This window comes from Vitis vinifera, chromosome 15, assembly GCF_030704535.1.
Source record: "Vitis vinifera cultivar Pinot Noir 40024 chromosome 15, ASM3070453v1".
NCBI classification, from domain to species: Eukaryota; Viridiplantae; Streptophyta; class Magnoliopsida; order Vitales; family Vitaceae; genus Vitis; species Vitis vinifera.
In genome coordinates this window covers 22,142,054-22,283,514 of record NC_081819.1, presented here as the reverse complement: position 1 = coordinate 22,283,514, position 141,461 = coordinate 22,142,054, and the positions used below count along the sequence as shown (strand labels likewise).

Sequence of the window (141,461 nt, the reverse complement as noted above, 5' to 3'; positions counted from 1 at the left end):
AAAACAGAATTTTTATCCTCAAACACACCAATTGACATTGTTGAAAAACTTGCAGCTTTGAACACTGGCCTCAACGATGAAAGATCAATGGCAGGAGGTTCAGAGGGTCCACCTTTTATTCATGCTCCTTATGAGGTTATGGACCATCAAAATCTTCATGCCCAACCATCTTCTCCACAGCTTCATCACCCTCAGATGAATCATGGGAGGCCATTATTTCATCCATTAGATTCTCATACTGCTCAAATTAATTCTCAAATGAAGTTCATGGCTCCCGAGAACATCATCCATCATGACCCTCCACCAAATCATCAATTTCCTGCAAATATGTTTCGCCCTCCTTTCCATCATCCCAGTACTGGGCTGACAGGGTTTGATCATCCTGCTCATCATCCTATGTTACAGCAGATGCACATGCCTGGCAATTTCCCTCCGCCTCACCCACTACGGGGATTTCCAAGGGGGGCACCACTGCCCCTTCGTCCCAACAATCAGGCGACTAATTTCGTGCAGGAAGTGAACCCTCTGCAAGGGTTTCCTTTTGGTCATCGACAACCTAACTTTGGTGGTCTTGGAATGCCAGTGCCAGGTAAAGCATTCGCTTTTTTCTTGCTGTCTGCCCTGCACTTTTCATTACATTAGGCAAGTTATAAACGCAAGCTCCTTCTGTCTTTTCTTTTTGGAATAGTTAGGGATCTAGCTTCATCCCCAAAATGCAAATGTATATTTTGTGCAGCTTAGGGAAGTCAATTTGTGGTCTTGAACCGTTCTAAGGTTTCATCAATGCCCTGGATAGAGGCCCAAAAGCTTTTATAGCCCTAATTGGTGCTGTGGATTGAACTTATCTGACATTTTCAAAAACATCCACAAATTCTCTCCTCATTTTTGAGTGGCTGAAAGCTAGATCCAGCTTCTGAATATGAAACCTTACTTCACAATATCATTATACAATCATAAGCATGGAATTACTGAATTCCATCCAGTTACATACTATTTTAATTTTAGTGGTCGTGCACAAGTATACAGTTAGATATTCACAGCTTAGAGCTCTTACCTGAACGATTTCTTATGATATTGCTTTCCATGTTGTGGCATTGTCAAAATAACACGTCAAAAAATGTGGGCTTATGTTTTACTTTTGCTAGTTCCCACTCAGGTTCATTTACATTGTACTGGGGATAGCCCATTTTAGGTAAACTATCAATGCAGGGTTCTCTTTAGTGGGGCCTAATCTAATCCCTGCCTAGTATATGATGGAGGCTTTCCAATTTTTATTTAGGGTAAAAAACAGCCCTGTGGCTGAACTCTTGTTATCAATGTCATCTGTCATCACCACCATTGCAAGGTTGTTGTCATCTCTCTTATTGTTTTCAGAATTTTTAGATGCTGATAAACTTATTTGTTGATGGTATCACTGTTGAAAAAAAAGAAAAGGGAAAAATTCTTATTCGTTGCTATTTTCAGGTCCTGATGTAAGTGATGGAAGCAATCATCCTGATGCAATACAGAGGCTGATAGAAATGGAGCTGAGGGCAAATTCAAAGCAGATCCATCCATTAGCTGCTGGTGGGGGGCATGGTGGTCAAGGGCATGGGCATGGGCATGGGCTAGAGTCGGGTGGTTTTAGGTACAGATAGTGGGATGATGGATTGTGGTTGTGTATATTGAACTCTATGCATCATCTTTCACTTAGTCCACAAACTCCTCCAATTGGAGAATTGAGTTTGACAAATGCTTTATTTCAGAATTCAAGAGGCGAATCGGACAGCGGAGAGTGTATTTTATGCATTTTATATGGTTGGGATTTTGGGTCTGCTCTTTTTTTTTTGTTGACCAAAAAAAAAAAAAAGTTTCACAAGCCCTTTTTGCACCTTTCATTCTGGGTTAAGTTCACATTCCCCTTTATTCTAACCATATTTGCTGGGAACTTAAAAATAATTTTGTAATTGTCTTGAAAGAATAGTTGGATTTTGCAACAAGTGCGCACGACTGAATTTTGAAATTCTTTCTTCACTTCAATTTCATTCTCTTATTTATCTCTCTTAGTTTTTGTTAAATGGACCTACTTCCTGTAACTTCAAAATTTCCTTACATAAACCCATGTTTTGAGAGGGTTGAAAGGTCTGTGAAAAATAAATAAAAAATATCAAGGAGTTTGTAATAGATAATGAATTAACCCACTTTCTTTGCCTGAACACATGAAAATGTTTTCCTAAACTTCGAGGCGGCAGTGAAATTCCTCAAAACTGCTCAAGACGCTGAGGTCTACCAGAGTCCGTAATTTTGTTCAGTTTAACAGTTTTCTTTCACTTTTGATTGAAACACAGTTCGTCCATAACATTATTTATATAACCAAAGCCTCTCAAAAACACATCTCACACAAGTGTGCCAGTCAAAACTCAGCAGATATGTACACCAAAAACACACTATACAATGGGTGCTGGCCTACAGGATACAATAGGCCTTCAAGATAACATATATACTGCAACGCCTGACATAAACAAGCACGAAACGGAAAACCCAAAAAAGGCAAAGGCAATGGCATCAAACAAACCATGCTGGTGGCACATATACACCCCATCACACCTACGTATATACATAAACTAGTGGAGAGAATCTGGACACTTCTCATTATTACTATTAGAAACAGCAAGAGAGATCACTCATAGACAGTTTCCCCCTTTGCACCCTGGCATTTCTCTGCTTAAAAGTCAGCAACATGTTTGGATGAAATAAAAAAAGGAAGCAATCATGTTGCCAAAAAACACAGATGAAAGTCGGGTTTTTTTTCTTTCTACCTTCTTACTTCTTATGCTGATAGAATAGCACTCTCTGATTTACCAACATGGAGAATACTGCGAGTGCTGCTGGATTTAGCCTTCTCAAAGTCAGCATCATAAGATGAGAGCAACTTCCTCTGCATTGATTAAAATTTAAAACATTTCACCCCAGTGAAATTCAGAATAGCATTCAGAAGAATCAGATGTAAGTGGAAAAAATTACTTACATGATCTGCAAATTCAGGGCTTGTTAAATTGATTGTAAGGTTTCTCATCAATAGCAATACCTGGACAGCCACATAAAATCCCCAAGTAAAACATCAGTTTTTTAAGCAATCTGAGCAAAAAAGGTAAATCTAAAGCACTAGTGTAAAATGTGAATAAGCTCATGTACACACAATACACACAGATCACACAAGAAGCTTAGTGAATCATTTCCAAAAACTGATAAAGGTATAAAAATAACCAACATTCTTATATTGCTTCTACATCTATTTTTATTTTTACTAGTTCAAGCATTGATATTTTTATAAAATCTTATTATCTGCCTATAAAAAAAATAATAATTCTTAAGGGATTCTTCAAAAGATGAGATGAACCAGGAAACTTGAGCTGATGTTCTTCATATGGTAAGTGAAAATTTATCTTATACTGTCTCTAGTACTTTTCCCCTCAAATTGACCAAGTATCAGCCATGTGTTGCCATGTAAACAACTAATCTACTTCCCAAACACAGAAAAAGCAAAATACTAAAAAATGACGTACCGTTTCCATATTTATTGGGTCCATGTTCTTTAATTTCTGCAAGTGACCACTTCCATTGGGGTCAAAAACACTACCGATGAAGCTGTACACTTGAGCAAAATCTGGCATAACTGCAGCAAATGAAAACTTATACTCAATAAAAAAATATGAAAGAATAATTACCAAATGATATAGAGCAGTGCCAAGCATTAAAGGAGAGATTGCTAGCCTACTTGAGTATCTTATGTAAACACAAGATATGACCCTAATTAAGTACAACATATCAGCTGTTAAATTGATGGTTAAGGGTTACACTGAGTGATGGCAAGCACAAAAATGATAGTGAAGACTTCTCATATTTACTATCTTCTTTACTGTGCCTAAGTAAACCAGAATCATATAAAACAAAATCATATATGCATATAGATAGGGGGAGGATCCATATCATTAATACTCCTTTTGTTTACGACATATATGTCATACTAGAACTTAGATGCATTTTAAGAATTAGACAATTCAAATTTTACCATCAGTTTCCATCTATATGCATTTCTAATAATTCAATTCTTATAAAAAAAGTGCTAACCTCGTATTGGCAAGCTTTGATTTCCCTGATCATGTGTTTTACAAATTGGCCAAGACCTTGGAGTGCTTTCATTGCTACTACTGCAGCAATTATTATGTTGCATAGCTGGCCCAGCCAATCCTACCTCATCTGAAAACAAAGTCGTAATAAAATAAACTATTTTAGCATACTGAAGGTAATGGCCTTTGACAAAAATTAAGGTTAAAGCTTGTTAAAAACAGAGCAGGAATGTATAAAACCTTTTGTCACATGTGATACACTGACTGGAGGTTGAGAGTTGTAAGTCCAGGAAGACAAAGCTGCATTGTTCATTGGATTTCTAAGCACTGATGATGAATCTGGCCTCAGAACAAATCCAGGTTCAAGCAAAGTAGCTGAAGTTTGAAATGCCATGGTATCTTGGGGAAACACTGGAGCTGTCAGACATACAAACATGGGCATTAGGATATAATTTCCCCCCCTCCCTAAATAAAAATATAAAAGTAACAGTTTAAAAAGAAGAACAAACATGACAGACACAAACCATTTTTAGAGGCTTTTTGTGGGTATGGATGGGCTGCTTTCCTCTTTGGCCGAGGAGGAGGCACATGTTCACTTGTACCATTTTTCTGAACCTTCAAAAAGTACTTTTGCGCATGGCTACGTATCTGCAAAAATCTCGTATGTGAAAAGATATGAAAGGGAATCATACAAGCATAGTGGGGACCATGCATAACCACGTGCTGCAGAATGGTTGCCTAGAAATTAAGAGCTGGATGCAAGAAATATCTATGGAGCTACTGTTTCCCAGGTAACCCACTTATAACAAGTTAATTTACGTAATCAAACACTAAGTGCAAAAATCTCACAGAAATCAACATTCATGGGTAACTCCCTAATGAAGTGGATAAGATAAATTGTTTTGTAGAAAATTAAGATTATAAAACATAATTTACCACATGAAAAAAATATATTCACAACAGTTATTTCATAATATGGGAAGATTTTATAACTTCATTAATAGTATGACATCAGGAGGCATTCTTTAGGAGGAACTGTTGGAATCAGTTTCAAGAAAATTATAGTCTCAAGCATTGACCTAAATCAACTATAATAACTGTGATGCGTTTGACCAAACAGAACACAACTCAAGTCATAGTGATTAAACCATATTAATTTTGATATAGAGTTATTAAAGTCAGTTCCTTCAGTGATTAACGCATATTAATTTCAATATAGAATTTTTGAATAACATTAATGAAAAACTAAGTATTTGTCAGTTTGTTCATTTTTGGATTGTTTTTATTTGTGCTTGCCCAAAAAAAAAATCATCTATATTTAACACTCTTAAATGACCATTTTCAGGAATTGGTTAAAAAAAAGAAAAAGAATTACAGATATTTTGGAACTAAAATTTTTGTATACTCCAAATCCAAAAAATGATTGCATAACATTGCAAGACTTTTGCATTTCACATAAATGTAATTCCAAATCAAATCCAGTTCAACCTTACTTTGGCAACGATTTGGATCTGGAAAGAAGAGGGAAATGATGAATAGCTTGGAAAAGGAATGCCTTGTAACTAATTATCAGCATTTCTCTTTCTTTTCACTCCTTTCCAAATTTAGCTTTAAAAAGTCCAAATGTAGCTCTTTTAGCAAGTTAAACAAATTTACAATATCTCAAGAAGATACCAAATTTATCCTGCAACAAGCCAATCTTTACATAAAATTACCTGGATAACTGTTTTGGACCCAACAAATGCTTCGATCTTCTTCCAATCTCGATCAAAACTATGGATAAAAAAAACATATATATATCAGAATGCATGATTTTCCTACCGTATGAAAGCCATTTCATAACAGAGCTCTAAAGAACCTCAAATTTTAGTTCAGTCTCACCCGAAATCCCCCAACAACCAGTTATTTCTTGAGGAATTATGATTGGACTTGGGATCCATGGAAATTACTAAATTCAGAATCTCAGATGTTAAATTAAATTAATCTACAATCTAATGCAACTGAGAATCGTAATTTATCATACAAGAGACTAAAATCATCTCTTAAAAAAAGAAAGAAAAAGAAAAACAGCCAAGAAAGGGAGGCTCCTTTCAAAAACCCACTTCTAGAAACCAAAATGAAATGACAAAAACAAAAACCTCATTAAAAAAAGGGAAATAAAAAGATTAACCAATTAAGAAAATGTTCAATTCGATGATATCTAACGGAATCACCAACGTCAATTCCTCATTTGGCTGCGGAGAAAGTGCGAGAAAATAAAAAGAAAGGTAAGAAAAAAGAGAAACAAGCCCTAATAAGCAATAAACCCACCCCACTCAACGGACCAATTGACTTGACCCTACTGAACATTTTTCCCAGCCTTTCCCCGAAATCAAGAAACAAAACATACACACAATTCTCCAATTTCCCCCCCCCCCCCCCCTGAATCTTCTCACCGACTAAACAGAACCCCAAAATCAAGTAATCGAGAGCGACGTACAGTTGTAAAGCTTCGAGAAACTTATCGTGCTCTTGCTCGGTCCAGCTCTCCCTGGACTTGGTGATGGTGTAGGGCTTCCGGATCTTCTTATTCGGATCCTCCGACGAAGACGACGCAGCAACAGAAGCAGTAGTAGGCTGCAGAGACCCAAGAGCAGGAAGTCCCATTTGCATCGGATCCAAGTAGAAGCCTTGTGGTGGGTTAGGGTTTACAGAAACCATAGAATAGAGCACAAAACGAAGCAGGGTTTTTAAATTCGTGTTTTTTTCAAATTAAAATTTTTTTTGTGGTGTGTTTGGATGGTTAGAATCGTAGGTGGAAAGCAGAGAAAATGTGAGGTTTGAATTGGTGACTCGAGTTTATGTATAGTGATGGGGGATGTGGCGGTGGTGCTGGTGGTGCTGGTGGGGTGGCGCTGCTACGATGCCGACACATGTATCTTTAATGACCTTACACGTTGCGCAATTCTGAAACAGATCGAGTCTACGATTTTACTCTACTTGCGCGTGTTTGACTTTACCTTCCCTAGTAAATTGCTGTATACTTTTAGCGTGGGAAAAGTATTATTCCGTACAAGCAAATAATATATTTTTAAAAAAAATTATATTCATAATTTTCAACAACTAACTATATTTTAGATACTAAAACCCGTTAATATAAGAATTTTTAATGTTTATTGTTAAAATAGAAAAAGTCAAAATATTTAATTTTTTTATTTAAATAAAAATAATTTATTAATATCAATTAATATTAACTAAAATAAATTTATTATTAATAATTTTTAGGTTTATTTTAATTATATTAGTTGATATTAGTAAGTTATTTTTATTTTAATAAAAAATATCAAATATTTTGATTTTTTTTATTCAATATGAACACCAATTTAGTATACTCTAGTATTTGATTTTCATCCATTTTTTCGGTTTATTTATATGAGTTGGTTTATAAATTATTTAAAATTAGTTATTAAGGGGCAAACAAACAATAGTTTATCATGTGTTAAGTGCTTTTGAATTTGATTTATGTTTCACAGTAGTTTTATGAAATGTTTTTAATGTTTCTAGTACTTGAAAGATAAAAATTTAGGTATTAGAAAGTTTAGAAACACTTTTTAAAATCATTGTTAGTCATACAAAAATTCATTTGACAGTATAAAAACTAATTTGTGAGTGATTTTATAAAACGTTTTTAGCATTTTTAATACTTAAATTATAAAAATTTTCAAGTATTAGAAATATTAAAAAAGTTTACTAAAATCATTGTCAAATGATCTCTAAATTATTTTTCACATAAAAAATGTTTTTGAAAAAAAAAATGAGATATTTGATAAAATTTAAGATATATTTTAAAAAATATAAAAATCATTTTTAGTGTTTGAAAAATCACTTAGAATTTATTTGATAGTGGTTTTAAGAAATGCTTCTTGTGTTCCTAACACTTGAAAATTTATATTTTTTTAAGGATTAAAATGATTAAAAACGCTTATTAGAATCACTACCAAATTTATAATATTTTTTTTAAAAAACATTTATGGAGTAACTTATTATCGATAATAAAAAGGTAATGAAAAAATTAAATTATTAAAATTACATTTTTTATGTGTGGCAAAAAGAAGGATTTGTTCAACTCTACAACTCCTGGGAAATAGGTTTTTAAAAACAGTTAAGTTAAAAAACCCAACTTCAAAATTCGAATATAAAAAAGAATAATTTTTGTGATTTTTTTTTCAATAAAGATATTATGCACTTAGTTGTAATAAAAATAATTTGTTATATAAAAATTAAAATAAGTGAAGCGGTTATTTCTTTTAATTAATTTTAATTTTTATATAAAAGTGTGGTTTATTTTCTTTTCTCAAAATTTTGAAAAATCAAATTTGCCATCAAGATTTTGTGGGAAAAGGGATGTACAATATTTTGTATACAGGAAAGATAAGGGTAAGAAAATAAAAATAAAAAATATTAAAGAAAATGATTTTCTTATACTTGATTCTATTATAGAAAATCAAATATAATTAAAATTAGTTTAAAATTTATATATATTTAAATTATTTAATAAAAAAATATATAAAAATTATTTATTAAATTTAAACCCATTTTTTATTTTTCTTTTTTTTCCTTCGCATTTTCCCTCAAATTTTATAGGAAACCAAAATAACTTAACGAAAATGATTTTCTCATATTTGGTTATCCTATTAAAAAATATCAAGTTAATTAAAAATTTATATGTTTTCAAGTTATTTAATTTAAATGAGTTTGAAGTATTATATAAAAATAATTTATTAACTTTAAACTTATTTTTTATTTATTTTTAATTTTTCTCTCCATTTCCTTTCTATTGTATTTTCCCTCGAATTTGTCGACAACCAAACATAGCAAGAAATATCCCCTTTGGAAGTATCCATAGGAATATAGGAAAAGGAAGGTTCAAATATAGGGAAAGGAGGGAGGGAGGGAGGGCCCCATAATATCATATGGATTGGATTGAGGGATTCCTCAGACAAAAAAAAGGAAAGAATTAGCTAAGCCTAGCTGCAAACTGCAAATGAAGGGAAGTGTGGGTGGAGGAAGAGAAAGTTGTGTTAGAAAAGGAAAGATGTGGTAGAGGGAATAATTCTATTTTGGTTGATAGCATAATACACTTAGAATTATGAAATATATTATTTATTATTATTTTTATATGTCTTATTCATAGAATATATTAATTATAAATTAAGATATCCCACATATATATATATATATCAAATTTTATTTTATATATTACTTATTTTACAAAATAAAATATTTTGATTAAAAATTAAATTCGTGAGTTAAAAAAACTGAAAAAAAATACATAAAATATATTATAAAATAATAATAATAATATATGTATTATTTAATATATAAATTTTAAATATTTTAATCATAATTGTGATTAAACATAAGAGAAATTTCATATTTTTTTAATAGTAAATATTGGAATGTAATATTATTTTCATTTTAAACAAATATATATATATATATATATATATATATATATATATTATATTCCTATCATATTCCATCAATTAAACCTAACTTAGTAATGCTTGTAAAATGTAAGGTAAATCAAATTTAATGCAAAATTTAAAATATTAAGATTATCCTTTATGCATGGAAATAGAAGTTAAAAGGATTTGTTAAACAATTGAAAAATAGTTAAGAAACAAAACTTTGTTTCAAAAATCAAATAGAAAAACTAATTTTTTTTCATCTATTCTTTTTTAAAGATATTATGCACTTGTAATGGAAAAGTTTATATAATATTTTTCAAAATTTTAGACATTTATCATACTACTCCTCCATAAAAGACATGTCTAATTAAATAACCCATTTTCAAAACATATTCTTAAAAACTACACAAAACATGTTTTCTAAATTAAAAAAAACTGTTAAAATTGCTTTAAAAACCTGTAAGGTAATGTTTGATCTTCAAAGAATTCATGAAAAAAAAAAAAGTAAAAAAGAATGATAAAAAATAGATTTTAAAGTACATAAATTATTTTTATATTTTGAAAAACTAATTTTTTTCATCTATTCTTTTTTAAACATATTCTGCACTTGTAATGGAAAAGTTTACATAATATTTTTCAAAATTTTAGACATTTATCATACTACTCCTCCATAAAAGACATGTCTAATTAAATAACCCATTTTCAAAACATATTCTTAAAAACTACATAAAACATGTTTTCTAAATTAAAAAAAACTGTTAAAATTGCTTTAAAAACCTGTAAGGTAATGTTTGATCTTCAAAGAATTCATGAAAAAAAAAGTAAAAGAGAATGATAAAAAATAGATTTTAAAGTACATAAATTATTTTTATATTTTTTTTATAAACAAAGTGTTTTCAAATAACATCTATTAATTATTTTTAATTTTTTTTTATCTATGTTTTTAAAAAATAATTATATAAATTTAAAAAATAAAACCCTACATATAAAATTTATTTTTAAAATATATTTAAAAACATAAAAAATATATTAAAAATATTTGAAATTCCTAAGTAGACATTTATTTTACAAAAATTATTTTCACAACTATTTTTAAAAATAGTTACCAAACATAGCCTTTAATTTCTCATTTTCTTTTATTTTAGCTCACTTCTTTGTGTTGCATTTTCTCTCTACAATAAACACACTTATACTGCGACATCCCACATCGAATAGGGAGGAAAGTTCCTGACGTTATGTAAATATGGACTCCTCGTAATCCTATAAACGTGTTTTAAAGTTATGATGACCCCTTTGGGTTAAAAGCGGACAATATTTACACCCCTCATAACCCTATAGACGACTTTTAAAACTGTGAGGGACCCCTTTGGGTCTAAAACGGACAATATTTACACGATTGCGAGCAAATCGTTACATATACTATATTTCTTTCTTTTTTACTCTAGGGCCAAGCAAAACATAAAACCTACCAAAAAAGGGATAATACGAATTCAAAGAATGCGAAAGAGGGTGGGAAGGGGGATGTACAACTTTTGGTGCGGAGGAAAGACATGAAAGATCCCTTTTGGAAATATCCATTGGAATAAAAGGAGGGAGGGAGGGACCCCATAGGGAATGGGAGGGAGGGAGGGAGGGAGGGAGGGACCCCATAGGGCATAGGAGGGGGAGGGAGGGTTCCTCAGACCAAAGCAGGAGAAAGAAGAAGAAAAGGAAAGAGTTAGAAAGAAAGGGACTAAGCTTGATTGTAAATGGAGTGAAAGTTGGGTTAAAAGGAAGATGCCAGGCGTGTAGTTCTAAATTCCCTCCGCCTCTCCTTGGATTCACCGAATGAATCAACTTGTGTTTGGCTTTCTTCTGTTGGGGGGTGTGTGGTGGTCCCGACTCCAGAGCACACACTAGGAGATTTTTTATATTTTTTTATTCTTTTATTTCATGAGGGCTGGGGCTAGGCTACCAGATCAGATAAGTAGAACACTGATCCTGGAGATAATCCTAAGAATAAGATTTTAAATTAGAGTTGAACTAGGGCGGAAGAGTGCGCCTCAAGCAAAGTTTACATGCCACGCAACCATCATTACCTTTATCCTAAGGTTGCGTGGTGCCGTTCGCTTCTAAAAGATATGACATGTCCAACTTTAAATTTATATATACTTTAAATTTATATATATATAATGGACAAAAATGAATATATATATATTGAAGAAGAAGCTCAGTGCATAATGAAACCATGAGAAATGTCTCGTAGAATTATAAAAACACATTTCACAACAACTAGGGAAGCAAATGAAGCAAAATCAAGAAACACAATACAAAATCAGAGATAAAACAGGATTAAAAATTGAATGCTTTACAACCACAAAGCTGTTTTAAAGTGTTGCAAACCTCATAGGTTGGGCGTGTGACCGCAAAACTAATCAAGCCAGCGAGTCACTCCATCTTCTTCTCCAACGGCTGCAAGAATCTCGACTCGCACATCCAAAACAGCCTGCAGATTGATCAAACAATGGTGTGATGTATCATAATTTTATGGGAGCCTTTAGTTGATGCATTCAATCTATTCATTGTGAAGAGTAAGTGGTCATAATGTCCGTAAATTTCGAAATCTATCAGCTCCTTGCCAATTGAACGATGTCGGGGTTCTTGAAGCCACCACTCACCAGTTACAGTGAGCCAAGTCCCAACATGGAGGAGCAGAAAAACGTGGTACTTCAGTACCTTGGTTGTTAAATCCCACTGTAAAGTGATGAAGGTGATGAATCATCCCCCACATTGTAATGAGGGGAGCTGTGATATCCGACAATAAATATCTATTATCTTGCTAATGTTTGACTAAGGGGGGAATAGGGCCTATTACAGGCTTGAAAAAGACTTGGGTTTTCCAAGTGAAAGGGTCAAGGTTTCCTGTTGATCGTACACATCCAGCAGGGCCTCATTGGGATTTAAACCTGTAGTTCTAGAAAGGTTTCATACATTAAAAAGGAAAAAGGGATCTACACGTTACTAGGGCACAGTTGCATACATATATATTGGGCAAGGTAACTGAAGCTTTGCCCTCTTGGCTCCTAGTCCCACTATCATGTACTCAAATGGACATTGTGGTTCCCAGTCCACTACCCGTGTCCTCCAATGGACCTTGTGGGGACCGACCTTCATTCCTTACTTCCATGAAAAAGGTGTAAAAAAAAAAAAATGGCCTTTCAATTTTGGGAGTTGAACTTGGAGTACAAGACAAATTTTGATCATCAGGATTGGGACATGAGCATTCATCTTATGATTTATGAACTTCCCTTTCGAGGGAAGCACTATCACAACAGCTGTTTGGGTGGTTCAAGATATTTTGTGTGTGTCCAATCAACTATCTTAAAAGGCAATAGAAGTAATCAAAACAGCTATTTGGGTGGCTTGTGATATTTTGAGAATCCATATGCATACAGTTGAAACATTATATTATACATGAATAAGTGCATATATGCATATAGGTGCTATGGACCAATAGAGTATTTCAGGGAGTTGGTCATCTATGTTCAAAATGATAAAAAGTTTATTGTTAGGAGGATTTATAACTGAACCCAATTAGGCAATATTGAATCTTTAAGTCAAGCAAGGAGCTTACCAATGGATTTCTACAGTTGACCAACCTACATTCCTCCAAAGAACCTTCCAACATCCAACTCTCCCAAACATCAAAGCTGTGACTGGCAAATACAAATTCCATTCTTCTATTTATCTGCATCATCAAAATATAATTATACTATATTCCCTAAAGAATATAAACATCAGTATGACTACATATAATTTACATGCAGCATCTTATGAAAATTATTGTTCAAATATTAAAACCCATCATATGCATTAGATCACTTTTGTTGTGGTAATAACCAAGTACATAATGGCAAAATAGAAGTATAAACTTTGAGAGTGAAAATATAAAACACTTTCAAACTCAAAAGGATCCAAATGTATTTTGCTTTCATTTTTCTTTGACCTCTTTTACCAAATAGAGAATTGGCAAAAGCAAACTGTTAATTTGTTACCAGAAATACTGCCCAGAACTCATTGTCAAACAACTGCCATCATGTGGACCAAGAACTGGTTGTCAAACAACTGTTATTGCATGGATCATGAGTTAGAATCCACATTTTGTGCATAAACTCCCAGATTTCAACCAGAAGTGCTAATGCTAAAATGTCAATGGTCCCCTCCACTTACTGACCCCAGAGGGGGGAGGGGGGGGAAGAGAGAGAGAGGGTAAATAAGCAAAATAAAAAATTTATAATTCACATCCTCCAGGAGGAAACAAACATCAATGACCTATTATAAATATATTTTTTAGCTCCAAATTAGACTTCTTGGAATGAACCTAGATAATGCATGTAAAGTCTAAATCTTCGTGTACTCAATCCAGAAAAATGATTGCATTTCACATAAATGTAATTCCAAATCATATCCAATCCCACAGCCAATCAACCTTGTTTAGGCAAATGTTTGAATCTTGGAAAGGAGAGGAGAATGACAAATAGTTTGAAAGAAGAATGCATTGTAAGTAATTTTCAGCATTTCTCTTTCCTTTACTTTTCCTTTCCTAGATCCAAATGGAGCTCACAAAGTTTTTTTAGCAAGTTAAAGAACTTGACAAATGATTTATAAGAACTTGTAAGGAGTATAAATTACCTGCAACAACTTTCCTCCAGCAGCAAAAGATCGCAAACCAATTGTGTCCTGAAGCAGGCACACCCATACAATTTTATCAGTTAACCATCATAACAATGAATGCACCAGTTTCCACTTGCCACCTTAAATTTGAATAGAGTAACATAGGCTGAACAGAAAAGAAATATACTCCTGTTAACTAACCTTGCTTCTGAAAGCAATGAGGAACTGTGCTGCAGGATCCCTTTTTGTTACATTTGACATGGTATCTAGGAACCAACCACCACCTTGAACTCTTTGCCTGGAGACATGGAGGGCAGCACGATCTCTTGCATGTAATGCTATAACATACCCATCTTTCAGCAGCACTTCACCAGGCTTGCTTAGCCTCATGCTAGACTTTAGAAGCTGCTCTGAAGTTGATTCTTGTACTGATTCTATAGGTGTTTTCCTACTCCTTGAGTCTTCAGGGGAAGCAAAACGAGAGCTAGAACTTAACACCTGATCAGTACCACTCATAGCAGTGTCATCTTCTCGATGTGAGGTGCTTTCTTTTTCTAAAGCAGAGGGATCATCTGATTTTTGTAGAGATCTCTGGCGGGCATGCCTTTTTTTGGCCTTCTTCCCTGATCTGCTGCGCTTTCCTTCAGATCGATTGGTTGTATTTTGAGATAAACCTGAACCCTGATGCTGGCTAGGAGACTCATTTGATTGATTAGTACCCTTTTTCTGAGAGCTTTCTGGGCTTACAAGAACATCATCTGTCAACTGCTCACCAACAGAACCTTGCAAAGCAATTTCCTTGTATTGTTTATCAAACTGTTCGTTTTCATAGACTATTTCACTTTCCTCATCCTCCTCATCAGATACAGTATTCTTTGGAATGACACCATCAAAGAAATATGTCTGTAATATACAAATAGTTTTCTCCCTTATCTCCATCCAAACTTCTTCACTATAATCTGCACTGCGTGGAAGAATCAATACATTGGGCATTTCTTTTACCTGAAGCAAAGTCATGATGGGGCTAATTAACATCGCCTTGATATACAATGCAGAATTGTTAACTCATAAAAAATATTGTGTATGGCTATTTTATTTTTCCGCATCATATATTGCATAGTATCATGTATCTTAAGTTATTTTATATAGTGAAAAATGAATAGAAAAATATATACGCATATAGATACATATTAGAAGCATGAAATATAGAGTAATATAGAATTCAGTTCATGAAAGATAGTAGGAATAAAAGAGGTTAACCGATATCATATCATATGAAAACATTGAATACTAAAGTTTTAAAAAGATTGAATAGTAGAGTTTTAAAAGGTTCAATGTAACAAAATGAGTTTAATTTACAGGTTCATCTCAAAATCCACAATAACAAACTTTTTGAATATGTAGTTATGATTTTCTATGGAAGCTTAAATGTCACTCTCTGATTTTGATTCCAAAGAAAGACGGAGCAGAGGACCTGAAAGACTTTACATCCCATCAGCTTAGTTGGGGGATTATATAAAGCTCCTAGAAAAAGTCTTGGCTAATAGGCTCAAAAAAGGGGTGGAAAAAGTTATTTCAGTTTATCAGCACACGTTTGTGGAAGGCAGACCTATTGGATGTTGGTCTTATTGCAAATGAGGTTATAGATCCAAGGTTAAAGAAAAAAGAGTGCCAATAGTGGGCTTATTTTTAAGATATCAGCACACGCTTTTTTACACTTTTCCAAGAGTCTTGAACCTCAGGCATAGGCATGAATTTTAGTTCAGGAGAGGATAAGAAAAGCTGGATCTTACGATCCTTAACATGAAGCTTCATAGCAGAAAGTTGCCTTTTTGGCACTTTTCCAAGAGTCTTGAACCTCAGGCATAGGCATAAATTTTAGTTCAGGAGAGGATAAGGAAAGCAGAATCTTATGATCCTTAACATGAAGCTTCATAGCAGAAAGTTCAAAGATACAGGTCACAGGTGCAACTAATTGCATTGCCATGCCACATCAGGAATACTTGGTAGATAAGATAACTTGTCAGGAGAGAATTAGACCATCAAATTTCACACCAAATTTGAAGCAGATATTTCTACCAGCATTCCTAATTCTAGGCTATCACTTCTAAGTAAGTCAGGGCTTGTCCAGATGATGACAAATTTAAAGCTCAGGATTAATTCTACAGTAATAAAACCTTGATATTTTGTTTCTAATCCTTAAAGAACGAAAAAGAAGCAGCCTAATCAGCAAAGAGCCACAAAGTACAGATTAGTCAACCCAACTGCTATGTACTGTAAGAAGGATGGTTTATGGTTGGCCTATAATCAAGTAAAACTCTGGGCAGAAGTGAAACATAAACTATAAAAGGCACATGAATATATTCTGATAGTCTTAGCCAAGTTCTGATATTAGGAGAAATACATACCCGCAGATATATGCACACACACACAAACAATATATGCATATACATACACATGCATGTAAAACAAAAATACAAAGAACTGTGTAGGTGCCCCAAATGATCACCCTTCTATGATAAAGGAAGTCAAATGAGCAAGCCTCTCCACTGAACAGAACTTTAGTTCTGCTGTATACTAAATTTTTTTTATCTGGAAAAACAATGATTTATTGAATAAATCAGAAGTACGATAAGGATGAGTTGTCCTTAAAAGGAGAAATACTAAAGAATAAGGCAAAAAACCAAAATGCACGCATAGAGAAATAGAAAACAAAAGCACAAAACTCAAAGAGGCATGCACTCCCCCACAAAGAACTGTAAGAGTAAGGATTTTTAGACATCATTCATGCATACACAGACACCGAGGAATCTGCTTCATAAGCGTGGCATGGGTAGTCTATGATCAGACAGTGGGAGTCTTACTTCCAAGTGAGAGGTCATACCAATCACAGGTAACCGTAAGGAGTGGCAGCAAAACTTTTGATTGATCAATGCAAGTAAACTGTGCTTAGACACTTTGGAGGCCCAACAAGAAAGGTGTTAGTGCATCATTGGGTTGATAATGCTAATTCCTCTTTCTGTGCTACTCTACTCCTAGGGCAGGAAAAAGAACAAACTGTATGTGAGAGTTTCCCTTCATATGGCTCGAATTTCCATTCATAATTTTCTGTATTGCTTTACTTACCCTTAATGAACCTTAAATCTGTGTTCATCTGTTTTCATGTCCCAAACAATCATAAGCAATCACATAAAACTTTAGATAGATACCTTTACAGATAACAATATATACCTGATCAAGAGCGTAAATCCCTTTTTATGGGTAATTTTTTGGAGTGGGTCAAAGCGGGTTTAAAGGATGTGCACATGTCTTCGATAAATTTTGTAAATTGGTTAGGTTGTAAGTAAGGGGAGGGATCGTTTTTTGTTTCCCTCATCTCGTGTTTGCCCTATGGCACTCTTGCATATATCTTGTGTGCTTTGAGTGCCCTTCTTTTGGCACTTTTTAATACCTTGTTCTCCATGCTTATCCAAATAATAATAATAATGATACCTATTATTAAATATTCATACCCTAAAACTAGTCATCATACCCATGCTTCCATCCATTGCGGCCCTTCAGCACCATCCAGAGCACAGCCAGCAATGGTGCCGTCAATCAACAGCTGCTTCAGAGCACAATCATCCAGCAGCTGACTGCTCCCCGTATTCACAAGAAATGCCCCTGCACAGAAGAAACTGATTAACTGTTAAAGCAAATAGGGGGGAGGGGGACTTGTAAAAAGTTTATAGAAAGTATATGTCAAAATAAAAATACCAGGCTTTATGTGCTGTAAACATTCTGCATTGATGATTTGAACCGTTTCATTTGTTAGAGTACAATGAAGGGAAACAAGGTCACTTGCAGCGAGTAAATCATTGAGAGTATCCATTCTTCGGGCAGCTGGAGGAAATGTAATAGATCTGCTTAATTTTCCCTTTCCCTGTTAAATGGTTGGTTTAGACAAAATTCAATCCAAATTCTGCATGATTTTCAAGAACAAATACTTAATATATGCTGGTCAAAACACATTTAGATGCAAAAAAGTACACAAGTTTATTTTTCAATATATACATAGAGGCAAACAAAAATATATCAACACCACCTAACGAAAAGCAAACCAAAGCATGAATGACATATATGAAGGATGGCAAGCATGATATTTTTCAATTAACATTTAAACACTTCAATTTAGTGTTACAAGTCATTTCCAATTTAAGTACAGGTTACACAGATATATCTCATACTTCATTGCTGTTTTCCTCTTTTTTTGTTGGAAGAAGAAACCCACACACACACACACACATATATAAATTTATATAATAAAATAAGTCCCTTCAAATCTTAAAATGCATTTTTCATACTTTGAAATAAGAACTTCATTAATTCGATGATGTATTAAATGGTCCTATCAAGAGACATGTATTTTATGGGCAGCAGTTCCACAGAAGGTAATCAATGTGGAAAAAGCAATATATTCACAAAGGGGGAAGACTCACGTTGATCAGGAGCACCTTATCGAGTCTCCCCTTATATTTTGTGTCTTTGTTCAGTATCCTGAGAAAGGTTAGGCTGAGGCTTGAGAAGATTCAAAATGATTTCCTTTGGGGTAGTGAGGCTTTGGAGAATAAGTTTGCATTTAGTGAAGTGGTCAGTTGTGGGCACAGAGAATATCAAAAGGGGGATTAGGCATCACATGCCTGTCTTCATTTAATATGGCTCCATTGCACAAGTGGAGTTGGCGACAAGCAAATGAGAGTGGAGATTTATGAAAATAGGTTATAGAAAGAAAATATAGGGAAGGAGGATGACAGTCTTGTGAAGTGAGAGATAGGAATAGGGTTGGGTTATGGGAAGCTATTAGAAAGAATAGGGACACTTTTTAAAGTAGAGCATCCTTCTCCTTAGGCAATGGAAGGAGGATGAAGTTTTGGAAAGATGGGTGGTGTGGGGACAAGCCTCTATGTGTATCCTCCCATCTTTGTGTGCCTTGATCATTTCAAAGGATTCTTGGGTGACAAACGTTTGGGACCAAGCAGGGGAGGGAACACTGGAACCTTTGGTTTTTCAAATCCTTGAATCATTGAGAAGTGGACATTGTAGAAGATTTCTTTGCTAGGTTGCAAGGAATGTCTATGAAAAAGTACAAGGTGGTGTGATTAGACCCAAGAAAGACTAAGTTTTCTTACTCTTATGCATCTTTTAGACTATGTGGAGAGCACGAAACTAAAGGTCTTTTCATAATGTGGAGCAATCAGATCATACTCTGAAAAAATCTTTTCTTTGTAATCTTTTCTCAGTGAAGTTGTTTGTAAAGGGAAGTTCTATGTTTTTAATCGACTTTGTAGGTTGGTTAGGGTTTGGCTAAGGGAGGGGAGTTGTTCTTTTGTGTCTTCTCCTTTCCTAGTTGTGCCTTTTGGAGCTTGTTGAATACAACTTGTATACTTTGGTGCTCTTTTATTTATTTATTTATTTTTAATTTATTTTCCTTTGCTTATTAAACACACACACACACACACACATATAGATAGATAGATAGATAAACAACTGTGGGCAATTTAACTCCTAAATGCAGTCCTTATGAGAAGTAAATTGTATTACTTCAATCCAAGGAAAATTATTTGAATGAATGTATGAAGTCAAAACTACATTAGGTGTTGCTCAGCTAGATATTCATATGACATAAACTTGAAAGGTGAAATTAAAAACCATCATACCACTAAAAATTCATTCTTTGATGTTTCATCGTCTAGGACCCAACAACATGAAAACTTACACACGCTTGAGCACAATGCAACTATTTTGCTTCAATTTAGGTCTATGTTATATGGACATTCCAAGACACCTATGTCAAATATGACATGCCAAGAATTTGGGTGTGGAATACATGTACGAAGCACCTATTGCTATAATTTGTATCCACCATATATGTCCAATAAAGGAAAAAAAAAAACAATTTACGATTTATTGTAAGCAGCCTTGGACTCATGTTGGAGATTCTTAGTCATACACTTCCATTTGCTCCAAGAATTTTTTTTTTTTTTTTTTTTTAATAAGTGATTTAGTCCAAGAGATAAAACAAGAACAAAAAAGGTATTTTTAGCCTTGTCCCGTGTCTTGTCATTTAGGAATTAGAATTAAGTGATTTTTATTTTTTTTGATAAGTAAACAATGCATATAAATTAAAATGCTCCAAAAGGAGACACCAAAGCACACAGGTATACAAATAACTCCTAAAAACAAAAAGAATAAGAGAGAACACAAAATAAAACACCCTCTCTTAACCAATACCTAACCACTCTACAAAAGCGAATAAAGACAGAATCTATCTCTATCCACACCATCTTGTCTTCCCTCATACTATCAACCATCTCACCTTGCAACCTTGAAAATAAATCCTTTACATCGTTCACTTTCCAATCATTTAAACGTCTAGAGAAACAAGAGTTCCAATAACTTCTCTCCCCTATCTGAACCCATAAATTTGCAAGCCATGCCTATTTTGTAACGGCTAAAGCATATAAATAAGGGAAGGAAACACACAACGGTTCATCCTTGCACCACTTATTCTTCCAAAATTTCACCTTCCTCCCATCACTCACCACAAAAGAACTACATACAAAGTTATTCCACTCCTTCCTGATAAATTTCCAAAGCCTAATGCCATTTTTCTTTCTTCAAAGGACCACCATCCTCCCTCTTCCATATTTTCCACTATTGACTTGATTCAAAAAGGCTCCTCTTTCAATTGCATACCATCAATTCCATTTGCATAAAAGAGCCTTATTCGACAAAGAAAGGAGCCTAATCCCTAAACACCCCCCTCCCTTTTTTGCTCTTTTCCAAACACACTATTAACCATTTCACAAGATGCAACGTTTTCCAACCCGCCACCTCCCCATAGAAAACTTCTTTGAATTTCCTCTAACCATAATTTGACTTTCCTTGGAATATTGAATAAAGACAAAAAAAATAACTAGGAAGGCTAGATAAAGTACTCCTGATCAAAGTAAGTCTTCCCCACTTTAGAGATGTATTACCTTTTCCACAATGAGAGTCTTTCGCGAAACCTCTCTTCCACCCCATCCTAAATTGCCACTAATCTAAAGGTAGCACCTAGAGGCAATCCTAGGTAGATAGATGGAAGTTTGCCTTCTTTACAACCCAACTCTGAAATCAACTCCTGCACAAAATCTACTCCACCAATAGGAATCAACTCACTCTTACCCAAGTTAATTTTCAGCCCCCCTAAAGCTTCAAATCACTTGAGCAACCAACTTAAATGAACCATTTGAGCTTAGAAAGCCTCACAAAAAGCAAGAGTGTCACCTGCAAACAACAAATGAGACACCTCCTCCCCTTCACCACCTCTTCCCTCACCTTTATTCCTGTAAGATAAGTACCCCCCCTAACCCTTTTAAGAAGACAACTAAGGGCTTCCATTGCCGCAACAAATAAATAAGAAGACAAATGGTACCCTTGCTTCAAACCTCTAAAGCTTTGGAAGAAACCTATAAGAGAGTCATTAATGATCACTAAAACCCTTGTAGAGGATATGCACCATTTAATATATCCTACCGATTTTCGACCAAAATTCATATTTTCAAGAATTGATAACAAAAAATTCCAATTAACATGGTCGTATGCTTTTTCAATGTCTAACTTACACACATGGTTCAAAGTCGCAATATCGATCATTAACTCAAAGGATCATAAGGCATATCGGTTTCAGCATCTCAAATCAATATCAAATGATATGCAAAATATGTTAATTTAAGAACTCTAAAATTTTTAAGATAATTGTTAAAATTATCACAAAATAAATACAATAAGATAGACTAAAAAAAATTAATAAATGTATAGAGAGAACATTCCAGAATAGATCTAAAACTTCTTTATTTATCACCTCATATTAAATTTTAGATAAAACTAGTAAAAAAATATTTTTATAATAAATTTGTTTAAATTAAATATATTCAACCATTAAAAAATAACCATAAATCACTTTTAAAAATATAAATATCATTTTTCCTATCAAATATATTCTAAATAAAACCATTCTAAAAAAACAAGATTTTTTATTTTCATTTGAATAAATAAACTTTTATCTTAACATTTATATTCAATTTAAGTATTTATAAAATCATTATCATAAATATAATCCCAAATACCCGATCAAAAGCCTTTCTCTCCCTTTTTGAATCTTCTCTCCCACCTCCTTGCAACGCACCCATTTTTGGTCAAAAACCCCTCTCCCATATCTCAGCAACACATCCATTTCTCTACAAAATACTCTCTCACATCTCCCTCTACTACACACCCATTTTTGCAACATACCCCTTTCATCTTCTTTGCTTCTCACATCTCTCCACAATGCCTATTTCTCTGCAACATAGCCATTTCTATGTAAAATATTCATTTCACCTCTCAACAACAACTTCTCACATCATCTAGGAGGTTTATCCTTCCTAATTTCTTCATTTTTGTGGTTTTTAATTTTCTCCACCGATTTTAACTCGGTTATCAATCTAGTACTGAGCATGGCTCTTCAACACAGAGTCTATAGTCTCATTTGCTATAAGTACCCCATCAAGAATCTGTCTACCCTGTACAAAAACATTTTGTGACTTGGAAATCACCTTGCCCACCACTTTCTTGAGTCTCTTAGTTAAGACTTTTGTTAGGACTTTATACATATTGCCTACCAAGCTAATAGGATTAAAGTCTTTTAAATCCTCTGTACCCCCTTTCTCTGCAATTAACACTAGGAATGTAGCATTAAGACTTTTCTCAAACCTCCCATGGTCATAAAATTCTTTGAAAAACCCCATCACCTCATCCTTCACAAAATTCCAATTGAATTGCTAAAAAGGCAAGGAAAACCCATCCGGTCCTAAAGCCTTGTCCCCATTGAACTCTAACAAAGCATTGAAAACCTCCTTCTTTGAAAATGCTTCCTTCAACCTTTCAACCTCTAGCACTTCTAAAACTTTAAAATCCAGAGTGTTGATGCTAGGTCTCTACTCTTTTGGCTCAGATAATAGAGTGTAATAAGCCCCTACCACTCCTTCCTTCATCCCATTCTCCTTAGAGAAACACTCCTTATTAATTTTAATCCTAGTCAAGCAATTCTACCTCCTATAAGCATTAGCCATTTTATGGAAGCACTTAGTACTCATGTCACCCTCTTTAAGCTAAATCTCCCTAGATTTCTATCTCCACATGGTTTCTTCAAAAAGAGCCCACTCACTATAATCCTCCCTAGCTCTCCTTTTTGCATCAACCTCCTCAAGGGATAAGACCCCTTCCCTCTCCTTTGAATCCCAGAAACCTATTTCATTGAAGGTCCATCTCCTTCCTAATGGAAACACGATCGTTTCACATCTTTATTCCAACTTCTCAAATCAGATTTCAGTGCCTTAAGTTTTGAAGTCAGAATGAAGCTGAAGGATCCTCTAAAATTGTACCCCATCCACCACCCTTTCAGAAGGTCTTTGAAACCCCCCTTCTTTAACCACATATTTTTTAATCTAAATGGAGAACATATGTACCCCAGCACCTAAAACATGTACCTAAGTCCATGTAACATATATGTAGGGCTAATGTTAAATTTTTCAAAGATCCAAAAAACCTAAAACATGATATTTTCATCTCTTTTCCTAACCTTCTTTGTCTCAGGAAGCAAATGGCAAATGAAAGATATCTACAATTAATTGATAACATACTTCAGTTACAATTGTTGGAACCAAGCTTATGGTGAGTTTAAACCTTGACTAAAATGAAAGCAATTCAATAATTTAAGTAGCATCAACCTCACACCATCCAACACAACCTTAACATTCAAATAAACAATGATTCCAATATTTCCATTTTGATTCACTATGAGTTAATTTTAAATCAGCTTATAAACCCTAGCCACTTCAAACAGATAAAGGGAAACAATCAATCAAGTCTGACCACATTAATGTAATACTTCATAATCAAATCCAACAAAACCTCAAGATGAATGAATGATCTTTTCAATTCACCCAAAAAATAAAATATCACATTTTGGACAAATATGTTATAATTTGATTGGTCATGACATTAAAACACCCAATCCCATTCAATTCATACTCCAGCCAACATATAATTATTATCAAAAAATAATAACAATGATCATAACAGAGCTCTGTTCATCAAAACAAGAAAAAGCCCAATGAGAACTAAATCACTTAAATCTGATCAAAATAACGACTTCCAGATATGGAAACATAACACCTTTTCAGCTACCACATCAAATGGAATCAGAACTAACACGATGTGCTAAGAATCCAATGGTAATAAAAACTAAATCCTGGTCTTAATCGAATTCACAGGCTTCTGCCGCTCCTAAAACATCGATTGAAACACAAAGCACAAATTTTCCATAATTTGAGCTGTTATAAAACGTAAATCAACGAATCTTATGAAAAATTTACCTCTTGAACATCAAAATAAAGCACATTCATCTTAAACGCCAAGCTCCGAGTAGCCAAAGACCGCGCAGAGGCAGATCTACCCACAATGCCCAAAACAAGACCACGACACCTGCGCATCCCACGGCACAGCGGCTGAACAGAGCCGAGCCAGCCGGAAGCAGAGAGTGTGTGACGAGAGAGGAGGTGAGTGCGGCGGAGCAAACCGAGGAAGAGAGCCATGACCGTATCGGCAACCTCCTCGGCACGCGACGTATCGACATGGACGAGGCGGAGGCCTAGGTCAGCGGCGAGGGCGGAGTCGACGGAGCGGTCGGAGGAGCCGAGGCAGAGGAGGAGCTGCCAGGGGCGGAGGCGGCGCTGGGCGGCGCGGGGGAGGTATGCGAGGGAGTGGATGAGGACTGCGGCGGCGGACTCGATCTTTCCATCGGAGAGGCGGGCGAGGGAAACGTGCTCGACGGAGGCTATGCCAGAGAGGGACTCCTGCTCGAGGGAAGGGTCGTCGATGCAGTTAAGAGAGACCACAAGGGGGAGGGGCGCAGACCTATGATGGTGGGCCGCAGAAGCAGAGGATCTCCCTGAGTCTCTCACTATAGTCGTCATCACCTTCTTCTTCTTGAATTCTCAGAGCTTCTGGTTGAGTAGTAAGTGGCGAGGGTTTGTGGCAGTTGTCGTAATTTTGTGGAGTTCTTAGGGGTAAAGTTGGAATGGCGGATGCCCACCCTGCTTCTTCTGCTGCTGATGCGTCTTTTTTCGAGTTCTTCTCCCATGCTCGAGGCTCGAGGAAAGGGTGGAGCGTCCCCTCAATCTTTTCTTTTCCCCAAAATGCCCCTACGATTTTCTTCGATTTCAGTTATGTCCCCCTCCTTTTGTCAACAACAAATTCAAAGCCTCGATTCGTCCCTTGCTTTTTGGTCGTCTTTATTTGAATTCTTTCTTAACAACGTTGTTCTTAATATTTTCTTTCATCCCACATTTGTCCAAAAAAGTATAAAATAAAAAAAAAAAATATTGCCTTTTACATTCCAAAATACTTCCCAAGTTCTTTATCACTTATATTTAAAGCCCACTTTTTTTTTTTTAAGTATAGAAGCAATGATAATGAATACAAAAGTGTCTTAAATTATGATTTTTTTTTTCAAGTTCCAGAAAGACTAAGAAAAATAAATGCTAAGAAAAATCATTTTTTTATTGTTCGTTTAAAAAAATAAAATATAATTTAAATTAATTAAAATTTTAATTTATTTTGTTTTTATAACAAAAAGTTCAAATAAATAATTGAAAATAACATATAATAATAATTTATTAATTTTAAATATATTTTTTATTTTTCAAAAATCAAACAAAGCTTTCAAGATATAAATATGGAAAAAAAATGGATTACACAAGAGGGTGTTTAAATGACTGTCTTCTTTTTAGATGTATTCATGCTTGATCGAATCATTTAAATAAAGATATTAATAAAAATGAAATACAACTCCAAAACTTTAAATTTAAAGTGATAGAAATATAATCATGGTAATTTTTTTTATAATTAAAGAGTATTTAAGTAATAAAGGGTCCAAGATACAAGAAAGAAAGAAACAGTGAGAGTCAAAATCAACCCAAGTATGTACAGAAAAACCATTTATAATTATTCCATAGATTGACTGAGCACTGTTTACAACTATGGAAATGAATTCAAAAATGAGAACAATGTAAAATAAATAAATAAAAAGAAATCCAAAATCATGTGTTTGTATCTCCTACAATAATAACCAGAGCACAGCCTTCCCATAAAACATAGAAAAACCTCTACACAAGATAATAGAAAACATATCTATGTACTTTTTTTGGAAGCTCACAGAAACCCCATACTAACAAGCCGAGCCCACACCAAAAAGCCTATATCAAAGCTCCTGAACAAGTCACTCTGCATCTCCTGCAGCCTCATCCATCAAAACTTAAGGCTCTGCTTGTCCATGGTTTCAACCAACCTTGCATAAAATATACCCACATATTTATGATCGAGTACTCAGTTATCAGCTGAGATGGAAGAGTACGGAAGCTTGATGCGAATCTTTGTGTTAGAGAAATGTGTCGTCCTAGTAAACGAAAACTCTATGATTTCCACCCCCAAGTAACTAACCTCGTGCCTAAAGGACTGGAGCCATTGATTTACAAGTTTCTTACTCAGCCACAACCTTGGTATCTTTCAGACTTACAGGATGAGATCAGGTAGTTTTTTCGTTTCTTTTCTGTTCCTTTTCTATTGAGCAAGAACCACTTGAGTTTTCAAGTTAGACAATTAGGTTCAGAAAAACCTCCTCCTGAAGTTCCTGGTAGTTGCTTGATATGAACGCATGAGCAGTCCAACACCAATACCAATCCCAAGGCACATCCCAAGGCCAATGCCAACACCCACTCTTACACCAGCGTTAAACCATGTGAGTTGGCCATCCTCACCAGAGTACATGTCTTCTGAATGGAAACCATGTCCAATTTTCCCATCTGACTCATAATCATCATCTGCCTCTGTGATCTACATAAGCGCAAATGGGATCATAAATTGGTTAGCAGTAGAGAAACTAAATGAAACACAAATTCAGGCAGATTTTGTTTACCAGAGCAAGCTTTAGAAACCAAATGAATCAAAGCACACCTTAGACCACATTGAAATTGTGCTTCTCTATCATTCAGTCGCCAAAAAGGTTATTTGATACAGTGGGAAATTCAAAGTTACAAAACTGCACTGTAAGAATCATGTTTGCAACATATATACAAATTAAAAGTATTAATTCATTCTAGGATGTATCCACTTAATGTGGGTGCATCCATTTCATTCGGGTGCATCTGTAGGTAAAGGAGGTAAAATCACCCCACTTAAAAGATCTTCAGAATGAACTCTATCATGTTGTCACATCATTCTTATTTAATCAATATATAAATACAGGTAGATTTTTTTTTTTTTCATTTTAACTTATTCAAATTGTGCCAAATTCATCCATCAAATTTGCAGTAAACCATCTAGATAAATTAAAAAAATAAATAAATAACATAAGGTAAAGAGCATGAGTATGTCACATACCACCATCTAGAATTAAAGAATGCCCTAATCACTATTTTCTTCAACCAGTAGAGCACGAAAAAATATTGAAGCCATAAACATTTGCTTTCTAAAGAGCTCAGACACCATATGGAAACCAAAAATCAACCAGGTATAAAATTGATTTTTTTTTAATTGAGTGCCAAAAATAGGATCAATAACCTCCTCTTTCATTTTTATTTTTATTATTATTTTTCCTGATGAAATGAACCTTCTAGTTCACAATGACAATGAGGAACTTACTACAAAGAAACACAATGCAACAAGAACAAAAAATCAAAGTTATATGAATGCACGCATGTGTGTTTACCAATGAATTATCGCACTACAAATGAATTATGTATTTATCCAAGTGAAATTTTTCAATGATATAAGGGAAAATAACAACCGAATATGGTTATTGAAACAACTGCTATTGAGTATGGTGACTGTAGCAATGGTTCAACCATATCAGGAACAAGCAAATACAATCGGATATGCTCACTGAAGCAATTTCTCAAACACATCAGCAACCAGTTAATACCGCTGTTATGGCCAGTGAAACACTGGCTCAATGATATTAGCAGCTAGCTAATAACATTGGATATGATCAATGAAGCAATGGCTCAAACTAATCAGCAACAAGCACGTAGAACATTCAAGAGTAACAACAAGAAAATAGAACATTCAATAGTAGCTTATCACAAGACCCATCTTGGCAAGAGGATTAACTCTAATTTCATGACAAGCAACTGAGATATTTAGTAATATCACCAAACTTGAAACACATAATAGGATTACAAGATAAGGGAACCTTCTCATAGAAGGTCAAAAAAATTGCAATTTCATCATTAATTCACTGCAATGTAGACAATCTTTTGACTCAGTTTGTAAGCATAAATTTCAAATGGCCCTGATGAGATGTTTCTTTGATCCCATTCAAACCATTTAGATTTGCACACACAAGTTAACAATCTAAAACCCTACTTACATGGAAAAAGTTACAATAACTCAGGAAACAAGGCTTTAGAAATTAAAAACTATGAATTAAATTTTCACTGACGTGTAATCTAAAGCTCTGCTTATAAACCTTTTTTTTCTTTTTTGATAGGCAATCCAAATAAAAACACTACACCAAAGTATACAGGACAAAATCATGCATATAACCTTAAACATAACAAAATAACAATGAATCTTCAATATATATAAAGGCGGTATTGTGGACTCACTACTTTTTCTATGTTCAACTTTGGGTGGGATTATTAGTCAAACCTTAAGGATTTTTATTCTTCTGATTCTTTTAGGTTTATCTTGACCCAATCTTCGTAATTAGCTGGATAATTTCTAACTTTCCTAAAAGGCTCGGAACATTGTACTTTAACTACAACCCCGATCATTCATCTTCCAAGTCAGCAACTTAATATAAATCAATAAATCTTGTTGAAAAATTAGGGAGTTGATCACACTAATCATCTGTCTCCATTCTATTCTATCTAGGGTCATATTATATTAGGCCATCACATCTTTTCTTGCACAACATTAGTGACTGTTCCCATAAATACATACATATGAGCATTACTCAGAAACTCAACTTTTGAATGATAATATGGATCATCTCCTCTCTACGCATTCTTGGAAATAAAACAAAATAATACTGAGCTCAAACTAACGGCAAAATTCCATTACCATATCTTTCCGCTGACGAACCGTTCCATTACTGTTCTCCTGCGCCTTCCCAATCTCCTCACCCTCCGGAATTGCATCCAGCATACCATGCCTAGACGCTTTTTGCCGTGGACTTATCTGAATTGTCTTGGTGAGAATCACAGGCATGCTGGACGAACATCCCGCGATATAAACCTCAATGGAAGGCGAAGAGACCCCGAGCTTTGGCTGAAAAAAGGCTGATGACCCAGCCACAACCGAGGCGGCCGTGTAGCAATCCATGTCCCACCCGGTTCTCGAACCATTCTCCAACCCACCACTCCCATTCCCCCACGAAGATTCCATCCTCTCCAAAGACCCACATAGGATCATCTCCTCCTTCTCATACACCTCAAATTCAACACCCCCCGCAACCCTAACACTGTCTGTGCTCACGTAGATCACCTCTGACGACTCCTTGTCGAGTCTATCACGGCGAAGGGTCAACGACGCCGTTTCGGATGCAGGGATGCGTGCGCCATTGATTTCGAGAGAAACCCCAATTCCGCGGCGAATGTGGCACAAAGTGAGGTGGTCAGGGACGCTATCGATAACGCAAGGAGCGATTCGGACGTAGAAAAGCCGAATCTCAAGGGATACAGAGGGAGGCGATGAGTGCCCATCAATGATTCGATACAAATTCGACCTCGAATTCGGGCTTTTGGCGCTCGCTATTGATGAATTACCCTCTTCGTAATCCATGAAAACTGAACTAAATTCGACAATCGAAAATTATCTTCAAATTCAAGTCAGGGTTAAATCCATTAAAAACACCCACAACGTACAAAGAACAAAAATCAAGGGTATTCGATAGCAACCAGAATCGAGGGCTCTGGGCTCACGAGACTCTGAAATTGGCAGACAGATATGATCCACAATGGAGGGTTAGGGTTTAAGAACAGAGGCGGGGTCAGAGAATTATGTATGATTGGTTAGGGTTTTGAATTGGAAAAAATGGAAAAGAAAATTTAGGGTTTGGTTAGTTCAGATTTGGGAAGTGGGACTCAATTTGAGAAGAGAGAAGGAGTCAAAGAGCGAAGAGTGGCGAAACGAGAGGGATACGCAAAGGACAGAACTACCATTCTTAGCCACGTGTCTTTCTCCCATTGGCGTATTCAGTTAATCGCCATGCACCTCATGCACATATTCACAATAGCATACTTCGAATACTCTCGATAAATATAATTTTACTCGAAAATTCTTGATCTTTTCTTAATTTAAATATATTTTCTATTTCTATTTTAAAAAATAAAAATAATAGTAATTCTTAGATGAAATTCATCGACTTTCTAATTGTTAGAGAAGAAAAAATATTTCTTAAATTTCACTAATATTATAAAAAGAAAGAAAACATTCTAGGAAAACATTCTAAATATATGAATAGTTTCCAAAATATTCTCAACTTTTTTAATTGTTTGTTGACGTACTATTAAAAAAAATTGAAAAAAACCTTAAATTTATTTGAATTTTAAAAATAAATTCTAAAAAATATTATTGATAAATTAAAAATCTTATTATCATTATTTTTGTTTAAAAAAAAACTACTTTTAAGAAAATACAATGCATATTATTTTCGTATTTCGTTTGAAGAAAATAAGATTATATACTTATAATAAATTTCACAAATGAATTTTTATTTTTTTTCTATCTCAAACATTCTTCTCATTTTTTTTACATATATCATAGTATTGTGCTAATAATGTGTTGTAAAATAAAAACATGTGGAAAAAAATAAAAGAGAATAAATAGAAATATTCAAATAAAGGTATAATATTATTTTATTAGCATGTCTCCCTTTTTTAGATATTCGGGAAAATTTTACATCAATATAAATACATCCATAAGTTCCAAAAAAAAAAACAACTTTCATATAATAGTTTTCAAAATTTAATTTTCAATTATTTTCTAAAATAAAGTTCTACTTAAAGAATTTAAATATAAAATTTTACATGTAATGAAAAGTTTTCAGGGTATTCTTAATATTTTTAATTATTTATCAAAATATTATACAAGCAACACATAAAAATGCTTCAAAATTGTGTGTAAAAAATAACTTATTTTTAGAATAAATTGTTCAAAATTATTTTTAATGAAATATTTATCAAACATGTTAAAACATGTTTATGTATCAAATTTATGAATGATATGTTAAATTTTTTTAAGGATTGAAAATCTCTGGAGTACACAATTTTCAAAATGATTAAATTATTTGAAATAAATATTAAAAATCACATATCACATTTTAGATCAAGTCATAGTAATAATGTAATTGATTGAAAATATGTCACAAGGGGTTACAATTGTTGCACTGGAATTCCCGAATAGTTCATAAAAATGGCTAATAATATAAAGAAATAAATTGAAATAAAAGATTTGAGAATATTTTTTTTTTTTCTTATGCAAATAGTTCATGTCAATCTTTGCATTTTTTATTTATTTATTTTTTAATATAAACCAAATCCCAACTCATTAAAATCCTACTTTAGTTATTTATTTCTACTTCATTTATTATCAAATCAACACATTTTAATCCGTCAACCTTTGCATGTTTTACATTTTGCACCTTCATATTTAAAACTTAATATTTTGACTCTTCAAAATTGTTAAAATGCAACATTTTATCCCTTAAATTTTAAAAAAATTATAAATAATTTAATAAGCAAAGAAACAATGCTAAAATGTAAAGAAAAAATATCCAAAATTCCAAAAAATAAGTTTCATGACCAGTCGCAGTCATACAAATACCCATTTAAAATAAAAAATTAAAACTAATAATTACTATATTTTGAAAATATTTTAAAATTTTCTCATAAAGATTGTCAATTTAAAGTTGATTTTACCTTGGATTTTATAATTTGAGGTAAAATGTTGGTATTTAATAAGTTTTGGGGATAAAATGTTTTGCACGTGATCAAAGTATAAAATATATTAAATGTTTAAAAAATAAAGTGTGTATAACCCAATTTTTTTATGATGGGAATATAATGATGGGACGTATTTTAATTTAATTAAAATTTTAGAATATTAAATTATATTTATTTTAAATAAAAATATTTTATGAAAAAACATCAGATTAATCCAATCTTGAAGTCAAAAAAAGTTATTTTAAACAAATCTTGTGAAGGGAACTTAAAGAAGTTGATACTCAATTATTATTATATATCCACATGTAAAATTGTAATTTAATCTGTAATTTTGTGAGTAGTGCCAAAAGAATATTTCGTACAAAGGTGGGAAAGAATTATACCACGTGATGTGGGCTCATGCCGTGTCATCTACAAATAGGCCGGCTAAGCGAAGACCTACACCTGGCCCCCGGGCCCCCCACCAAATCACTATAAAAGCTGCTGAGTATCACTGACGTGTCATAAAATAATTGAATTACCAACTGTAGCCAATCAGATCTCTCCACGCTTCAATTCAAGTTCTTCTCAACTATATCCACTCGTACCAAAAATTTACTACTTGCACTGATACTTCCAACGACATAAAGCCACGTCATACCATCTTATGATGTGGCATGATGTAATTGGGTTGATGAATCGGGTGCAGGAATCGAAAGTGGTAGTGACTGCATAGAATGTAAATCACTATAAAAGCTACTGAGTATCGCTGACGCGTCATAAAATAATGCAATTACCAACTGTAGCCAATCAGATCTCTCCACGTTTCAATTCGAGTTCTTCTCAACTATATCCCCTCGTACCAAAATTCACTGCTTGCACTGATACTTCCAACGATAGAAAGCCACGTCATACTACTTTATGATGTGGCATGATATAATTGGGTTGATGAATCGGGTGCAAGGATCGAAAGTGGTAGTGACTGCAGAGAATGTAAAGGAGGACAATGATTTGGTAAACCGCCCATTGCGTACATCCTATCCAAAGTGCGTGCCACGTGTACAGGTAGGACTTGTCTCTTTCAACTTTTTTATTTTTTATTTTTTATTTTTCAGGTGTTTAATGAAAGCTGAAGCCTTTTTCACTTCTACTACTTTCCTTGGGTACTTTCACCTGATTTCTTTTCAACGTGACGTGTCAAACATTACTTTTTGATTTTTCTTTTTCTCTTTTTCATATTCATATTTTTAAATTTTTTTAATAAAATTTTTATTTTTAAAGATAACCCACTAAATAAAAAATAAATATTCATATTAATTGAAATTATGATTATTTTTTATCTCCTATTATAGATTGGGATTGTACTTAATTCTATTGATAACATCTAACTATTTAATTTTTATTATTAAATTCACATGATTGAAAATATTTTAAATATTAGTTTATTAATATTTTAAAAGCATTTAATTCATACTTTTAGACTTTATAACTCAATTGTCACACAATTGGTTATACATTTTAGACTTTATAATTCAATTTCACACCTTCACGCAAAGTGATATTTTCATAAATACATGAGTAAAAAATATTATATTGTTCAATATGTCAACAAGTTATATTTTGAAACCCTTTAAGTAATAATAATAAATATTATATTTTTAAAAAATTTAAATTCTATGTATTTTATATAAAAGGAGAAAATAAATAAATTTTTTCCATGTAAAATTTTCAAGATTCAAATGGAGAATTATGGCCCTTAATATTTAAATAGCAAGTCAACAAATTCAAAGAAAAAAAAAAGACGAAAAAAAAAGAAAGTTTTTTATTTATTTATTTTCAATAATATAATAATACAATAATATTTACGAACTTATTGTGATATTAAATTAAAAATATGTTTGACAGTGATTTTACGAAGTGTTTTTAACATCTTTAATATATAAAATATAAAAAATTTCAAAATAATAAAAATACTAAAAACACTTCCTAAAATCACGACATTCTAATACTATCGATTTTGAGCCCAAAACTTTCATAATTTTAGTACACGTCTAATCTCACCGACAATAAATAACATCTCTAAATTAATTAAATGTATTTTAAAATTACGAGTGTGATCATAAAGGTTGTAGGTGCAAAAACAAATAATATTTAGATTAAATTAACAAGTTAACATCGGTGGACATTGGACACGTTGTAAAGTTAATTGCACATTGTATACCATGGGCCTACAAAGGCATTGAACACGTTGTTATGGACTTACAAGGACATCGAACTTATCTAAAAGGGTGAGTTGTGAAATTCCTACTAAAATCAATCTTATTTATATATGATATAAAAGTTTTCAAAACATTTTTCATATTTCCAATTATTTCCTGTGATGCTTTAAAATAAAAAATAAAAAAAGGCTAAAAAATTATTATAAAAAAATGATTTTTTGGTTATGTTTGGTTTTGATAAATACTAAGAAAAAAAATATATAAAAAAATGATTTTTTTATATTTGGTTGTCATATAAAAAGTATAAAAAAAAATAAAATGTAATTAAAATTAATTAAAAACTTATATATTTTTAAATTATTTAATCTTTATATTGATGAGTTAAAATAAATAAAATGAATTTTTTTTCAAATTTTTTGGGAATCAAACATAGCATTAGACAAAAAAAAACCTATTTCAAGGAAAAATTTGTCAATTGTGTGTTTTGGAGTCCAAAAATTATTTTTTGGAGTAATTTCCAAATAAGTTTTAATATTTTTACAATAACTATTAATTATATCGACAATGCCCTAATTAGTATATTTTTGAAAAACATCTAAGCTCTGTTTGGCCTTGTTTTTTAAAACAATTATCAATAATTTTTAAGGATTTTTAGGAATAAAATTCAATTTAAAAAACTTAAATGTGAAAAACAATTTTATTAGCTTATTTTTCGTGAAGATACTATATATTTACATCACAAAAAGTAATTCAAAACATATTAACTATATTTTAAAAAATAATTTTTTTTGGGATAAAAATTTAAAAAGTTTGTCAAACGTATTTTTTTGACTTAGAAAACTATTTTTTTCTTATGATCCAAACATGGCCCAAAATTTTCTGCATCCACCTTGAAAAAACCCAGAAAAAATATTATAAAATATGGTCCAAAAAGTTTGTTGCTGGGAGGAGGAGTGGCTGGATGAATTAAGCCAAATTCAGCTAACTCATTACATTACCTTTGACATTCTAGATTTTACTCGTAGAATAATCTCAATAGCATGCATATCTAACTTTTGACTGATCGTACAGTCATTGAATCTTATTTTACACTTCCGGCGGCGAAGTGTAGCGGCCGGGATTATAAAAACGGCGAAGATTGCATGCCGACGCTGAGTGGTGGGGCCCGCTGCTTGTCCAGTATGCCCGATATGACGACTCACACCGACGGCCAAGAAGATTACGCAAATTCATTTTCACGCGCCTGTAAGCGTGTGGAAAAATCGATACACGGCTGAGGGAAAAAATTTCAAAAAACAACAGAATGTGGGGCCCACAACCGTACCTGAATCATGGGTTTATTTTATTTTATTTTTTATGTTATCGGAGTTTTTAAATAATGTAAAATTAATATTGAGATTTTAAAAACAGTTTTTTCGAAATAATTTTTAAATAACTTTTTTTAAGAAATAAAATTTTATCTGAGTTTTCTTAATTTTTTCTTCCTAAAAGCATAAAATATTTATGGAAAAATATCAAAAATTTTATTTAATTTTTATATTTTTAATTATTAGTCAAAATATTATAAAATAATTAAAAACACTTCAAATTTATTTTCACAAAAATTTGCTTTGAGGATAAATGTTAAAATACCCATTTTTATTAAATATTTAAAAATATAAAATTTTAAGAATGGTTTAAAAAAAAAAGGTATTAAATTTTTTTACTTGCTTAATTATTGAAATAATTTTGAAATATTCTTTCTATAAAAATTACTATATTTTATATGAAAGTCTTTATAAAACTCCATAAAATAATATTTTTGGAATGAAGAGAGATTATTATTTTAATGGGTTATTGATTTATTACTAAATAAATAATTATTAATTATTAATAAATAAATATTTATGATAATTATTAAAATAATATAATTAGAAGTATAAAAACCTTTAAAAAAGAAGAGATGATTATTAATTATAAAAGATAGAAAAACATATCAAAGAAATAAATGTGATTTCAAACTTTATACCATAAAAGATCAAAAAGTTAAATAAAAATATATAAATTATAAAAAGTTATTCAATTATTTTTTCTAAAAAAGTTACTAATTTAATAAAATTATTAATTTAATACATTCATGGGAGTTGACATTAAAAGATTTTATTATTTAAGTAAAATTATTAATTTATAAAATGTTTATTTATCTAGATTTTATTTTCTAATTTTAAAATGGAAAACAAAAAATATCCAGACAATCACTAAATTTTTGTATCTTTATATTGTTGGAATTTGATGATTTTTCTCATATATATATATATATATATATATATATATATATATATATATTTTACCCTTGTTATGATCCATGCTCTAGATCCTTCCACAATGATTTGGAAGAATGTAATGAAACCCACTAATCATTTTCTTGATTGTTGAAGAATTTTTTTTTTTGAAATTTTTAGTCATGATGGGAAACTTGAATATGATCGTGAAAATAGGAGTTTTTGGTTGGTTTTGGTTGAAAACTGGAAGATTAATAAAAAAAAAAAACCATAAACAAATAAAATAATAGAAGTGGGAATACAAATATTTTGAAAATTTAGTGATGATGGAAACTTGGATGTGATTCTAAAAAATACGAGTCCTTTGAGTGGTTGAGATTGAGGAATGCAAGTTAATCTAAAAAGAAAAAAATAAAATAAAATAATGCAAGTGGGATAGCGTGGTTATCACGCCCACACACATCCATTGCTTGGATTTTCGAAAAATATTATATCACTATTCTCAAATCTCCGCCACCTCCACCTCCTCCTCCACCACCTCCTCTAGAAAGGGATGTTTCTTTCACTGCTTCACCATGGCATGATACCTTTAATTCTCTCTTCTATTTATCTCTCCCCACTTGTAGTTCACGTACTACATTTTCGTATATTGCCCTTTCTTTCTCAACGTGATTTGATTCTCTTTCTCTTCCCAACTTTCTCTTTCCTATTCTGCATTTGTTGTTTTCTTCTTCATTTTTCTGATTCCGTGCAACGCTTCTCCATCTTTTCAACAAACCCATTATTCCATTTCCCTTTCTCCTCTTCCTCTACTTTTTTCCTGAGACACCACCCTCTATTCATCTCATTTTTCTTAGTACTGTCTCTCTCTACCCAGTATTCTCCTTTCCTCCACCTCTGCTTTGTTTCCTAAAGATATGAAGGTTGGTTGGTTGGTGGGCTGTTGTTGATTCGCTCCGTGTATCATTTTCTGGATTCTGATTCGATTTTCTTGACTGGGTCTTGGTGGGTGTTTGGTTTCTAGGAATCTGAAGGGGGAGAATTCTTTTTGGGTCCTTGGATTTACCATCCTCTCCCTTTTGTTGATTCCTAGGAGTGTCAATTTACATGGGCCCTTTTCTTTTCTCTCAACTTTTTGGCCTTTTTTTTATGTTCTTTGATTCATGAGACTGAATTCTGAATTGGATCTTTTGGTTTTCCTTGATTTGTTTATCTGTTAATTGGTTCTAAATTGAAGTGTTTGTTGTTGCAGAAGCTTGTGCTGAAACTGGATTTACATGATGACAAAGCCAAACAGAAGGCTTTGAAGACAGTTTCTACTCTTCCAGGTACTCCAAAATTCCATTCCAACTTTTCCAAATCTGTTTGTCTCCATGGGAACTAGTTTCTTCTGAGATTTTTTTTTCTTGAATCATCCAACAAAATTCTTGAAGCCATAGATTTAATCAGTTTTGTTTTTCTTGGTGGTCCAAAATGAATGACTGATGCAGGGATTGATTCCATTTCCATGGACATGAAAGAGAAGAAATTAACAATAATAGGAACAGTTGATCCAGTGAATGTAGTGAGCAAACTGAGGAAATATTGGCCAACAGCAGACTTAGTGGCAGTAGGGCCAGCAAAGGAGCCAGAGAAGAAAGAAGAACCAAAGAAGGAAGAACCCAAAAAGGAGGAGGCCAAAAAGGAGGAACCCAAGAAGGAGGAGGAGCCAAAGAAAGAGGAAGCACCACCAGCCAAGAAGGAGGAAGAGCCCAAGAAGGAAGAACCCAAGAAGGAAGAAGAGAAGAAAATAGACCCAGTGATGGAGCTTGTCAAGGCATACAGGGCATATAATCCACACATGACCACACACTACTATGTTCACAGCATGGAAGAGAATCCAAATGCTTGTGTCATCTGCTGAAACTAATGTTAGAAGAAATCGGCAAAGGAGTCCAAAGGCTATGGAGGATCATCATCATCATCATCAGCTCTTGTGTATACCCGCCCATGTTTCATTCATCTCTTGAAGAGTAAGTGTTATATGTAGAGATACATAACAAATAAGTTTTGGAACTTGTTTCTAATGCTTCCTTATAAATCATATTTTGGGTGATTCTAAATTTTCATAGTTCCATAGATTTTATATATTGCTGTCTGTAAAAAAGCAGCTTGAGGTGTGGGGGAATGGCAGCTGGAAAGAAAGGAATAAGTCATGTGATGAAGGGGTTTTGGTGGGTCTCTGAAATTTTGCTTTTTGGATCTCTCACTCTTTTTCTTTTTTTGGTTCTATTTTGTGGGTTTGTGTTGAACGGTAGGGAGGAGTCACTGTTTGGTGGGTCTGGTAAAAGCTTTATGTTTTTGGGCCATTCCTGCAGGGCTGCAGAAAGGTTTTGTGGTTGGAAAATATTGGTAAAGTTGTCAAAAATAAAATTTTACTTGAAAACTATTTATTTATTTATTCATTCTATTGTCTAATTATTTACTGCAAAATGTCAAAACCTCCTAAAGAAGTTTTCAATTATTTTAATATTTTTTAAAATATTATTTTCAAATAAAGTGGGTGAGTGGATGGTCTGAATCAATCCAGTGATGGGACAAGAGTGTACCAAACTTTTGGTTCAGGATTCACATGAGACCCCTACTTCTCAATTAGTTTGTACACTCCATACAGAGCATGTGGCTATCATTAACTTGCTGCATAAATAAAAAGTTTTCTACCCTTTTAACCAGAGATTCCATGTGAAAAGTCCTGACAATTCCCCTCCATTCTCCTCCTCCCTCTCTTTTCTATTTCTGGCCTTTTGAGTGACTTTTGTATGCCTCTTCAATATTTGAGTGTTATTGAGGTGAATAATGAAATGTTCTTTTATTTATAAAATAAAAAATCATGATTATATTAGGAAGAATGTGATGACAATGGAAATTTTGAAAAACAAACATTTTTTAAATACCATTTGGATTATTATAATGATTTTATTTTAAAAGTTTTTTTCTTTCTAATTTCTTATATTGTCTTATCAAGACATCTTCAAAAAGAAGTGATTTAGATGAAGGGAATTAGAAATGGACAGAAAGGTTAATCTCTACCATAATCCATATGCATCATGGATAGTGAAACTGCACTACCAAGATGTCATTTTTGTGAGAGCAAATGCTTATCTCCAACGATGGATGTATATCCAACCCACCAGTTAATTCCTTGCAAACAAAGATTGGATGAGGAAAAAGGATAAAAAAATTTAAAATCCAAATCTGGGTTTCACTTTTTTTCATGACCACTAATGTGATTTTTTTTCAATAAAATCAAGAACAAGTTGCAATTAATAAGAAAAAGCTTAATCACTTAAGCCACTTATTAAAAAAAGTTGGATGTATAAGCCAAATATGACCACTTAATTTTTTTTGTAATTTAGAAAACACATCACACAAACTTTTGATGTGATCTCTGCTTTAAGTAAAAATCCCCTGTTTCGGTCACACTTTCCACACACTACAATGCTCTGATTCGCCTCCTCGATTAGGATAAACTACCTATGGAGTCTGATGCTTTCCTGCCGAGGGAATGAATAAGCTTTGGCCTACTCTCCCCTGCACGCTAATAATAATACTGGATATGTCTAAAGCATAGATGGTCGGTTAGTTTGGTTGCTGAGAAAGACAGAGGAAAAGGAAAGAAAATTCTGCTAAGCAACAAAACCAAGCATATAAGAAAAATGTATGATCACATCGTCATCTGCATGGCCCAAATTGACAATAAAAACAGCATGCAGTGCTGTACTAGTCATATACCATATTCAACAAAATGGCAGCAAGCTTCCACACCAACCCTTGCAGATTATTCTGATTAATAATTTCAAATCAAGATCGGTTTTTCGGATGAGTCGATTCAACGTCATAGAATTTTTGGCCTATTGATGACATTATGCATGGAATGTTATCGGCTTCAGTTGTCGTGAGGTGCGAACCACGCCTGCCCATCAACTCTAATACCAATATTCTATGTGCCCATGTCCATCGTTGGAATGTTAATTTTTGAAAATACCATTAAAAAAGGACTTGTATCATATCCACATCAAAGTAATTTGCAAGCTGCCAATGGTTTATTCTCAGTTGATACGTCATTTTCAACTCATTTCTCGGTTCGGCCCATAGCTTGGCTTTGGGGTCCAGAAATGATCCAACAAGAACTCTAAGATGGTATTTGTTTTTTTTGGTTTTTTGCTAAAATCAATTTGTTTTCAGAATTTAGGTTGTTTGTTTTTTTACTTTTTCATGAATTATTATAAACTTTTTACTAAATAGAAAAAACTAAAATATGTAGCTTTTTCTAAATAGAAAAAATAAGATATTGGTTTTACTTTACTTTTTAATACTTAATAGAAATAAAATACTATAAAAACAAACAACTAAATATTTAACACTATTAAGCAGCAATCTATTTAGAATTAAGTAAAAAAACAAACACCACCTAGAACGGGATTTTAATGATACATAAAGGAGAGAAACATACAAGGTGTTTGGTGATGCAAAAAAAAACATGGTTGGCCCTTATTCTAAGACGGTTCTGGTTCTAATGTAGCAGATCTAGCATATAGATTACATGGAAAAGAATTATCAGATTGTAGATACAAAGGGTTATAGAATGCAGACTATACAAAGGGTTATAGAATGCAGACTATATTTAACTGCCTACCACTGAGTTTTGGCATGACAGATTATGAGTTCATTTTGACAGTGATTTTGAGAAGCGTTTTTAATTTTTTTAATATTTAAAAATTTTTATTTTTTATTTTTTAAGTATTAAAAATTCTAGAAAAACTTCTCAAAATCACTACCAACGCATCTAACTGCCAACCAATCAAGTCCTGGCGCGGACGAGTGGGGAATGAGGCATAGGGGAATGAGGGGACATCACAGCTTCATCGTATATCCGAGATGAGAAGCTCAGGCGAAGAGTGCTGTTTTTCCAGCGCTTGGCTTTGGTTGGTGCCTCTGCCTCCTCCTGGCCTTTGCCAACAAATGTTCTGATCCTTTTGAGTGCGACTTCAACAGTATCCTCATCCATATTAGCGAAGCAGACCCGAAACCATCCAGGCTCAGAGCACTGGAAGGAAGAGCCAGGCGAGACATTGAGCTTAACATCCTTGATTATGACGCGCCACAGCGCGATTTCCCCCTCTAGTGTTGGCTCTTTCAGGAGGTGGCGCAGGTCCATCCAGACAAATAGACCTGCATTGCTTTTCAAGCAGTTGATGTTGACGTTAACAAGCCCTTCTGTGAAGGTCTTATGCCTCTTGGCCAGCCTCCTTGAGCTCTCCATGAGGAAGTTGTCCACAAACTCATCATCAGACAGCATTGAAGCAAGCAAATGCTGAGTTTGAGACGAAACAAGGCCGAAACTAGACATCTTTCGCCCACAGCTCACGACAGCGTCATTGTATGAGTAAACTATGCCAACCCTGAAGCCTGGAAGCCCCAAGTCCTTTGACAGACTGTAAACAATGTGAATGAGGTTGGGGTTACATTCCACTTCATCCATAATTTCTGATACACTTACAAACCGAGGGGAGCTGAAGACAGTGGCTGCATATATCTCATCTGCCACCAAGTGTATGTTCTTCTCATTGATGAAGCTCACCAAGCTTGTTAAAGTCTCTCTACTCAGGGTGGTGCCAAGAGGGTTTGAAGGGTTGGTTATAATCAACCCTTTTACCTTGATGTTTTCTTCTTGGGCCTTTTGGTATGCTGCCTCCAAGGCCTCTCTAGTAATCTGGAAATTGTTCGCGCTCGTGCACTCAACTGGGCGAATCTTCACCTGTGTTCTCCATCTCAAGTCCCGGTCGAATCTGCGGCCAGAATGACAAAACCCAGTTAGCAAAACCGCAAAAACAGGGGAGATTTTTGGTCTAATCTTTACCTAATTGCGAAAATTTTCCAGTCCTAATGTGTATCTTACTAAGAAGCTAGAGGGGCTGATGCACTAATCAAACTATTGAGTAATGAGACTTTTCTTAAGCTTCTAAGTTAGGATAAAATTTTTGACAAATTGGAATAAAAAGAAAAACAAAACTGGGAAAGACCAGAAGTAGAAGAAAAAGTGGATGGTCCAAGCATATACAGCTGTTCAGTGTAGAAGATTAGAAACTTGGAATTTTCTCCCAAGCAAGAGGTCTACATTTTTGAATGGTCTAGTGTTTATATTCAATTGTCAAGTCCACCCAAAATTTGGACTCTCTCCCTAATAAGATTGCCAGCAATTACACCTCCATTTTTTGACCCTTAAGTATAAATGTTATTGACCTAACCCCATTTGAATTCCAAGCCGTAGATCCCACCCCACCCCTCCCTCTCAAGGTTGGTAAAGAAAAAGTTCATATTCAAATCCACGTGCTCATGGTAGCCCCCCACAATCATCCCCATCCTTTGCACCCATTTCCCCAACTAACAGCATATGGATTTGAATATGTGGTAGCAAACCCCAACAAAATAAATAAAGACTGCGATGTAAAAAGACTTTTTGAGAGTAGACTCACGCTGGATAATAGGGAGAAGGGACGAGGAAGGCCTCCCCCGGATCAGCCAAACAGAACATGATCATCTCATCAGCTCCGGTCGCTCCTCCGCTCATGACTATCCGGTCTGGATCGAACTTCACCCGCCCGCCTCTCGCCTTCGCCATGAACTTCGCCACAGCCTGCAGAAGAAAGTAATGTAGTTTATGTTACACCTACAGCTCAACCCATCACCATTACAACCACAATAACTACCAAGTGTATGTCGGTTTTCATACATTTCTGAACTGGGTCAAGCCATGGTAGTCTTGAAATATGGCGACATCTTTGAACTGGCTAATCCCTTCAGGCGTGCATATAGACGCTTTCGGGTTCTTGAGGATCCATTCCTCCATCAAATTAAATGAAAGCTGCCCAAAAAAATTTAGTTAGCTACAATGAATTTTGCTTATAAGCAATATGCTGAGTAACTGAAAGGAACATGTATAATATGAAGATGGAAACCTGATTTTCTGCCAATCCCATCTGGATTACTCCGTTGGGATTCTTCGTAGGGTGGAATGGATTTTCGTCGTAGGCTTTCCATCCATCAAAGTATAGCGAGTTCTCACCATGCATATCATTGGTGGCAATCTTAGACAAGCTCATGGTTTCTAAGTGTATCTCTGGATATGTAGCTAGCAAAGCAATGAGAGTGGGAAATGCCGATAGCTGTGGGGGAATATGTGAGAATGCAAGAGAATTTTATAGACCTCTGTACAGTTGAACACGGACCAAAAATGGGGAAATGGAAAATTTTCAAAGTAAGAAGGTAAGCCAAATCCCCCAGAAAATGAGAAAAATGGGAAGTGACCATATGACGTGGGGATACAAATCGTAATGCCTTACGTTAGGTTCACAGGGACATGAGAGGGTAAGAACCAAAAGACTACTGAATTCTATTTTTTTTTCCCAGGTTGAATCTAATTTGTTAGGCTCTTGCAGAGGGAAAATTTTTTAGTGGGAAAATACGAGGAAGAAGTTCCCACGAAGAATCAGGAGATTCACAAGGTTTGAAATTGGGCGGCTCTTTTGACTTTTTTGCCTTTGTCTTTTGGTCCGGGTAAGAGTCACACAAAACACTAGACACAAATTTAATCGGAGACAACAATATAAACTCGTATCCATCAAAGTTCAAATATCAGACCAAAATACGAAGAAATAAGATAAAGTATAACAAAATGTTCACGGCAAATATTCATTGTCGGGAGGACCCCCGTCGGAGGACGGTTAGCCAAGGCCAGCACACGGAGATCGGCCGACAGGTTATGGAAAATGTTAGGGTTGTGGTGGGGCAAAAGCAAATGGGGTAGTGTCATCAAAAAAATAAGTGTACATGGTACCGACTTCACTTTTAGTTGGCGGATGTGAGATGTCGCAACCTACATTTGATTTTCAATATATAATGATGGCCATCTTTAAGCCAATAAGTTCTCAATGGTTTCCTTTTGTACCAAAAAGCGAGCAGGCAAGTAGACTACGCAGTGGGTATTAGAGGTTTCCATCTGTTAAATCTAAAATTAATATGGACCCAATTCTCATTTTTTTGGGAATTATTGTAGTGTAAATTGGAAAAAATGTTAGTAGAGGATTGAGACAATTCTAGGTCGTAGACTTGTAGCAGGATTGACTTATTTTGGTGGACTGATTATCACGATCATTATTCCACCAAATAATTTTAAAGAATGTGAAATAAATGAAGACAATTTCAAATTGGTATAAAAGTTATGTTTATGAGTCAAATTATCCAACAATGTGATTATAGGGGTGATCGATCTTCGTGTATAGAATGAATTATTCAATTCTTGAATATATATTAAACCAACACTTCAATGTTAATAAAAGATTTGATAACAAGACTATATGGAGGGTACAATTCCAAGGGTGTAAACTTGTAAAAGGATTGACTTGATTTAAAGAACTGATTATCGCAATTGTTATTCCATCAAATGATTTTAAAGAATATGAAAGGAATGAAAATAATTACAAATTAGTATCACAGTCATGCTTATGGGTCAAATGTCCAACCACGGGACTATGAGGGTGATCGATTTATAAGTATAGAACCAATCATTCAATTTGATTCTTGAATATAAAACCAACACTTCAATGTTAATAAAAGATTCAATAACAAAACCATATGAAGATGTGAGAGATTTCTATACATGGAAAGAAAAATTAGTCCAGACCGTTCTTTCACCTTTTTTTTTTTCTCTCTTTTGTGCAATTATTTTTGCATATAAAATTGCAAATATTGTTGATAAGGGATTATGACAACTCTACGACCGTATACTTGTAGAAGGATTGACTTATTTGATGGACTGATTATCATAGTCGTTGTTTTATTAAATAATTTTTAAGAATGTGAAAGAAATAAAGACTTACAAATTGATATCAAAGTTAAGAGTCAAAACACTCGACAACATGTTTATCAATGTCGTTAATTCTTGATACAAAAACCATGTCGTATCAACCTCGACAAAAATATTCAATAAACATCAACGATATCTACATCAATAACACCTTTGTTTTGTTTTTCTTTTAGCAAGTGGGACTACATGTACGTATTTTAAATGGAAACTTAGTATGCACCATTTTTGTTGGTTTTTTTTTTTTGGTAATTATTTTGTATATAAAATAGGAAATAATTCAATAAATGATTAAGACACTTCTAGGATTTTAAACTTTTCAAAGGATTGACTTATTTGATGAACCAATCGTCACGATAGCTATTTCATTATATTCTTTTCAAAAGAGTACCAAAGAAATAAAGACTCACAAATTGATATCAAAGTTTACAATCATAGTCAAATTATCGAACAACGTAACAATTAAGACAATCGATTACTAAATATAAAATCAATCGATGACGTAAAATCAAGAGTTTAGCCTTAACTAAAACAACTCAACTTGGGTAAAAAATTCCATCAAAATTAATTAAAATAACTACACGTGTTTGGTAAAAAGGAGTCAACCAAAATCTCCATCCAACAACATCAAATCCAAATATTCCATCTCAAATTCAACAAATTCCAAAAGACAAATGCAAAATGGATGAAAAATAGCTTTACTTTTAAGTTACTTGCGATCCAAGGTATTGTAGGTGGTGGTTGGTGAAAAAGTCTTTCTTTTTTTAAAAAAAAAAATTAATATAAGATGTTGATACTACACTGTTTTGGGTCTAGTCAATCACACGTGATATGCTCTTCTCAATCTAATTAAGTTCCAAAAAGTCAATGGCCTTTGATCGATATGGTCTCCAGTCTCCACCACAAAATATATTATTTATTTATTTATTTTAATGAAAATAATCTTAAAAAAATCCAGACCATCCAGAATGGTCTGCTTCAGCATTCATTCCGCGGGCCAACCACAGATTGTGAACGTTAATTAGGGGCTCAATTATTTTGCAGACACATCAATTAATGATAATTTAATTCTGTTTTTAATTTCTTGCAACAAGTAATGTGATCGTTGTTACCATGTATCGCATCACTCTATAAAGTTCTTGTACCTTATTTTATATTTGCAATGCTCTAGAAGTAGTTGAATTTGCAATTTTAGGGCATGTTGTGCAAAATGTTTTTGAAAAATAGGTTTTAAAAATCACCCTCGATTATTTTTTGGAACATAATTTTATTTGAAACTCAAATTCCAAAAACAATGTTTTCAATTTATTCGTGTCTATTTACATGGAATATAAAAATTTTCTAAACATTTTTTATATTTTTTTTATTCATAATATTTTAATAGGGTTAGTTTTCATCCTAAATGACACTTTTTATAAGTAGAATAATTTCTTATTTACATTAAATTATAAATATAATTAACCTAATGTTTTATTCTTGAAAAACTAAAGAAAAATATAGGGAAAAAAAAAGATAAAATAAAATAAAAGATAAATTATTTTTACATGTTTTGTTAAACTTGTTAAACTCATTAAACTTTTTTTAAATAAATAATTAAAAAATTACATAATATAGGAATTGTTGGATTGTTGAACTTGAATCAATTTTGTTGCGCTTCGTTCAGGATGTCCATGACTTAATTGCTCGATTAGCTCGTGGGAATTGAAGGGAGCAGGACTTCCTTGAGAAATTTTTTTATATGATAATTGACGAATTTGCCTCTATTATATATTTTATCATTTTATATTTAAGAGTTTTTTTTAAAGAGTATGACTGTAATGAAGATGTGTATTTCAAGAGTTTCGTAAGCATAAGTATCACATTAATCCCCTCTTATCACTTGGTTAATAAGAATCAAAAAGCCGTCTTCATCTACTCTCTGTTCTGACTCTATTTAAAGCATTTTCTTAATATTATTCTTTTTTTAATTAGTGAACTATTAAGTAGTTGTGCATTTCGTAAGCATAAGTATCACATTAATCCCCTCTTATTACTTGGTTAATAAGAATCAAAAAGCCGTCTTCATCAACTCTCTATTCTGACTCTATTTAAAGCATTTTCTTAGTATTATTTGGACTATACATCTTTAATGTCTTTGTAAAAAGTTAGAATGGTCCTTGGCATTGGTTGGACCGTCGGTAAGAAAAAAAAAATTATTACCTTTTTCTTAATACCTTTGAAAGCATAACCTAAAATAAGAACTGCCGAATTAAATAAAAGTGCAATTATTAGTCAAAAGCAAATGTTTTGCCGACAGAATACTAAATGAAGCCATTGAATATGGGAATGGGGAGTACTCAAAAAAAGGTAATACAAAAGCATAAGGATCACAGCAAGGTGGCCATCATTACAAAAAGATTTGATAATAATAATATCATTACTATAATGAGTACAAAATTTTGAAGTCAAATAAAAGGAGAAAGCTAAATTAATTAATTAATTAATTAAAATCAAAGTATGGGTTTCTACCAAATGAGTGTAGATCCTAAAAAATTGAGGTTGTGGTTCACATGGTGGCTTATGGGGTGTGGGTCAACCATCAATCCATGTTCTCTTGTGTATAAACTCTTTGGAGCTTCTTTGTTGTTTTAATTTCATAGATCTTTTAATTTTTTTTTTTTTAATAATTTTTAATTTTAAATTTATTTTATTTTATTGTGGGGATGGGCCATCCCAAAAGTGGTCTTTGGAGTGTTATTGGGTGTGATCCATTTTCATACTTTTTTATTAGATTTTCACACTTTTTCAAAAGTCAAATTATGGGACTTTGACACGTGTAGAATGGGAATTGAAATTTCTACCCTTATCTTCCAACTCTCCTAAGCCCGCCTAATCTCCCTCTCTCTTAATATTATTCAACGTGTACCGATCAAAAAAATATTTTTCAACATGTAGTGATCAAAATGTTTAATTGTTCCTCAAGGAAGTGAAAAATATTTATCAATTATTCAAATCAAAAGTTTGAATAGACTTTTCTTTTGAATAAATTTTTTATTTTTAACTTTGGTCCATAAAGTTGAAAGTAGGTAATGAATTTTAAAGTAGAATATCGATCCGGTAAAAGTAAAAGTTTGATTACATATGAAATAATTTTTTATATAAATATAAAAATAAAATCAATGTTTTATTTTTTTTACTTTAATACCAACAATATTATTTGAAATAATTTTTTTTCTTTTCAAATTATAAGCAAAATTCTACTTCAAATTAAAGTTATAATTTTTAAAAATGATATTTATATCTTAAAAATTTTATGCAAATTATTCAAATTGGTGTAAAAAAACTCAATAAAGAGTTTTTTGATTTTTTAAAAATTAATCCAAACATCATCTGAACTCTTTTTAAATAGGGTAAATAAGTATATGAACTCTAATTAACCTTGAAAAAAAAGTTTTCATAAGCCACTTCAAAATATATATTTTTTATAAAATGGAAAGTATTTATAAATAATAACTAATTATTTAAAATGTCTAAAATTCAAAGATTTGAATAAGCTATAAATCATTCTACCTAAGTAGTTGGATTTGCCCTATAAAATAAAAAATATTTATGTACTAAATAAATTATTTAAAATAATTCAAACATTTGAAATGACTAGAAACCATTATTTTTCATGGTAATTTTAAATATGTTAGAAAATAATTTTAAAAAATAAAAAATAAAAATACTAAGAGGCTTTGTGTTTGATTTCTAATTTTTATTTTAATAATAAAATAATTTCATTTAATTTAAATTAAAAAGTAATAAACACACCAAACAAACATAATTTTACAAAAAGAATCAATCTTATTAAAAATAAAAATATTTATGATGTATACACATATACATGTAAAATAGATGAAGTGTACAAGAGAACGAAGAAATTCCCTTTGCCTCCCAAAATCACTTAGGTTATGTTTAGTTCCCGAAAAGTACAAAGGAAAGAAAAAAATGTTAAGGAAAATGATTTTCTCATGTTTAATTGTCCTATAAAATATTTCAAAGAAAATTAAATATAATTAAAATTAGTTAGAATCTTATACATTTTAAAATTATTTAATCTTTATATTGATGAGTTAAAATAAATAAAATGAGTTTGAAATAATGAATAAAAATAATTTATCATATTTAACTCTATTTTTTATTTTTTTTCACTTTTTATTTCCTTTTACTTTTCCTCTCTATTTTATTTCCTTTATATTTTTCCTCAAATTTTTCGAGAACCAAACATAGCATTAATAAAAAGAAATGAAAAATGAAAAAAAAAAATCACATTCATGGGATTATGGGAAGTGAGAATAGTCCCACGTGGCTATAGTCACCATGGTCGGTGTCACTAAAAATTCCAAAACCACCTTCTCCTCTTCCTAGTTGGGTCAAATTTCCTTTTCAAAAAGTCAAACTCCCTATTTTTATCAAAGAGATGTTACGTTGGTTACTGTGCAACTCTCTTCTTACCTTGAAATGCATGTGGAAAAGAAGAGCAACTACCAAGTAAATAGAACCGAAACTACTAAGAAAGGAGAACGAGAGAATAACTTTTGTAAAAATGATTTTTATATGAGCTAAATGCTAAATTCAATAAGAAAATAGTATTTTTGAAAATAATTTTTACATGAGTTAAATATCATATTCAATGAAAGAGTAGGACTTTGTTTGGTAATTGTTTTTTAAAATAGTTTTAATTTTTTTTTTTTAAGAATAGTTTTTAAAAACTATTTTTTGATGTTTTGTAGAAAAAAAATCTATTTCCTTTTAAAAATGAAAAAAAAAATCACATTAATGGCTCAAATTTCCTTTTCAAAAATTCAAACTCCCTTATTTTATCAAGTAGATGTTCCGTTTGTTATTGCCCAACTCTCTTCTTATCTTAAAATGCATGTGGAAGAGAAGAAAAAAAAAACTAGCAACCAAGTAAATAGAACCAAAACTATTAAGAAAGGAATTTAAATTCAACCAGAGAATAACTTTTCTAAAAATGATTTTTATATAAGCTAAATGCTAAATTCAACGAGAGAATAGGGTTTTGTAAAAATAGTTTTTACATGAGTTAAATATCAAATTCAACGAGAGAATAGAGTATTATTTGGTAATTATTTTTTAAAATAGTTTTGAAAAATAATTTTTAAAAATAGTTTTTAAGAACAGTTTTTAAAAACTATTTTATGATATTTTGTAGAATAAAAGTTTGTTTTCTTTTCAAAATAAAAAATAAAAAAATCACATTGATGGGAAGGTTAGAATAGTCCTATGTGGCTATAGTCACCATTAGTTATAGTCGGAGTCACTAAAAATTCCAAACCCACCTTCCTCCCACTTCTACTTGGCTCAAATTTCCTTTTCAAAAATTCAAACTCCCTTATTTTATCAAGTAGATGTTCCGTTTGTTATTGCCTAACTCTCTTCTTATCTTAAAATGCATGTGGAAGAGAAGAAAAAAAACTAGCAACCAAGTAAATAAAACCAAAACTACTAAGAAAGGAATTTAAATTCAACCAAAGAATAACTTTTCTAAAAATGATTTTTATATAAGCTAAATGCTAAATTCAATGAGAGAATAGGGTTTTGTAAAAATAGTTTTTACATGAGTTAAATATCAGATTCAACGAGAGAATAGAGTATTATTTGGTAATTATTTTTTAAAATAGTTTTGAAAAATAATTTTTAAGAATAGTTTTTAAGAACAGTTTTTAAAAACTATTTTATGATATTTTGTAGAATAAAAGTTTGTTTTCTTTTCAAAATAAAAAAATAAAAAAATCACATTGATGGGAAGGTTAGAATAGTCCTATGTGGCTATAGTCACCATTAGTTATAGTCGGAGTCACTAAAAATTCCAAACCCACCTTCCTCCACTTCTACTTGGCTCAAATTTCCTTTTCAAAAATTCAAACTCCCTTATTTTATCAAGTAGATGTTCCGTTTATTATTGCCCAACTCTCTTCTTATCTTAAAATGCATGTGGAAGAGAAGAAAAAAAACTAGCAACCAAGTAAATAAAACCAAAACTACTAAGAAAGGAATTTAAATTCAACGAGAGAATAACTTTTTTGAAAATGATTTTTATACAAGCTAAATGCTAAATTCGAAAGAATAGGGTTTTGTGAAAATAGTTTTTACATGAGTTAAATATCAGATTCAACAAGAGAATAGGATCTTATTTAGTAATTGTTTTTTAAAATGGTTTTAAAAAATAGTTTTTAAAAACTATTATATGATATTTTGTAGAACAAAAATATGTTCGAGAACCTAAAATGTTTTTAACCTGTTTTTAATATTTTTTAATATTTTTAAATATATTTTAAAAATAATTTTTATGTCCACAACTTTATTTTTAATCATTATATATGTTTTTATAATTATTATTTTTAAACAACTTTCAAAAAACAAATTAAAACAACTAAAAAAATGTTCTTTGAAAACACTATGTTTTCTTATTACCAAATGTGTTTTCCAGTTTTTTTATTTAAAAAACAGAAAATTGTTTTTGAAAACAGTTTCCAAATAGGGTCTAGGATTTTCCAAAAATAATTTTTACATGAGTTAAATATTAGATTCAACAAGACTTTTTTAAAAACAATTTTTACACAAGTTAAATATAATTATTTTTATATTTTATTGGATTGTTGAATATGTGCATGATTCAAGTATCCACAATATTATTCAAATCTATAATTCATGTCATTTTGATATTAGCAAATAATTCACAGCTCAAGTATTATCAACCGTAAGTATATAATGTTGTGTAAATAATTATAGTATTTTGTCCCACATATGATTTTAATGTCGATATATCATATAGGTTTCATTATCCTTGAAAATATTCAAATTTGCCCACAATAAGTGTCATTTCATGTCTACAAATATTTTGGAGGAGTTTATACACATTTTTCAAACCACTATATATATGACAATAATCAATTATAACAATTTTGTCGTGACTACATTATCAATAGGGTTTTATTCAAAATTTGTAATAATGTCCATTTGATTTTCTTGGATTCTACACGTGAATACATGCTTTGAATTATATTTAATCTCTTTCTTTATTATTCAACGATCGTGAAGATGACTATTTGAGTCGGCAAAACTTATGTTCTTTCTTCATTATTCAACAATCATGAACATGAACATTTGAGTTGGCAGAACTTATGCATGCGTGCTTAATTATAATTGTGTTATATTATCTATATTATCTTTGTTATTCAAAATTTGTAACTCTTTTAAAAGAGATATTATTAGTCATTCATATCAATCGAGGAAAAAAGCATAGAAAAGAGACTAGATGGAAAGTAAAAAGAAAAGAAAGAAAAAATGAAAGAAAATTCAAAATAAATTTAAAATCAATAAATTATTCTTATATATTATTTTAAACTCTTTTTATTTATATTTTACGTTTTATATATAAAAATTAAACAATTTAAAAATAAATAAGTTTCTAATATTTGATTTTTTTTCTCATGTTTTTCATAATAAAATGGGAAATCATTGTTAACAATTTTTTTTTCTCAAAGGATTTAATAATTTAATATAACTTATTAACTTAAGTTATTAAACATATTAAAAATAACTTAATATTACAACTTAAAATTAAATATAACTTTTATAAATCAACTTAATGAATTTATAATTTAAGTATAACTTAACTTAAAATTTATTTATATTATTAAATAATAAGTATTTTATTCAACACTCTCTTAGTACTATTTTGAAAACAAACGTAACATCAAAAAAAGTTTTTTTTCCTTAAAAATTTTTGACGTATGAATGAATGTATCATTTCATTATGGTGTAAATGAGCATAGTATTTTGTCTCCTATGTTATTTGTGGAGTTGAAATCATGAACATGTTCACAACACACGTGATTTTAAAGTCAACTTTCCTTAATCATAGTCAAACTTATACAATTCATGTCATTGTTCGGAATGCTATGTGATGTTACCAACTATAGCAATTTGGTCAAGACTTGATTGCCTCTCTTATCATTAGTTTGCAATAATATACATTTGAATTTTTGAAATCTACACACGGATACATAATTACATTATACTTTTTACAAAGAAAAAAAAAATAGGATTGGATATTATAATAATAAAGTATTTTTAGAATATATTTTAATTATTTATCATTATTTTTTATGGATTATTTTAAAAAATTATTGACAGATCGAAGGGTTAGTCGTATCTATCAACCCTCCTTGTGTTCAAATATCGTGGGCGCTTAGGTGAATGCACTATAAAGATAAAACATACGTTATACACCTTTCTTGACAACAATTGTTTTTAGAAGACTTAGTAGCACTTAAAATCCTATAAGTGATATCAGAGTTGTGACCTTACACACCCAGGGATGTCACTGGCGGTGGACGGGGATTGTTGGCAGATAAGAGATGCATTTGGCTACGCAACCAAATGTCGTGAGCGCTTAGGTGAATGCACTATAAAGATAAAATATGTGTTATGCATCTTTCTTGACAACAATTGTTTTTAAAAGACTTAGTAGCACTTAAGATCCTACAAGTGATATTGGAGTCGTGACCTTACACACTCAGGGATGTCCTTGGGGGTGGACGAGGATTGTTGGCAGATAAGAGATGCATTTGGCTACGCAACCAAATGTCGTGAGCGCTTAGGTGAATGCACTATAAAGATAAAATATGTGTTATGCATCTTTCTTGACAACAATTATTTTTAGAAGACTTAGTAGCACTTAAGGTCCTACAAGTGATATCAGAGTCGTGACCTTACACACCCAGGGCTGTCCTTGGGGGTGGACGGGGATTGTTGGCAGATAAGAGATGCATTTGGCTACGCAACCAAATGTCGTGAGCGCTTAGGTGAATGCACTATAAAGATAAAATATGTATTATGCATCTTTCTTGACAACAATTATTTTTAGAAGACTTAGTAGCACTTAAGGTCCTACAAGTGATATCAGAGTCGTGACCTTACACACCCAGGGCTGTCCTTGGGGGTGGACGGGGATTGTTGGCAGATAAGAGATGCATTTGGCTACGCAACCAAATGTCGTGAGCGCTTAGGTGAATACACTATAAAGATAAAATATGCGTTATACACCTTTCTTGACAGCAATTGTTTTTAGAAGATTTAGTAGTACTTAAGGTCCTACAAGTGATATCAGAGTCGTGACCTTACACACCTAGGGATGTCCCTGGGGGTGGACGGGGATTGTTGGCAGATAAGAGATGCATTTGGCTACGCAACCAAATGTCGTGAGCGCTTAGGTGAATACACTATAAAGATAAAATATGAGTTATGCACCTTTCTTGACAACAATTGTTTTTAGAAGACTTAATAGGACTTAAGGTCCTACAAGTGATATCAGAGTCGTGACCTTACACACCCAAGGATGTCCCTGGGGGTGGACGGGAATTGTTAGCAGATAAGAGATGCATTTGGCTACGCAACCAAAAACAAATCCAAACCGTTGCCACTAAATCATGAAACAAGTTCTATTCCAAAGAGGTTTAAAACAATTTTACTTCCACCGTGACAGAACCTAAAATCTTTTTCTCAGAAACAAACACCTACATTTACTATCTGGTCAGTCGTCTTCAAATTATTTTTTGAGGTATTCCCACATTCGTTTTTAAAAAATTTAACATGGGTCCAAGCTCTGCACCAAGAAAACATCAAAATTCTTTTCTCAGGAGATAAAACACCGACATTTATTATCTGGTCCGTCATCTTCTAATTATTTTTTGAGGTCTTCCCACAATTCATTTTTCAAAACCTATAATTCTTTTCTCACGAACCAAACATGCACCGACATTTATTATCTAGTCAGTCATATTCAAAGTATCTTTTTGAGGTATTCCCACGTTCATCCTCCAAAAACTGAACATGGGTCTAAGACCTACCCTAGCTAGAAAACATCAAAATTCTTTTCTCGGGAACCAAACATGCACCCACAGTTATTATCTAGTCAGTCATATTCAAAGCATTTTTTTTGTGGTATTCCCACATTCATCCTTCAAAAACTGAACGTGGGTCCAAGACCTGCACCTAGAAAACATCAAAATTTCAAACTCAAAACCTAACATTCTTTTCTCAGGAACCAAACGTCCACATTTATCATCACATAATTCAATCCAAACTCAAATTCAGAATTATTTGAAAAGGACTGGGTTGCATTATTCCTGAACTGTCTTCAATCACAGCAGACAAGATACAGAAGCACACAATCAGAGACTTGATTGCCAAGCAAACGAAATGAATCAGCGAAAATTCAATGTTTCTGAACCAGAAAAAAAGACTTAATTCAAGTGGGAAACTATCAAACGAACGACCAGAAAAGAAAGAAGAAGAAAAGTATGGAAAAATTAGGGAAGTGGGAGGGGGTGACCAAACTCTTCACGTAAGCCCTCTTTCACTGACAAAAAGCAGCCAAATTCAACACATTCTAAAGTTATGTTCCCTGAGGCATGACTCCTGTCGTGGACTTCTATTGAAGCCATATGCATATTCAATTCAAAATCTTATTAAAAAAACCAATACAAAAAAAATCTCTGTTACCATAAGTTTATCATGAAACATGGACACCTGCACCTCATAGATTTAGGGTTTCTCGTGAGGTCCATGCTTTATATCGCTGAAGCATGAAACATGAGTTACGTACAATTCAAATTTCAGAACATGAGCAATTCATCAAAGTTGTGGAAATCATGTTCCATGTTTGTTTGATGTACTTTGTTTTGGTCGGTTTCCCAAAAAAAATTAGAATTTTTTTTACTAAATTTGATGAAATAATCCAAATTTGTAAACTTATTATTTCTCGTATTTGAACCGAAAAAGTAACATGTTTTAACAAACATTATTTTTATAAGAAAATAGTGAAAGTATTTTTGTGCAAGATCTATCATTTTAGATTAAAAATATGAAAGATTAAATTTATAAATTTACAAGTAGTTCATCTTTTTGATTAAATAATTCAAAATTTTAAAACCCTAAAATAAAGTACCCATCAATTTTCAAGAATCGTTTTTTAAAGCAGTTACATGATGTTTTTTAAAACAAAAATAGATATTTATATATAATGAAATAAAGTATTAATCAATTTTCAAGAATTATTTTTAAAAACAGTTACGATGTTTTTTAAAATAAAAATATTTTTATGAACTTAGAGTATTTTCAAATAATTTTTAAAAATAATTTTAACATACAATGATTTGGTTTTGTTCATTTTTTGTATTTGTATGTTTATTTTTTAAAACAACCCAAAAATAATTAAAAAATTTAAATGTATTCTTAGAAAACTTATGTTTTGATTAAAAAAATGATCCAACATGTGCAACCGGCCATGAAGTAGTTACGTCAAATCATGTTACTTGTTTTGAGAAAATTTTGGAAATATTTTGTTTTTATTATTATTTTATTTTGAAAGTGATCAACACGACCTTACCTTACTTGAATGAGCTTCTTACTGTGTTGGCCAAAAGCAATAATCAGAGAGGGTTAATGAAACAGACCATTCTGGCCGTCAACCACAGAAATAAATGCCTGGTTTGTTTAACTGAAATCAACTACTGAAAGAGACTCCTCTTGTACAACACAACTCGTTTTTCAAAATTAAGAATATTCGATATTATTTGTATTTGGATAAGGTTTTTTTTTTTAATTCTAATTATCCTAATTAATTAAATTATGATCAATGAAATACAGTGAAATACTTGAGCAAAAAAAGTAATATATATTAATCAAATAAATTTAAATTTTAAAATTTACATCTTGTTTGAAAACTTTTCAAAAATAATTCTTAAAAACTATGTTTTCGAATATTTTTCTTTAATATTTTGTAAAATAATTGTCAATTTGAGAACCTAAAACATTTTTAACATGTTTGTTATATTTTTAAATATAATTTAAAAATGATTTATACATATATATTACTTTATTTTTAATCATTCTTCATATTTAGAAAATTATTGTTTCTCAATAATTAAAAAATATTATCTAAAAATACTTTAAACATGTTTAGGAACTATTTTTTAGAACAATTTTATGTTCTCCAAAACAAAAAACATAGAAATATGTTTAACAATCAAAAATCGTTTTTTATTTTATATTCTTAAGAACAGAAAATAAAATATTTTTAGAAAACATCTTTTAAATGTTTTTACTTGTTTTTTTGTAATTATTTAAAAAAATAATTATACATGTAGAATAATTAAAAAAAAAACTAGATATAAAATTATTTTTAAACATATTTAAAAATATTAAAAATAAGGTAAAAATATTTTAAGTTTCCAAACAGACTTTTATCCTACAAAACTAAAAGAATAACTTTCAAAAGCTATTTTTTATAATTATTTAAAAAAACAATTATTAAACAAGCACCTTTTTTTTTTGCTTTTAAGACCACAAAATTATTTTATGTTTTCTATAACAAAAAACTATTTTAAAAATAGTAACCAACCATACCTTTAATTTCTTTATTTTTTTATATATATATTTTTATAATAAACTAAATAAAATATTTAAAAATAGTACTTTTAGTTATTACTCTGATGATAATATTCTTTTTTAATATCAAATGATAAAAATTAATTAACATTTATTCTTAAATGAATTTAGAATAAATAATTTTTTATTTTAATTAATTATTCCCATACAAAATAGTAAAAATCTATTTAATAGTGATTTTGGTTTAACCTTTTTGTTAGCAATGTTCAAAAACGTTGTTAAGAAAACTTTATGGACATTCAAATATAAGCTAAAAACAATATTCTAGGTAATATAATATATAATAAAAAAAATAAGTGATTTTTTCAACAATATTGTTTATGAATAAATTACGTGATTAGCTAAAACAAAACCCAAAGAAAAATAGAATTTTAATAAAAATCAATATTTTCTTAACTTATATATTAAGACTATGTTTGGTTGAAGAAAATTTTGAGGGAAAATATAAATGAAAAAAAAAATAAAAAAAGGAAAAGTAAAATGAAGAAGAAAAAAAATTAATATTTTTTATAGAACAATCTAAGAAAATCATTTTTCTTAATTATTAATTTTTTTTTATACTTTTCAAAATAAAAGACAAAGTTTCATAGCCATGTCAAACATGAACACATCCATTTTATATGAATGCCTGGTCCTAATCCAAATATCACTTTGTGCCAAAATAGCCAACCAATAATAATAATAATAATAGAAAAATGTTAGGGGTTGTTGAAATTGACAGTACAATGAATATGTTGAGAACATTTACATAGAAAATACTCACAAAAATTTATTTTCATATTTGAGTACCCAAAAAAAAGTTTATTCTTAAAAAGGATCGAGAACTGTTGTTAAGAACCATTCGTAAAGACTGTTTTGAGATTATATTCATGAGCTCCCGATGCTATTATAAGAATCATGAAAAAGGAAAGCATCATAGTTTTGTTAGGGGAACAAAATTCAAAAAAATTGCCCTCTACATTGCTGACCTTTTGTACATTGGATTATCGACCAGTTTTTGAGAAAAAATGTTCTATCTGCAAGCACCCCTGAGACTGCAAACCATTCGTCTTAGTTCCAAGCTTGCATCTCTTTGCCCACGCGGAAGTCTCCTTCCTATCCTGAGAGAAACCAAAACAACTTTCAAGTCCAAGCTTGAAATGCCATGTGTAGAAATATCTTAGGTTGTGTTTGGTTCTTAGAAACGATAAGAAGAATGAAAGAAAATAGAGAGAAAAAACCTAGATATAAGTCCAATTATATTTGTTCAAGTAATTTAAAAATATATAAATTTCTAGTTAATTTTAATTATATCAAGCCATTAACAGATAGTATAAATTCTCGGACAAACTGGAAAACCTAGCAGAGCACTGACTAGTGAAGGAAGTATCTGTCTACTGATAGGGAGTTTTAAAGGTAAGGGTCACAAATTCATTTCAAGAAACAGATAAGGAGTTGAGGTGAGAGAACACACCACTGAAGGCTGATTGTGAGATCTCAGAACTTTGATTCTACCACCTCTCCCATCAGCTCCAACAGCAATCAAATCACCAGTGCTTGTGCTTGATCCTTGCATGCCTACAGATGATGGATTTGATCCGTTGGCCTTGTCCCGCTTGCACCATTTTCCTAAGTACCTGGGCGTTCCATCAGGACCTATCAGTCCAGGAGCAAAGCATTTATCTCCTGGAGGTTTTCACAGGTTGTAAAAAAGAGAGAAAAAAAAAAAACTGTTAGAAAGGACTGTTTGTTCTAAAGCAAGCTGCATAGTTGCTTCTAATATTCTCTACATGCAGGGAATAAATCTAAAGGATGGAAGAACTTTCCCATACAGACATGCAAGTTATCTTGCAAGTGAGTCTAATGGTAGCTAAAACTTATAAAACCAATCTCAAATGGCACCCAACATAGATACCTGGTTTGGCGAATCGAATTGGAAAAGGAGCCTCTTTTCTAATCTGAGGTAAAGGTTGAAGTTGTTCAATGTCATCTACAAGTAACTTTACATGCTTGTCTTCAGCAGCAACAGGAGCATCATACATATCTTTCTCGGTACTAGTCCTTGAACCTGAAAGTCCAATGCTGTTACCTGGTCCTTGTGCTAAAGGTTTTCTGCTGATAGCAGAGGCTGCCCCAGGAACTAATATGCTGGAGTTCTGAACAGCCACAGCCTTGGTGGATTTAGGTTTCAAATAAGGATCTGGAAGCTCATGCATAGCTGCAGAAATTTCTAAAACATCTCTGTCTATTAGAAGGCAAGGATCTATATCTTGATCTAGAGCCACAACATTAACATTGCTTTTGCTGTAATCTACACTCGTATCTTTGATGGAATTCGAATTTCCTGCTGTCTTGGAAGAAAGTGGGCCATTGTTCAAGTTCCCAATCTGATCTGATTTAGATATAGGTACAGCTGGTTGATCCTTGCAATCTTCTGGGGAAAAATCATTGATTGGTGAAGAACTAAAGTTACATTTAATACTATTCAGATTAGCCTCTTCATCAATTCTTTTCTTGGAAGCAATTAAAGCTCTCAAAACTTCATTGTCTTTCACTTCAATGGCTGTCTCCAACTCTTGAACCCTTGTCTGGTAATATCCAAAGGATAAACGTATATTAAATCGAACTTCAAACTAATCACCATACGAAAACTGTTTGGAGTAGTGATAGATATACCTTTAGTTTTTGTATCTTCCCTTTAGCCTTCTCAAGTTTTCTAACAGAGCGAGCCTCTCCTCTTCCTAGAAGATTGCATTTTGCCATCAATTCTTTGTAACTCCTATTGAACAAAATGCAGCTAGGACTTATTTGACTGTTAAAAACATCAGAAAATGACTAAATAGGAGTACAGTCTTATTTACTTCTCAAAATATCCTTAAAGCAAAACATGAACCAGATAAAAAAAAAAAAAGCAGCACCCAATTCTGAGAAGAGAAAAAGGAGGCAAAGGAGAAGCATGGGTGAAGGTGTCCATTCCAATGGAATTAAATTAGAGATATTTCCTAAACCGAATTCAAGAATCACCCTATAAAATTAAATCAAATCATCTTTTTAGAAGTAACTTGAGTAGAAGGCCAATCAAACCCTGCTTTGCTCCAAGGGACATAAAGACCAAACTAGCCATAGCTTTCATGGCATTCTTATTATCACAAGCATCTGGACAAATAAAAATCAGCTGAATACACAGATTTATGTGGTAAGATTAATAATTATGTGACTATCTATATAATAGGAAAGAAATTTAGTAACAATTTAATATAGCATATGGTAACAGAACCTAGAACTTCAAAGAAATTTTGGGATTGCTAAACCCAACACCAGAAACTGAAACAATTTGCCCACGCATTTACCCATATAGTTTATAAAACAACAAAGTTGACTTACTTGTTACGAATGACCAGTGACCTCTTTAGAATGTCTATTGTATCCTTGTTGTTAGCCTCATTACCAAAAGAAGCCAGCTTCAAAACCCCTTCTTCATCCAGGCTCAGATCAGATACCCTGGATTGCAACCATATGCCCACATTATAGAAATAAAAGAACTCATAAAGAAGTACAGAACATAAAAGCTTTGATCCCTTAGTAAATAGTACGTACAATTTAAGTGCTGCAAGCTCTTTAGCCAAGGCCATGTTTCTCTCCTGCAGTCTTGAACACTCCAGGTTTGATTTATCCAGATCCTATCACATGGTTCATCAAAATTATTCAATGTAGTTTCAATAACCCAACTTTACACCACATTAGGACAAGACAAACATTAGTAAAATGGTAAGAAACCAAGCATTCACCTGAGATTTTGAAAAAAGCAACTGTTGAATGAATGCTTTCTGTTTCAAGATTTCATTCTTCAGCGCTGCCTCCTCCTTAAACTGCTCCTTGCAAAGGCACAGCTGAAACAAGAATTGGCTAATAAGAACAAAATAACACCAGACCAAAGACAGTAACGAAGCAAATTTATAATTAGACAACTCTGCATTTCATTGCTGAAAAAACTGAGCAAAATTATAACCAGATAATGTTTCATATTTTAGGCTCATTTTGCTTTAGCATCCAAAACAAGGAAACTTCACCTCAACAAAAACTGATAGTTGGTTTCTTGGGTCCAAGATGGTGATGGTCCGGCATTAAAAATATAAGGGCTGAAAACAGTAATTAAGAACATTTCTTAAAAATAGTTCTAAATTATTAAGACCGTTTATATTCTTAGTTTATTCTTCTTGTTGTACACTTAAGCATCGTGCAAAAGCTTCCAAAATATTCTATATCTTTTCCATTGTTGTTAACAACACTCTGCAAAAAACAAACTGAAAACACCTGAAATTGGTTCTCAAAAACAACCTGAACAAATTTTGAAAAAACTATTTTTTGTCAAAAGTTGCCCGTAGTATTTTCTAACTGTTTTCAAGGACAAGAAACTATTTTCAAAAACAATTACCAAACAGCAAGCTTACAATTTTATGTTTCCAGGAGATTGAAGCCTGACCTCAACTAAGTCACGTGCACTGTAATGGTATTAGGCACAAGTTATTGAAGACCTGAATTTTGCAGGTTGTAAATTATAAGTTTCAATCCTTTTTTTTTTTTTTTCTTTTATCACATTTTCCCACCAAACCAAACCCCTCGAATAAAACCCTCTTTTTGGTTGATGAGGAGATGTGGGATGAATGGAAGAGGAAGATCTCTTTCCACTCGGTGATTTCTGTTGCTGTCTTCAAAACTGAGTCATTTTCTACGTAACTTAATTTCAACCATTCCAATCAAACCCTGCATCTTCTCGGCAACCAACCAGATAAAAATAATAATTTGAAAAAAAAAAAAAAACAACAACAACACAAATCCGATACCTCCTCATTGAGCTCTTTGAGATCCTTCTGGTTCCGTTCCAAAACGGAAGTGAGACCCGCTACCTTTACCTCCAATCTCTTGACCTCTCTACGTAATGCCCCTGGATCTTCCTCGATATTAAGCGGTTTCTGAGATAAGGTCGGATCGCTCGCATCGCCGATTGACTGAAAGTAAAGCCGATTAACACCATTCAAAGAACAAGTCTGCTTGCACACAGGACAGCTGTTCTTCTTCTTATTCGCGCAGTACTCGAACCACTGTTGCAAACTGGATTTCGCAAAAAAGAGCGATACATTTCAAGATTCACGTTGTACTAGTATTCAATTCCGAATACATACACTTTTAAAGGGAGACGCACATACCAGAGTTCGTGGAAGACATGGCCGCAGACGGAGATGGATTGGAGGTCTTCGACGATTGGCTTGAGATCTTCGTAGCAGATCGTGCATATTGTTTTGGCGAATGTACTACCTCCGAGCATACCTATCTCCTCTCGTGCTTTCCTTTCTCTGATTCGCCTCTCTGCGCTTCGAATCAACTTTCTGGCTTCTTTTTTCCCGGGAAACTGGAGCGAGCTTTGAAAAAGAGAAAATGCCCCACGGAAACGTGCGAGCGGGAAGAAGGGGGAAAGGGCGCTAAACGAGTGAAAATTTTAATTTAATATCAAATTAAAAATTATATCAATAATCCAAACCGGTTTGATAAAATAAATATGTGATTGGAAATAACATGGAAAATAATAAATTTATATTTACAACAACATATTTATTTATATTAGTTGAATAATGTAAAAATACCAAACGATTGTGTTGGGACAGGAAGTAAATTATCATATTATTTCTATGCAATTAATATTTTTAATCACGTTTAATTGAATAATTAAATTAATTAATATTTTTAATAGAGTATCTGATGGAATTTGGGCTTGGGTCAGCTTATATTCGAATGTTTGGATACCATTTGGGCTTGGGCTACACTTATATGAAACTCTTTGAATGATATAAGGCTTGGGCTTGGATATGTTGGAATGTTTGGTTGACCTTTGGGCTTGAGGAAGGGTGTGTTTTATAAAGGGTATTTTTGCAAAAATAAAAGTTGACAGACGTCTTATACTCATGTACAGCGTAGACTTAAGATATTTTTATTCCAATGTGTAATAAATAAAAAATAATTATTAATATCTCCAATTTTTAATTAATTAAATTAACATAACATCAACACAACATGTAACGATCAACACCTAACCGATATTGTTTGCTTTATGCTTAAAAAATTTCACAGTTTTAAAACCTGTTTATATGGTTAAAAATAATTCATACTAAACACATATACAAATAAGATGAATATTTTAATAATATCAAAATCGATTCACACGATGTGAGGGTTTATTTGACCGTATAAAGGGTATCTATCTATTTGATTTCACAATTATACGAAACATGATAATGATGTTATATTTACATATAGAGTGATTATGATACGTCACATCAAATCATTAAAAAAAAATTATGGATTTAGTTCATGAAACAAATTCATTTACACAATTAAATATTTTCATCATTGAACTCTAAGCAAGTGAATGAAGATAATTTTATATACTTATAATTTCTAATTTTTTTATATTTAAATAAGTCTTCCAACAATCATAAAATTATTTCTCAAGAGGCTAAATAATTTATTTTAGATTTTTTCAATTTTAAAACAATAAACTTGTAAAGCAATATTTTCCCACAAAATTGAAACTTTCTATATGCTAATAAAATAAATCAAAAATTTTTATGTATTGGTCTATTAAATGACTGTCTTTATATTTTAATTGTTTCCATGTGAGGATAACTTACCACCACTAAAAATAAACTTTTCATTATCTTTTACAATCCAATATAATATTTTACACTTTTTTAAAACCTAAAAAATATTCAAATATTTAGTACTATACCATATATATTTTCGAATTATTGATTTTTTTATATAAAAATTAAAATAATTTTTTTGGTTAATAATGAAAAACAAAGATATATATATATATATATATATATATATATTTACTTTTTTTTTAAAAATATAAAAGCATATTTGGATCGAATTGTTAGAACTTAAAAGCACTTGCGCTGAAATCGCCAATCGCCAAAAACAAAATTCCAGAATCACCATTACATTGTCCATGATTCACCAGGGTTTGGAAAGGACAAAACCGTAATATTGACGTATTTTTCAATGTAGTCTTCGTCGAGAACAGTCCCTTTCTTTCTCTCTCTAGCCTTGCTCGATCTATCCGACGAGAAGAAAAAGGAAAAAAAGGCTAAATCCTTTGTAATTCTTTCTCTACTACTCATTCGATCGACAAAAGAGGTACGGATTATCAGTTTCTCCCCTTTCTTCGTTGGTCCACGAGATCGGAAATATTGGACTGAAATGTCGAAGATTTGTTTCAATTGATTTTCAGATTTGTTCTGTTATTGCAATAATTCCATGATCAATTATCCGTTTTGCTTCTGCCAAATTATAGGTTTTTTTCTTTTTCTTTTTAGTCTAATCGCGTTTGTTGGTCGTCGTTTGGTTGACGAGAAAGCAGAGGAAAAGGAAATTTTGAATCTGAGGTGTTTGTTTCGTGAATTGATCTCAGCTGAGCCAAATAGCTGTTTTAGGTTCAGTTAAGTGGAGGTTTATGTTTTCTCGGGATACCAACAATGAAAATTCACATTTACATGTAGTTCGTTTCTATTTTCCCGTACTTTTTCGCAGCATGCAAACGGAGATGGTCTGGGCCTCTAATTGTGTTTATTTCTGTCTTTACTCTATCTCCTCTATGCATTCAAAAGCAGTCGATTTGATGTCTAGCAGAGAAACATCGTCCACATGTCTCATTTGATTAATGCCATAAGCAATCACATCAAATGGAAATTATTCAAAAGTTACTGTGGTTTTGTGGTTTGATGCAAAATGGAGTTGTGAAATCGTTCTTCCCGGCACAGGTGTTTGTCATAAACTAGGCTGTCCAGAAATTTTATATGTATCGAAGAGGGAGTTCTCATAGTGGTTAACCGTTGCTTGAGTCTGGCTTGAATTATTGACACATGAGTGGTGCTTCTGTCGAGTTTAAGCTTAGTCCACTGTGTGGTGTACCTGTGCTCTGAAACTGTTGGTTGTCCTGTCTACCTTCAATCGACTCATGTATATATATCATATTTTGTTAACCGAGAAAGGCAAAAAATGTCTGCTTCAAGATCATTGCAATGGACCAGTTGTACTCCTTGGGGACTTTGTGCACATAGGATGGCAACTGGGCAGACGACATGATTGATAATTGTTCTACAACTTAATTTTCCTTATCATTTTCGTCAAAAATCTCATATTTTCTGAAAGTAACAAACAAAGTGTTATTGGTTGGTGTGTCTATCTAGTTGATTTATGAACTATGGCTAATACTTCATACAACTCTAAAGTTGATAATACATGATGCAGGGTTTGCACCATCCTTCCGTGCATTAGTATTGTGTAACAATATGGTTATAGATTGTTTAGTCCACAAAGCAGTTTTTTTCACAAATGAACAGAATACAGTGAAATTGATTATCATTTTGTTCATTTTCATGTTATTGTTGGCAGAATTTTTCTCTAATGTGCCCTTTGTAATTTGTATTTTTCCCACTGAAGAAAAATACATATTTTTTCTTTGGTCCAATAAAGATTCATACTCTTTCATGGTTTTAAGTTCTTCTCACCAGATCCTTCTCAGACATCATGAGGCTCTGGGGAGTTGATAGGAAACAAACCAGAGGGTTTTGCTAATTTGTTGCTGTATGTTTTGTCATTTTTCTAATTCATGTTGGTGGATCAGTAACTCATTGTATGCATATACTTTCTTCTGTCATAGTTCCTATTTAATAAAGAATAAAGCATTGGCTTCGCCTCTCACTCTTAAGTCATTAGTCAAGTAGTAACTTAATGGAGATTTAAGCTGAATGTCAATTGAATCATGTAGTATCCCCAAATGATGAATGCCTCAAAATATTTTTTTTTCTTTTTTGATTTATTTTATCGAATTAGATGAAGGGGAGTAGAGATGGGACAAGGAAAGACCAAGTTTCAAAATCTTCATCTGTTAGTTCCCTTCCGCTTATTCTGGACATAGAGGACTTCAAGGTAAATACTCAAAACTTCTCTGTTTCATTGTAGTGGTGTCATTAAGATTTTCACCTATAGCTAAGTTTTGATAGTATCTCTCCTGATTGGTATTTTCTTAGCAGAACAAACTTTAATATCTATTTGCCTTTTTTAGGGAGATTTTTCATTTGATGCATTGTTTGGAAATTTGGTAAATGAGCTCCTCCCATCTTTCCAAGAAGAAGAAGCTGATTCATCAGAAGGACATGGTAACATTGGTATGAATGATGTTCTTCCAAATGGCAATTTGCGAATTCCATCTGATGCTTCAAAATCAGCACAAGGCCCTTTATTTCCAGAAGTAGATGCCCTTTTATCTTTGTTCAAGGATTCTTGTAGGGAGTTGGTTGATCTTCAACAGCAGGTTCATCTTCTGACCGTAGGTGGTGACCTGGAACAAGTCATCTTTTGTTTATTTTCTGAGCCTTTTTTTTTTGTTACTTTTGATTGAAGATTGATGGAAGACTCTACAATCTCAAAAAGGAGGTTTCGATCCAAGACTCTAAGCACCGCAAAACACTTGCTGAGGTTAGTAATTAAACTGATATTGTTTTTTACTTTTGAATCTTTCCATAGAATGTTCCCCAAGATGATCATTGAGAAGGAATGAATGATCTTCAATGCCACTATTATGAGGATAAAATTGCTGTGATCTTCCTTTATTTGCATCTATCCTTGTTCAGTAAGGATTTGGTTGTAAGAACCCATGGAGATTGTGGTTATTGCTTTTTATGTCTTGATTTATTGGACCTTACTTAAAAGATCATTTTTTCCCTTCCCCATCTCTTTTGGTGGATGATTTCATAGGCTTTTCCTTTTATCTCTGTATGGTTTTCCATCCATAGTCTAAATGATAATATATGGACCACTAAAGTACTTAGAATCTTGAATGTCTGATGAATCTGAATCTGTTATGCAGTTCCCATTAAGATAACGCTTCAGTTACATTTCCTATTTGTCTTTTTTCAGTTGGAAAAAGGTGTAGATGGTTTGTTTGATAGTTTTGCAAGGTTGGATTCCCGTATTTCAAGTGTTGGACAGACTGCTGCAAAAATTGGAGATCATCTGCAGGTATAGTCTATCTATGCCTGATGTTGATACATAAGGAGAAAGACATTGTTTGATTCAATTGTATGGTGTCCTTTAATTTATACAATTCTTTCTTGTCAGAGTGCAGATGCCCAGCGAGAAACTGCTAGTCAAACGATAGAGCTCATAAAGGTATTATCTATCAAGACACATAAAATTGATTACCATTTGCATAGAATGAGTTAATATCACTTTGTTGATTTCATCTCTGCAGTACTTGATGGAGTTCAATAGCAGCCCAGGCGACCTGATGGAACTTTCACCTCTATTTTCTGATGATAGTCGTGTTGCTGAGGCTGCTTCAATCGCACAGAAATTGCGTAAGATTTCAAGATCTATTAATTGTCCATTTCCACTGGCTGAACATATTGTTTTGCACCATCAGAATGATGCTAAATTCAAACTCTTTAACTTTTTGTACCATGATCCTGGATTATCTTGTTTTCTTGATGGAGTTATTGTGTCAGACACACTTTTCCTAAAGCCATGAACAATTATAAGATTTCCCCTTCACTTTGATCCTTACAGTTTTTGTCCCAGGCTTCATCCCAACCATTTGGGCTGAGCTGTGTGAATCCAATGTCAGTGTTTAACTTTTTGTACCATGATCCTGGATTATCTTGTTTTCTTGATGGAGTTATTGTGTCAGACACACTTTTCCTAAAGCCATGAACAATTATAAGATTTCCCCTTCACTTTGATCCTTACAGTTTTTGTCCCAGGCTTCATCCCAACCATTTGGGCTGAGCTGTGTGAATCCAATGTCAGTGTTTCTTGTGTCCATGATTATATTCTTGGTCATTGCACATATTTCTGATTGCATTCATTCCTAGAACCAAGTCATTTCATATCAAATGATTCTTCTCTGCTATGATATAAGAAAAAAAGGAAGAAAAGGAAGAAAAGGAAAAAAAGGAAAAAGGGAAAAAAAGGAAAAAAAAAAATCTTCTTTGCTAACATTTTCCACTCTTTTGTTGGTCATTCTTATAATAGTGATAATTTTGTTTGATGTAGGTTTTTGGTTTTTGGCTTTTTTTTTTCCCCTGGCTTTGATTTTTGTTGTATATGTATTTTTCTTTTGTTCTTTGCATTCCAACTTTCTTTACAAAGTGTGTTTTGTTATTTTTCTTTTCTTTTTTGTTGCATTTCTTCCTCTGTTTTGATGGAATGCACTCTGCACTAAAACTTCAACTAGAATCCCTGACCCACACAAGAAGGGAGAAAAAAAAGAAAAAAAATATAATTTCAAATTTTCTTTCCCTGGGTTGTTGTAAGCCGGAAGAGGGCCAAATGTATAAGAGAGAAGTGAGTAATGTTTTTTTCAGAAAAAGAGTAGATGCAGAAATGGGGACAAGGGCATCCACAAAACAACACAACTGAGTCACATTACTCAAAGATAGTCCCAACTCCCAAGTTGCTGAATGATTCAAGGAGAATTGTGTAGACTGCAATTAGTGTAGTGAATTTTGTTTAGATGGACAAAACTATGTTTGTTGGAAGCCAGTTCCTTCATAATTAGGACATATTGTGGACTAATTTTATTTTGTTTTATGCTATTTTAAGATTTTGTGCTTTATGATATACATACCATTTTTGAGATGAAAATCTGTTCCTCAAAAAGAAAATGGTAGCTTAGAAATGATTTTTCTTCATCATTATCTTCACCCTATGCCACTTTTCCTCTAAATTCATGCCTGTGTTTGGTCATGCCCCATATCTATTTGATAATTAAGTATGAATTTGTTCTGTAGAAAATTAGATATAGAGGATTAGGTGTAGGCTATAAAAAAACCGATCGAAAGTATCAGTGGTATTAGAGAAGTTCCCATATACTTGTGTCTTATATGAATTTATTTTTGTGAATATTATGACATGCAGATAAAAAAGAGGAAAATTTGATATTTCTTAATAGGGAGCTATTTGCTTTTATTAATGGAGAATTTGTGCAGTAACATTCTTTTGTTTTTGCATTGTTGCAATTAACCTTTTGTGTTATTACTGTTGATTTCAGGGTCATTTGCTGAGGAGGATATTGGAAGACAAGGTATAGCTGTACCATCTGTTGTGGAAAATGCAACTGCAAGCAGAGGCTTAGAAGTTGCTGTTGCTAACCTTCAGGATTACTGTAATGGTATGTTAATTTTTTCTTCAATGTCATTCTGCTTAACAATCTCTGATAGAGGAACCGGAATATTATTACGAAGTGATTGACAAGGGCAAGGATGCATCATTTAAGAACTGACAAAGAAAGTGCATTTTGATGAATTTTACTTGTGGGAAGTTGCTATGATGGCTAACAATGGATAATACATTATATTTTTAAAAGTAAACAATTAAAAAAGGACTATCCATTCATTGAAAACTGAGTAAATTTAAACGAATATGTTTGGTGTAAAAGAAGAATCATTTTAGATGGAGAACTCCCATTGTCGTGAGTATGAGAAGGAAAGCATAACAAAAACCATTTGCCAAGAGATCCTTTTTTCTTAGATAGGTCTGTTTGCCAAGAGAATCTATGGTAGTATATTTTAAAGATAAAATGAAATACTCAAATACTAATTTAAAATATTAGTAAACCATGTAGGATGAAGAAATTATGTGAAATACATTTGTTGTGTTTAACTTAGGATTTCAATTTAATAATATTTAAGTGAACCGGCTTGTTTGTTACATTATAGCAGACCAAGTTGGGTATGGTCTGTTTTATTCATTGGGCTAGAAGGATGAGCTGATATTACCAGCCTATGCTTCTGTCTGCTGATGCAAAATCTTAAAATTTTGAGTACTATGCAATTTTTTTGGGTTACAAATGAGGTGAAAAGAATACAAGATGGCTGAAAAAAAAATGGAAAAAGAAGAAAAGGAGTTTGTGGCAATCACACCAAGGTTGGTAGGCAATCACACTTAGGGTCTCCTAAGCAATCAAGCTTAAGAAGAAGGCAATCACATCTTCAAAGAAAGTATAATAGATGCTGAAACTTTTATTAAAATTTTCGTCTCAACTTTGAAAGCCTACATGGGTAGATATAGACTCTTATGACTCTTCTGTATTTTCTTAATTCCTTATCTTTCCTTGCAAAAAAAGGAAAAGATATAAGAAAACATTATTATTTAGAAATTAAAAGAAATAGAAACTTTCTTAATGTTAATTAGAAGATTAAAATGAACAGAAACTTGACACAAAGTCAGCCATTACCCAAAATAAAAGGCTTAACAAAAGTAAATTATTAAATATCAGTCCTACTATAACAAAAAGAACTATAAATAGGACAATGTAACCAAACTACCATTGTCTTCCTTTTTGTGAATAAACCCTAGGGGCTCATCCCTCATCACTTTCCTGTGTGGTAAACCCATAATGAAAATAGTTGTTCTGTCAAGAATGAAGGAGATTCTTCCTTAATCATGAATTTGAGAGTGAACTCATTTGGAGATATTGTCATCTCATTAGATGAATTTGCTACCTTTTTTATATGGTTATGGATAAACTTGTATTGAAACATGGAAAGAGGTGGAATCTTTTTTCCTTAAAATTCAAATACAAATAGAGAGAAATAGGTCAACTCGAAATTTTAGTTTCTGGACATTGAGTTCCTAAAATTATAAGGTTCATGAGGCAAAGAGCCTTACATGTATTGATAGACTTTCTATTCCTTTCTAAATAATGTAGTACTAACATTTAGTTTTTTACTTTTCCATAGAACTGGAGAACAGATTGCTGTCTCGATTTGATGCAGCATCACAGAGAAGAGAACTGTCTACCATGTCAGAATGTGCTAAGATTTTATCTCAGGTTATATATGTGAATTATCTTCCTCTTGGATAGTACAATTTACTTGCATTATGTTTGTTTGGAAAAATGTGCAAGATGTGCATCACTGATGCAAGGGTATATTAAAAAGAAACAAAAACGGTTCTCAAGAATTAGCTTTTGAGAAAAATTTTAAAAAACAGTTCTCAGTTGTTTTGTAGGAACAAAACTCTATTCAAAACACAAATATGAAAAACAATTTTATTGGCTTATTCTCCATGAAGGCACTGTGCACTAATGTACAATACAAAAGTTCTTGATCTATCCTCCCAAGTTTTTTTGGAATACTCTACAAAAAACACCTAAAAAGCCTAAATTTTGTTCTAAAAAATCATTCTGTTTTAAGAACAAATTTTGTCAAATATGTTTTTGAAGTTGAAAATTTGTTTTTTGTTCTAACAAATAGAAAACTGTTTTTAAGAACAGTTTTCAAATAGGTCCCAAGTTTTTTATTTGGCAAATTCATCGAGTCTCACCCCACTCTTACATATCTCAAACTTTCTTTTTCCTTTGTGTGTGCGTGAGAGAGAGAGAGAGAAAGAGTGCAGCGATGGGGGGTGTTAGTTAATGAAGTTCTATATCACTTTATTGGTAGATATGCTAGGTGGAAAACACTTAGAATGAGGAATGCATAGAACTCCCTGAGCACTTTTTTTTATTAGCAGACAATGACTTGACACAGTTTTTGAGTGTTTTCTTAGTTGGGAGTTGCTCCATATTGCCCAAATATTATGATCGTCTCTTGGAAACATGAAACTACTGGCACCTTTTATCAGGGGTTTCCTGATTTTGACCTTGTATTTCCACTGTTGGTTCCTAAATTGTTCACCTTTTGCTTTTCTTTGTGCTCTCAGTTTCAAGATCATCACATTTGGATATACGATAGTTTGTTTTGTTAAGTGTGTAAAACCTGGAGTACGTTTGTTATGGATTTTGATTCTATGTTCTAGAACATGCTGTGATTTCAATATGCTCTTGGACACTGATATTGATGATGCTAACAACTCTACTTAAACTTAGGGGCAATATAAAAATTCTCACTGTTTTTGTTTCTTTGTTCGTTTTCCAATCATCAATTTTTCAGTCAAGGTGATTTATTTTGTTTATTTTTTGATACTTTAATTCCTACCTGAGTGTGTGTGCATTTTAATTCCTTCACTTGACGTCTTGATGCATTGAGATTATGGTGTAGTTTCAGGTTAGATATAATAAATTTGCCAAGAAATTGTCAAGCTATTGAAGGATTTCTACTCTCTTCTAACCCCTATGTTTTTGCTATGCAGTTTAACAGGGGCACCAGTGCAATGCAGCATTATGTGGCAACACGTCCAATGTTTATTGATGTGGAGGTCATGAATGCAGATACCAGATTGGTTCTTGGTGACCAGGGTTCACAAATTAGTCCTAGCAATGTTGCCCGTGGACTTTCTTCTTTGTACAAAGAAATCACAGGTTTGAAGAATAGGTATTGATCTTAGTAACTGGGTTCTTGGATGGATTTCATATATTTGTTTTGTTTGTTTCAGATACTGTGCGAAAAGAAGCAGCCACAATAATGGCTGTATTCCCCTCTCCTAATGATGTCATGGCAATTTTGGTTCAGGTACCGAAGAAGGAATGCCCATCTTTATGCCTTTTGATTTAACATTAGTGCATTTTAATGAAGTTCAGATACTGAGTGTATATGGCCTATAATTTCAAACTTATAACAAATTCTGTTTTGAGTGTAGCGAGTTCTGGAGCAGCGGGTTACAGCACTTCTGGATAAGCTATTAGTGAAACCCTCTCTTGTAAATTTGCCTCCTATGGAAGAAGGCGGACTTCTATTAGTGAGTTGAATTACTTGCACTTCCTTTCTCCACTTAATCCAATAGCAATATGAATTCATGATCAATTTTGACTTCATTGTATTTGACTTGAGGCTTCAGTATCTTAGAATGCTAGCGGTGGCATACGAAAAGACTCAAGAACTTGCTAGAGATCTACGAGCTGTAGGATGTGGTGACTTGGATGTTGAGGGTAATGACTTAACTTCAATCATTGTTGGCTCCTTTGTAGATATGATACCCTAGCTTCTCACCTTCAGCAAATCCCCCATTGAAAGGGAGACATTTAATGGGATAAACAATGTTATAATGAAATGGAAGTCAACCATGTTGATTGAATCGCCATCTTCTACTGGTGTACTGATACTAGGAACATGATCAGCCTAATAATTTTATAGAGATCTATAATGTGGGGCATCTTTTTCAATACAATATGAAGGTATTTTAACTCAGGATACCTGTGATAGAATTATGGAACTCCCCCAGCTTATGATGTTGAAATGCTTGCAACTGATGTATGGATGCTAATTAGGTGGTCCCAAAGTGGAGAAAATGCCCCTGGGAAGATTTAGACCTTCTGGATTGAATCCTCTAGGCTATACTTAGTATAAATTTTGGAAATTTGTATAGGCTATTTGCAAGATAGTGAAACCTGTGGTTTGATTTTATTAGCTGGCTCAAAAAATGAGCATGGTTTCTTCCTGGAATTTGTAGTTATGCTTGTTCTTCTATATCCTTCTCAAATAATCTCTCTTTAAGTAATATAGCTACAGGTAATAAATAGCTGGGATAAATGGAGGCCCGAAGTATAAATACTTTTTTATTAATCAATAAACCTCTGATGTATCTGTTTCATTTTGCTAAGTCTAGCAGCAAATACGCATTCTATTTTACCATGTTAACGGACTTTTAATAATCTATTCTTCATTATTTTGGTGGTGAGTTTTGATTTATTACTGGTGTACCAGAGATCAGTTTTGATATTTCAAATGAATGTGACCATAAACTTTGTTCTCTTTGTTAAAAACAAAACAACATTTCATTTAGTCTTCCTATTTGGGAAAATAGCCTTGGACCAAAAACTTTGCCCTTATCTGATATGAAGCATTTAATTTTTATTTCCTAAACATCGATTTTCTGTTGATTCAGGTCTTACAGAGTCTCTGTTTCTTGCTCACAAAGATGAGTATCCTGAACATGAGCAGGCTTCTCTTAGACAACTCTATCAAGCAAAGGTTCGTGTAAATTGGATATTTTCTGTAAACCTTGTGAAATAAAAACTCTTGAGCTGGTTTTAATGGATTCTCTGTCTGTTAATTACATCCATCCCTGATTTATATTATGCTATGTAGATGGAAGAAATGCGTGCTGAAAGCCAGCAGCTATCTGAATCATCTGGGACAATCGGACGCTCGAGAGGAGCTTCTGTAGCATCTTCCCACCAACAGATATCTGTTACCGTGGTTACAGAGTTTGTGCGTTGGAATGAAGAAGCAATTTCTAGGTGCACTCTGTTTTCATCTCAGGTAAAATTTCTTTCTGCACTTTTGAAACTTCATTTTAATACTGCAAATTTAAGATTTTTCACAGCTTCAGTTTGAATTCAGTGTGAATTACTGGCTACTAGATTTTATCTTTTATAATTTGAATTTATTTTTCTAAAATCCCATCATAGTCTTCTACTGATTTAACGAGTAGATCATATTTTCTAGTGATATTGATACTAGCTCATTGCAAGTACTCAGCAAGTTGTGTAAAGTGGTCATGTGGTCATGTTCTTCCACGGTTTTATGTCCCTATCACATTCCAATTAACATAATGTGAAAGTTGTATAGCCGTGGGGGGACTATTAAACTACATGATCTGCTGATCATAGGTCTTTCTGAAGAAAGATTTTTATGTTTTAAAGGGATTTGTGGACTGTGGAAACTGGATGACTAATTTTTAATTGCTTAAAGTGGAGATGTTGTTTTAAGGATTTAAGTTTCTATCTCCTTTCAATTTTGATTGGAAGTTTGAGAACTGGAAAATAATACTTCCTAACAGGTAGCGCAGGTTGTGCTTACTACCTGTAGTTGTAACTTGTCTAAACTATGACTTGTGGTAGGAGGTTGTGATTTCAGGTCTGCTGGAGATTCTTTTACATTTCTTTGTGGTGACTGATCCCCTCTTGGGGATTACTTAATCATTTTCCAAGGATTTTGTGAGCATATGTAGTTTCGGATATTTTAGTTGTATTTTTACTAATTGATGATTAATGTGCCTTTGTATAGCCTACTACCCTTGCAACCAATGTAAAAGCTGTGTTTACTTGCCTGCTAGACCAAGTAAGTTGGTTGATTTCTCTTCCACATTGTGGTTTTCAGTTGAATTTGGGGCATTCATGTGATCTGTCATGGATTCTAAGATATTTTTATTTTTCAGGTCAGTCAGTATATAACAGAAGGGCTGGAACGGGCTAGAGACAGCCTAAATGAGGCTGCAGTTTTGAGGGAAAGGTTTATGCTGGGCACAAGTGTTAGTAGAAGGGTGGCTGCTGCAGCTGCTTCTGCCGTAATTACTTGATCACATGGCCATTTTCTGCATTTTAAAATTTACTCTACTACATACCTCAATTCAATGTATATGCTTCTTAGAAAGTATTGAATAATTTATCTAGAAATTATCGGGCATAAGAGAATTTGTTACTGATGTGTAGGCAGAAGCTGCTGCTGCTGCTGGTGAAAGCAGTTTCAGATCTTTCATGGTGGCTGTACAGCGTTGTGCTAGCAGTGTGGCTATTGTTCAGCAAGTTCGTTAGATGGCCGAATGCCTTTTACTCAATTATTTTAATTATGCTCATGAGAATGATTAGAAATTTATTTTGAAATAAATTGGACTGCTTTTTCTGCAGTACTTTGCAAACTCTATATCTCGGCTTTTACTGCCTGTGGATGGTGCCCATGCTTCTTCCTGTGAAGAAATGGCTACAGCTATGTCCAGTGCAGAAACTGCTGCTTATAAAGGGCTTCAAAAATGCATTGAAACTGTGATGGCAGAGGTCTGTACTTGGTGAAATTCATCTGACATCTAGATTAGAGCAAGTTGCATATTCTCCAGCATATTTGTCTTCTAGCATCATATGTTAGCATTAGCATGTTGGTTCTTCGCATTTTATGTGTTTTTTTTTTCCTTATTCTATTCTTGCTGTTCTACTTTTGTTTCTATCCCACTGTTTCTTATTTTCATGCTTGAATCTTCTTCTACTCTTTCAGCATCACTTATTTGGTGCTCTTATGATTTTCATTCTTATGTTAAGATATTTTGTTCTTGTAAAACTCTTGTGCAGGTGGAGCGGTTACTATCAGCTGAACAGAAGGCAACAGATTATCGGTTGCCTGATGATGGAATTGCTCCTGATCATCGGCCAACAAATGCCTGCACTAGGTACATCTAAGTTGACAAACTTGGAACCTGAAGTTTGAATTAATATTAGCAAATTTCTTGGGGATTCTTGGAGACCAGATGGAAGGATTTTTTTATTTTTATTTATTTATTTATTTATTTATTTTTATGGGTAATTTTTTGCCCCCATGGGGACTTGAACCTGGAATGCCCCACAAGCCCTCCCCAACCCCTTACAACTTGAACCAGGTCTCAAGTGGTTCCATTTTATTTCTCAGAGCATTTGAAGCAACTCAATTTTGTTCTGAGAGCATTTAAAATGAGATTAAGTCACTTAAAGATTTTGAGAACTGTCTTTGTTTTATCTTCTGTTTATTTTTATTTGGAGACGACTCCATTTTACATGAAGAATCTGCAATAGAGAGTCATAATTGTTTTATTTAATTTTCTTGTTCCTTCCGGATGTCAATTGATTTCTTTTCTTCCCTTGACTAGAGTTGTGGCATATCTTTCTCGTGTGCTTGAGGCTGCATTCACTGCCCTAGAAGGTCTTAATAAGCAAGCTTTCCTGACTGAATTGGTATGATATCGTGATCTCTATGATATCTTCGGATATAATATGGTTCCTTGACTGCTACTGACCCAAAATTTCTTTTGACTTCTTTTTTCTGGTTTCATGTGTGCAAATAAATCTGTGCTAGATGCATGATCTTCTTCTGGACGGATCTGTGGATGCATGTGTCGTTCATTTAGATACTTTTCAATATATTTCTGTTACAAAACAGCACTGAGAAGTGGCTTAAAGGCTAAGCCATCAATCTTTAGTTATATAGAATAACTGAAAGAATCAAATAGTGCCCCTACACCTTAAACACTGAAATAAATGCTTTAATCCAATTCATATCCTATCATCATTGTATTAGCTAAGTCCATTCTCACAATTGTCGTGATTAAGTAAATCCATATTCTCTCCTTTTCCAGGAACTTTATTTTGGTGTATAATTTCTTTCATTACCTTTTAAGTGATAACATGGTGGATATTTCATAGGGAAACCACTTGCATAAAGGGCTGCTTAATCATTGGCAGAAGTTCACTTTCAACCCTAGGTAACATGACTTCTCTTCTGCTCACATTTTTCTCACTGTTCTGTTGATTTACTCATTCACGTTTCTCTTGTCGTGCAGTGGTGGACTGCGATTGAAGCGTGATATAACAGAGTATGGTGAATTTGTGCGCAGTTTTAATGCTCCTACCGTGGATGAGAAATTTGAATTGTTGGGCATGTAAGTTTCGGAAGTTTTTGAATATCTCAGATCTTTCATTTAGCATTCTTAAAAATCTCACTCTACCAACGACTCTTTTTGTCTCCAGTATGGCCAATGTCTTTATTGTTGCTCCTGAAAGTCTCTCCAGTTTGTTTGAGGGTACCCCCAGCATCCGGAAAGATGCACAAAGGTATCGTTTTTGCTGGTGATGTCATTTATATGCAAACATAGAAAGGATTACAAATAATTTCGATTTCTGCTGAATACATCGAATTACAATTTCAACGTAACAAGATTTTCTGCTTAAATCGCATCTGAAGAAAACCTTCACTGCCAAAAGCTGTGAGAAAAAAGATTTAAAGTTAATAAATTATTTTTATTTGCTATTTCAACTCATTTCACTTATTTTAATCTTATGTATAAAAATTAAGTAATTTTAAAACACATAGGGTTCTTATTAATTTAAATATATTTGATTTTCTTTACTATTTTTCATAGAAAAACCAAATATGAGAAAATCATTTTTCTTGGGTTATGTTTAATTTCTGAAAAGTACTAAGGGAAGAAAAAAAATATTAAGAAAAATTATTTTCTCATATCTGGTTTTATTATGGAAAATATGAAATTCACATATAATTAAAATTAATAAAAAGGTAAAAAACTTGTATATTTTTAAATAATTTAATCGTTATATAAAAAAATTGAATAAATAAAATGAATTTGATGAAAGATATAAAAATAATTTATTAATTTCAAATCTATTTTTTATTTTTAACATTTTCTTTCTTTATGTCTTCCTTAATATTTTCTTTTCTTCGTATTCTCTCTCTAGTTTTTTGGGAATCAAACATAACTTTTATAATTTTTTTCTTTCCTTAATAATTTATGGAACCAACATAGCCCAAGGTTTACAAAATTGTATAACATGTTCAAATATTTTCAATTCTCTTGTTATTCAACCAGAGGCGTTCGCAGGTTTAGTAATCATGCCTCTCTCTCAGTAGATTGATCACTTTGTTGGGCTGGGATTTCAGGTTTATTCAGCTTAGAGAGGACTACAAGACTGCAAAACTTGCATCCAGACTCAGCTCCCTGTGGCCCTCCAGTTAAGCATGCTGAAATAAGCATAAATCTCTCACATCTCTTTGATCATTTTTACATCCTGCCGTGACAAACTCGAGGCAGCCTGACCTCTCAAGTTGGACGCTCTTTCCGGCACCGAGATCAAATTTGGCAACTGTACCGAGATATTAAGTTAATCGCAGGGCTAAGGAGCTTATCGTTAGACACATATTTGGGTACAATTGCTTCCCCACTAGAATTATTTCCCCTCATTCTCTTCTCTTTTCCGAGTGTAGATTGTTGAAAGTATGGACCGAATCGTATTTTGTAAGGCTTTAACTTATACGCTAGGCTCCCATTTTTCCAAGATTTCATGCCCTGGCATGCCCCCTTGTAATGATCCTTTCCGCCATGGATGATGACATTTAATGGTGTTTTTTCGTTGCAGTCAATACCTCGTACTTCATCAGACTGACTGTAATGGAAATTCGTATTTTCAATTTACAAGTTTTGGTGTGATTGCTCAACTTTTAATCTCGGGTTTATACGCTGAGATAAAAAATTATATTTTTTTAGTAGATATTTGAAAGAAAGAAACCCATATTGAAAAGGTAATATCAGCGCTTTTCTTTGTTGCTTTGTGTTTTAGTTTTATTTATTCGAATATTCGTTTAATGATTTAGATTTCATCACATTCATCTGATGGTCTTGGATTTCGACCATCGTAATGGATAATGTGCACTAAGCCTTGGGGAGGGTGGAGTCCATGTAATGCCAGCTCTGAGCATGAAAGAAATGGACGGCCAGAAGGTGCAAATGATTTGGTGGTGCCCTATTATGATCTGTACACCTCTTATGGTCAAAGTCAAAAGGTTTTATTGCAAAAAGTCAACACAAAAACGTGAGGGCAAGAAGTCATCTTCAGTGGTGGAAAAAAAACAAGAGAAATCAATCCCAAGTCGAAACTTTGAAGAATGGCATTACATTAGTGGTAAATTTCTGAATTTCATTAGATTATGACGGTGGTCCTGCCTTATTAGTTATTCGTTAACCCTAGTGATAAAAAAAAATGACATGATTTTTTTTATCATATCAAACTTTTAATCTAAATAATTTTTTTTTTTTTAAAAAAAAAGAGAATTTAGATAGGAATGAATGAGATTAAATCAATCAAATAAATAAATAAATAGAATCTAGGTATGAAAAAATAAAATGATATCAGTAAAGTAAAAAAAAATAAAAAAAATCCTTAAACCCCATCTCATTTGATTTAAAAGAAACAACTACAACTCAGCTTGTGAGTGATGGGAACAACAAAAGGCCACAACATATTCTCTAATGATGGAGGAAGCACAAATGAGGGTCCAAATTGTAAGTGGGGGGTTTACTACTAAGAGGGCTCATAAAATCATAAATGGGAAGAAGAAAAACAAGAAAACAGAAGAGGTGCATTGCTACTGACTTTAGACACGTGGTGGTGCCCCCCAAATGGTGGTGGGGATGCTCTACATAGTTCTCTACTATACTTCTCCTTCTCCTTCTCCTCCTCCTCCTCCTACTAATTGTGTAGTGTGGCAGTGGCTCCTTCTCCCACTATAAAGTGGAGTATAGAGAAGAGAGATTGAAAAAGAGGGTTGAGTGGAGGTGTGGGTGCTTAGGGATTGCTATCTTCTTTAATATCAAAGGTATCCATCACTTGCATGTCCTTCGCCCATACCCTCCCATCATCTCTCTCTCTTCCTTTCTTTCTCTCTCTATCTACGACAAGAAACAAGTGCATGGTAAGTAAGTCCAACTACTCATCATGAACATTACAACCCTTGCAGGTCAATTATTACTATCTCATATGAACTTTTCATGTATCTATCAACTCATATTCATACTCCTATCCAATTCCAATCTCTAGGTATCAACCAAAACACTCATATCAAGTCCTACCCTAAAGAGAAAAGGGGAGTTAGAAAAGAATGAAGAGATAGCAACCAAAACACTGAAATTCAAGTTCTATCCCAAGGGGATGGAGATGTCTGCTTTTTCATGTATCTATCAACTCCTGCTCTTACCCTACTCCATTGAACCCAACCTACAAGCACTCAAATCCAAAAGAAACAAAGAGAAATCAAGACCTTATTTTCAACATTTTCGAAAACCATTTTCAAAACACAATTTTTATTTATAGTTGTACACTTACTTTTTAAAACAATTCTCATAAAATAAGTAAAACAACGTACTAAAAAAATTGAAATATATTCTATTTTCATAACAAATTTTTTAAAAATTGTTTTCTATAAAAAAACTTATCAAACATATTTTGGAGTTAACAAATGGTTACCAAAGAGGCTCAGAAAAAATATAACTCTCATTTGGGTGTAAATGTTTGACCAAGTAGATGAGATATTGGAGCAAAGTCTTGTATGGTGGTTGGTTATCAAACAAAAGGGTCTCTACCAACCGATCCATTCCATCCAGGGGGGGGTTTCAGGCCCAAGACTTCCACGCATCCCTATCAATAAGTTCAAAAAGCAAAGAGGTAGAGAAAGGGCATGACAGGCAGATTTGTATCAAGGGACATAGTGGTGGTGCTGGAGGGTGTTGTAGTGGTGCTGGCCCAATACTACACTTTTGGCATATGCCTCTTCTTCAATCACCATCATCATGGCCACCCTTAGACCTTAGGACCCTTTTTTAATTTTGGGTCAATTAATTTCACACATGGGCTGATCCCACATCCGTTTCAATGGGTTTAGGTACCATGAACCCCAAACACTACTCACTATCATAATCATGACAATGGGTAGAACTAAAGCCCATCATTCGGGTTGCTTTGTATCACCATAAGTCAATTCCTATTGAGTCAATGCATCCCAAATTCACGTAGATATTATCTATTTTAAGTTTATTTAAAATACATCATTTTTATATATTTTGATTGAATACTCATAGGTTTTACCAAAACACATCTCTCTTTCTTTCTCTCTCTCTCTCTCGTTTTTTTTTAATCTCTCTATATATATAATTGCAGCTTTAAAAATCATTTACAAATATAATTTTCGATTCTAATAACCTTAAAATGCGACTACATATACAATCTTCTAGATAATGTTATAATAATAAAAAATTAATACTCAAGATTCCACGATAATGACATTTTGTTCATACATGACATCAAAAAATAACATTCCATTAAGAGCTATTTTCATCTTAAAAATGTTATGTCCCTTTCCATTTTTTCTTTATTTTAATTCAAACTTCACCATCTCAATTTAATATTTAAAGTTTTTTCAGCGATATTATTCTTACATTATACCAAAATATCAATAGGTCATTTTTTCAAAGATTTTTTATAAAATAAAAATAAAATTTATATGACAAGTAAGTAAACAAATTACATACAGAAATGCGGTGTAAATAAATATATAGTTAATTAATAAATTTTTATATGAGTTTAAAATTTTAAATTATGATGAAAAATCTTAATAGAATAAATTATTCAATATTTGAAAATAGTTTGAATATTATTTTTAGGGTTTATTTTATTGACCTCCTCGAGGTTTTAGTTAAATATATCTAATATTTATTAGTTTGAAATTTCATTAAATACGTTATTTATTATTTTTATTTGATATTTTCACTTATTTTCCTCTTGATTTAAAATAAAAAAAGACATTTAAATTTTTTTAAAATCAACAGGACTAATTGTACCCAACTAAAACTTTAAAGAGGTGAATGGAATTAGCCCGGTTTTAAAAAAGTTTTGAGGTTAAGTCAGACACATCACATCCGGGTCGGTTCGACCCATCGGAGTCGCATCCACGTCTATATAAGACACGACCCCACACGCTTGCACTTCGACTCCTCCTGTGACGAACGTACAGGAAGGGGAGAATCAGGCGTGTGCTGCCGCGCAGGGCATCAGTTGGGTGTGAGTGGATGGGAGGCAGCAGTGGGAAGGGAGGAATGTGAGCCGTCGGATGCGGGGATCATAGGATTCTGAGACAAAAGATCCTAGTAAGGGCATTAAAATCAGGAAGCACGCGATGTGGTAGATGTGGGGAGGGCTCTTTAATAAAGGCCGGTGGTCCCCACAAAATCTGCAAGTTGTCGTGCCACCTCAGCTTTTTTCAGCCGCCCCACGCGCTTCCGCGGTGTCCACGGTGTGAACCCTCTCGCCTCCTCCCAACGTCCACCGCCGCCCACCGCCGCCTTCATTTTCAAGCTATTTCTCCACCTCTCTATTCCCTTGTTTGAATTGATAACTTTATTGTTTACTTTTATGTTTATCTGGATTTTTTTTGGTAGAAAAAAATATTAACGTCAAATTAGAGGTAACGTCATAATTTTTAAAAGATAATATTAATATTATAAATATTTCATCAAATCTTATATAAATCAAAATGAAATAAGGTTTTTTTTTATAAAAAAAAAATTAATAATATCAAAGGTTAAAGAGTTTTTGACTTATGACTTGATAAAAAAAATAAAAATAAAAACAAAAAAAAAACTTCAAAAGTTTTAAAATATTATAAGGTAATTGGAAACTTTAAAATAATTTAGATAAAAATTTAGTAATGAAAACTATTGATTACGAGATAAATGTTTGTGTGATTTTTACTTTGAATAATTTAAGGTATAAAATAATTGTCACATCCATATAATGAGTTTTAGGGCATGACAGATACTTGAATTCAATCTATCACGCCCTTGAAGTAGGTTTTAGGACGTAACATATAATTAAAATTCAATCAGTTATTTATGAAGTCCTCATAATGGGTTTTCAAGCATTACAGATAATCAAATTCAATCCATCATGCTTTAAAATTGGTTTTAGGATGTGACATATAGTCGAAATTCAATCCGTCCTATATGAAGTTTGACTCGTAAATCGGTATTCAAATTATAAAGTTTGTCTCATAAATTGATTTTGAGACAAGATAATTAAAATCCGATTTAAGAATAAAAATAATTTTTCATGAGAAATAAAAATTATTTTCACATGAAGTTCCTCTCATGATAAGTAAGGAATATTCCTTCCCGACGTAGAGAACTCGTATTCACACGTTTTATCAACATCAATCGCCATAATGTTCAATCCTTTTACAAAAAAAAAAAGGCATGATAGCTTTTAGTCATGAGGCTCCAAGTGCCATTTTTCATCTCCCATTGCTTTCATTATTACCAACAAAATACCTTTTAAAATTTTTCATTTTATTTTTATTTTTAGGAAGGATCAAGACGAAATAAAGTATTATAAAATATTAACAAAAAAATCCTAAATAAATAATGTAAAGTGACTAGGAAAATATTTGAAAAAGTTTAAAATGGATGATCCGGATTTTACTCCACCCATTTAAAAATTGGGAGAATTATGTTTTGGGGTAGATGGACCCTCAAATTAACAAAAGGTCTATATAACTCTTCAAATTGAGTCCAAGACCCAATGAAAGTATGGAAATTGAGTTGAAGGATATTATCCTTCCAGCATTTCCAAAAATGCCCTTTGCTGATTTTGAGAGAAAAAAAATATTTTTGAAAAATCCTTTTATTTAATTTAATATTTTAAAAAAATACTTTTATGTAATTCAATATTTTTAAAAAATATTTTTATTTAATTTAATATTTTTTAAAAATACTTTTATTTAATTTATTATTTTAAAAAAATATTTAATTTAATATTTTTAAAAAATATTTTTTATTTAATTTAATATTTTAAAAAATACTTTTATGTAATTTAATATTTCTGAAAAATAATTTTATTTAATTTAATATTTTTTTAAAATATTAAATTTAATATTTTTTTTAAATACTTTTATTTAATTTTATATTTTTGAAAAAAAATTATTGAAAAAATTTTATTTAACTTAATTTTATAAAATATTTTATATGTGTTTTTGAAGGGTATATTTGTCCATTACTATTTCATATCCTTCAACTCAATTTAAAGAGTTATATGGACCTTTTGTTAATTTGGGCCCCCATCTACCCCAAAACATAATTCTCCCAAAAAAATTTCTATTAATTAATATTATATTTTATTTAGTAATTATGATTTTTTTTAAATTCCAACCAAAGTTTTTCAATATCTATTAATAGTAAAAATCTATTCTTTTTTAAATGTCCAAAAACAAATTCTCCCAATTAACTTGTAATTTAAAACTATTGAGAATAAAGTGATATCTTCAATGAGTAAATCCCTTAATTCTTCCTCTAATCAACATTATAATTTTTTTTATAGTTATAATTAATTTTATATAAAAATTTAAAATTAATCATATTTCTTTATATTAATAGAGATTTCCGCTACACAAGTTAAGAGGATATAAATCACAAAGTATTTTTAAAATATGAAACAAATTCTTCTAATTAATTAGAATTTTCAAAATGAAGTCCTGAGGATAAATCCTTAATTTTTCCTCTCTAATCAATATACCAAAATATTATATAATAATTATTCAATAATTATAATTATATTGTAAATTTTGTACAATGAAATCTAGATCATTAAATGAGAGTACAAATATATGGAATCAAAATACAAAAAAATCATACCAGATTTTAATACAAAATAATAAGATTTAAAAGTGCATAAGAGACATCATCTAATTCATCTTACCTTCTAATATTATATATAATACGATAATTTTTATACGAGTTATAATGTTGATGGGTATCGGGTCAAAATTCTTTATCGATATTATCCACTTTGATTAAAGTCCTCACGATTCTAACATCCTTATCTTACACCACTTAAATAATGAGATGTAGCATTATAAACCTCTACCTTATTATCAAAGGACGTTATTGCTAAACAACAGCTAAAGCTATATCATGTTGAAATGATAGCAAATTAGAATAGGACAAATAAATTCTTTTATTTATTTTTTATTAAGATAAAATAAAATACTCTTAGGAGTGATGACTACTATTATAAAGTTAAAACTTTGGTCTAAACTTTTGTGTATATTTAAACGTGACATCCGTATAAGATAATAAAAAATAATAAGAAAGAATAATATTTGTTCTTTTACATCATCACACATCATGCTTGCATAACATGAAACACCACATCCTCAGCCATGTAAAATTCATTATTTATTGATTTATTTTTTAAAGATTTGAAAAATTTACTATTATATATATATTTTGTTTGGCCCAAAGGAAAAGGGATTTAATGACGGTTGTGGGTTATCCACATCGGATCTCCACGGGAGAGTGGCACTTTGCGGCGGGCACGCTCCACGACGCGCGCGTGGTGTGGTTGGATAGTTACCCCACTTTCTGAAATGGGCACCAACTTGATAGGGGCGCCCACCCCCACTGGATTCCACTTTTTTAATAATAAAACCCTACTTTTGTCGGTAACTCACGAGTCTCTTAACACGCAGCGTGTGGACTTTTTCCCTCTTCCTTACAAACCAGGCCTTTGACATTTGATTTAGAAGTCAACCCCCAAAACCACTATCTAGAGAGGGAAAGGCTCTACAATACCGCTTGTTTCTCTCTCCGGAGCGCTTTCTATCTCTAGACTTTTTCTCTCTATAGTTGTATAAATAATTGATTTCCACTCATTTCCACCCCTCAATCTCTCTCTCTCTTTTTATTTTGGCTTCCAAAGTCAGCGCTTTGCTTTGTCTCCTTTTGGGGTTTTGAGTTCATGGAGGAAGATTGGGATCTGCAAGCGGTGGTCAGAGGCTGCGCCACCGCCACCGTCGCCTCTGCCGCCACCACGACGACCACAGCTACTACCAGTGATGCAGCTGCTTTGGATCTTCATAGGAGTTCTTGCTTTTCTCCGTTTGATGTGGTGGAGCAAGCTCATCATCATGACGGCCATCTTCTCTGCTTTCCAGATCCGTTCGAGACCAGGAGGGAAGCTTTTGTGGAGGAATTGCATGATCTTTGCAGACCCTTCTTCCCCAAATCTCAGCCTATCTCTCCCCGGACTATACCCATATCTTCTCTCTCTGTTCTAGGAGGAGGATTCAGTGATCAAACCCACCAAATTCAGCAGCAACAGAAGCAAGACCCACCACCCTCAAAGCACTCTCATGCAAGCTCTGTGCCCTCCACTACGCATTCTCAGAGCCCAAGATCCAAGCGAAGGTAAATTTTGTAGTGATTTTTGGTTTTGATGATCAGAATTCTGGCAAATACCCATTGGTTAAACTAGTTGTGTTTCACAGAAAGAATCAGATGAAGAAGGTTTGTCACATACCAGCTGAGGGGTTGTCTTCCGACATGTGGGCTTGGAGAAAGTATGGGCAAAAACCCATCAAAGGTTCTCCATATCCAAGGTGGGTGTCTGAGATTTTCACCATTTTTTAACCTTTTTTTCCAATGGTTTTTCATGGGTCTAGAGATTGAATGAAGTGTTTTTGATGTTTGATCAACAGGGGTTATTACAGATGTAGCAGTTCAAAGGGGTGTTTGGCCCGAAAACAGGTGGAGCGAAACAGATCCGACCCAGATATGTTCATCGTCACCTACACAGCAGAGCACAACCACCCTATGCCCACCCACAGGAACTCTCTCGCCGGAAGCACCCGCCAGAAGCCGGTGACCCCTCCTGCAGCAGCCACCACCACCGCCTCCGCTGACGCCGTAAAACCCTCGGCCAAACCCGCATGTTCCTCGCCGGCGACTTCCGCGGACGATGAGCTTGTACAGCAAAGCACAAGCGTGCAGAGCAAAGATTTGGTGGAAGACGAGGAAGACGACGAGCTGGGGTTCTCCGACACGGCCGTGGACGACGATTTCTTCATGGGGTTGGAGGAACTCGCCGAACAAGTCACCGGAGACTGCTTCCCCGATCACTTCCCGCCCAGCTTCCCCATTCCTTGGCTGGCCAACAATGCTGCAACAGCCGCCGGCGGGATCTGAGGGCTGCCGGAAAAGCTAGTTTGATTCTGACTAGTGATGATGCATTTGCTAAATACTCACTTTTCCCATCTTTTTGTCTTTTTAGAGAGAGAAAGAGAAAGCGTAGAGAGAGAAAAGAAAGAGAGATGGGTTTTGGAAGCATTTGGTAGAATCTCTCCCAAAATGCTTTGTGCCTTTGTAAACCTCACCTCCATTACAGAGAGTCTTGTAGAGGAAAAAAGACTTCCATTGCTTTTCCTTGTTTGTGGATGCATAGTAAATAAAAATGCTTCTTAACCAATATTCATTCATCATCATCATCATCATCATCTTTTTTTTTTTTTCTCCTCTTTTCTTTCGCCAATTATTAGGGTTTTTAAGTCCATTTATTAATTATGTTGTTCAACCCCACAATTAATTATCAAGTGATGGTATATTTTGAAAGAACCTTTTTAGAGACATTATTCATTTTTCTCACCAAACAAACCCATATGATTTTTTGAATGAATTTTTTTTCGTTTGCCTCCTCATTTTTTTGTGGGTACATGAGGTCCAACTCCAACATGGGAAAATTAGGATAACACGAACAAGAATAGATATTTTTCTAGCCATTTTAGGGCTGCAGAGGGGGCAATATCTTTGTTTACCATATAAATGCAGCCTTATTGTTCATCTACCTTTACGATTCCACCCCATAAATGATGATAACTAGAAAGATATTAATGCAGCACCAGATCCACAGAAAGTGAAGGAATTTTTCGGGCATTTTTCAACTTCAACATTGATTTAGCACAAACTGTTTTGGTACAATCCATCTATTGCTTATTGTCAGGTTCTCAATCACATAAACTTGAAACCTGAGAAATTCTAAAGTTGAATATAACTTAGAAAAAATGCTGTCCCCAAAAAATGATTATCTCCCTTTGTTTAAGTTGGTTCAGAAGGAAAAGAAGGAATCCCACAAACATGTCTGCTAAGGACAATGCAACAACTTGCAATCGGACAAATGCTCCGGTGAGCACTGCAGGCCTTCAATTAATGTTCTGTGTGGAGCCAAACAGAGATTCCAAAATGAGCCCAGAAGCCATTAATGCAGAAGCTGTAGTAGTCTTTGTTTTCTTCCATTTCCCCAAAGCCGATGCTCTCCTTTCCACAGATGCCACAGCAGGCTATGCAGCAGAAGCGGAAACTTCGTATCCTTGGACAAAACTCTTCAGTTTTGCTGTTTCACCAACTGCAGAAAGCCATTCTGTGAGGATCTCCATGGTTATGTAGTCAGGGTTACAAGCATGTTCTGTCATTCTATCCATCAGTTCAAATGCTTTGCTCAACCAATTCTTCTCCTGAAGGCCTTTGAACATGGCATTGAATGTGTTTGTATTTGGCTTCACCCCTTTAACTTTCATATCATCCATCAGAGAAAGGGCAAGGTCTACTTGGTTTTTCCTGCACAAAGAGTTTATCAAGATATTGTATATGACAGTGTTGGGTGGAACCTTGGAAGTAGAACTCATGTCTCTGAAAATTTTCATGGCTTCATCGAGATTGCCATTCAAGCAATATGCATGAATCAGTGCTCCATAAGTAACAACAGTTGGTACAAGACCCTCCTTCACCATCTTTTTCATCAATCTATGGGCAGTTGAAAAATCTCCGGTCTTGCTGAAATGGGAAATCAGAGTATTGTATGTGACACCATCAGGCTTGATGCCAGCGTTTTCCATTTCCTTGAGCATCTCATAAGCTTCATCCAATTTATTCTTCCTGCAGAACCCATTAATCAGAACATTGAAGCTCACAATATCAGGGGAGAACCCGGCTTCTTTCATCTTTGACAGAACAAAGCTTGCTCTATCTAACTTTCCAGCTTGACTCAAACCAGAGATCAAGGTGTAATACACAATTGCATCTGGGGAGCATCCAGCTTCCAACATTTCATCAAACAACTCCATCGCCTTTTCAATATTGTTTACATTACAAAAAGCTCTAATCAAGGCAGTGTAAGTGACTGCATTCCCTTTCAGCCCCTTCCCTTGCATTTCATTAAAGAACTCAACAGCACCATTGATTCTCCCATGCTTGCACATGCCATCAACCAAGGTATTGAGCGTGACCACATTTGGTGGAACCCCATCCTTGTTCATCTGATCAAAAAGTTCCCGAGCTGCCTCGATCATGCTGGCTTTGCAGTACCCATCGATCAGGCAATTGTATGTCACGGTATTAGGCATGCATCTTGGCTGTGATCTCATTCTTTCCACCAAACCCAAGCCTTCTTCTTGCCTCCCCACTTTGCAAAGTCCATCAATCAGAGTGTTGTAAGTGATCACATCCGGTTCAACCAAAAACCCGTTACTTTCTCCTCCATTCATCTTCTCAAACACCTCCAGTGCCTCGTCTACCCTTCGAAACTTGCAAAGATGATTGATAAGAATCCCAAAAGTCACAACATTGGGCTGAATATCCATTTCCTTCATCTCTGCCAAAAGGGTGTTCATCCTCTTGAACTCCCGAGCCCTCCCCAACGCTGTCAATAGAGCATTGCAAGAAGCAGCTTCCATAACACCCCCCAATTTCATCAGCCCATGCAGAACATCCCAAGCTCGATCAGTCCTGCCACTCCTACACAACCTGCTAATCAATTGTGTTAACCAAATAGAATTTGGAAAGACTTCATGCTCAGCAAATTTTGACACCAACCCAACAATTTCCTCTTCATCCACCGCTCTCCCAACCTTGTCCCTCTTCGATAATGCACTAAAAACAATATGCCCAGTGTTGCTATTAGGCGGAAACTCAGCCTTTGGTTGTAGCATTTCATCGAGCAGGTGGAGAGCATCATCGACACGGCCCTTTCGGAATAACACATCAATCAAAATATTCCTTATATGCGTCAATCTACGAGACGGGCACAGTTCATTATACACGAGAAACGATTCATCAACCATTTGCGCTCTTCCAAAGCATCGAATTAGAAGGGTTGCGGCATTGACAGAGAGTGGAATCTTATGGCTCTTAGACGTTTTGAAGAGGTCTAATAGCTTATTATGCGAGTTAGGTTCGCGGCTAGCGTGCTCGAAAACGGCTTCCAGTGTGAAAGATAGCAATGGTGAGTCTTGACATGGCGAATTGGCTTGGACCCAGTTAAAGAATTTGAGAGCTTTGGCGGTGGAGCCCAAAAGGCGAGTGATTTGGAGGAGATTGTGAGGAGGGGGCGGAGGGCTGGTAGTGGGGAAGAGGAGTTGGTGGAGTTTGTCTTCGTTCCAGTCATTGTCGGTGGTTTGGAGCAGTTCTACAACAAGGTTGACGACCGACGACGAATCATTTTGTGGCGGCGGGGCTGGTGGATGGTGGTCGGGCTCGGCGGAGAGGTGGCGGAGGAGGGAGGAGAGGTTTGGAGGGGTTTGGGGTCTAAGGAAACGAAGGAGCTTTGATTGTTTCGATGACACCGTGAGAGCTGCACTCATTTTCTCCGTTTCTTCGCAGAGAAAAGACACGTCTTTTTCCAAAGTTTCAAGATAAAGAGGGAGGAGGTTTTGATCTTGTAGGGGTCTGTTTGGACGAAAAGAAAATGGATTCTTGAAACCTCTCCTTAACAGGGAACCCTTGAAACTTTCCAAAAGACTGAGCGGAAAAGAAAATGGAAAATTCTATTGCAAATGTCCAATTGAAAAAAAAATAAAAATTATGAAGCAATGAAATATTGGAACAGATCAACCGGTAGCTTTCTCGGAATATATTGCCAAAAATATATTCATTTCTACTTCCAGTAGCCACCGCCAACATTTCCAAAGCACAATGGATGGAAGATTGATCTTCTGTTTACATTTTAGAGGTCTTCTTCCAGGGGTTTGAGTGCAAATCCAAATAAGAATTTCAAGTGTTAAAAGACTAAAGTTGTAAAAATGATTTTTAAAAACAGTTTAATAGATTTTTAGAAATATTTTTTAAAAATAATCTTCAATTTTTTTTAATATAAATACTGTATATTATAAAAAAATTCATAATATTTCTTTACATTTTTATGAATATTCTAAAAAAACCTAAAAACATTTGAAAATTGTTCTAAAAATCAATATTATTTTCAAAATAAATTCTCAAAAAAACCATTTTCAATATTAAGTATTTTTTTAAAAAAATTATATTATAAAAAAGGTAACATAAATTTCAAAGATATTTTAATAATGCTTCACAGTACGCTGGGAGGTAATAAGAACTTCAGAGAAAATGTTGAACATATTCAGTTTCCTTAGCATAAACCACATGCCAAAAGTGTAAAGTCTAAAGAAAACTATCCAAATGCTGGAAAGTTAAATTTGATTGATATTCATTAGCTGATTTTAAAACTTAAGAAGAGCTTAACATGCCTAATTAAATTAAGGATTTAATGAAGGACAAGTAAAATGAAAATTTCAAAGACACATTTCCCCTTTTCCTTGCAAGTTGCAACAACTTCTCAGAGCCCAAAGTCTCAGGGACTGAGGATGTTCATCACCATCTCTCCTGAAGAAAGCTCTTCAACTTATTAAGATTTTAACCCAACTGTACTCTGATCAGGGGAGGGAAAGCACAAAACTGCTGGGCTTGACCATTTCAATCACTTTTCGGGCTCTTTCCCTCCAGTGATTCACTTGTCTCGATCTTCTCAGCTGCTTCAGCTGCTGCTGATGCCGCCTTGTCCAAGCCCAACTTCTGTAACTCGTTCAAGAAACCATCGACTTCGGCAGAACAGATTTTATATGGGCTATGAGCAGGACCAGGGAATGAACCATTTGTTACTTCTTCCTTGTATTCCAGAAGAGCTTTATTGATCACTTCTCCTACTTGTCCATACCTCTTGCAGAACTTTGGGGTAACCTGCAGAAGGTGAAGCAATACCTTTTCAGGTTAAATATTCCCCAGAAGAATCGATATCGATAATTTATGGTTTGAAAAGCAATTGTGTAATTAACCTTAGCATGATGTGGGTGTTGCATCATTCCCAGCAGATCATGGTAAACTAGCACCTGCAGTATATTGAAAGGGAAGTTTTGTGTCAAAGAATTGATCAGTAGAGTGCAACTTTTCCAAGAAGAGCAAGAAAGCAAGCTGACAAGATCTTCAGATTTTATATTACTATCATAAGACACACATCACCAAAAAATGGCCTCCTAGATCGAGTTAACCGTTTATTTAGAAAACTACTCTCAAATCTCAATGTGTAGCTTCAGAAAAATGAAAAAAAATTGGAAACCAAAAAGGGATTTCTTTACATGTAACAACTTCAGCCATAGATGAAGACAAAATTAGACCAACTTCTAGTTTCAGCATTTGATAATGGGAAGCTGATTTGTAAAGTCTTGCTCGGAATATATGAACAAGGTACCCTCAAGGCCTCATTCAAGTGGTAAAACGATTGGGGAGGGTTTGTGGGAGGTTCTAGGTTCACTACTGCATTATACTGAATATCTAGTTCTGTCCTATTGGTTGCAAATTGAATATCAAGTAACCACAAAACTCAAGAGTGCATTAAACTGAAAACTGAGGGAAAATGCCAAAGGTCATTAACTGGAACTGGATTCTTCTCTTACAGTCCTAAAGTTTTCCTTTCGGTTATGTTTGGTTCCCGGAAAATACTAAGGAAAGAAAAAAAATGCAAAGGAAAATGATTTTTTCATGTTTGGTTGTCCTATGAAAAATATAAAAGAAAATCAAATATAATTAAAACTAATTAAAAACTTATGTATTTTAAAATTATTTAATCTTTATATTAATGAGTTAAAATAAATAAAATGAGTTTGAAGTAAAAAATAAAAATAACTCATCAACTTTTAATCCGTTTTTTATTTTCCTTCACTTTTTCTTTCCTTCTATTTTTCCTTTGTATTTTCTTTCCCTTGTATTTTCCCTCAAATTTTCTGAGAACCAAACATAGCCTTCATCTTTGACCAGAAAGTATGATTCAGTCTAGCAGTCTAGGGGGAATAACAGGGTAGTCCTTGATGTTAAAGATTGAGCCACAACTTCACAGAGCATCCATCTTTTTTGGAAAAACCCCGATTCAAGATCTATGACCACCCTGAGCTTAACCAAACCCCCTTAACTAATAGATGCTAGAGGGGGCAGGGGGGTGCACTGGCATCTGCTAAACCCAGCCTCAGTCTAAGTAAGAAAAGGGGGTTTGGCTCCAGGCTCCAACTTGATCTTGTGTTGTGTGGCATTTGATCCTTTAGGAGCCTCCTCGACATTTAAAATTGCATGATGTTAGTAAACCAGCAGGTGATCCCATAAAAGTTAAATTAGAAGTTGTTCCTCCTAGAAATTGGGGGATTGACAAGAAAAGAAAAGCACAGCAACTAATATAAACTTGCAATGGATTTCACAAGAACTAACAGCATACTCCAAACAATACATTTCAGGAGCTGACGGGGCTGATAATCAAATGAATTAAAATCACAAGTTTTATGAAGAAACCAATATTTTCATGTTCAGGAGACATTGTTGAATCCTCATATTCCAAAATTTAACTATGATAGTGAGGAAAGGGGGACTTGTCATCTTCTTGCAATGACCAAAGGGGACTCATCAGAGAACTGGACAAACCATTCAAGAAAGAGTAACTGACTAAGTTTTTGATTCACTATCTCTGCAGGCACTTCTTAGTTTTGAAAAATTCTTAACGTAGAAAAAACTCAAGTCTAAGCATAAGTAAAATCAATATCTGGAGTAACAAAATCTAAGTAGTACTAAGTCTTGTAAAATAGACCAACTTGGTTTTCATATTTTTTCTTAGCAACAAAAGAAAACATACAAAAAACACGGGTATTTATCTTAGTAGAGAGATAGAGAATAATCAACCTGTCCACTGCAGAAAGGTCCAGCTCCTATGCCAATGGTGGGGATTCGAAGGGCTGATGTTGTTGCAGCAGCCACAGGTGCAGGCACACATTCAAGAACAACAGCAAAACACCCAGCTTCCTGTAAAGCCATTGCAGTCTCCACAACCTGCTCAAATCAAACCAATTCAACATGGATTTTAGAGAGAGATCTTGACAGCACCTAACGATATATTTTTTTTGAATCCTAAATCCCCCAAGAATACAAATGGAAAGAGAAGGACCTTGACAGCACTAGCAATATTTTTCCCTTGAGGCCTAAATCCCCCAAGAACACTTATGGCCTGAGGGGTAAGTCCCACATGACCCATTACAGCAATTCCAGCCTCGACAATGGATTTTGCTGCTGTAATTCTTGAAGGTGATCCTCCTTCCAATTTAATGGCATCCATTGTGCCTTCCTTCAAGATCCTGACAGCTGCATCAACTGCCTGCTCATAATTAAAACTGTGAGATAACCAACCATTAAACTTTTACACCCAAACTCAACCAATTTGGTATCCAAATATCCTCTTATCAAAAAAATTCAACAGTGAGAACAAACTACATTGTTTAACTTCAAAAGCATTAAAAAAAAAAAAAAAACCTACAAAGCAAACATGCCAAGAATATTTTGTAAATGGAGGTACACATGTGAAAGAGGGTCACTTCAATTGCCTTCAACTCTCTAGACCCGAAAACCAAATGATTCATCCATAAAACTCCAATGAACATAGACATTGGTTGGAAACAGGGTCTCAAACAGAGATTCAAATCCAAAGAGTTTAGAGGTCAGTTCAGTTCCAATTTTGGCATTTGATATGTATGCAGCAGATTTCTTCTTGGTCACACCATAATCAAATATCGACAGATTTCCCAAAAAAACATATATTTCATGTGCCTTTCATCACATTCACACACTTCGTTATGGTTTACAAAAGGGAAATTTCAGGAGTCCAGATTAAACCAGAAGCAATCCAAAATTTTCAGCAACTATAAGCAAAAGAAAAGATTAGAGCAGCCGTTTTTACCTGAATTTTTGTCATAGCTCGGATTCTAGGCTCATCTAAACCCAAATTTGTACCAAATTTTAGCCAATATCCATTAAATTTAAACACCATGATCACCCAAAAAATGGAAAAAAAAAAAACCTATGAAGAACAATAGCTTCAGTTTCATGTGCAGAATTCATCAATACCTGATTTGAACTAGACTCATATGTCCCAAATGGAAGATCACCGACGAGAAGCGGCCTCTTGGCGCCGCGAGCGACGGCGCGGCAATGGACGAGCATTTCTTCGAGAGAGATAGGGAGGGTGGTGTCGTGGCCGTGGACGACCATGGAAGCGGAGTCACCCACGAGGCAAATATCGATGCCGGCCAAGTCGAGATGGACCGCCGACGGGTAGTCGTAGGCGGTGACCATGGTGAAGGGCTCGCCCCTCCTGTGCTTCTGCCTCAGGTGGTTCAGTGTCACTCTCTGGTTAGGGTTTTGCGGCTTCGGTCCGCCGTATACAGTGTTTTCCGGCAAGTTGCTCAGCCATTTGAGGTGGGTGTGTAGAGAGAATGGCTTGCTTACCGAGGACAAGGACTTCTTTAGAGTTCTCGCGACAAGCATTTTCTCAGGTAAGTTCAATTCCCCAAGGCAGAGAGGCTGAGGCGAGAAGTATTTAGAGGAGAAAGTTGTGGAGGCGGAATGTGGCTGCGCCACCTACCGCAAGTGGAACGAACGAGAAAGTGGTGGTGGCCTAATGTGGCTGCTCCACCTACTGCAAGTAAAACGCGCCGGCGGTTGTCGTTTTTAATAATATAATACGAGCAATTGCCATCATCACATTCACGCCTCCGAAAAAGACCATTCTATCAAGTTTTTCCTTTTATGGAAATTTTGTACCTTTTCTTAGTTTGGATAATGAACCAATATCTTATATATACGGTCCAAACTTTCTTTTCTCTTTTCTCTCTTTTTATTTTTTTATTTTATATTATTTTACTACATAAATCAAATCAAACTCCACAAATAATAATCATATTAAAAATATAAACTCAAATACTATTTTATTATTAAATAAATAACATATAGTAAACTCATTTAATAATAAGATTTCCTATTTAATAATCAAATTGATTTTAAATCTTGCATATATTGATATGATTAATGTTTCAGTAAAATATGTTCATAACTCAATTGTGACAAATTTAAAATAAGTCAAATATAAATTAAATAATTTAAAGATACGATCTCAATGAAATTATTAAATTGATCAATTCTAATTAAATTTGTATTATCCAGATTGGTCTAAGAACTAAAATTATGTATTTATTAAACATATTATATAGATATATATAAATTTGACTTAAATATATTTATATTCAACTCAAACCTGTGAAAAATGTATTAAATTTAAGTCATATTGATGAATCATACCAAACTTTGTCATTTTTGTAGAAAACCGGATGGGAAATAGAATCCAACTTTTCTAACATATGCTGTAAGATAAACTTATGACATAACTAATTGGATTCAAAGGAGTATCCAAAAAAAGGGTTATGATGAATAGAATCTAAGGGGAAAATCATTATCAATCATTCATTTGTTTCATGATATACTAATACATAATGATATACTTTTGCACTATCACTACAAACCATTCCCACTTAAATTTCATAATTCACATTTCAAAAATTTTAAATTATCTACCCATTTTTGGATATTAAACTAAATTATAGTTTCAAGGATATGATAATTTTTTTTTAATAAAAGAGCTCATTTGATAATGTGACATAATTTATGGCCGATAAAAAAAAATTAAAAATTAGATTGAAATACATCGAGAAAACTTTGATATGAGGGTTATTTGATTAAAAGGGTGAAATTATCCCCATTTTTTAAATCTAATTCTCATTTTTTTAACCTTAAAAAATATTTATTTCGGATGAAGTTGTCCTCATTTTTTTTATTGTAAAAATAATATTTTCCTTTAAAAGTCGTACCTAAATAATTAATATATTGAAGGGTATTTATTTGAAAGTAGGTTATTTTTCTAGACAAAAAACGAAGGTAAATTTATAAATATGAGGATATATAATCATATTTTTTGATAAAAGTTTTAATAATTTAAGCTTAGAGAAGTCTTTGATAAATAATAAAATAAATATAGAATAAAATTCTATCTAAAATAAGGGCCTCGTCAGATATATTATCTACGTTGGAGAGGGCATCGACCACCACTGAATTGACCATTTCACCCTTCTCTCCGTCATGTGTTCAATGCACGCGCTCCAATCCTTGATGAAGCCCCCGCTCCTCCTTCGCTTCATTTCCTCGACTGCTCACTCCATTGTGCTAAATCCAATCCCCAAGCCCCTCTGCTTCCATTCCTCTCGGAGACTAGCTGGAGCAGTGATCGCAATGGCCGGGTCCAACTCTTCCGCCGGCGGTTCGTCGTCAGACCACGTTGCTGGAGCCTGGTACTCGGTGCCGGACCTCCGGCTTCGCGACCATTACTTCACTGTTCCTCTAGACTATTCTCTCGATTGTAGTACTTGCCCTAAGATCTCTATTTTCGCTCGGGAGGTCGTTTCTGGTATGGTAATCGATTCCTTAATCATACTTAGTTAGCCTAGTTATCTGTTAATTGCTGTTGATTTAATACTACTTTTGCCGGTTAGTGCTTGGATTTCTTGTGTTAGGGTGGTCATTCGTTCATGATTTATTCATTTTCGAGAAGTATTATAGTCTCAGATTGTAATTTCAGTCGAGGTTTGTTTGGTTGCCGAGCAAGTTAGGAAAAGAAAAGAAAAAAAAATTAGAGCTGAGATTCATTTTAGTCATATGAGAGGAAACAGAGACCAGTCAAAGACTCAAAAGTTTACAACTATGTGAAAATTGCATGGAAAATGACTTCGCCGCATTGCTAAATGGCACGTGATTTAATTTTTCTTGAAGATCAGGAGCATTGGTTGCATATAGAATTTTATTTAGGGTCTGTTTGGTTGCTGAGAAATTTTGGGAAAGAACATATTGAGTCGAGATTTTCTACAAGTTTGATATGAGAAAATAGAGAATAGAGAACAATCAAAGGCTCAAAACCCCACAACTGTGTAAAAAATTGCTAGGAGAGCGATTCATCCTCTGGATTTCTCAGTGTGTGCGGTATAGTCTTTTAGAACGATCAGGCATTTTTGTAGCAGCGAGTATTCTGGGAGATTGGAGAATGTAGCATCACCAATTGAATCTGGGTGTGACATTTTCTTGTAAATTGGCAGTTCTTGGTCTCTGTTTGATTAATACAGTTGGTTTGTGTTTCACAGTTGGGAAAGAAGAGCAACCATTGCCATTTCTACTATACCTACAAGGGGGACCTGGTTTTGAATCACCACGACCAACAGAAGGCAGTGGGTGGATAAGTAAAGCATGTGAAGAATATCGTGTTGTGTTGTTGGATCAGGCATGGTTTAATTCTTATTTTCTTGGGACAGGCTTTGTTTGAAATTTGATAATTACTGATGTGTTTTTCTTGCAGCGAGGAACAGGTTTATCAACTCCATTGACAGCATCATCGATGATGCAAATGAAGTCTCCAGAGGATTTGACGAACTACTTAAAACATTTTCGAGCAGATAATATTGTGAATGATGCTGAATTTATTCGAGTACACCTTGTTCCTGATGCTGGACCTTGGACAATTTTGGGGCAGGTATAACATTGCTATTGTGATTGGGATGTGTTTATGTGCATGCTTTTTGGAGTATAGAGTTGAGTTCTGTACGATGAAACCAATTTTAGATTGCAAAGTGACTTCTATTCCTTTTTCCTTCATGAGAATGCCTCTCAACTAATTCCCGCATTATAATTTGCTTGTGGTGCATTGCATTAAAGCTTTGGAATTATATGACTCATAAAATTTACCAAAAGCTTGTTCTTTTTTATTTTGCAGAGCTTTGGTGGTTTTTGTGCGGTTACCTATTTGAGTTTTGCACCAAAAGGATTGAAACAAGTCCTTCTAACTGGGGGAATTCCTCCAATTGGAAGTGGCTGCACTGCTGATACTGTCTATAGTGTATGCTTTGAACAGATCTTTCGTCAGAATGAAAAGTATTACAAGAGATTTCCTCAGGATATTGAAATTGTTCGTGAAGTTGTTACCCACTTGGCAGAGCATGAAGGAGGCGGGGTGAGGGAATTTAGGCGGTTCTGATTTTCTTTTCTTTTTCTATTTTCCCAATTCATAAAAAATAGACTAACCCTCACAAATTTTTCCCTTGTTACAAGGTGCCTCTTCCATCTGGGGGCATATTAACCCCAAGGGGTCTGCAGCTTCTTGGTCTTTCTTGTTTAGGCTCTAGTACCGGTTTTGAGCGATTGCACTATATGTAAGGAATTATTTGTATACCAATTTGTTTCTTAAGTACTTGATTCTTCAAGTTGAGCTTGTTTATACTATCTAAACATAGGCTTGAGAGGGTCTGGGATCCTATAATCATCCCAGGAGCGCAAAAACAGATCAGTTACTACTTCTTGACTGCTGTAAGAGTTTCTGCTTTCTTTGACCATAAAATTTGAGTTTTTAAATCTCATTATCAACATCAACTTCAAATCCTTTCATCTATGCAGTATGAGAGGTCTTTGGATTTTGATACAAATCCACTCTTCGCTCTTCTGCACGAGTCTATATACTGTCAGGTAAAAAATTCTACTTTACCAAAAACCTTGCTAGATAAATTTTGTTGCATACTTTTGTTTATACACACACACACACATATATATATATATGCGCATATATGTGTAATAATTTTCTTGGAACTACCTAATTTTTTGATTGCTTTCAACTTAAAGGGTGCTTCCTCACGCTGGTCTGCGCATAGAATCAGGGCTAAAGATGAGGGGAAGTTTGATGCAATGAAGGCAGCAAAAGAAGGTCGTCCTGTGCTGTTCACAGGAGAGGTATACAAAAGTAGTCCATTATGCTTAAAAATAAGAAAGAACCATGACTCTATCCTCCCATTCTTGTAGCTTGTTTTACAAATATGCACTAGTCATATTTTAATGGTATGGATATTGTTTTGCTAGGTGACTTCATACATCTTGTCACTCTATTACATTCATTTCTTGAAAAATGGATGTTAATTTCTAAATTGGATTTTTCAAAAGGTATAAAATTTTATATGCACACACAATATGCATGACAGCTTTCTATTCTCTCAAAAGAAATATTTGGTTTCTCTCATTGTGTATACTGATTTTACCCAAGGGTATGACCTAAGAACTGCTAAAGATTAATTTTTTTTACACATGTTTATAAAGTTTGTTCAAGCCAGTTATTTGTCTTGGTGTCGTTCAATGCATCGCATAGGATCATCAGTCTCAGTTTGCTTCTACAGATGATATTCCCATGGATGTTTGAGGAAATTCATGCCTTGAGGCCCTTCAAAGATGCAGCTAATCTGTTGGCTGAGAAGGAGGATTGGCCTCCACTGTATGACATTGACTCCTTGAATAATAACAAGGTGAGTGACTCTATGTTAGATTGAACTTCTTGAACTTCAATAATAACATGGACAACTTAATCAACTTGAAGTTGCCAAGTCACCTTTCCTAAACTTTACAATACTTTTTGGGAGTTCAAGTGCTTGATGTCTTGGTCAAATGAGACCATCCTATATTTATAGGCACCAAAGCAGCTGTCTAAAACCCTTGAATGTTTCCTACAAATCTAGATCTATATAGAATTTGGTTATCCATTTTTTATAGGTGCCAAGGCAACTCTCTAAAACCTTTGAATGTTTCCTACAAATCTAGATTTCTGTAAGTTTATCTCCACTATCTCCCATTCATTTGTACAACAGTTTTCAACAACCCTCTAGAATGTTCTACATAACCCCACTATCTCTCATTCATTCTTGGAGACATCCATGGGAGACATGTGGATCTCTCCAAGTGCTTCCAAGCTGCTTGCTCCTAGGGATTATTTGACGTGTTTGTTCTTGGTTCCAAACCGGAGGGGTACTTTGAGAAATGTGGCCCAGCATGAGCTTACTGGACAATCCTTTTAGTGTCTATTGGTTTATTTACTTTCAATCATGGCAGGTACCTGTTGCTGCTGCAGTTTATTATGAAGATATGTATGTTAACTTCAAACTGGTTATGGAAACAGCTTCTCAGATAGCAGGCATTAGATTGTGGATAACTAATGAATTCATGCATTCCGGTCTGCGTGATGGAGGCAGTCAGGTTTTCGACCATTTGATGGGAATATTAAGTGGAAAGAAGCCTCTGTTTTGATCTCCATTGCATTTGTTTCTGTTTTTCTGAGCTTTAGCCCACCCCACACAACACAACTTCCCTTCCCTAGTAATAAGGCAACAGTAATTCAACTTATCTTGGGGTTCAGACTTTCCAATTGAGGTTTATATATCATGAAGAACTTTTTGTTAAATAATGCATCTGTAACTTTATTCTTTGATGGGATCAATCTGAAATATTGAATTAGAAATTCTGTATTCTGAAGGATATGAATCTTCCTGTCTGTATCCCCTTCTGAAAAATGAAGAACAGGAAGAAGTTTTGTGGAAAATAGAGTCTGCCACAGACTCAAAAAGGGCAAAAAATGCTGATAAAATTTTGCCCAATATCAATAGACTGCCTCCATGAATATATTGTTAAAAATTATTTTGTTTTGAATTAAATTTTGTATTTTATGTTTGAAAACTATAAGTACTTTCTTTTAGTTATACTTGTTCTTAGAAAGTATTAAAGAAAGAAAATTGATGTTTAGAAAAATTATTTTCTCATATTAATTTGAATTTTAGAAGAAAATAAAGAAAATAATATATATATGGAGTTAAATACCTCATTCAAGAATTGTTCTATTTGCTTGTAGCTCTCGTTTGATACCGGATAAAGCAAACCTTGGTTTTCGTTATTGAAATTTAAAATCTATTGAAATTAAAAAGCCAAATATTCCGTTAGGAACCGTAGATTTTTTGGTACATCACATTCATGCATTTACATATATATAATTAGTTAAAAATATATGTTTTTCAAATTATTTAAGCTTTGTAAAAATGAAGAAAATAAAATATAAATAAAATTAATTAAAAATATGTGTTGTTCAAATTATTTAATCTTTGTATAAAAAAATTAAAATAAATGAATTATCTTTTAAAGTATCGTACAAAACTAATTTATTATTTTTAAATCTATTTCTTATTTTACTTATTTATTTATTTATTTATCTATTTTTCTTCAAAATTTTCGAGAACCAAACATACCATTAAAGTTTCCATGAAACAACAAAATGAGAAATGAGGAGATCCTAATTATTTTTGCATCAACATTCTCCAATACCTTCACAATAATATAAAATATATAAATATATAGAAGTTGTCACATGTTGGGTACAAGTAAATACACATACATATATTGACATTGGCGCATTACTACTATGTAATAGTAATTAATCAACCATAGAAATTCCAAGAAAGAAAATGATTCTGCATCTTCTTTTCTTCAAAAGGAAAGGGGCAGGGCTTAGAATCTAGAGAGGAACTGTATTTGCTTCAAGAGAGGACTTAGGGTTTCCATCAGCTTCTCACAGGGATGGTTGTGGATGCCTTCATATGTTGTCACCACAACGCTTGTATCCTTTGAGAGCCTCTGTACCTGTTTCTTCACATCGCATGTGTGATGTGTACAGCGATAGTAGCTCCTAAAAAATAAAAAGTAAGAAAAAATTGTGAACTTTTGAGTTGATATTTTAGAGTTTCGAACAAAGGAATCGAATAATAATCCGTGTTGGTAAATTATGTTCGTATCGTATCAAAGTCTAAGCATTCTAGTAAATAAGTTAACCTAAATATAATAAGAATAATAATCGAGTTAAACCTAAATATTACTTAATAATTAAACATGTAATTCATTTAATCTGTTTAATAATAAGATCCTCATATTTAGTAATTAGATTAAGTTAAGTTATGTATAAGTCCATATGATTAATGTCTCGATTAGATTTGAAACCGAGTCATATAGTTTAACGTTATAATTGGGTTAGTTAGTATCATTATTACATGGGTTAATTCGGATCACGTACGTGTTATGGAGGTTAATCCAAAAACTACCTAATATTTATTAAACAAGATTTGCAGGTGGACAAGAATTTGAACCACTCTATCCAAACCCGTGAAAAACATATTGGATTGAAGTTCTGATATAAATTGTATTACTGTAATATGGGGGCAATAAAAAAATAATACCATGCAGAGGAGAAGGAAATGAGAATAAATATCAGTATCGAACCTGGGATAGATGCTGTTCTTCACAGCTTTCTGCCCATACTTCCTCCAGCGATATCCATCATCAAGAATATCATCCACGCTCCTCGTCTGAAAGGCGAACCGCGGTCGGGTTGCTTTTCTCGTCGTCCTAACACCCTTCCTCCTATCCTTGATGCTGCCCTTTTCTTCCTCGGCCATTACAGAAGAGGTGCCTTCAGCTCTTGGGTAAAGGTCGCTGAGCCCGGTTTGGGCGGAGAGAAGGGTAGCCCAGTCAATATCTCCAAGGATTTGAGCTTGCAGTGGCGGCAGTGGTGGTGGTGGGAGTTGAAGATGTGGGTGCATTGAGGAGGATGGCAATGAGGGTGTGAAGAGGAAAGAAGAGGCTTGAGATGGCAATGGCAATAGTGGTGGTGGTGGTGGTGGCGGGGCGTGGTCTCCATCTCCATCCATGGGGGGCTCCACTGAGTATTGAGAGAGGAACTCAGAATGTAAATGAATGGATCTTTATAAAGAGCAGAAAAAGGTTGGTGGAAGGTGAGAGGAGGTTGGACATTACCCAAAAGACTGATCGAGAGAGAAATGGTCTTACTATTGAAATAAAAAGGAGGGCTAGTCTTTTGAGTATCCCAGCATTGCAACCAAAGCTCAAAGGGCCAACTACATCCAACAACTTCTGTTCAACTGCCCCGTGTTGTGAGTGAGTCGCCAAAGGAAACGTGCCCAACTCACATGTATCGTTATCACCAATGCATGATACTTTCTCTACACAATTCGGAACCTTCCTCTATTTCCATTTGGTTGGACACTTGTTCAAGATGTTGTACTTTCTTTGATGAGATACTGTTAACCAACCCCATACAACGTCACAAGCACGAGGTTTTGACCACATCTCTTCTCTAAACACTCAAACCATTTTAATCCTTCGCCTTTTCTTCTATCAATAAACATCTTTACAAAAAAAAGAAAGAACAAATTCAGGGAATCATCCCTATTGAACTTGCAATCTTGATCATTAAAAACATATGGTAAAATTTGAACCGTTGGATGAAAGTGCAAATATATAACAACACAAACAAATAAAATAGGACTAAAATACGAAAAATGAGACCAAATTGACATGTTGTGAGTTATCTTGGTTTTCAACAGGTACCGATTCAATAGACCCTAAAAGAAGACATGGCCATCTTCTCAAAGAAGGGTTTAGGCCATGTAGTTAAAAAGAACAATATTTTCCCTTTTGGGATCATTCCCTCATCCTATTACAAAGTGAGTGAATGGATCCACCAAAAAGCTTTGTCCCAATAGCCTGTCTTGCAAGTAATTGTAAAATGTGAATGGTTCCACCAAAAAGCTTTGTCCCAATAGCCTGTCTTGTAAGCATTTGTAAAATCAGAGACATGTATTCCATGTATCTATCAGAAAAAGGCTATTCCATGAGAATCTATTGATGAAAATAATGTAGCATCAGACAGGCATATAAGCAAAAGAAAGGAATTATTATCCCCTCAAAAGGATTCAGAGGGTCACTTGGCCTGATGCCGTGGGATTGGCCTCATCTGAAAGTACTTTCACTATGAATGAGGAATCTTATGAACATTCCCTTATTGCAGGAGGGGAAAAGGGGGAAAGTTAAAAGATAACAAAAGAATTTCTTGACAGAATAATCCATAACTGAAACCGCTGAATCTCTTTCCAGCTGAGCAAACTTCAAGTTGGCATGCTGCAGTCTGATCGTCTATGGTTGCCTTAAAATCTTTCATTTAGACAGTTGATATATATATCCATCCACTGATACATATTAGTCATAAAAATGATCTAAAGAAGTCAGTCGCTTGGATTTGCAAGAGGATGATAACATCAGCCGATGATCATCTTGTTAAGAAATTCAGCTTGCTCTGGAAAATATTCCACCAGTTCATCCTTGGTCACCCAAACATGATCCTTGCACTTCCCGACATCATACTTGTTGGTTGCAATTACTTGAGACTTAAAGAAGAATCGCTGACAAAAGGAAAAGAATCAAAGAAGGGAGTTAAAAATTTCAGATACAAGTTTCACCAATATTCAACATATCGATAAGTTGATATTTATGAAAATGTCTGTCAAAACTAGTCAAATAGATAAAACAAGTATCAGCTAAGGCCAGTGAAAAATGTAGGTTATTGCCCAAAGAAATATACCTTGAAAGATGGAAGGTCAGGCACATTTTCTGTTGGCTGTATAACCATATGGGCAAAAGGAGCATTTCCAACAAAATATGTGTGGGAAAGGTCTCCAATGACCGATTCTAAAGCAGATTCTGCACACTGCAAACATTTGAAGCCCACAAGTTACAGGAAGAAGGAAAAAGAAGAACGAGACTATACAACAAATGAGCATATAGCAATAATCAAGAAGGTTATCACTTTGCGCAATGTCTCTTCAGATCCATAAACTTTTTCTGGAAAATGCCAGACAGGTTTCCCATCTGGAGCTCCATATGTGGTACCAAAGAGAAGAAGATAGAGTCTTCTATCAAGTGCTCTTTGTAGCGACCTAGAAGACACAAATGCAAAAAAAATTGACAATTATTATGTGAATAATAATACTAGTAATTTCTATCAGTTCCACAATAACCCCCCCTATAATATAAAAACATAGACTAGCACATATTACAATTAAATAGGAAGATAGGGCACACACACATTCAGAAAAAAGAAAGTCACTCCTTTCATAAGTGTTAGTGGTCTTGAATTTTAAGTTCTGAGAAATAAAAAATAAAAAAAAATAAAAAGAAGAAGAGAATGAGATAAAATAATGAGGGGCACACTCTCCAAACTCCATCCCACTGATATTCCCCTCCCCCACTCCCCCTTGAATTAATCACTGACAACCTCTATCCTGGAAAACCAATAAAAAAATGCTAGAAGTAAAGAAATAAATTTATCATAATTAACAGATAAAAAAAAAGGAGAAAAGAATTAAAGCAAAATCAAAAAGAAAATTACATATGAATAGCCATAATTTAAGTAGTTAGGAGTGAATTAAATCACCACCAACTTCCTACAAATTATAAGGTCTTAATATTTAAGAACAGGATCCAAGGCCTGAATTGTTGTTGCAATAATTAAAGAATGAGTCCAGAGTTCAGATTTAGCACAGAATGCCCTTAAAAAAGGCCCAAAGATGGAGTTTGGAGGATAACATTACCACATGAATGTCAGAAATTTAATTTGTACCTTCTATCATTGTTTTCGTCCGCTTCAGTGACTCGAGGAGCTGGCACATAATCAATTTGGTAGTCACCTTTTCCCCTGATTACAAATGCAGGTGTTATACAAGACCAGCTGAGGATTGTAAGAAATTCCATATGCATCGTATCCAGGTTATTATCTATGTATGTGCTTGAGCATGTGCATGTGTGTGATAGCTCTTCCATGTATAACAGAAGAAATTATGAATGCAATTCAACAATCCAGGCCATTATGTCATAAAGTTACATTCATAAAGTTATGCTTATGTTATGAAGCAAGGCATGGCATGTTCTAGATTGGAAGACATGCATTAAAAAAGATCTGAATGTTTCCTACAACCAAATACTAATCTATTATACAGAAGTAAACACATGCAATGTGCCAGGAAAGTTGACCTTTAGGATTTCTTAGCCATACATTCCTACCTTTCTTTTACAGCACAGTATGGAAATAAACTAGAAAAAGGAAGCCTATGATTCTACAAGAACCAAATAACCCAATGTGATAATTTGGCGCTGTTTGGGATAGCTTCTCAAACACTAAAAGCAATGTTGGAATGTAAAATGCAACTTTTAAGGGTATTTTGATAGAACTCTCAACCATGGGTCCATACTTCCCAACTTAATTCATCCACATTTTGGAGAAGCAGGGAAGTGCATGTTCTTCCTCAAAAAAACCGATGCTAGAACCAAAATTTTATTTAATTAATTTTTTCTAAAAATATCATACTTATCTTTATCTTTAATAATAACATTTTTAAAATGCACTTCCTAAACATAAAATTCAATTGCATTGCAGTAAACGCAGAAGTTAAATATTATTTGAAACCGGCTTCTATATTAGTAACCAAAAACAAATTCTCCATTTAAAACATCCTTTCTTAAGTAGTTAAAACTGAAGAAGAGAATAAAGCAAGAATCCTTAAGAATCAAATGTAAACACTGGATTTAACTCACTGCCAATCACTCCATATTGCCCCCAACATACCCATCAACACACCATATTCACAAATTTGTAATGAGAATATGCAATCTATTCATCAAGGTATGCATAAGGAGATTAGAATTTGCATGAAAATAATTAAGAGAGATGAACAACCTTCTAATCACACTATGTGTGCACCGAAATAGACATTGAATTGCATATTCATTATTTTCTATGAGGTTCCCTGGCTTACATTGTTCATTTCTCTCTTTTATCAGCAATAAATCCCCAATTACATACTCTCCAGTAACCAAAATGCTAATTTCACAAGATCCATTATCCATAAATACGGAATCAGATAGAAGATATTCACCAAGACCAAAAGAAATTGATGGTGATGGTTTCCTCAATAGCATCAGATGAGCAAATCAATCAATGTAACAAAATTTACCTCTCTTCGGATCTTTTAAAGATCTCATCTGGATATTTTCTGCGATATTGCTGTCGCCAACGAAACCTACACAAACAAAAAAAATAAAAAAGAGAAAGAAAATCAAATATCAGCTGCCGTAGTCAGAAATGTAAATTAAATAAAATTTAATTAAAAAAAAAAACTAGAAGCACTCCTGTAATCAGTAATCGTAGCATCATTTATCATACTAAAACCCTACTTTTCCAGAGAAAACGGATGAAAATGAGGAAAGGGAAAATTCTGGTAATTTCGTTTTTGTGCTGTTACGGTTTCCGGTAAGCCTTAAACCCGGCTCGAAGTAGACGGAACTGTTGCATCGTTCTATAAAAACATAAGACTGAAAATTTTCCTTTCATTTTCCTACATTTTCTAGGGAAAATGAAAACGGAACTCACGAAAATTCCTGGAATGCGTAGACAACGGGATCGATTTTAGGAATAACAACCGGAAGCCTCTCGAAGAGCACTGAAGCGACAATCTTTTCTGAGGTCGATGTACAAAACCCTCGCGCTGGCGGGAGAGATCGAGCCAGTGATGTAAACGTTCTCCGCATTTTGGCTCTATAAGAGAAAGAGCAAAAGCCCTCCTTAAACCCTAAATCAGAACTCCAGTTTTTCCTGTCTGGGTTTTAATTGCCCAACTAAGAAAAAAGTAAGAATTTTTAATAATAATTTTGGATTAATTTTGACATTCCTTAGAGCCCTTTATTATTATTATTATTATCTTCTTCTTCTTCTTCTTCAAATTTTCATGACATCTAATAATAATTTTTAATTTTTTTTCCTTATTTTATTTACCTTAACTATATCAAAAATCAAACATAAAATTAAAAATAAAAGAGTTTAACACACTCATTTTTTATTTTTATTTTTTTTAACATAAAAACAAATACATTAATATACATCTTACAAAATTATACGGACCTCGTATTAATGTTTTACCTTCTCAATTTTTGACGTGTTTTATATTTGAAAATGCAACATTTTACCTTCTAAACTTGTTAAATAATAATACTTTATTCCTCGAATTTGTTTCAAAAACATTTGAGAAATTCCACTTTAAAATTGTAAATTCAAAATTAGGTTTGTATAAATTTGAATCGGGTTTATGATGAAGAGATGTATCCAAAATTTTATGTACATTGCAAGCACACAAGACTAGAGGGGTGGTCTCTTAACATTTCCCACAACACAACCACCACACATTTGGGATGTGATACAAAACTTGTCATGTATAATGTCCACCAAACCTGCTGCCAAAACCAAAAACCGCCACTCATCCATACCAGGATATCCAGTCAATTAGGGTATCCATGGAGTCCATTCTGGTAAACCACCTGAGCTTCCGGTTCCAGCCCAGTTGCTTCTCAGCCTCCCCTGAGTTTCTGTTTGTGAGTACATAGCATTATGATCAGTGCTACTACTGGGAAAAGGCCAGAATGCTGGCAGTCCGCTCTCAAGAGTTGCTGTCAGACTGGTTGGCGGTTGAAGCATGAACTGGCTAATTGCAGCGGAGTCTGCCTCGCCTGTGAGGCTTCCTCTCATCGTCCCAGGGGGCTGCCAGTTCTCAGCTAGGGCATCAGCCCCAGGTGATGACCATGCTGTCCCCAGCTGCTCAACAGCCATGCCGGTTCTCCCCATCATGTTCCGCCTCTCCTCCTCTGCTGCTGTTCTAAGCTGCTCAGCAACCATGGCATAGGAAAATCTTGTGCCTGTTCTAGCTGGTTGGAGTTGAACTGGCACTGATGGTGGCATGCTTGACATCTGGGCTCTCTCCTGACCAGCAGCACCTGTGACTTGAACGCTGCTACGTCTCTGCTGAACTTGCCCAGGTTGGATACGAATGGAGGGATGGACAATGTTTCTTGACTTGATGACTTGAGTTGCTCCCAGGTTTGGAAGGCAAACCATTCTATATTCATTGCTCGTACTCAAACTTCCAAATCTAGTCTGCTGTATCTCCGTGTTACCAGCCCGGAAATATTGGTTTTGCAGGGAGGAGATTGGCATTTGTGTTTCCCTATGAACACCCAAAGTTTCCCAAAGAGAAGGGGAAATGGCATCAGTTAAAACATGTGAAGACATGAAACTGGAAGGGGTTCTGGAAACACCAAAATTCCTCTGGCCATTAGAACTCATAGTAGGCAGCACAAAGCCATTTGAGACAGAAGGGGGAAACTGCTCTGCTGACCACACATGGTCCTCGGTTTGGGAAGATCCACTTTGATCTGCCTCAACCATATAATTGACTCCCGGTGGCAAAAAATTTTCTGCAGCAGACGATCCTTGAAGATTATATGAGAGAGGTTTCACATCTTCAGTTCCCAAGCTACTTAGGCATTCGTCCTCGTCATCCTCTCCCATGGTAAGATCCACAACTTGGGCTGGGATATTAGAGAACCCAACAGACTCGCACTGCTCAGAATGTTCTTGCTGATTGCTTTGTGTTTCATGGTCAATGCTTTCCACAACAGGCTTCCAGGATCCATCTGGTGAGATAATCACATCAACAACATTCTCCTCCACCTCTTTCAATACCTGAACAAGGAACAATGGGTTCACCCAAAGTGGGAAACAGCAACATAAAATAAGTGAATCAAAAAATACTTGCCTTAACCATTTTCTGATCAATTCGTATGTCTGGGTTGCAGACAGGCTGGTTACAATGAGGGCAACGCCAGGAAGGCCTTCTTGAGTTTATTTCCATGAAGTTGCCATAGTCAAAGCACTACAATATGCACACAAGAGTCACAACTTTGAGGAAAGAAAAGATGGAATTAAATATGAGGATAAAGAAGGCACTGTGTCTGTGGATCCAAGCATGAATCTGCCAGAAGTATTATTTGTCATTTGCCAGAGGCAAGCATAAACATTGTTTTTTATGTTGTTTTTGAGCCATTTGGGGCAGCCAGAAATTTGATGCTTAAAGCAAGGACAAGTGCACAACCATGGAAATCTAGACTCAGGCCCCAGAGAGACTTCAGAGTGGAGCTTCTATTATATATGTATGTATATTTATACCATGTCACACATGTTACATGCAAAAAAATCATATCGCATAGAATGAAGTCAAAAAATAAGTAGGCGGTTTAACTTTTGATTCACCTAAATATCTTGCTGTGGCTCAATATCAACTCAGACTATTAAATTCTCACCTGATGGTGCTTGCAGAGATGTCCCTTCACTGGAATTTTGATACGTTTGAAGCTGTTTAACAATGAAATTAAAAGGATTAAAAAAGGGGGAAAAAGAATTGGTGTAGCATTTGAGTCCATACAAGCCAAGCATAGGGTAATTTTATACATAAAAAGATTCCAAAAGATATTCAAAGTTGGAAAAGTTAATTTGATTTACAGTAATTTTGAACCTGTCTGAAGGCCCTAGATAGCTTCCTTTCCCCCTTGATGTAACATATTATTACAAACCATTAACCAGTTAGGTCCTGTTTCTCAGGGTTCTGGGAAGGGTAAATTGGTAATGTACTAACCTTTAACACTTTATTGAGTGGGCACAAATTGACTTGAACCCGCATTGTGACAGCCAAAGAAGCCACCATTGCACCAAGCAATGGAGTTCTTTTTCTCTCTAATTCCCTCTAACTATCTATCAATTGAATAATTGAAGACAGATGGTAGCGTAGGAGACTTGGCCTGACTACATACATTGCAATCACCGATCAAATTGCTAATCACTATCCAAAATTTTGTTACAAACATTGCCAAGTTATATGAATAGCACACTTCATAGATTCCCTTTTTTCCCCCTAATCTATTGTTTCAAGGATAACATCTAGTGAACCCTATATAGTACCCAAAAAAGAGGCCCAGTTCTTGTTTTTATTTTCTACTTTTTGATGAGTAACCTTTATTTGTCCCTTTTGGGAGTTGAACTTGGAATCTCCTACATCCCAACCCCAACCTCCTGCCACTTGAGCCAGGCCTCAAGTGCTAAAGGAACAGTTGTCAGTTGTTACTGCATCAATGCATTTGGGAAATTAACTAAATTGGCCTACATTGTGAAAAAAAAACCCTATTATGCCCCTTTCCCCTAACATGAAACAAAAAGGCAATTGACCTTGCAATCTATGATCAAGAGTAAGTTTGAGTTCATCCAAAATATGAGGTGCCAAAACAGTGGCCTTAGGAAAGTAAAGAAAGTATCGGTCCAATAAAAAGGATCAACACTTAAAAACCTAAGCATAATCCACAGAAGGAGCGTCCTGGCACTAGTCATTCTGCTTTCAAGCAATGCAAAGAACAGAATAAATTTGAAACTAAGAAAAATCTAGTGGATAATTGAATAAAAATAACAGCTAATTACTATGGCAGAAACTAAAAACATATGTTAGAGCTTTAGCAAAGGATATGATAACATACCTTATAGGGCAATTTAGAGAGATCCGTGCTTGTCCTTCAATAACCTCTAAGTCTAATACAAGCAATACATGGTCTTAGTTTGTGTTTCAAGTTCCAGTACAAAATCAAGCATGCTATAGTACACAAACCCATATCAAATGATAAACAGCACCAAATAGATAAATTCTTTTCTTTTTTCGTTTGGCTTACCAGAGTCAGGAGTAACAGCAACAGGCTGAATATAATCTTGTAACTCTGGAGTGTTGGAAGTTGATATCATGCTCATAAAAGCTATCACGATTACATAATTACCTACAAATTTTGCAAACTTACCGAGTCAAAACTTGAAAATTTCTCAGGCAAACACAGGAGATACACAGAGATATCAGCCTGAGTTAAGATGTACCATTGAACTGCCCAACAACTTGCAAAAGGTTTTTTCCGTATTTGAGCATTGCAGTCACATTCGTTGGTAGCTGCGGTCCATTGTCCTGATCCAGACACACAATACATGAAAAGGAAGACTGACGTTCAATATTTCATGTTGGACCATCAAAATAAGAAAGTTTTTTTCCTCCCAAACTAGGTAAAATAAACAAACCATTGAACCGTTGATCCTCCCCCGTACTCCCTGTCCATTTAACATAAAGCTGCACAACATGAAGATAAAAAAGTATCATATTCAGTTTAATCTGTAGAACATGATGAAGAAAGTGAACCATACTTGGCTTGAGGTGGTAACACAATACAAGAGGATGTGTCCATATTATCTGTTTGAGCAACAAACAGGCACTGCATTCAAAGTATGTGGATTAGAAGATAGCACAGTCAATTGACTTGATCCAACAAACCCCAAGTACACATTTCTTTTTTTTAGTGGGATAGGTAAAACCCAAGTATACATATAAACAGAATATATAAATTGAACCCCTGGCACAGTTCTGTACTGATTTTCATTAAGAGAAATGAGAGGAAAGTGATAATGTGGTAATAGCCAATAGATTATATTATAATATAATCTACTTATCCTCTGTTTGGCACCAAACAGCAGGTTGCGAGACCCATGTGTAAAATATAGAATTATCAAATATAATTATGTCTACTCAAAGTTTAATGTATAAGTGTTGAAATGCCTATAGAAACCAGTGTATTTGAGAAGGAAGTGACAGTGGCTCCAATATTTATTGACAAAAAAGAACAATATATTTTGTATGACAAGTATCATAAGGTTGAAAGAGAGATCAAATAAATATTCTTCAAGACAGGTTTTTTGTAACTAAACTGCATTTCACTTAATATTCATAATGGCTAGTATACTTCAGGACATTCTTACTATGCGCTTTTGTGCAGGAGACAGCATACTCTTTGTGATATGGAAGTCCACCACAAAAGCCCCATATCCAGGCTACAAGACAAAGAAAGAAATTCTAAGACTTCCAGGGATTCAAAAAAGAAAAAGAAAAAAAGAACTCTAGGCATTTGATGCATTAGTGAACCTTCACATCAAGAGAAGCAAGCATATGACCCATCCTGAATCGTGGATAGTATCTGGACAAACACAGAGAACGAGAGTAAAGAAAAACTTGAGAAGTTGTGAAGAAAGTAATTGATTGAAAACTCAGTTACGAAATCATTGCACATATTATATCTTCAATTACAATACTTAAGTCAAAGATTTCATAGTCAATGTCAAATGACCTAATATCCCACAATGTTGTCAGCAAAACTGCATATGGTTGTGGGGCCCCCAATTCCTAACCTTGGAAGCCAACCTACAGTCAAGATACCATTGGGCTGCCAGTGGCAGAGCCACATAAGGCTTAGCTCCAGGTACCTGCCCACAACCAACCTAAGCAACCTTATGTAGAAGAAGAAGAAGAAGAAGAAACTGTTGTTTCCAAGGATTTGAAAGATAATAAATTTCATAGCCCAAAAAAGGACTAAAAAGGACTAATCAAAACTTCTCGGCAAGATTTTCTCACCCACAATATTGGCACTTTGGAACAGCTATAACTTTTAGAAAAATGCTTTTTCAAAAATATTTCTACTAAGAAGAGTCTTCTATCTAAATTTAGAAATAAATAAATAAATTCTGAAATCTCTCCACGGAAGCTCTTATACAAAAGCATCCCACTCAATTTTATTGAAAAGAGCTTTTAGAAACCTCACACTTTAATTTTAACCAAACAGGGGTAAATCTGTTTCAAAAATTAGCAAAAACTTTCCCACATTCAGAAAGTTAAGAGACAGTGCCCAACCATCCAAGCCTCTCAAACACACATATTTTAGAGAAGTTAAGCATGTTACTTTTATAAGCAGTGTAAATACATATGCAATGAGTATTTCCTGAAGATACCCACATAAAGAGGAGGTCTCCCTGTTAATAAGAAGATCCACTTCTTACAAAGAGGGAAAGTGACCCAGAAATGAAGAGTACGAAGAGTTCCACTGGGAAAGGAGAATCAAGAGCAACTTTCAGACATATACGCCTCTCAAGAGGAGAAACTAACACCATGATGCAATAAATGAACAATACTTTGTAAAATTAGACGTCCTCATCTTGTTCCACCTACAATAAAACATAATAATTCACCCTCTACTGTTGCAGATCTCCAAGAATCTCAGGACATGTCTTAGCTTTAGTTTTCATCAAACAAATTTTCAATGCTGTGGTACATGAATGGAAGTAGGCCAAATTAAATTAGGATAGTAGTAAAATAAAATATTACACTCCTATATGATCTTTATATCATATTACTACACAAACTGTTGGAAAGTGTCTCAAATTCCTATTTGGTATACATTCCTTTTGGTAAATTATTGTATAGAGTATTTTATTTATTGGTATTTCCATGTCAAAATAAATATCTTCATTGAATGAGGAAAGTTGTTAGAAATAACATTTTAAATATACTGAGACATCAGGGGAAAAAGTTATGAACTTGAGATGAGCTTGTCAAAGACTATACGAGGTAGATAGAAATGAGAGGAAAGTGAGGACAGGTGTTTGGGGTTAGATAGCAAGTGCAGGGAAACATTGGATTGTTTCAAGGCTTGAGAGTTGGATTTGTTTTATTGCTCCTCTGTAATTTCTCTATGGTGTAGTGGATTATTCTTTCTCATTCATGGATGTAAGCATGATTATCCAAACAACGTTAAGAACTCATATACCATCATGTGTGGATGATTTTATCCTTATGTTATTGCATTAACATGTGATATCAGAGTTGTCCCTCACACAAGAAGAGCTATAAGAGCTTCCATTGGCACAACAGAAAGTCATGTGATTAGCGTCAAACAATAGAAAGCCTCTATAGCTGTTTGCCAAAGAGGCATTTTAACCCAATTAGTCTATCAAAGCTCTCAATTACCTTTTTTTGCTCAGTAGATTAAAATGTTGCATAATTGCTTTCAAGCTTTGTATATGAATACCAAGTTCTGATTTTCATTTAATTTTCTCAATAATTGGACAAGACTATTATGCCTATACTGTCATTACATGTACCTATTTATTCACATTCTCAATACAATTCATTATACCAAATAGAAATATCCTTAGAAAAGTTCCTTTTTTTGAGTGTGTAACATCCTCCAAAAGTGAAAATTTAAAACTTTGCTCAAAACAATAAGATATGAAGCAAAGCATAAGAATTTCATACCTTAACATGATTTTCCAAACATTGAGAAGATAACTTGGTTGAACATTAATATCCTCCATAGTAGAGAAGTTTTTCCCTATCTAGAGATGCAGAATTCCAAAGACTAGTGTAAGTAATAAATGGAGAAAATTTGTAGCAAGTGGAATTGATAGAAAATTTGTAGGCCATAAATAGAAATATAGCTAATGGAACACCCAACACTAAACAAAAAGATTGAGAAGAAATTTTCAAACAACCTCCTTGGCCAATGCAAGAAGATCATTAGCATCATGATCTGGAAACCATCCAATCTTACAAGCATTCTGCCAAACAACATAGATATAGAAAACCACATCTTAGTAGAAATTTTTTTGCAAAACAGAAACATGTATCCAGTAGCCTGGAAGTCATAGCAAAGATAACAGGATTTCCAACTTGAAATAAGTAATCCTGAGGAGCTTGTGGTCAACAAAAAATAAAAATTGAGAGACAGAAAATAAACCAATAAAAGAAATATAAATAAAAAAAATCATAAAAGATGAACTTCGCTTAGTTGAACCATTCAGATGTCTCAGTCACTCAACAGCATAGGTGATTGGGAAAGCTGAGGCACTCACCAAGATGCCTTAGGGCTATAGACTACACAAATATGCAACACCTGAGCACCAACAAATGCTCAGCCACCATTGTATTGATTCTACCAAAATTTATGTCCTTGCTTATTTCTTATTGTTTTACACATGACACATAATAATGTAAGGGTTTCTATATTTCTCATTTGAGCACCCTGTATTTTACTTTTCCATTACTGCTTCAAGGAGAATCCTCAGCTCACTAAAGTCTAAAATACCACTCCCTTACTCCCCTTCTCTCTTTATAGATCATGTATGAATTTCCACAAAGATAAATATGACAGACCTTAGCCCCCACATTAAAAGTTGCTTGGCACAACAAGGTGAATGATTAGGTTATACAACACTGTTGCTTGGGCTGCAAGAAAAACAAGCAATGTGTTGCTTATGTTCCCACCAAATAAACTTGTCATTTAATATTAGGCTGACCACAAAATTTCATCAATAGTGATCAAAACATGTATTTTATTGATGTACCATGTCATACAGCATGGTGCACGGTAAATTGTTATTTCATTTTAAATTTTCTATTATGTTAAAAACCTTTTTAAAATTATGGAAATTTTATTGAAAGAAATGAACATTATACGAGAAATAAGAAATTTATAAGGAAGTTGGTTGGACCAAAATGAAAACAGGAGAACTAGATAGAAGAAAACCCAACCACATTCAAAATAATAAAAATTTAAAAAGGGAATGAAATTCCCACATATTCCAAGGCCCTAGCACCTCTACTGGTATTAGCCCGCTTACCAAATCTCCAGTCTAAGGAAAATGCACGACTCAAGACCATAATAACTCCAAAGGCAAGTAGATGCTTGCTAGATCCAATGGAAGACATTAGTTAAATTTCCTTCAACTACCAGTTTGTACCCTAGGTAGCATAGCCCCTTTCAAAAATTTCCATAGCAACAAAAAAGTATCTCATCCCCATTTAGTTATGTCTGAATATGTAAATCTTTTAGCATTCCCAAGAATGCTAATATGATGAGCACAATGAGAGGCCATCAATAGTTAGTTATCAGTTTAAGCAAAGATTTGACTACTTGCTAGTTGCTACTAATTATTGAATAGTACAAGAAGCCACACATACCTTGACAGAGATCATAAGCACCACAAAAACGGCTAGAAGAGAGGAATCATTCATACATCTAAGTACCTACAACAAATGAGAGAATAAACTAAGAATGATAACCATATATGGTAAATCATTCAGTTGCAATAACCAAATGTGCATTTCATCTTCAAATCTATTTTTAATTGTAACTACTAATTAGAAAGCTTGTTAGGCTACCAATCTTACCTAAAAGCTTAAGTCATTATGCAATGGTGGCCCAATAACGTGTATCAAGCTAATATGAGCTACACCCCTAACATCCCACCTAAAGGAAAACCTTCTTTGGTCTTGCATATAAACTCAATAAATGGGGAAAATAAATAGTGAGACTCAAACTCATGGCCTCTCATAAAACAAAGCTCTAATATTAAGTAAACTATCAACTGACCTAAAAGCTTAAGCTATTAGGTAAGAGACTAACCCTGTATATCCTTGGCCTCAATCCCTAGCACTCCACCTTATCGGCAATCTTCTTTTCACTTTTGTGGGGGTAAACATACAGTAAAGGTTCATGTAGAAGATGATATGGCATTACAATACCCATATTCTTAATTATAGCCCATTGAACCACAGTTTGTTAGGATTTTTTTTTGGAACTTGATATCTTAGTATAAGATTAAGTTGTATATAGATGAAGGTTCTATGTCTTTAATTGATTTTGTTGTACTTTGGTGTGCTATTTCCTTTGGCTCTTTTTATATATTTTTCTCACTTTATTTGCCTATCAAAAAACAAAGCAAACAAGGCAGTACATACAGAAGCTGATGCAACAGCTGACAAGCAAATAAACTGTCCACACGGGTGTTGATGCCATCACTATAAAATGACTCCAAATTTTGACATATTGTTACAAGTCATAACTAATAATAACATATCACCTGTTTTAACAGTAGAGGTAAATCTCGAGCTCTTACTGGGATCTCATTGTTTGCAACTGCATAATCAATACCTCTGTAATTGACAAAGTAAATACTGGTTAAGCATAGTGAGGAGAATTGACATACAAGCATATGATCAGTTCAACTATTTATCTGTTGGTATCAAATAATCCAGAACAAAAACAAGACTTTCACTGCCAAGAAACCAGGAGTAAGAAATTGAGTCCATCCCAAAACAGGAATGATATACAGCCCAAACTCAATATATGTATGCATATATTAAAAAGATCCAGAAGGATGAGACATCCTTCCACAAAGTAAAAATTTGGATCAACCAGACTATATTTCCACTGCTCTATAAACCTGAAAACAGACCATTTTCAGGAAATTTTCAACTTGTTTCCTATAACTCCCCACCAAACACAGTTTGTGCGTCATTTTTTCTTTTTCTGCATTTTTTAAAACATAAAAAAATTCTTATTTTAGTTACCAAATAGTTCTCTCAAGGATCAAGATAGATATGCTTGCACCAAAGAAAATACATGATCATTTGATAATAAAGCTGCTTAGTAGTTAGTACACCTTATTTTCAACTAAGGTGTAGCTAGCCACCTTGAATAAATGAAGTAAATGTAAAAGTTCAATTGTCGATACAAACCCTGATGTAAACATACTTCTAAAAATGATTTTTCAATTTGCATGATAAGAATGATTAAAAAAACATATTTCCTTTGAAAACTCCTTTTCAAGATCAGCAAAGGGAGAGAAAAAAAAAACCTCATTTAAAAAATTCAGAAAAATTATCAATAATTCACTGCTAAATGTGCTTTCTGCCTTTATTTTATTTCTTGGAGATAGAGTGTTAAGTAAGAATTTGAAAAGAGCAGAAGAATCAAATAATTCAGAATTATTGGTTCTTCATTTCTAACCTAGGATTGAACTTCTCAAAAAAATACGTATACAAACAGAAAGGAAGAGAGAGTGGATGAAACCTGGCCAAGGAGAGACAGAGATTGGAGAACTCAGCAGAATCCAGCAGTTGCCCAGACTGAATGTGCATCTCTAGTAGATCTGCCACCGATGCCACCAGGAGTGACACATGTCCACCGCCACCCACCGAGCCAGTTATCGCCATGTTCATACGGCTCTCTCCGGCCATTCTCACCAAATCCTGTCTTTCTCTCTAAAACTCCGTCTCTCTCTCTCTCTCTCTCCCTATATATATATACATGTATATGTACATATACTGTTGAGTCACACCATCCATGCCAACTCTGTCGCTCTCTTAAATCCGAATCTTTTCCAAAAATGGTTTTGAAGTTACCAAAATGGCCTTGTTTGTTCAGTGTAAAGACATTGAGAAGGTAGGAGCAAAATGGTATTTTTATTTATTTTTTGAATCTCCATTTGAGCTCGAGTGAACAATGATCATGTCACTGACAGATAATACTAAATTCTCTGCATTCAAAATTACTTTTGGATAAAAATGTAGTGTACATATATTTTTAATTTCCTATTTTATGATTTAATAGTGGCATTTTGAAGTTTCAACCTTTAAAATCGTATTTGATCTTAGATTTCAATGCTTTAGGTTTGTTGATAGCCTTAATTAAACCTGTTGGATTTATTTGCAAATTATGATGTAGAACAATTGGTGCACCTCCTTTTAGGTGTCTATTAATATGCATTCCTATTTTCCCATCAAAAAAAAAAAATTATGATGTAGAACTACAACAATTATTGCAAACTAATGATTATATTATATTTGGAAAGAGCTATTTGTTTTTCATCATATCTCATTATTTTTATATAACCTATGTACCATTTATGCATATATTTTTAAAATTGTGCAAGTTTCTTAAGGGTTGAATTATCTTAGTTTTTTTTTTTTTTTTTTTTTGGGTGGGGTGTGGTTTTGGGGGGACAAGCTCATGACAAGAAGTTTACAATTATGCAAAGGGCCATCAAAACCAGTCATACAACTAATACAAATATCAGCTCAAACCACTGTATAATGAAATCATAGGTGATTTCCCAAAGAAAGAATACCTTCAGAAATGGAAGGCCAGGCACATTCTCTGCCGGCTGTATAACCATATGGGCAAGAGGAGCATTTCCAACAAAATATGTTTGGGAATGACTGATTCTAAAGCAGACTCTGCACACTGCAAAAATTTGGAATTCAGAAGTTACAGGAAGAGAAGAAAAAGAAGAACAAGACCGTACAAGAAGGAAGCAAATAGCAACAATCAGGAAGATTATCACCTAACACAATGTCACTTCAGTTCCTTAAATCTTTTTCTGGAAAATGCTAGACAGGCTTTCCATCTGGAGCTCCACAAGTGCTACCATAGAGAAGAAGATAGATTATTCATCAAGTGCTCATTGTAATGACCTTATAGAAATAAATGTTTAAAAATATGATAAGTATTAGCAGAATATTAGCAATTCCTATCAGCTCCACAATCCTTGTAATATAAAAATATATAATAACATATTACAATTAAATGAAAAGATAGGGACAGATTCATGGTCTGGAAAAAGAAGACTCACTCCTTTCATAGGTACCCCAAGCATTAGTCATCTTGGAATTCAGTTTTGGGAAGAAAATGGAAGGTTCACAAAAAATTCAAAAGGGAGTGAAAATCATTAGGGGCACACACTCCAAACTCCATCACACTGATATTCCCCTCCCCAGTCTCTCCCCAATATTCACTACCACAACCTCTATCCTCAACAACCAATAACAACAGGCCAGAAGTAAAGAAATTGATTTATAATAATTAACAGATATGGAAAAGGCAGAAATAAAAATAAATAAATAAAGGAAAATCAAAATGACAACAGCTAAAGAACAATCAAATTTAAAGTAGCTACTAGGGAATTCAATCATCACCAACTTTCTACAAGTTAGAAGGTCTCAATATTTAAGAACTAAAGCTTAAAATTGTAGCCATAATTAAAGAACGGGTATGGAACTCAGATTGAGCACAGACTACCTTTAAAATAGGTCTTATAAAGGAGTTCAGAGGATAACATTATTACATGCATGTCACAGAAATTTTTGTACCTTCTATCAATGTCTTTGTCTACTTCAGTGATGCTCTCCTCTTCATGATCAACCCTATCTTCATTGCAGGAATTGGTAGAGGAGTTGGTACACAATCAATTTGGTAGTCACCATTTTCCCTGATTGCAAATGCAGGTGATATACAAGACTAACTGGGGAGCTTTAGGAATTTAATATGCATCAGTGATCGGGTACACATCAGTGTACATGCACAAGCATGTGCTTGTGTATGAGGTAGCTCTTGCATATATAACCAAATAAATTACAAATACAATTCAATAAACCAAGCCATTGAGAATTTATTAGAGGTAATATACAAAATTAGAGTACATTGCAGGCTGAAATCTAATTCCTGAAGTTACATGCACAAAGTTCCTCATGTTATAGAGAAAGGCATGGCATGCCGCATGCTCTAGGTGGGAAAACACGCAGATGAAAAATGATACTGATGTTCCCTACAACCAAATGTTAGCATAGCATACAGAAGTTGACAAATGCAATGTGACCAGAAAAATGGCCTTCAGGATTTCTTAGCCATAAATTCTTTGCTTTCTTTTAAAGCACAATATGGAAAGAGGGTTGCAAAAGGAATCTTATGATTCTACAAGAACCAAGTAACCCAATGTGCATAGTTCATTAACTAAAGGCAAATTCCCCATTTGGGATAGGCCTCTAGAAAAGTAGATAAAAGTGAAAAAGGAATAAAGTAAGAAACCTTAAGAATCAAACATCAACAACTGGATTTGAGTCATGGTGAGTCACTCCATGTTGATTTGAGTCATGATGAGTCACTCCATGTTGCCCCCAACATACCCGTCAACAAACCATTGACAAATTCTAACGAGAATATGTATTGACATCGTCATTGAGCCATGCACAAGAACATTAGAATTTTCATAAAAATAGATGGAATAATTAAGGGAGAGACGAGCAACATTCTAATCACAGTATGTATACACCCGATTAGGCATGGAATTCTCATCTCTAAGTTGCTTGAAAAGGCATACTTTACTATTTTGTACAAGGTTCTGTGGATTCAAAAGAATTATATATATATATTTTTTTTTATCAGTGATTCAAAAGAATTATATGGTTCAATCATGTTGTTCATTTCTATCCTTTTATCACTTCCCAGCGGCAATACATCCCAATTATATGATCTACACTTCCTGAAATGCTAACTTAACAAAACCCAGTTCCCATAAACACAGAATCAGGCAATAGACATTCAACATGACCTAAGGAAACTGATGGCTTCAGCAATAGCATCAAATGAGCAAATCAATCAATGTAACAAAATTTACCTCTTTCAATCTTTTAAAAATATAATCTGGGAACCTGCACAACCCAAAATAAAAACAAAAAATTAGAAATTAAAAAAAAAAAAAAATCTAATATCAGCTGCCACAACCAGACATGTAAATTTAAAATAAAAACAGAAAAATTGAAGTGCTCTTTAATTTATGATATACCTAATAAAATAACTCACACTGAAACCCTAATTGTGCTCAAGAAAGTGGAGGGAAAATTATTTGAAGCTTCCAGCAAATGATAAACCCATCTAACGTTCCATGCAAAATATAAGATTGAAAAAAAAATTCTTTCATTTTCCTACATTTTCTGGGGAAAATGACAAGGAATGGGTAGACAACAGAATCAATTTTGGGAACAACGACTTGGAGGGATTGAGGCAAAGATGCTAATATTTTCTACATTTTTTTGAATCTGAAAGAGAAAAGAGGAAAAGCCCTGCTTAAAACCTAAATCAGGAACCAAAGTTGAGGGTCAACCATTGAACCCCTGGTCCAGTCTATGATCCTCCTAAGCCCAGTGGTGGACCCATCACAGTGGAGTGTTGGTTATTATTAGTCCTTGACCATATAAATAAATGTAAAATTGTTTTTAGAATATAGTTAAAACAGCAGACTAATTTTAAGGATCAGTAGACGTGATATGGAAAAATCAAAAATCAAAACAACAATAAATTAACATTGGTGTTGTGTAGTGTTTGAGAAACAGTTTTTCAATTCTAGTTAAGGAGGGTATTTTTGGAAAATGTGATTTTTGAGTACTTTTCAAGTGAAAATAAGGTGATTTTCTTTTAATACAAATTGAGGTTTTTTCTTGTATTTTTCATATAAAGTGGTGTTAAAAATAATTAAAAGAAAAAAAAATACATTGAAAACACTGCATTATATTTATATGTAAAGAGAAAATGTCAACACAAGAGTAAGAGTAGGGGAGAAATCTGTTTTTCAAAATTTAGTTTTCCAACTAAATTTTGTTTTTGAAAACAATCTAAAAATTGTTTTTAAAATCCATTTTCAAAAATTGATCTTGCCCGATTGTTTTAAAAATTGTTGTCAAACGTCCAAGTGTTGGTTATTGTGAAAGATTAGCAGACCTTCTATATGTTCACTCCGGGGTATATTATTAAAATCAGGTGCAACTCGGATGGGTTGATACACATAACCCATGTTTGGATAATTCAGAATAAAATTTGAATAACTCCAACCTAACCCACTCCCAATTTAATATTTTTATAATATATATATTATCCTATATAATAATACATTATTTTATTTTATTTTTTAAAATATCCAATTAGATTATATTATATATTTTTTTATTTAAAAAAAACATATAAATTTATTTTTAGTTTTTTATGGGTGTATCACTTCCATATAAATATAAAAAAAAAATTAAATACATAAGAATCAAGCAACCCAATTGACTCGCTCAATCCGAAGCTAACTCAACCAATCCAAACTCAAGACAAGTAAAATGAAATTATATTGAACTTGGATTAAGCAGGTTAAATTGGATTTCGCCATTCGGGTTGAGCTTAATCCCGCCCAAGTTATAATTCTTATTACCAGACACGGGATCTACAACGAAGACAGCCATCCAAAATTGTGTATCTACGTTATCAACATACAAAGGGGCCTCTAACCATTTCAAATAACCACAATAATTATATGCATACAAAAACTTAGCCATGCAGATCCGACAAACGCTGCTGGCAAAACCAAAAACACAGCCCTTCACCTAGTCGATCAGGGCATCCTTGGAGTCCATTCGGGTAAAGTCCCTGAGCTTCCACCCCCTTGGGGTCGCAACCTGGGTTGAGGCTCTGTCTGTGAGGGGGCGGCATTATGTTCATTGCTACTACTGGGAAAAAGCCTGAATGCTGGCAATCCACCCGGAAGATTTGATGGCAGACTGGTTGGCGGTAGGGGTGCTTGAGTCGGTTGAGTTGGTTGGAGCATGAATTGATTAAGTGCAGCAGAGTAAGCCTCGCCTGTGAGGCTTCCTCTCATCCGCCCAGAGGGCCGCCAGTTCTCATCTGTTGGTAATGCAGCTGAGGCATCAGGCCTAGGGGTCGACCATGCTGTCCCCAATATATTCCGCCTCTGCTCGCCGGCTGTTCTAAGCTGCTCAGCAACCATGCCTACAGAAAATGCTGTGCCTGTTCTGGCTGGTCGGAGTTGAACAGGCACTGATGGTGGTGATCTTGACACCTGGACTGTCTGCTGAGCCGCCGCTGCATGTGGAGATTGCCTGTTAGGTACTGAACCCGTGACCTGACTGCCACCACTTCTTTGCTGACGTTGCATGGATTGGACATGAATCGATGGGTGGACATTGTTCCGCGGCTCATTCATGGCTTGAGTTGTTCTCGGGTTCGGAAGGCCACCCACACGTTGGACTGATTGACCAGAGACTGGAAATGAACTCATTAATGACCTTGAAAACTGAAGATCTCTTTCTGTGACTCCATTAACTGCATCAAACCCTTCCACACTGGGTGCCATGAAAGAGGTAGTTTGAGAACCAGTGGAAGTGGCTCCAGTGGGCATCAATCTTGTATGCTGGGCCAACCTCGGTAACTGATCCTGGGCAGGAAGGGCCTGAACAGCAATGGGATTTCTTGTTAGATGTCTTGGTATTGACGCCAATCTTCCATATTCATTGCTTGCAATCAAACTTCCCAATCTAGATTGCTGTAACTGCAAGTTACTAGGATCAAAATGTTGGTTTTGCAACAAGGGGATTGGCACTTGTGTTTCCCTGTGAACATCCAAAGTTTCCCGATAAGGAGAAGGAGAAACAGCATCAGTTAAAACAGGAGAAGACATAAAACTGAAGGTGCTTCTGGGAAAGCCAACGTTGCTATGAGCATTCGAACTTGTAGTGGGGGGTGCCAAGCCATCTGAGACAGAAGAAGGGGTCAACAACACTCCTGTCCAGAGGTTGTCCTCTCTATGTGCAGAAATAATTTGATCTGCCTCAACTGTACTATTGACTCCTGGTGACACAATTTTTTCTGCAGAAGAAAATCCTTGAAGATCATCCCACAGAGGTTTCATGTCTTCAGTTCGGAAATTACTTGGGGAATCATCATCATTATCCTCTCCCATGGTAAGATCCACAGCATCAGCTGCGATACTAGAGAGCCTAACAGACTCACACTGCTTTGTATTTTCTTGCCAATTGCTTTGGGTGGCATCATACAGCTGCTCAGCATGGTCAATGCTTTCTACAACAGGCTTCCAAGATCCATCTGGTGAGATAATCACATCAACAACGTTCTCTCCCACCTCTCTCAGAATCTGAACAAGGAGCAACAGGTTCAAACAAAAGGGGAAACAGCTAGATAAAAGAAGTGAATCCAAAAATACTTGCCTTGACCATATTCTGATCAATTCGTATGTCTGGGTTGCAGACAGACTGATTACAATGAGGGCACCGCCAGGACGGCCTTCTTGAGTTTATTTCGATGAAGTTTCCATAATCAAAGCACTACATATGCACACTAGAAGTGTCAACATTTTGAGGAAAGAAAAGATGGAATTAACTAAGAATAAATAGTGCACTCATGTCTATGGACCCAAGCTCATACCAGCCAGTCCATATTATGTCATTTGCCACCAACAAGCACAAACTGTCTTTTATGGTGTTTTTCAGCCATTTGAAGCTGACAAAAGTTTGATGCTTAAATAGTTAGAAAATAAAGCAAGTACAAGTGAGCGATAATGGCAATCCAGAAGTAGCTTAGGTTCCAGAGAACCTCCAGAGTGTAGATCTATACAATATATCATATATATGTTACACAACAAAAAATCATTTCACCTAGAATGAAGTCAAAAAATAAATTGGTGGTTTAACTATTGATTGACCTAAATATCTTGTCGTGAACCAAGATCAATTCAGAGTACTAAAACTCTCACCTGATGATGCTTGCAAAGATGTCCCTTCACAGGAATATTGATTCGTCTGAAGCTGTTTAAAGTAATCAACAGCATAAGAATCCATACAAGCCAAGTGTATACCAAGATTCAAAATCAGAGTCAGAAACAGTCATGAAATTTTCATCCCATGTCAAAGCCACTAGCTAACTCATCTCTTTGATAGAACATGTTATTGTAAAGGGCCATTATTGGTTAGTTTCCATTTCTCAGGGTTCCAGGAAGGGTGGATTGGCAATGGACCTATTAACATTCTTTCATGAAGTGTATACATGCAGACTCAAACCCACATTTTCTTTCTTCACATTCCAAGATGGTGCGGCCATTACACAAATCGGTTTTAATATCTTATACTAAACACTGTACAAATTATTCTGATTACCATAGGTTGTAGATTCTCTTGTTTTTTTCCCCTGATCTATTGTTTGAAGGAAAATGTCTGGTGAACATACATGGTACAGAAAAGGGCTCAGTTGCTAGTGTCTTTTATCTTTTTAAATTGTTTTGATAAGTAACTTTTTTTTTACCTCCCTTTTGGGAACCAGAACCTCCTACATCCCATCTCTTAACATCTTGCCACTTGGGCCAGGCCTCACGAGCTAAAGCCACAGTTGTCAGTCATCACTGCACTAGTACATTTATGAACTAACTATTTACTTAATAGGAAAGGAGGACAAACTCAATGCCTCTTTCTAGCATATAAAATGGGGTTGGCCTACCTTGTGAAAAGAACCCTATTAGGCCCTTTTTCTCTTACAGGCAACAAAAGGTAATTTGACCTTGCAAAACTCCATGACTAAGTATGGTTATTAAAAACTTACAATACATGACACGATACAACAAAACCATACATTTTTTATGAAAATCGATACATATCACAATTTGTAACTTATTTTAGAGTGTATTTTATGATACGTGATATAACGATACAAAGATACAATGATACATACATCTTCAACTATTTTCCATAATTTTTAAGAAAAATCAAATCAATTTTTTATTGTTAAAAGAATTTATTATGTTAATTATTTAAAATGTACTAAAAGATTGAAAATTGATCATAAAAGAGGAAAAATAGGTAAAGTAATCTTGTATGAAAAGCTACATTCATGTTATCAAATACTATATTAAAGTTAAGTAAGTTTATTTTTACAATGAATATTGGAAAGTTTTCATTTGAATGGTTTGAATGTTGACAATGAGAATGACAATGATTAGTGGATAAAATTTTTTATTTAATATATTAGCTTTTTTTATTTTCTTTTTTGGTGGGGAAGGAATGATGACGAACCTAAAAGCTGGAACTTTGAAGATAAACATAACAGCGCACACACGCACACACACACACATATATATATATATCAACAACAAAATAAGAGCATATGCCTAGTTAGAATTTGGAACTAAATATCATAGCTAAAAATTGAAGAAGTTTATTTTTGTGGATTATGTGATGAATTCATATATTAAAGCCATATTTTGTTAATTTGAACTTGATAAAACTGTAAAATTCAACATTTTCATATGATATGATATTGTTTAACTTTTTAGATCATACTATCTTCCATAAAATTGGTTATATATCACTCTATATTTCATACTTTCAATCAATGTACACATCTATACATATTTTTTCTATCGATTTTTCACTATATAAAAAAACTTACGATACAGCACGATACATGACTAAGTAAGTTTGAATCTACTGAAAATAAAAGGTGCAAAAACAGTGGCCTAAACAAAGTAACTAAATATATACTGATCCATAAAAATAATAAGAAAACATAAAACCTAAGCATAATGTTCATCTACAGAAAGTATCGCGGGACTAGTCATTCTGCTGCCATGCAATGTGAAGAACAGAAACAATTCAAAAAAAAAAAAATCCAGAATACAACAGCTAATCATCTACAAAAGTAACTAAAGAAATAATGTACCTTATAGGGCAATTTAAAGAGATTCGTGCTTGTCCTTCAATGATCTCTAAGTCTGATATTGGCAATATAAGCAATACATAGTCTTAGCTTTTATTTCAACTTCCAGTACAAAATCAAACATAGTACGGTACACAAACCCACATCAAATGCTAAATAGCACCAAATATATAAACTCTTTTTATTTTTTTCATTTGGCTTACCAGAATCTGATGTAACAGCAACAGGCTGAATATACTCCTGTAATTCCGGAATGCCAGAAGTTGATATCACACTCATGAAAGCTATGATAATTACATAATTACCTACAAATTTTGCAAACTCAATGAATCAAAACTTGGAGGAATTTTAAGCAAAGGAGATACACAAAGATTTCAGGCTGAGTTAAGATGTACCATTAAACTGTCCAACAACTTGAAGAAGATTTATTCCATATCTGAGCATTGCAATCACATTAGTTGGCAGCTGTGGTCCATTATCCTGATCCAGACAGGGAATACATGGAAATGGGGACAGAAGTTGATAAATTTTACATTGGACATCAAACGCAAAAAAAAAAAAAAAGGACTAGACAAACCATGGAAACATTAATCCTTCCCCAGACTCCCTTTCCATTTAACAGAAAGCTGCAGAAGATGAACATAATAGTATCATATTCAGTCTATTCTTTGGAATATCATGAAGAGAGTGAACCATACTTGACTTGAGGTGGAGTCACAATACAAGATGATGTGTCCATATTATCTGTTTGAGCAACAAATAAGCACTGCATGTGAAATATGTAAAATTAGAAGATAGCACAGTCAATCCAATAAATCCCAAGTATGTATATAAAACAGAATATATATATATATATTGGCCCCTGCCATCCCTGCCATAGGCCCTAAAGATTTCCATTAAGAAAGATGTAAGGAAAGTCGTTGAGCTGATAGCCACTAGATTACACACATGTGTGCACGTGAGTGCATGCACACACTCACACACATATGCCATGTCCTCTGTTAGCAGTATCAAATATAATGCATGTGATACATTAGCAAATTGTCTGACAGAAAAAAATTGAACAAATCATTTATGACAAAAGTTAGAAATTTAGACACATTCTAAACATAGTAATACCCAGGACCAGAAGAAACAGAGAGGTCATCATTATGAGGAATGGGTACAAAAAATGGGTAGAAAGTATATGTCAAGAGGAACATCCTGGAACCTAGATGGTAAGTGTTGAAAAATAAAAAGAAATGAGTGTATTTGAGAAGGAAGTGACAGTGGCTCACAAATATATTGCATGATAAGTATCATAAGATTGAAAGGGAGATCAAATAAATATTCTTCTAGGAAGGTTTTCTGTGACTAAACTGCATTACACTTCATAAATAATGGCCAGTTTAACTTCAGGACATCCTTACTATGTGTTTTTGTGCAGGAGACACCATACTCCTTGTGATATGGAAGTCAATCACAAAAGCCCCATATCCAGGCTACAAGACAACCAAAAATTTTTTTAAGACTTCTGGCAATTCAAAGAGAAAAGAGGAAAAATAAATAAATTTGATGCAGAAATCTACCTTGACCTCAAGAGAAGCAAGGACATGGCCCATCCTTAATCGTGGATAGTATCTTGAAGCACACAAACAGAATGAGAGAGAATAAAGAAGTAATTGATTCAAAAACTCAGTGATGAAAATATTGCACATTTAATATCTTCAATTGCAACATTTAACTCCTCTTAAGATTGAAACAACAAATCCATCCAATTATATAGAACAAAAAATAAGAGATGAATTAAAATCAGACAACTTGGATTCAGAACATAATCAAATTCATAATCACTGACAAAAGGCCTCTAGAAATGACACTATAATGTTTGAAGATTTCTAATGAGCCTGTTTTGCCCTATAAATCATAGATTTCATAATCAATGTAAAGTGACATAATATCCCAAAAGGTTGTAAGCAACATTGTACAATCTTATGGGGCTCCCAACCTTGGAATGCAATCTTGCCAGATACCATCAGACTCCACATAACATAATAATCTCAACAATCAAAAAAACCTCGAGAAGCTCTAGGATAAAAAACATTTTTATAAAAGATAAGCGAAAAATCTTCTATTTCCAAACCAAAAAAAAAAAAGTTTGTCCAATGATTTGTAAGGCAACATAAGTTATAGCCCAAAAAAGGACTAATCTTAACTTCCTGACAAGATTTTTTTCCAACCCATAATATTGCCTGATTTAAACAACTATAACTTCTAGAAAAATACTTCCTCAAAAAGATCACTACAAAAAAGAGGTTTCTATTTGAAACTTAGAAGAAAAAAAAAATTAAATTATGAATTCTCTTTCATAAAAGCTCTTATACGAAAGCATTTCACGCCCAACTATACTGAAAGAGCTTTTAGATCTCAAACCTTGCACTTTAGTTGCAAACCAGACTGTAAAGTTCTTTCAATAATCAGAAAAAACCTCCATACTCAAAAAGTCAGACCAAACATCCAAGCCTCTAAAGAATACGTGTTTTAGTGAGGTTATGTTATTCTCATAAGTAGTCTATGTACATAAGCAATGAGCAAAGATTCGGGCCTCATCTAGAAAGAAGAAAATAGCAAAAGCCACCTCAAGCTTAAAGAGGGAGAATTTCAAGAAAATTCACATAAAGAGGAGATTTTCCCTTTAATAATGAAAACTAGAGGGAGTTCCACTGGGGAAGACAATCAAAAGAAATTTTCAGACAGATAAAACTCTCAGGAGGAGAAACTAACACAAAAATGCAATAAATGAACAATAGTTTGTGAAAATTACACATCTTACATCACTTTTGATCTAGAGAATAAAATATACTAACTCCCCCTCTCACATCACAAAACATCAATCAAATTCCATGACATGTCATAGGCTTAGTTTTCATCAAAGAAGTTTTCAATGTTGTGGTACATGCATTGAAGTAGGTCAAACTAAAACAGACTGAAGTAAAAAATTACACTTTAATATGATCTTTTTGTCAGCTTACTTACAAAATGTTACGTGATTAGAGTCAAACACTAGAAAACCTCTAACCTGTTTGCTAACTGAGCATTTCAACACAATTGGTCTAACAAAGCTCTCAATCACATTGTTTTGCAGAATTGATTAAAAAATTGCATAAATCCAAGTGCTGTATGTGAATGCCAAATCATCATCTTCCTTGCAAACATTTTCTCACTTATTGGACAAGACTATTACGGCTATATTCTCATCACATGTACCCAATTATTCACATTTTCGGAACAATTTGTCTCTTTTTAAAGCTGCAATTTATTATGCCAAACAGAAATATCCTCAGAAAAGGTCTCATTCAAGTACGTAACATCCTCCAAAAACAAGAAATTTAAACCTTGCACAAGCAAATCAAGAGAATTTCATACCTCGACATGATCTTTGAAACACTGGGTAGAGGGTAGTGTGGTTCAGCATTGATATCCTCCATAGTAGAGAAGATTTTCCCTATCTAAAGTGGCACAAAGACAAAGACTAATATAAGAAACAGATAGAAGATCATTAGTGATAAACAGCAAATAAATCACCCAACACTAATCAAAAGATTGAGAAGAAATTATCAATACCTCCTTCGCCAATGTTAGAAGATCAGTAGCATCATGATCAAGAAACCATCCAATTTTGCAAGCATTCTGCCAAAAGACATAGATATAGAAAACTACATCTTAGTATGAAATTCTTGTTGTATCACCAGAACTTTGATACCACTTATTGTGCCAGCAAAAGCTTTGATGCAAACATATTAATAGAAGAACATAAAATAAAACCATCCACACACAAAGGGGTATGGGGTTTTAATGTAGTTCGGCCAACCTACCTTCACAGATGAGAGATAATATCCCACTATACAATAAAGAATATTCCAAACAATATAGACAAATACAATAATTAGGTCCCAAAACATCCCACATTTTCCCGCTCTTTGTATCTCCATCTTGAACCACAAGTCCTTTTACTCCATTAGGTGTCTCTCACTCTTCCTCGCATCTAAAATTTGAAACACAAGCTCTCTTACTCGACCAAGTGTATCTTACTCTTCCTCACATCTTTATCATATACAAGGATGAAAATATCGGTAATCACAAATATATCGGTACTTCAATTTTACAAATATATCGGATATATCGGCGAATATTTTGGAAAAAAATATCGGTAGGCCTAAAATTGATAAAAACTCATGAAAATTTAAGAAAAACCTCATTGAAATGTAATTAGAAGTATAGTAGACATTTTAAATTTGTTTTGTTCAAGAATTTGATATATGTATGATATAATTTATCATATTTGATAATAATATCATATGCGTCGATAAAAAATATAAATTTTATAAGTGTACATTTATTATTAAATATTATTTCACAATAATATTGTGATATTTAATTATAATATGTCTAACTTTAAAATACATTTAATATTAAAATTATGATCCATTTAATTCAATTGTATTAAATGATATAAAATAAATGATGATATATGCATAATTTTTTTTAATTTTTATATTTTTTATATTTAATTAATATATAAATGATATAAAAAAAGTTAAGAAAATTATCACCATAATTTTTATATTTTTAGTGGTCAATTAAATTAAATTTAAAAATCAAATAATTAGAATTAATTTGTTTATTAAAATATTTTGTTTTTATCACGGTGTTAATATATATTTATTCTAGTGCATATTATATAATATAAGGTACGTTAGCCCAATGGTGAGCAGGGTTGTGAAAGGTTGTTTTTGGCGTGGGTTCAAGTTCCTGCCTTACCAAGCCAAAATTTTAAGTTTTTCATTGACCGTCGCCCCAAAAAATCAACTTGACCGCCAGCCCCAAAAAAACAGCCTAACAGCTGCCAACCCCAAAAAACTGCCCACCCCAAAAAATAAAAATTAAAAAAATCAGTGATTTTTAACCGAAATTTCGCAAAATCCGGTGATTTTTTCACTGTTTCGCCTATTAATCGGCACTCACCAATATTTTGGTGAAACTCGCCAATTTTTCGCTTCACCAATTTTTCATCTACCCGTTTCGTTTCGCTAGTCACCGATATCCGAAATTTTGCCAAAATTATTCGAAATTTTCAACCATGATCCTATACATATAGTCTTCACAAGCCCATATCTTTCTTATAACATTTGCCCCTCATGACCTAGAATATTTATAGAGACATTCTTACTTATTCTATAAGAATCTAATTACAATCACATATGAACTTAAAGAATATTTTATATAATATTCTTTCTACAAAAAAGAAATATATTTCACTTAAGAATTTAAAACACTTCCCAACAATTCCAGGTAAACAAAAACATAACTTCAAAATATCCAATAGCTTTGGAATCATAGCAAAGAAATTGTGGAAATTTTCTAACTTGGAATAAGAAATCCTGGTAAGCTTGTGTTCAACAAAAAATAGAAATCAAAAGAGAGACGGTGAATATATGAATAAAAAAAATATACAAAATAACTTCACTTAGTTGAACCATGTCAAATGTCTTTCACTCAACATCAAAGCCAGATGGGTGAGGTGGGGAATTCACCTAGATGCCTTAAGGATAGACCACACAAGTATGCAAAACCACCTGAACACCAAAAGCACATCAGCAAGTTCCCTACCGCCATTGTATTGATTCTACCAAATTTATTTTCCTTGCTGATTTCCTATTTGTCAAAGATGATGACTAATAGGGTAAGGTTTTCTATATTTCTCATATGAGCACTCCATATCCTACTTTTCCATAATCACTTCAAAGAGAATCCTTAGGTCACTGAATCTCTCTCTCTCTCATGTATGAATTTCCACAAAGACAACATTACCCCCCTCATAAGAAGTTGCTCGACACAAACACGGTGAATCATTAGGTTAGGCAATATCCTTTGTTAAATAGCCTGCAAAGCAAGCATATGCGTTGAACATGTTTCCAACTAAAATATGCGTTGTAATAGCCATTGAGGCATGGCTCAAGAGGTAAAGGGTTGGGGTGGGTTTCTAAGAGGTTCCGGGTTCAAATCCCAAAGGGGACAAAAAAATGAAAAAAGAAAAAAAAAATTCTTATAAAAAAAAATACAAGTCACAGTAAAGGTTCCCATCAATAGTGATCAAGACATGTATTTAGTTGATGTAGCACTTCACATAGCATGGAACACAGTAAATTCTTATTTTCTAATTAAAGTTTCTATTATATTGCAAATATTTTTAAAATTGTGCAAGTCTTCTTTAAAGAAATAAATATTATGCTACAAATAAGAAATTTACATAACAATAACGGACCAAAGAAAAAAAACAGGAGAAGAAATTAAACAAAAAACCCAACTACAATCACAGTAACAAATATGAAAAATGGGAACTAAATTCCCACTAATATAATCCAAGGCCCTAACACCTCTACCGGTATTAGTTTGCTACATGGAAGAAAATATCAAGATATATCGGAGATATATCGCCAATATATCATGTATCGGAGGTTATAGAAACGATATTTGGGTCAACGTGGGTCAATGGGGTCAAACATGCTACACTGCCCCCCGCTACAGTGCTCCTCAAAAATTCCAATTTCTATTGTTAAGGGGACTCGAACCCAAACAAAAGGTTTGGGGATCAGGCCACCTTACCACCAGGGCAAGTTTGCCCCTTGTTGAATATAAGGCACTAAAGATATATATTCAAAGTCGTCATATAAAGAAAATATTAAAAGAATATTTTAGAGAGCAAATTAATTATAATAATTTTATAATTAAATGCAAAAATTTCTTTTAATTGATTACCAAAAATATAAAAATTATCATGATAATTTTCTTCATAGTGTTTTTAATATCATTAATAGATTAATTAAATATTAAAAAATTCTACATATATCACAATTTATTTTATATCATTTAATACAATTGAATTAAATGAATCATAATTTTAATATTAATATATATTTTAAAATTAGACATATTATAATCAAATATCATAACACTTATACAATTCATATTTTTATTGATGCATACAATATTATTATCAAATATGATAAATCGTATTATACATATATCAAATTCTTTAATAAAACAACTTTAAAATATCTATTATACTTCTAATTACATTTTTATGAAGTTTTTCTTATATTTTTATAAATTTTGATCAATTTTAGGCCTATTGATATTTTTTTCCAAAATATCCGTCGATATATCTTCGATATATCCGTAAAATTGAAGCACCGATATGTCCGTGATAACCGACATTTTTATCCTTGGTTTGCTAACCTAGTCTCTAATCTAAGGAAATAGTATGGCTCAAGGCCATAACTGCTCCAAGGGCCTGCAGACACATGCCAAGCCCAATGGAAGACATTAGCTAAATTTTATTCAGCTACCAAGTATGTTGATCTCCCAATTTGAAAAGTCCATGTAAATCAATCATTGCATGGCACATATCCAACTTCTGACAAGTGAGCTTCACTGTGGTATGAACAATCAGAGTGTCATGTGTTCTGCACTAGCATGACACCTGATACACCTTGCCTTAGGGACCAAAAGAACCACTGTGTTATTATCATTGGGGCACATTTTATCTCCAAATACTTTCACATCATTGTGAATAATAAAAAAAACTTCATTTCCAGCCAAATGAAACAAGAAGAGATTCTCTTTCTCCTAAAATTCCCTCTTTGATTTCATTGTTATTCCCTCCAATGCCCTCTTGCCTCTCTCTCTACTTTGCTATTACCTAAAACTGCATTACATGGCTAGCCTCCTAAATTTAAGAACCTTACATAAACACAGTCTCAACCTTTATAGAATAACCCGTTTCCAAAAATCCCATAGCAACCAACCAAAAAGGTATCATATCCCAAATTAGTCATGTCTCAATATGCAAATTCTTGGTATTCTCTATATTGCTAATAAGCTGAGCACGTTGAGTGTCCACCGACAATTAGTGACAGTTTAGATGAAGATTTGACTACTAATTATTGAAAGATAAAAGAAGCCATGCATACCTTGACAGAAATCATAAGCACCATTGCAACCGCTTGGAGAGAGGAATCATTCATACGTCTAAGTACCTTCAACGAATAAGACAATAAACTGAGAATGATAACCAGTTTCGGGAAATTATTGCTTGCAATAATATATATATATATATACTGCTTTCAGAATTATTTTGTGTAATTATTAATTAGAAAGCTCCCTAAACTGGATAACCAGGCATTTTCGAAGGGGTAAACATACAAAAAAAAATTATATATAAGATGTGGATACAAACACACTTATTGTAATTTCTCATTGAACTGCAGTTTGTTTGAAAAAACAAACAAATTGAATTTTATATCACAATGGAAGATCATGGGCCATCATCTGACAGGTCAATAAGACTGTCCATGCAAGTGGTGGTACCATCACTGTATGGAATGAATCCAGATTATAAAGTATTGTCGCATGTTATAAATAATACTAAAGCATCACCTGCTTTAACAGGAAAGGTAAATCTCGAGCTCTTGAAGGAATCTCATTGTTTGCAACTGCATGATCAATACCTCTATAATTGACAAAGAAAATATTGGTTAAGCATAGTTAGTAATATTGAGATACAAAGCATAATCAGTTCAACTACTCCACTGTTGGTATTAAGTAATCCAGAATTTTTATTTTTTTTTAAATTCACTGTCCAGAAACAAGGACTAAGAGATTGAATCAATCTAAAAACTGGGAACTCAATGTAACCAGCCAAAAGTCGGTATTTTCACTGCCAATAAAGCTGAAACTTTTTCAAATGCAAAAATAACAACTTCACAATCCTTAAGGCAGCTCATTTTCGTGAATCTTTTTTTCTTCGATAACTCCCCAGAAAACAAACTTTCGGTGTTATTTTCCTTTTCTGCATTTTTTTTAAGTATAGAATTTCTCATTTTAGTCACCAAATGGCGTTCTCGAGGCTCACTGTACATTTGAACGAGAAAATAAAGCAACTTAGTAGAAAGATAAAAAAATTTCGTATTGCAGGTTTTCGTCCTATGACCTCAGTTTCAAAGAGAGACAAACCAACCAGTAAGCCAAATGTTGCTTTTTGGCTCACATTTGCCCCCCTAAAAGTAATCTCTATCATATCCTCCTGAATCCTACTCCTAGCTCCACACCTTGGACAAAGTCGCAATTTTAATAACAATTTTCTATTCGATTACTAAAAACGAAAAAAAAAAACACTTATTTAATTCGAAATCTGCTTTTCAAAGTCGTCAAGAAAAAGGAGACCTCGCTCCCAAAATTTTCAGAAAACATTGTCAGAATAGTTCACTGAGTATTTCTCGGAAACAGACTATCAATCGGAGGAAAACAGCCGAATTAAGAATTGAGAATTCTCCATTTCTAACCTAGCGTTTCGCTTCTCACAAACACGTATACACGGAAAGATAAACAGAGAAAAACAAAGCTCGAGCGAAACCTGGCCAGCGAGAGGAAGAGATCGGCGACCTCAGCGGAATCCAACGGGTGGCCGTTTTGAATGTGCATCGCAAGTAGATCCGCCACCGTCGCCACCAGTCGCGACGCCGGCCTTATCCGGCCACGGCCACCGTCGTCCGTATAACTCATTCCCGCCATCCCACGAAACCCCCTCACTGTCTCTCTTAGTCTTATACAAATAATACAAGTATGCTGACGAGAATCCGAGTTTTAGTCAAAAGTCGGTACTGAATTTACTAAAATACCCTCAATCTCTCGCTGCAACTCTGTGATTGCCACTGACGCTGACCTACACCAAAATATTATAGACATATCAATTATTCAATTTTTTTGCAAATATTAAGAGAAAATTAAAAATTAAAAATTATGAAAAATCACTATAAAAATATTTAAATAAAATTTTGAAAATAAAATTAATTAATAAAAATTTTAATATATGCAATTATAAATAATATGATCAAGAAGGGGGTATAAAACTTCTGCGTGGTACTATTATTATGGTATTTTTTTTATAAATAGAAAGGCTTTTAATAAATTATTTTGTTACCATAAAATTCAAATTAAATAAAATAATAAATAATTAAATAAAAGGCTCAAATCCCAAGAGAGAGAAAAAACTAAAAATAGAATTCCTAACACCAGGCCCGCTAATTTTGGGCCATGAAACTGAATTCAGGCCCGCTATTTTTGAGCCTGCTTTGTTCACCCATGTAATAGTTGATAAAGGAAAAGAGAAGATATGGGAGGAGGGTGAGTGTCTTGAGACTTGTTCACGTTAGTACTACTAAAGTCTTTATGTTAGCAACTCGAGGAGTCAAGTTCTAATAAACCCCTTTCCATGGATTCCATAGGATCTTTTCTCTACCATTTTAGACCTTGCCAAACATGAGAGAACACCTTCCCCTTTAACCTTAAGGTTATGTTTGTTCCCGGAAAGTATAAAGGAAATAAAAAAAATGTTAAGGAAAATGATTTTCTCATGTTTGATTGTCTCATAAAATACTTCAAATAAAATTAAATATAATTAAAATTAGTTAGAAACTTATACATTTTAAAATTATTTAATCTTTTTACTGATGAATTAAAATAAATAAAATAAGTTTGATATAACAAATAAAAATAATTTATCATATTTAACTCTATTTTTTATTTTCCTTCATTTTTTCTTTCCTTTTACTTTTCTTCTCTATTTTATTTTCTTTGCATTTTTCCTCGAATTTTCCAATAATCAAACATATAAATGTCGAAGATCATGATTGCTTGAAAAAACTTTCCATATTACTATAAAGATATTTTTCTAAAGATTAACTTTTTCATCAAAACAATTACAACATTGAACAATAAAAACAAAGTGAGCAATAAATATAGTAAATGTCGAGATTACAACCTTTGATACCTTAAAAACCACATTGTTGTATTGAGAAACTTTTGTTGGCGTAGCTATTGATATATTTGAAGGTTTGGTCGAAAATAACTCAAAGCATGAGATTAGAATTATGTTTGGTTCTCGGAAAATTTAAGGGAAAATGCAAAGGAAAAAAAATATAATTAAAGATGATAAATTATTTTTATTTGCTACTTCAAACTCATTTTATTTATCTTAACTCATTAACATAAAGATTAAATAAATTTAAAATATGTAAGTTTCTAACTAATTTTAATTATATTTATTTATTTATTTATAAATATTTTATAGAATAGCCAAACATGAGAAAATAATTTTATTTACATTTTTTTTATTTCCTTTATATTTTTTCAGAACCAGACATAACCTAGATGTTCTAGGATGTAGAAAGTATTGTTGGATCCAAGTTGGATGCCAAAATGGTTGAGTTGAAAGCAATGTCCAAGTCAAAAGACCTTGCATTAAAGAAGCATAAAGTAGTTGGAATTCATGGAATCATTAAATGGAAAGTTAGAAAAAAAAAT

The 141,461-nt window shown here is 33.7% G+C and overlaps 15 protein-coding genes and 1 long non-coding RNA gene across 37 annotated transcripts in view; 6 read left to right on the top strand and 10 right to left on the bottom strand.

Annotated features, from left to right (window-relative positions):
- Positions 1-1,813, top strand: part of LOC100248277 (uncharacterized) — a 13,561-nt gene extending 11,748 nt beyond the window's left edge. For 4 of the 7 annotated variants that reach the window (XM_059742938.1, XM_010663501.3, XM_010663502.3 and 1 more), the window contains 2 exons: positions 1-589; positions 1,465-1,813. The exon at positions 1-589 is cut by the window's left edge and continues 998 nt beyond it. In XM_059742938.1, the coding sequence (XP_059598921.1) occupies positions 1-589; positions 1,465-1,637 (762 nt within the window). In that variant the 3' untranslated portion in view covers positions 1,638-1,813. The remainder of the gene's footprint in view (positions 590-1,464) is intronic. The other 3 variants (XM_059742940.1, XM_059742939.1, XM_010663503.3) reach the window with 1 other exon arrangement.
- A 518-nt stretch (positions 1,814-2,331) lies between these two features.
- Positions 2,332-6,946, bottom strand: LOC100855334 (protein REVEILLE 6). 2 transcript variants are annotated; one of them, XM_010663505.3, is made up of 9 exons: positions 6,589-6,945; positions 5,825-5,882; positions 4,634-4,757; positions 4,350-4,526; positions 4,111-4,239; positions 3,546-3,655; positions 3,008-3,067; positions 2,799-2,917; positions 2,332-2,700 (listed from the first exon to the last, which is right to left on the bottom strand). In XM_010663505.3, exons 1-8 carry the CDS (start codon positions 6,807-6,809, stop codon positions 2,810-2,812), a joined length of 987 nt encoding a protein of 328 aa, XP_010661807.1. In that variant the 5' UTR covers positions 6,810-6,945; the 3' UTR covers positions 2,332-2,700; positions 2,799-2,809. The 2 variants fall into 2 exon arrangements, with proteins under 2 accessions (XP_010661807.1, XP_059598924.1); XM_059742941.1 differs by having other exon boundaries at positions 2,332-2,917; positions 6,589-6,946.
- Positions 6,947-11,731: 4,785 nt separating this feature from the next.
- Positions 11,732-30,478, bottom strand: LOC100243152 (C-terminal binding protein AN). The gene is made up of 9 exons (XM_010663506.3): positions 29,399-30,478; positions 26,952-27,169; positions 24,652-25,234; positions 17,969-18,134; positions 17,745-17,875; positions 14,414-15,214; positions 14,231-14,278; positions 13,173-13,286; positions 11,732-12,044 (listed from the first exon to the last, which is right to left on the bottom strand). The coding sequence occupies exons 1-9, from the start codon at positions 30,116-30,118 to the stop codon at positions 11,970-11,972; spliced, it is 2,856 nt and encodes a 951-aa protein (XP_010661808.1). The 5' UTR covers positions 30,119-30,478; the 3' UTR covers positions 11,732-11,969.
- A 6,761-nt stretch (positions 30,479-37,239) lies between these two features.
- LOC100267123 (heavy metal-associated isoprenylated plant protein 39) lies at positions 37,240-38,841 on the top strand. Its single transcript, XM_002276665.4, has 3 exons — positions 37,240-37,662; positions 37,992-38,067; positions 38,230-38,841. Exons 1-3 carry the CDS (start codon positions 37,657-37,659, stop codon positions 38,640-38,642), a joined length of 495 nt encoding a protein of 164 aa, XP_002276701.1. The 5' UTR covers positions 37,240-37,656; the 3' UTR covers positions 38,643-38,841.
- A 2,293-nt stretch (positions 38,842-41,134) lies between these two features.
- LOC100261943 (1-aminocyclopropane-1-carboxylate synthase 1) lies at positions 41,135-44,092 on the bottom strand. The gene is made up of 4 exons (XM_002276738.5): positions 43,738-44,092; positions 43,512-43,643; positions 43,255-43,415; positions 41,135-42,567 (listed from the first exon to the last, which is right to left on the bottom strand). Exons 1-4 carry the CDS (start codon positions 43,879-43,881, stop codon positions 41,580-41,582), a joined length of 1,425 nt encoding a protein of 474 aa, XP_002276774.2. The 5' UTR covers positions 43,882-44,092; the 3' UTR covers positions 41,135-41,579.
- Positions 44,093-58,972: 14,880 nt separating this feature from the next.
- Positions 58,973-63,591, bottom strand: LOC100265462 (uncharacterized). The gene is made up of 9 exons (XM_002275389.5): positions 63,329-63,591; positions 62,966-63,233; positions 61,910-62,011; positions 61,719-61,801; positions 61,506-61,622; positions 60,798-60,900; positions 60,037-60,709; positions 59,596-59,807; positions 58,973-59,242 (listed from the first exon to the last, which is right to left on the bottom strand). Exons 1-9 carry the CDS (start codon positions 63,445-63,447, stop codon positions 59,126-59,128), a joined length of 1,794 nt encoding a protein of 597 aa, XP_002275425.2. The 5' UTR covers positions 63,448-63,591; the 3' UTR covers positions 58,973-59,125.
- Positions 63,592-65,069: 1,478 nt separating this feature from the next.
- On the top strand, positions 65,070-80,098 carry LOC100260245 (exocyst complex component SEC10b). The gene is made up of 25 exons (XM_002275413.5): positions 65,070-65,318; positions 67,017-67,112; positions 67,249-67,497; positions 67,587-67,661; positions 68,103-68,204; positions 68,304-68,354; positions 68,437-68,542; positions 70,234-70,353; positions 71,924-72,015; positions 73,317-73,485; positions 73,560-73,636; positions 73,764-73,862; positions 73,962-74,052; positions 75,009-75,094; positions 75,212-75,385; positions 76,133-76,186; positions 76,284-76,412; positions 76,558-76,650; positions 76,753-76,899; positions 77,188-77,285; positions 77,739-77,823; positions 78,292-78,350; positions 78,429-78,527; positions 78,616-78,699; positions 79,544-80,098. The coding sequence occupies exons 2-25, from the start codon at positions 67,017-67,019 to the stop codon at positions 79,617-79,619; spliced, it is 2,511 nt and encodes an 836-aa protein (XP_002275449.1). The 5' UTR covers positions 65,070-65,318; the 3' UTR covers positions 79,620-80,098.
- Positions 80,099-87,138: 7,040 nt separating this feature from the next.
- Positions 87,139-88,728, top strand: LOC100256849 (WRKY transcription factor 22). Its single transcript, XM_002276889.4, has 3 exons — positions 87,139-87,671; positions 87,752-87,862; positions 87,962-88,728. Exons 1-3 carry the CDS (start codon positions 87,223-87,225, stop codon positions 88,446-88,448), a joined length of 1,047 nt encoding a protein of 348 aa, XP_002276925.1. The 5' UTR covers positions 87,139-87,222; the 3' UTR covers positions 88,449-88,728.
- A 445-nt stretch (positions 88,729-89,173) lies between these two features.
- On the bottom strand, positions 89,174-92,304 carry LOC100250006 (pentatricopeptide repeat-containing protein At3g61520, mitochondrial). The gene has a single exon (XM_002275455.5). The coding sequence runs from the start codon at positions 91,892-91,894 to the stop codon at positions 89,597-89,599; it is 2,298 nt and encodes a 765-aa protein (XP_002275491.1). The 5' UTR covers positions 91,895-92,304; the 3' UTR covers positions 89,174-89,596.
- A 405-nt stretch (positions 92,305-92,709) lies between these two features.
- On the bottom strand, positions 92,710-97,178 carry LOC100251716 (3-methyl-2-oxobutanoate hydroxymethyltransferase 1, mitochondrial). Its single transcript, XM_002276929.3, has 5 exons — positions 96,480-97,178; positions 95,527-95,733; positions 95,265-95,411; positions 93,380-93,433; positions 92,710-93,284 (listed from the first exon to the last, which is right to left on the bottom strand). Exons 1-5 carry the CDS (start codon positions 96,897-96,899, stop codon positions 93,021-93,023), a joined length of 1,092 nt encoding a protein of 363 aa, XP_002276965.1. The 5' UTR covers positions 96,900-97,178; the 3' UTR covers positions 92,710-93,020.
- Positions 97,179-98,497: 1,319 nt separating this feature from the next.
- On the top strand, positions 98,498-102,794 carry LOC100244876 (uncharacterized). The gene is made up of 10 exons (XM_002275477.4): positions 98,498-98,868; positions 99,596-99,732; positions 99,808-99,981; positions 100,222-100,458; positions 100,557-100,657; positions 100,739-100,811; positions 100,899-100,967; positions 101,121-101,228; positions 101,666-101,791; positions 102,372-102,794. The coding sequence occupies exons 1-10, from the start codon at positions 98,544-98,546 to the stop codon at positions 102,564-102,566; spliced, it is 1,545 nt and encodes a 514-aa protein (XP_002275513.1). The 5' UTR covers positions 98,498-98,543; the 3' UTR covers positions 102,567-102,794.
- Positions 102,795-103,582: 788 nt separating this feature from the next.
- LOC100267186 (probable WRKY transcription factor 24) lies at positions 103,583-105,484 on the bottom strand. Its single transcript, XM_002275492.5, has 2 exons — positions 104,580-105,484; positions 103,583-103,992 (listed from the first exon to the last, which is right to left on the bottom strand). Exons 1-2 carry the CDS (start codon positions 105,005-105,007, stop codon positions 103,815-103,817), a joined length of 606 nt encoding a protein of 201 aa, XP_002275528.3. The 5' UTR covers positions 105,008-105,484; the 3' UTR covers positions 103,583-103,814.
- Positions 105,485-105,970: 486 nt separating this feature from the next.
- Positions 105,971-109,907, bottom strand: LOC104881917 (uncharacterized). Its single transcript, XM_010663508.3, has 6 exons — positions 109,582-109,907; positions 109,166-109,231; positions 107,776-107,850; positions 106,963-107,092; positions 106,738-106,863; positions 105,971-106,558 (listed from the first exon to the last, which is right to left on the bottom strand). The coding sequence occupies exons 1-6, from the start codon at positions 109,737-109,739 to the stop codon at positions 106,415-106,417; spliced, it is 699 nt and encodes a 232-aa protein (XP_010661810.1). The 5' UTR covers positions 109,740-109,907; the 3' UTR covers positions 105,971-106,414.
- Positions 109,908-110,243: 336 nt separating this feature from the next.
- LOC100262014 (E4 SUMO-protein ligase PIAL2) lies at positions 110,244-124,666 on the bottom strand. 14 transcript variants are annotated; one of them, XM_059742947.1, is made up of 21 exons: positions 124,365-124,666; positions 124,180-124,213; positions 123,591-123,712; positions 122,876-122,994; positions 122,071-122,150; positions 121,855-121,970; positions 120,798-121,102; positions 119,806-119,878; positions 118,904-118,969; positions 117,436-117,501; positions 117,200-117,279; positions 115,037-115,088; positions 114,874-114,945; positions 114,265-114,332; positions 114,142-114,190; positions 113,947-114,031; positions 113,751-113,852; positions 113,562-113,613; positions 112,341-112,392; positions 111,797-111,913; positions 110,244-111,723 (listed from the first exon to the last, which is right to left on the bottom strand). In XM_059742947.1, the coding sequence occupies exons 7-21, from the start codon at positions 120,962-120,964 to the stop codon at positions 110,488-110,490; spliced, it is 2,337 nt and encodes a 778-aa protein (XP_059598930.1). In that variant the 5' UTR covers positions 120,965-121,102; positions 121,855-121,970; positions 122,071-122,150; positions 122,876-122,994; positions 123,591-123,712; positions 124,180-124,213; positions 124,365-124,666; the 3' UTR covers positions 110,244-110,487. The 14 variants fall into 14 exon arrangements, with proteins under 14 accessions (XP_059598930.1, XP_019081222.1, XP_010661817.1 ...); XM_019225677.2 differs by having other exon boundaries at positions 120,798-121,970; positions 122,876-123,712; positions 124,348-124,659; XM_010663515.3 differs by lacking the exon at positions 123,591-123,712 and having other exon boundaries at positions 120,798-121,970; positions 124,348-124,659.
- Positions 111,568-112,357, top strand: LOC109124081 (uncharacterized). The gene is made up of 2 exons (XR_002031982.2): positions 111,568-111,677; positions 111,837-112,357. It is a non-coding gene; the product is annotated as an uncharacterized LOC109124081 (long non-coding RNA).
- Positions 124,667-125,655: 989 nt separating the features above from the next.
- Positions 125,656-139,710, bottom strand: LOC100256919 (E4 SUMO-protein ligase PIAL2). 2 transcript variants are annotated; one of them, XM_010663522.3, is made up of 15 exons: positions 139,513-139,710; positions 138,537-138,609; positions 138,071-138,136; positions 133,662-133,727; positions 133,464-133,546; positions 131,627-131,678; positions 131,468-131,539; positions 130,757-130,824; positions 130,636-130,684; positions 130,454-130,538; positions 130,262-130,363; positions 130,062-130,113; positions 128,107-128,158; positions 127,562-127,678; positions 125,656-127,488 (listed from the first exon to the last, which is right to left on the bottom strand). In XM_010663522.3, the coding sequence occupies exons 1-15, from the start codon at positions 139,668-139,670 to the stop codon at positions 125,932-125,934; spliced, it is 2,652 nt and encodes an 883-aa protein (XP_010661824.1). In that variant the 5' UTR covers positions 139,671-139,710; the 3' UTR covers positions 125,656-125,931. The 2 variants fall into 2 exon arrangements, with proteins under 2 accessions (XP_010661824.1, XP_010661825.1); XM_010663523.3 differs by lacking the exon at positions 131,468-131,539 and having other exon boundaries at positions 139,513-139,694.
- Between the last annotated feature and the right edge of the window lie 1,751 nt (positions 139,711-141,461).

Excerpts from the sequence above, each read along its gene's own strand:
- LOC100251716 (XM_002276929.3), bottom strand. The coding sequence starts at position 96,899 with ATGCTTGTCGCGAGAACTCTAAAGAAGTCCTTGTCCTCGGTAAGCAAG. Across the intron at positions 95,412-95,526 it reads ATATTGCTAGTGCTGTCAAG|GTTGTGGAGACTGCAATGGC; the intron begins GTCCTTCTCTTT and ends TGATTTGAGCAG. Across the intron at positions 93,285-93,379 it reads AACACCCACATCATGCTAAG|GTTACCCCAAAGTTCTGCAA; the intron begins GTTAATTACACA and ends CACCTTCTGCAG.
- LOC100256849 (XM_002276889.4), top strand. The coding sequence starts at position 87,223 with ATGGAGGAAGATTGGGATCTGCAAGCGGTGGTCAGAGGCTGCGCCACC. Across the intron at positions 87,672-87,751 it reads AGCCCAAGATCCAAGCGAAG|AAAGAATCAGATGAAGAAGG; the intron begins GTAAATTTTGTA and ends TGTGTTTCACAG. Across the intron at positions 87,863-87,961 it reads AAAGGTTCTCCATATCCAAG|GGGTTATTACAGATGTAGCA; the intron begins GTGGGTGTCTGA and ends TTTGATCAACAG.
- LOC100244876 (XM_002275477.4), top strand. The coding sequence starts at position 98,544 with ATGTGTTCAATGCACGCGCTCCAATCCTTGATGAAGCCCCCGCTCCTC. Across the intron at positions 99,982-100,221 it reads CTTGGACAATTTTGGGGCAG|AGCTTTGGTGGTTTTTGTGC; the intron begins GTATAACATTGC and ends TTTATTTTGCAG. Across the intron at positions 101,229-101,665 it reads CTGTGCTGTTCACAGGAGAG|ATGATATTCCCATGGATGTT; the intron begins GTATACAAAAGT and ends TTGCTTCTACAG.
- LOC100250006 (XM_002275455.5), bottom strand. The coding sequence starts at position 91,894 with ATGAGTGCAGCTCTCACGGTGTCATCGAAACAATCAAAGCTCCTTCGT.
- LOC104881917 (XM_010663508.3), bottom strand. The coding sequence starts at position 109,739 with ATGCGGAGAACGTTTACATCACTGGCTCGATCTCTCCCGCCAGCGCGA. Across the intron at positions 109,232-109,581 it reads TACGCATTCCAGGAATTTTC|GTTTCGTTGGCGACAGCAAT; the intron begins GTGAGTTCCGTT and ends TTGTTTGTGTAG. Across the intron at positions 106,864-106,962 it reads CTGAAGAGACATTGCGCAAA|TGTGCAGAATCTGCTTTAGA; the intron begins GTGATAACCTTC and ends AAATGTTTGCAG.
- LOC100260245 (XM_002275413.5), top strand. The coding sequence starts at position 67,017 with ATGAAGGGGAGTAGAGATGGGACAAGGAAAGACCAAGTTTCAAAATCT. Across the intron at positions 67,113-67,248 it reads TGGACATAGAGGACTTCAAG|GGAGATTTTTCATTTGATGC; the intron begins GTAAATACTCAA and ends TGCCTTTTTTAG. Across the intron at positions 68,543-70,233 it reads TTCAATCGCACAGAAATTGC|GGTCATTTGCTGAGGAGGAT; the intron begins GTAAGATTTCAA and ends TGTTGATTTCAG.
- LOC100261943 (XM_002276738.5), bottom strand. The coding sequence starts at position 43,881 with ATGAGCTTGTCTAAGATTGCCACCAATGATATGCATGGTGAGAACTCG. Across the intron at positions 43,644-43,737 it reads TGGGATTGGCAGAAAATCAG|CTTTCATTTAATTTGATGGA; the intron begins GTTTCCATCTTC and ends TTTTTTGGGCAG. Across the intron at positions 42,568-43,254 it reads CCTTCTCCCTATTATCCAGC|ATTCGACCGGGACTTGAGAT; the intron begins GTGAGTCTACTC and ends TTCTGGCCGCAG.
- LOC100267186 (XM_002275492.5), bottom strand. The coding sequence starts at position 105,007 with ATGGATGGAGATGGAGACCACGCCCCGCCACCACCACCACCACCACTA. Across the intron at positions 103,993-104,579 it reads AAGAACAGCATCTATCCCAG|GAGCTACTATCGCTGTACAC; the intron begins GTTCGATACTGA and ends TTTATTTTTTAG.
- LOC100267123 (XM_002276665.4), top strand. Across the intron at positions 38,068-38,229 it reads GACAGTTTCTACTCTTCCAG|GGATTGATTCCATTTCCATG; the intron begins GTACTCCAAAAT and ends TGACTGATGCAG.
- LOC100243152 (XM_010663506.3), bottom strand. The coding sequence starts at position 30,118 with ATGGATTACGAAGAGGGTAATTCATCAATAGCGAGCGCCAAAAGCCCG. Across the intron at positions 27,170-29,398 it reads TTCGTCAGCGGAAAGATATG|ATCACAGAGGCAGATGATGA; the intron begins GTAATGGAATTT and ends GCGCTTATGTAG. Across the intron at positions 13,287-14,230 it reads CTGGAGGAAAGTTGTTGCAG|ATAAATAGAAGAATGGAATT; the intron begins GTAATTTATACT and ends TTGATGATGCAG.
- LOC100262014 (XM_059742947.1), bottom strand. The coding sequence starts at position 120,964 with ATGGCCGGAGAGAGCCGTATGAACATGGCGATAACTGGCTCGGTGGGT. Across the intron at positions 114,191-114,264 it reads GTGTTACCACCTCAAGCCAA|CTTTATGTTAAATGGACAGG; the intron begins GTATGGTTCACT and ends CATGTTGTGCAG. Across the intron at positions 113,614-113,750 it reads TGCTGTTACTCCTGACTCTG|ACTTAGAGGTTATTGAAGGA; the intron begins GTAAGCCAAACG and ends TGCTTGTATTAG.
- LOC100855334 (XM_059742941.1), bottom strand. The coding sequence starts at position 6,809 with ATGGTTTCTGTAAACCCTAACCCACCACAAGGCTTCTACTTGGATCCG. Across the intron at positions 5,883-6,588 it reads TTTCTCGAAGCTTTACAACT|TTTTGATCGAGATTGGAAGA; the intron begins GTACGTCGCTCT and ends TTTTATCCATAG. Across the intron at positions 4,240-4,349 it reads TGTATCACATGTGACAAAAG|ATGAGGTAGGATTGGCTGGG; the intron begins GTTTTATACATT and ends CTTTGTTTTCAG.
- LOC100256919 (XM_010663522.3), bottom strand. The coding sequence starts at position 139,670 with ATGGCGGGAATGAGTTATACGGACGACGGTGGCCGTGGCCGGATAAGG. Across the intron at positions 133,728-138,070 it reads TGCTTATGATTTCTGTCAAG|AATGCTTGCAAAATTGGATG; the intron begins GTATGCATGGCT and ends GTCTTTTGGCAG. Across the intron at positions 130,114-130,261 it reads TGCTGTTACATCAGATTCTG|ACTTAGAGATCATTGAAGGA; the intron begins GTAAGCCAAATG and ends TGCCAATATCAG.
- LOC100265462 (XM_002275389.5), bottom strand. The coding sequence starts at position 63,447 with ATGCTCGGAGGTAGTACATTCGCCAAAACAATATGCACGATCTGCTAC. Across the intron at positions 62,012-62,965 it reads TCAAAGAGCTCAATGAGGAG|CTGTGCCTTTGCAAGGAGCA; the intron begins GTATCGGATTTG and ends TTCTTGTTTCAG. Across the intron at positions 59,808-60,036 it reads AATTCGATTCGCCAAACCAG|GAGATAAATGCTTTGCTCCT; the intron begins GTATCTATGTTG and ends GAAAACCTCCAG.